The following is a 122,932-nucleotide window of genomic DNA, read 5'->3' as shown; positions in this document are numbered from 1 at the left end:
CTTTCTTTTTTTAAAGCCTTTCAGAACTTAGCTATCTGGATCTTTGAAAGAAGTTGGGCCTTCTGTATGCATTTCCCATTCTACATGGAGTTTTTTGTATTCAGCAGACAGGAAGAAGCAAGCCATAGCTGTTAGTCACCTTTCACTGCAGAGATCTTGAAAACAGTGTCCCACAGGGATCCATCTAGTGGTTTTTCAACAGAACTGAGAGACTGGGAGAGATGTATAACATCAGGAGCTCCGTTGTCTGCAGGGATGTTTGACTACATGTCTCTTGCTCACTGAATATATTCTCCTACTGTTTCAGAAACTGAAGCTTCAGACAACTTCTACAAAATGAGAGTTTTGATGAGGAGCAACTCATTGAATCTCATGGAAGCAAAGCCAGAGTGATATTGATCAGGAAAATTAATTCTTTGAAAATTTTGTTTCCCCTCTACCCAAGACTTACCTAGTCAGTGTAAGGATCTCCGCTGAAGTAATGACTAATCAGAGAAACCAAGTAGATCCTCTGAATTTGTTGGTTTGGGGTTTTGTGTGTGTCCTTGTCCGTCTTTGACACAAGAGTGTTCATTGACTCCCACTTAGAGCTTAAATCCATGGAGCACTCCAGTGTTCACACGCTTGTGGGACAGTGCAGCTCATGAAGGCCTTGACTGAAACAAGTAAAGCATTCCCATATAAAGGGATCAGACATGGGATGGAAGTAGATAATGGCTGTTTTTAGAAAACACCCTAAAAGCGCCTTCTTCTTGAAGCCTTTAGCAAATAAAAAATGAATAGCAAATAGTATGAAGCAAATAGCATAGCCAGCAGGGCCAGGGCAGTGATCATCCCCCTGTACTGGACACTGGTGAGGCTGCACCTTGAATCCTGTGTTCAGTTCTGGGCTCCTCACTACAAGAGAGACATTGGGGTGCTGGAGCAGGTCCAGAGAAGGGCAACGGGGCTGGTGAAGAGTCTAGAGCACAAGTCTAATGAGGAACGACTGACGGACCTGGTTGGAGGGTTTAGCCTGGAGAAAAGAAGGCTCGGGGGGGACCTTATGTCTCTCTACAACTACCTGAAAAGAGGTTGTAGAGAGGTGGAGGGAGGTTTCTTCTCCCAGGTAACAAATGATAGGACAAGAGGAAACGGCCTCAAGGTGCACCAGGGGAGGTTTAGATTGGATATTAGGAACAATTTCTTCGCAGAGAGTGTGATCAGGCATTGGAACAGGCTGCCCAGGTATGTGGTGGCAACACCATCCCTGGAAGTGTTCAAAAACCATGTAGATGAGGCCATTAGTGACATGGTTAGTGGTGGTCTTGGCAGTCCTGGGGTAATGGTTGGACTTGATGATCTTAAAGGTCTTTTCCAACCTAGTTGATTCTATGATTCTATGATTCTGTGATTCATTTCTTGCTTAAGAATGATACCACATGATTATCCTCAGCTCAATAAATCGACCATACCAGAAATTTTGTAAGTCAGAGGAGCATGTCTTTGTCATGAACTTGGTAAAAGGAAACATACTTTTATGTTAAGCCAAAACAAGCATGGTGTGTCAGATGATTGGAATAAAATATCACCCTGCCCTCTGTGCCGAGTGTGACCATAACAGAGTACCAGTAAGGGCAAAAAGGGTAACTATTACACAAGAAAGCAACTGGGAAGGTGTTTGAATGCACTGTTTTGAAAAATGCTATTATAGTGCATAGCAATGCCAAGACACATCAGTGAACAGGTTAAATACATGGAGGAAGTAATACTCACTTTAACAAGGTACAGAAGATAGCACTATTTTTTATTATTTTACTTACTCTGAGGTGTTTTATTAAGTAGTTAGTGGGGTTATTCAAAAGATATGACAAAATCCAATACAAGTTGTTAACCAGCAATATAGGCTTCCTGATAGCACAAAAGAAACTGTACCTCATACATGTTTTCACCCTCAGGCTTAAGGCCTAGAGCTGGCTGTTACGGATCGTGTGACCAATATGACTTTTCTCAGAGCATTTACACTTACTACTGTACTTACAAATCAGATGGATGTCTTTATACATGCTAAAATGAAATATGGATACCAGCAACTTTTCCAGGCTATCAAGCTGTGTGATTTGTGGCATAAGTGAAATAAGAAGTAATATCATTGTTCTGTTATTAGAGGAATGCTCCTGGCTCCAGCCCTGGTGGGCTGTTAATTCAGACTGGGAGAGGTACCAGCATTCTTTGGCGAAAATGATTTCCAAAACAATCAATGGCACCTCAGCAGCCCTTTCATCTTCAGAATGAGAATTGTATTGTCTGAAGACAGATATCTTCAGGAGTCAAAGGTTCAGTGTCTGTTCTACAGTGCAAAGCTGTGTAAGCCCCACAGATCTATCCTTGTTAGTGTCTCCAGTGTAAGGAGAGTCACTGGCAGAGCTGGACCATCCCTCCTGCTTTTGGCTGGGAGAAGGCATGTGGTCTGAGGAAAGAACAGGGGCACTGGTCCGTGATTGCTAGACTGGCTCCTACAAGCTGGCGGCAGGCAACATCATACAGTGCAAGACCTTGGAGACTGTTATAATCTGCGTCAAGTGCTGACCCACCCACTAGCAGCCTGGTAATTGAAGGATTATAGATGTCATGTAATCTCACCTTTGTGTCCTCTCTTCCTCTTCCTGGAACCCTCTTTATTTTATCAGAGATGATAAGCAGTTTTTGGCTACATCTGCCTCAGTCTGTGATCAAGATTCAATACAGAGTCACTTTAAAAGCAGAAACATATTTTAAAGAAACTAACCCTCTGTAGGGTCCCTGCAGTCTTTGACGTTAAAAATTTAGCCCTGCTTTTTTTGTAGGACTCAGATTTCAGAGTTCCTGTGTCATTCTGAAATTTGGACTTGGAGTCCTGATGATTTTAGATCTGTCAGAAATTTCACCCAGAACAATTTTTCTGTGTTTCACTGCCAGCTCTACTCTACTCTATTTTTTATTTTCTGGGTTATTATCCCAAAAATCAATAAAATCTGCCTGATGAGCTGAGCACACTGTTTATAAACAATTACAAAAGTACAGATATTAACCATACTTCTAGTGTGCTCTTTTGTCTTGCCCAGAAGTACCAGTGTGCCCAGAGTGTATGGGAGCTCTTGAAGCCGTAAGTCTGAAGGATGGTTTCCACATCAGCCTCTGAGGGAGTCAGATGAAGATCTGTCTAGTTAAGAGCTGCCTCTGCTTATAGGTCATTGCTGCTGAGCTCTGAAATGAACAGGGGATCTGTGAAATGTTGAGCCTTACCCCTGACAGAGTCAAGTGAATACTGGGCTATAGGTGCTGATAGTGAGACCAGACCACACAGGACAGATTACTTTGTCACAAGCTTTTCTCCTGAGCTCACCAGCCCTGGTGTTAGTTTGTGCCAGTGATGTCGGTGAGTTCTGTGGCAAGATCTGTTCTGTGGGAGAAAAACTGATAATGCCTTCAAGGTATGCTGTCAACAGAGTTAAAATGACATCTTACGAGCATTTTTTGTTATTGCTTGGTATTTGTCATTCTGACTTTTTTTGCAGAAGAGGAAAAGGAAACGAGAAACTGAGCTACTTTGCTTCCTTTGTTTCTGTACTTTAGTGATTTGAAACATAACCTTATCTCCTCCACTGTTGGCTCACAGTGATTTCCAGCTCAATCCCATGTTTCCTACTGGCACAACACATTTAAACAGCTGAAAAATGTTTTTGTGTACTTCAAAACCAACAACATTCCATTTAGTTTGCCACAAATGTGCTGATAGCAGCTGAAACTATTCCTGGACAAAATATTATGTCAGAACATGGTTTGACAAAGAAAGTTCAATCACATTAAATAAATGGTGTTCCACTTTCAGACTATAAATAAAAGCCCTGACCATAAAAAAAAAAAAAAAAAAAAAAAATCAGCCAGCTGAACCTACCAGTTCCAATTAAAAAATTATGCATTTTAGAAAAGCAATCCTGAAGATCATAGTAAATCTGGATGAGTTTGACTGCAGACTTCAAAAATTGGACATTAATGAAAGAACATACAACTGCAGATAAATATTCTATATAAAGTGGTATAGTTTAGCAAGTTGAGAACATCACAATCCTTTAGTTAACATACAAGCTTCAAAAGGTCCCACATCTTTAAGGACAATAGCAAAAAATACCTAGCAGGCCTTAAAAAAACAGTTTCATGTACCCTTGCTCTTAAAGACCATCAGCACTAGACAATAGGCTGAGGAACAAAAAAATTTGTAAATGCAATGCCAGTTTCTATCTAAAAGTTATAAGAGAACTTACATAAATCTGTGAATTCTCTCTGCATGGTATAGACCTGGAAAATAAATAGCAGCATATAGAAATTATGTTTTCAGCACTGCCTCCTGACCACTGAAAATTCGTATGCTTAGGTTTTAGTTCAGGATTTGTAAATACGAAATTTGATTCTGTACTGACCGAAGCCAAGTCCCACACTGCCCAAGGGGTACAGGATGGTGACAGAAAAGCTAAGGGATTCGTCAGATGTTGACCCATATATGTCTTAACCAAATTAGTTCCTGGAAGTTTTTATGATGACACACAATTCATGGCCTATGTTTGTTTAACAACAGAATTTAATAAATAAGAATTAAGTTTGGTTTTATTACCCAGTTCAGAGAGCTGGTCCATGCTCATTGAAGGAATTCGAGTGAGGCTCTTGGCTGAATCAGTATTTTCTTCAGGGCTCCTGTCTGCCCAGGTAGTTAGTTCTCTTTCACTGTCAGTGGGATAGGGTTTCCTGAAGTCTGTATTTCTGAATGGTGTCAACCAGAGAGGGTTCAAATGAGTTTTCTGTATCTGGAGACATGCCACACTCAGCAGGACAGTAGAATTGTGCAATAGCAGAATTCAACAGGGTCATGAGGTCCACTAGGAAACCGAACCCACGCACCTGGAAAACCCTTCAAGAAGTTGCCTGAGGGACTATCTACATTCTTGCATGCTTTTAATCGCCTGCTCCTCAGTCAGTATCACAACTGACATACACAGAGTACTATTGACTCCAGGGCACACAAAGATTGGGGCCTTATCTTTAATCTATATTTCTTAGAAAACTCCCATTTGCAGTTCAATAAAAATGTTATAATCTGGGTAGGGTTGGGAAGAGAGCCATGATCGTAGAACTGGAAAATCTACCTGACAAATGAGACTCCAGGGGGTCAGACCATTTAACTTTTCAAAAAAGAAGTGCCTCACTGATGGCCTGTACATACCCAGATTACAGAGCATTCTTTTCAGAAGAAAAGATTTAACAATCTCCAAGGCAGGAAGTGGAGCTAGACAAACTCTGAAATAGAAACTCAGAACTTTCAAACAGTGGAGCAATTTATTGAGAAATGCAGTGAATTGTCTATGACAGATTTTTTGCCAATTTTCATGAACTTTTAAAGAAAATGAAATATACAGGTCTAAGATGAATAAATTCAGGCCAGCCTTGCATTACAATATGGAACATTAGACTAGAAGACTCTTCCAGATTATAATGAAATATAGTAATCGATGTATAATTTTCAGGACAAAAAGTGGTTTGCAAAAGTCTAAGAAATATTATACAAGAAGCCAATGATATCTCTGAATTAAATAATTAAGACTCAAAGGTAGCAATTTAAAAGTAGGAACTGAAAGATGTGTATCTTTTGGAAGTCTTTGCATCTTCAGTAGCCCCACTTAGGAATGTAGACCCTATCAAACATGTAAATGACAAGAAAAACTGCTTCTAAAGTCAAAACCAGTTGACCTGCGACAGGATTTTTACCTGGATTTGGAAGCTGAATCAGACTGCAAATTCAGATTGGGATAAGAAATTCTTCAAAGCAGCAGTGAGAGAGATCTCTGAATGTAAAATTTTGATATAGCCTCAAATGGAAGATCAGCTGCCAGTCTGGTCAGAAAGAAGATACTGATTTCAATACAAGTAAGTGCTTTGCCCTCCACACTTTCTCTGGCGCCTTAAGGGGAGAAAGATTTAACTAGCTTAGCTCATAGGACTTGTAAATCTAATTGGTTAGGAAACTAGCTCTTTCAGGTTAGTTTCACACTTTATTTCTGTAATGCCTCCAATTCAAAACAAGTTGTACTTATTACTGACTACTGTCTGTTTACACCAGGTTTAAAGGCTGTAAGGATATAAAAGAAGGGCACCGCTAGATGCATCTTGTGGTAAAAGCGAAAGACCTTCTTCTCCATTCTACTTTCTCTCTGCACAAGTGCTGGGTTTGTTAATGTCTGGGAGACAGACAGAATATTTCAGGAACAAAATCAGAGCACAGACTATGGTGCCAGACCTTGATAGTGATGCAGTCCACTGGGCAATGGGTAGTTTACTTATAAAAGAGAACCCCATGGGCTCCATGCAGCCCAGACTCAGGTAAATACAATAAATGCTATTAAAAAGCCATCAGAGCCTTCTCTATAGTTTTCTCTCCCCTTGCACCCTCCTCTCCACAATTTAGCCTTATTTGATGCATTTGGAGAGGTGTCTTCTCCAAATACCTCTTGGAGAAGTTGCACTTTTTGGTATATGCCATGAGGTGCAAAATACATGCAGCATGGAAGAAGCAGGAGTGAGAAACATAGATCACACTGCACTCTCCATGTTACAAAGCGGTAAGCTGGATGCCTTCAAATAATATAGCAGAGACACGTGGAGGTTTTTTAATTCCTTCATGTCTAATATTTACATTATGTCGTTGGGAAGATAAGACTTAAACAGAACACACCGCTTGAAAAACACAGTCATGGCTGTGAGAATAAAAAGACTCAGTCTGTTCAGCTTGTCAAAGGGAAGACAAAGAGGCTGCTTGATCTGTCATGCATGCCGTATTTCAGGTCTGAATTTTTAAAAAAACAAACCAAGTTCGAGGGCGGAAATGAGCACATGCAATCACAGAATTCCAGTTCTGCATACTTAACCTTGACATGCCCAGGATCCTGTACATGCTTTACAAGTTCATATAGTTTAGGTAATATAACTGACTAAATACCACATTCCTCACTGATGTGGCACTAAAAATACTGAGTAAATTTCCAGAATACCTGGTTTAGCAAAACTTATGCTTTTGAAAAGAAAAGGAAGGACACCTGGGCCAGCTTAACCCAGCTCTTCTGAAACAGTGAATGGAAAGTGTCTGTGAGTCCTCTAGAGTTTTCCATACATTATGGTCAGTGAAGCCAACCTGAATGCTGGAGAGACTAGCCCCAGCCAGATGGTAAAACTGTGACTATGGTATGAAGTGGTCTGGACAGGCAATCTCTTTTCAAGGGAGGTAAAAGGACTTTCTACTTGACCCAGGAGTCTGTGGTCAAAGGAGATGGATGCTTGCATACTTCCAGAGATTTAGCAGTGTTTAAACAGAGAACTGTAAGCTGTCTCCATGAGGAAGTGAGCTGTGCAAAGGTTTCACAAGTTAGGAATGAGCTAAAGGTGGTCTGTACATCTGATGATAAGTAACAAGTAAAATGTTAGGCAGCGTGGTATTTCTGAGGATGAAGAATGAAGGGAGCTCCTATTCAGTAGAGTTCACAGCAAGGATATATATGTTATGGATATCTTGAGGTTTCTTATTAGAACTAAGAAAAAGTTTCTGGAGTCTTATCAGACCTATAGGTTGATTTCTTCCTGACTGTGATCCCACAGTTGATAGATGCTCCTATTCTAAGGAAAACCTGTGTGCAGAGAAGGGGAGGTGGTTGCGCATGTCCCAAGGTCCCTGGTCAGTGACTCCAGACCAGGAATGCTAGTGCTAACTTCCATGTTTGGGGTGCACACTGAACATCAGTGCATTCCGGGCAAACCTAGGGGTTTCACAGCACTCCGAAAAGCTCAAGAAGAAGGAGTCTTATCCTTAACAGCTGGCACTTCTTTACGACACAGTTCCAGCAATCCAGCCTGAGGTGCAGGGAAATATCAACTCTTAGTTATCTGAAGCCAAAATTTAACACAACACAGCCCTTATTCTGTTTTCTCTGCTTCTTGAGAGTTTCCTTAGTCCAATTTATAGCCTCCATCTGTCTGTACCATCCACCATTTGAGTCCTGCAGTTGTTTTCATACCCAAAGCCTTATTACAATACTTCTCTTCACAGATGGTTGTTTTGCTGGTGGCTTGGTTGGCTCACTTATAGGACAGACTTTCATATTTTCTTTCCAAATTTACTTTTCATCTTGCATTTTTATTCATTTAAATAAAATTGCACAGAAAATTCTGCACAATACAACTACACTGATACAGCTAATTATTTTAAAACAATCATAGGAAATAACTATTCCTTGGCATCCAAAAGCTGCAGTACCAGCCATTGCAGAACCATTTAGAGATATTTTTTGTCAAAATTGGCATTTAAGTATGCCAAAGGTTCTCTCCCCTCAGTAGTGAAAACTATCATGAAAACCCAGTTTAGCTGGCATTGGGAGAGGCAGTCTCCAATGCAAGCAAGATATTTGTCATGAATAAAGAGTAGAGCAGGAAAATGATGGCAGTTGTTGAGAGCAGAGTTCCAGTACATACCCACTGTTTTCCACACTGTGGTTATACAGATGTTTCTGATCAGTTCCGCTTGTGCCAATGATGAGGTCTGGGACTTTCCGAGAAGAACAGCTGTAACTGAAGCTCACCAACAACATGGCTATGCTACAGTCTGCAGCATTGCATTCAGGTGTCCAGCTAATTTCAACTTAGTGGGATCTAACCTTGAAAGCAATGTAACCATGATGATTCAAATATGTGAATAGATTGTGTTTGTGGGCAGATTTTGCAGCCTGTGTGATGTTCCTTGCTATTAAGGTCAAGTTCTGAACTGTGCCTGTCTGAACTCCTTTAAAAATAACCAGGTATTTCCACTCACGTTGCATTTCTCAGTATGCACCACCTTAAGTCTAGGAGCAACTGCAAGCTATAACCCCTTGAACAATGCCAAACCTATATGTGGAACATTTTTTCAATTACATGTTTTTCCAGAAAAACTTATTTAAACATTTGTAAATCCTCTGACCTGGGGTGGTGTGGAAGAAACAATACACAAATGAAAGCTGAGCATTTTTAGGGTTGGATCTTTTGCTAGCATTGGGAAGTTGTTTGTTTGTCCCTGTTCAGCAGCACAATGGTAAAGGGAGCAAATTCAGTTTAGGATAAAAAAATAGAGGACTGAACCATTTCTACAACTTTGGTTTTGAATTTCAAATGAATATTTGCCACCTTCTTTTTAATTTCATCCAAACAATTTTCAGATTCAAAATTTCCTCAAATATGTTGTCTTCTTAGGTTTAATTTCACTTGTTTCCTAAAAGCTATTGTTGTGGAAGAAGGATTACTATTATTACAGAACATATGACACTTTAATGACGAAGTCTCATATGCAGCAGTTTCCTACTAGTTGCCACTCTCATGATTTTTCTAAACCTAAAGAGAGAAAAGGCGTTTGTAAAGCACTTTGCTGCAAACTTGTAACCAATTTTGACAATCACATCTACACCAAGTTTGCTTCATTATCTTGCAGATCAGCTGCATTGCATAAAAAAATACTAAATGATAATTGCATTGACACGGTTGATTGTTTGGAAACTTATAATCTCACAGTAGCACACATATCACTCTACAGTATTCGTATAACCACAGAAGTAAATATAATATTAATCCCAGAGGAGATGTCAATTATTCTAGAAAAAAAAAAAAAAAGGTTCAAGTACTTGTTGTTACCCTGTCTTCACAGTATTAGGTATTTGTCTGTAACAAGAACACCCCACTATTCACTATGTCAAATATATTTTGTCCCTTCTTGTAAACAGATACTTTCATATGTGGTAAAAATTGCCAAAAATACACCTTGAAAATGAATTTTCTTACATTTTAACAAAAAGCAATTTGAAAAAATAGTAAGTTTTGTGAAGAGGAGTTGATGTTTGGGAAGTAGCCCAAGTATAAAATAGTGAGTAGTCGTCTGCTAGAGACATTAACACTGATGGTTTGGTTTTGTTTGTGGGGTTTTTTTTCTGTGGCTCTGTCTGTTTCTTCAGCTTTAAATGGTTGACCATTCTGTATCTGCAAGAGGTGCAAACACAGTGCACCTTTATGACAGACCTTGACGATCTGCCTTGTCTGTTCGTTAATCGACAGAGCCCAGCAGGTGGCAATATAAGCACTTCTCCTAATTTGAAATCATTAAATCTTGTCGTCCAATAGCATTAGTATGGTTTAGCCATTTCGAGCTCTAACGTGCATGGAAAATAAGCCTCAACACTGAAGGTGATTTTATACACTAAAATAATGCAAATTCCATGTGTGAGAATCTGGCACTTTTTCCATCTCTGGATCCCTCTTGTGTCTTTGGGATTTACCAAGTACTATTACATTCATCTCAGGTTGAACAGAGTGCCTTGTAGTTACTGAGAGCAAATTGCACCTAGAAACACACCTCAGATATTTTCTTTATTTCTGTAAGTTAACAGAGTAAGCTCTGGTTACAGATTTCTCCTGAAATGCTCTTCTAAAAGGGTTTTACATATGAGTCACATGAAGTAACTATTCTCATCTGGTTAAGGTTTCAAAAGGTTTGTTCTATCTGCAATTAATCAACTTCCTTCAAAAGCTCAGTATGACTTCGAGGTCAAGTCTCCTGATAGCTAACTGATTGCCAGTTACTTTTGTAATGAATGTATACTGTTTAGAGAGGAGTGGGATTGGAGCAGTACGTTTTACTTGTAAACAGACTCAAACAAAGAGCTCATGGAAAATGTGTAGGTTACAAAGAATATGTTTAAAGTAGGTGTTTCTAGCTATAAACTGCTTTCATAAAATGACCTGAATATCTGCCTATGCTTAGAGAAATATATTGAGAAAGTTAACCTAGTGGACATGAAGTTTTCTTCCGGGCTTCTGGGTACTGAAGTAACTGGAGAGTCCTCCAGGGTGAAATTAAGAACCGAAAGTGCTGGAGAGCCTCTGCAAGGACTGCTAAGACATCTGACAGATTCTAATAACTGTAATACTTTGCACTCCCATTGCACCTTCCATGCAGAGCTCTCCAAGTATTTTAAAACCAACCATTAGTTAAGGCTTACAGCCTTTGCCAGGCAAGGTTCATTAACACCATTATAAAGCTGGGGAACTGATTGCTGTAGTGCAATATTACAAATCAGTCTTGTTTTTCTCTGCTCACCCTGACCTCCAAGAAATGGACCCTGACTAAGCTCTTTGTAAGGAACTTCAGGTTTGCCAGAAGCCTGATCTTCTGAACTGTATCATGCAATTTAGAAATTAAAATTCATATTTAATTTTGCAAGACCAGTTCCAGAATAAGTCAGATGCAGAAAGACCAATCTGTCGGTGAAAAGTCTTCTGCATTTTCTGTAATGTTGAGGAGAAACAGGTCTTTGCAAATGCAGTTGCAAACAGGAATTATAGAGAATAGAATTGGTTGCTTCTGCTCACAGTGGCACACTTGCTTGAGAAATGTGTTGAGTAACCTGCTCAATGACAGGTCCTTTATTCCTCAGTTATACTCACTTAATACCTGCTACTTACATTCATATCATGCATCTAGATAGAAAGATGCCTTCATCAGAGACAAACCATGTATGAATGTGTATGAATGAGAGACTAATTCACTCCAAGCATTCCTCCTGGCTCCCAGATGCCCCTACATCTCAAGAAGGAATCCTTCAATAATTTCCCAACCCACCACGTGCTGGGGAAGCCAGGAGCTATCCTTATGCTATATGGAAACAATTCAGAGGATGGTAAATACGTACCTCCGACATGCTGCACAGCAATTTTCTTAACATTTGGCTTTTAGCTTTCTGGTACACTATTTGCTCTTTTGTCTCTATGCAAACATTTTTTTTCTTTCTTATTTTGGTCCCTCTTTTAAGAAAAAAAAAAAAAAAAAAAAAAAGGGGGAAAGAGGAAAAAACATGCTGTTTCAGGCCCAGTACCAGTCCTAGTCACACATGGGGTCCAGAGCAGATCACTGTCTGCCTTCTGGCCAGGCTATGCCAGGAGGGGGCTCCTGGCTTTTGAGTTAAGAGGTCTTCCCAAATGCATCATCAACCTGAGCAAGTTGCTTCTGAAAATAGCTGAGTCCCTGTCAATGAGAGAGGTGAAAACCATCCTGTTTCTAAGCCAGACTGTCTGACAGCCTCTCATGGGAACAGACCACAGTCTGACAAGCCGAAGTCTCCTGCCAGCATCGCGTCATGGTGCTACTTGTGGTCTGTGACTCCCTGGCCTTGGGGCCTGGCCTTCAGATGTGGCCACATGTGGCAGAAAAGCACCAGGACTCTGGCCCACCATCACCATCTGGGTTTGATGAAAACAGCTCAGAGGTGAGGCCACCCAGTAAGAGTTGAGCATGGGTACCTTCCTTCCCCTGGCTATCCAACATTACGTGGCTCCTCAGCTCCCAGGCAGGAGCCCCACGCTGGTGACAATGCAGTTTGGCTTAATGTGCGTTTCAAACTGGGGAAAGAGGAGGTGGGAGGAGTGTGGGAAAAGCAGCACATTTGGGGGGTGCTGGGTGGAGTATGGGAACTGTCAGCAGCTTTCAGAGCTTTCCCACATCTCTCCTCCCTGCTGTGTACCACCCACAGGCTGCACGGAGCAGTTTGCTGCCTTAGTAGCAGCTTTCTTTGCTCAGAACCATCACTGCTGCATTGCTGCTGGGCTCCCCCCAGCCCCAAGTGATGCACGCAGTGACAGTGATGATTTCCATTGTATGCAGGTCCCCCTGGCAGCCCTTACAGGCGTCCTCAGCTTGCTGCAGACCTGGCACCAATCCCACATGCAGGAGAGCACACAGTGAGCAGTCTCAAGGGATCAGATGGACATCTCTAAAAGAGATACAGTATCCCAGGTTTTGAAATACATGGCAGGATCACAAAGTCCATCGGTTACTCTTCCTAAAAAGGGGAAATCCAAGCCACACTCATCAGACTGTTTTCATAAAGCTCAAATTTCTCAGTGCCCAACCTACATTTGTTTAAAAAACTGGGTATCTATTGAAAAAAATAAAGTCATACTGGTACTGCAGGCAAGGACGTGAGCTTTTTGGATTCCAGCAAGTGTTGATTTCAACTTCTCATTACATTCTTTGAGCCCTTTCTGTTTCATCTATTCTTTCTTCCCTCCTATTTTCATTTATTATCTATGTATCTCACCATGTCTATGTTAGCTTGCTTTAAATTTCAGCAGACACACTTTAGACATTGACAAATCTTGATGGGGAGATTTTCATTGTGTATGCTCTACCACAGACTCAGAATTTTTGTGGATCAGAAACTTCATGGAATATCATATTTTCAAGAGGGGAAATAAAAAAAAAGAAAAAGAAGAAAAGAAAAATAAAAGAAGAAGAAAAATAAAATAAAAAAAAAAAAAGAGACTGAAGGCTGAACCTTGGTCTTGTTTACATCAGAGAATACAATGAAATTATTTTTGATTTCTCCATGTGTAACTGAGATCAGACTTTGGCTGTAGCCATGTATTTTGTCAAAGGCAGAAGACCACAGTCACCTTTGGGATAATGGTCAATTATAACCATCAGGCTGCCTTTCCTGTGCAGGTGGTGCAATGTCATATCATGTGTTTATTTTCTCCAAGTATCTTACTAGATCTGCATACTTTCCAGTCTCTATGAGCTGTTCCATAATGAGGAAGAAATTAATGGTCAAAATCAGCAGTGAGACACAGACCTCAAGTCCAGACTTTACCATGGTAAGAGCTGGGTCTGAGGGGGAAGGTTTGGTTATAAGGTTTCAGCTCATCTAATTATTATGTAGCAGAAATGGACTGGGGAAAGATGTTTGGCACCTGCAAATGTTTGCAGGTGCTCAGCACCGATTTAGGTAGGGCCCAGTGTGAGTGTAAAAAGTGTAAAAAGAAATTGGAGTGTTCCCCACACATGCATGCAAGATTACAGTGAACAGCAGGAAGAGCATTTACAGTATCCTTCTGACCCTGAATTCACCTCATCCTTTTTCAGTACATAAACTACTGTAAATATCAGATGTGACATACTGCAGTTTGATGCAAGCCAGTACAAAATTGCACATGGTTCATTTAAAGAAATACGTCCTCTTTTAGCAACTGGATAGAATCAAAGATGACCACATTTCCACTGTTTACTGTATGCACCTGATATTTGCTTCTATGGAGCATATCTTGTGCAGTAGTGCCAAAGAGATGAAAATGTCTGCATTATATTAAAGCAGAGACATGGTTCATTTTTATCCTGGCAATGCAATTCACCTCTTAATACCTGCAGCAAACCCTAAGATAAGTGTTATTTTAAAGGATGGTGAGAGATACATGTAAAGATAAAAGGCAGCCTTCCCAGCCTCTGCCCTATTTGCTTACTAAAGACAGGAATGGAGGATGTAGTTCCAGTGATATATTAGGAGACAGGCAGGGTTAGTGCAGGTCCCCACAGACTCTGCTTGAAAGAATATAGATGCAAACTTCTAAAACAGTTGAGCATGTACAGTGAGAACCCCTGAACCCACCTTTGGAGAAGAACATACTAGGTACTGGATGAGTATGTAGAATGAAAATCTAGATAGAATCTAGATGACAATATAGCTAGAAAAAACAACTGCTAGATATTGGGTTAATCCCAACAGTCCTCCTGTATTCCCTTCCTCTCCAGTGTCTCAGGATGCCAGGAAGAGCAGCTGCAGCTGTTGGAGACAGGAGTGAGTGCCTCAATCAACTTCACTTCTGAGAGCTGTCACCAGATTTCAGTGGGAAAAATGCCTGGCCTCTGTCTCCACACCAGGGTCTCCTCTCAGGAGATGACATTTTTCTTCCTCACCAGGTATCCAAAGAACTAATACTCTCCTCAATCTGCTGTGTCAGCTTTGCCCTGATGCTAAAGTCAGTGTGTCAGCTAGTGTTTTTTCTCACCACACATATCAGCCAAGCTCTGTCTCCAACAGTCCAACGTGCTCTTGTGATGACCCAGCACTGGGACAGAGCCTGCAGGTCAGGTTTCTAACTTGGAGACAAAAGAAAGGGCTATAAAATTTGAAAGTGATTCCAAAAAAGAACTAATAAATACTTTTAAATAAAATGCATCCTCTTCCTCCACAAGAATTTTGACTATACGTGACCTAACCACTAAAAAATACGTTTGAGAACAGAACATATCCTCTAATGTGGAGATGAATACTTCTAACTCCATCATAAGAGTTCCTGAAGAAAGAACATGTCCACAAATATAATGGGCAATGTCAGGGTGTTACAAGTGATAGCCAATTAAATATTTTGCAAAGGATCTAAGAAGGAGACCGGAAATTAAGAATACCGAATCACCAATTAGCTTTTGCCAAACACTTGCCTTTTATCTTTGTCCATATCATAAGCTCTGAATTCCAATCTCTGTGTCTCTGAAATATTCTAGGGATAATAATACTTAACAAAGTGCAGGTATTACGCAGCACTACAGTATTTAGTATCTGTAGGGTATATGGAAAACTTTACATGAAATACTTCTGAATACACAAAAGTATTATTTTCTGTTCTCTATCTCATGCCTAAGAAATATTTTTTCTTTACAGTCATAGAAATTTTTCCTAAATTGTGCATTTGTATTAATCATTCATTACTAAATGCCAGTAAATACCTAAATAGAAAATCACCCAACTTCCAGACTTCATAAACATACCCCTGTAAACAAGCTAATCCACAACAGTAGTGTGCCTCTGTGAGTTTGTGTACATGTGTCTATTAGGTATAGAAGGGAAGAAACCAAAGATTAATTCAGAACTAAACTAAGGAGATGAAATATGTATGTTAGGCTTTTGTTTCGGCATTCCCAAGGTTGTTATTGTAGAGTTAAATTACTACATTTTCACAAAGTATGAAACGTGCTCACAATTATGGGTGCAACACAAATATGCCATTCTTTCAAAGTTAATATATAGTACCAGGAAACACCAAAAGAATGGATTTTATCAGAAACAAAGACTGGGTGAACCTGGCAAGTTGCAAGGTATCAGTAGCCAAAAGATTATCATTCGCTAGTGGATTAATTTTTACAATACCAACTCGATTTTATTTTTGCTTTGTTGGAACATGAGCTATATGCCATTGCTAGGAAGGGATGCTGTAGTTTGGAAACAAGGACAAAAGCTGCATGACAAGCAAAAGACTTTTGGCTGAGGCTGAGTTTTGGTTGGTTGGAGCACTCCAGGAGGGTCTGATCTCATTTGTCACTAGTGTGCCGTGCAACTTTACAGAAAAGTAGTGCTCCAGTTTCCAAGTGAAATACTGCTACTCAGCCTTCCCAGTGATGTTGTTTCCCTGTCTCGGGCATCTACATTGAGGGGATTGCAGAAGTTCAGTTTACAGTTGTTGTTAGTCACGAAGCATAACAAACTAAAATCCAACCGCTTTCTAGTGGCACTGAAATGACCTTTTCCATTTTTTAGGGCCTTGAATCTAATCTTTGTATCTGTTATGTCTTTGTGTAAATTACTCTTTGTAGCAAAAAAAACCCTAAAGCTAAAATCCTGACCCTAGAATACAATAAAAAAAAAATTGCCATTGATTTTGTTGGAGCCAAAAGATTATGGAGCATTTACCTGACATAGTACTTTAATTGTTATACTGTATTAGCTGATTATTCTCTGAACATTAAAATAATATTGTGTGTTTCTAGCAGGGAAGCAGCTGTCATTTTCTTCTGGGATACAGAGTTGCAAAACAGCTTTGGCTCATTGCACAAAAAAGTTATGATGTGTTAGCAATAAATGCTTAAGTGAAGCAACTCTTAAGATCTGCAAAACAATATCCATAATCTGAGTATTTCTGAAGGCTTAAATTCTCCATTTTCCTGTAGGTCCAGATTTCTTGCCATATAATTTCAACCAGTCTTTTAAAAATTGCTGTAATTATCTTACGTCTAAGAGACAATTTATTTAGCTTGATGGATGGCTTGATGTGTATTTTTTTTTTCGTTTTGCTTAATTGATTTCTTTGTTCCTTTAAGCCACAAATTCAAATCCTAGCAGCATCAATTCACCTCATCTTTTCAAATCAAATCAGAATTTCTTGCCCTTTTTTCGGTTAGAAGAAAATGAGTTACATTAATTATGCTCTGGCAATTATGCAAGAGATTTTTTAGTACCTTTGATCAATCCTCCTTTCTTCTCTTTATTGCGTAACATATTTCATGTATGTTAGTTTTCATTCCTACATGGCGGAGGAACAAAACAACTGGCAATTCTGCACAGCTAGAATCCCTAAAATGCTTTGTAATAAAACATAAACAAAAGAGTTACTGCTATATGGAATAAATGTAAAATACTGTTCTGTATTAAAATGGTTCTGCAACACAATAAGAGGCTTCAGAAAGAACATTTTTAAAAGGCAAAACAAGAAAAGGTGTGGTGAAACACTATCTCAGAATTCTCCCAGTGCACCAGCACCCTGTATGACTCATGCTATCCTGTAAAATACAGTTCTGATTTCAACCTTTTTATTAGGTTTTTTATATTCCTAATTTACCAGGGCATATAGGAATTGTTTTCATTAAAGGCTTGGAAAGAATAAGGCTTGTTTTCCTTTTATGCTTATACAGTGTTTATATGCTGCCTTGGAATGTTTATTCAAAGCATACTTGTTTTTCCAAAGGATAATGGCACTTGGTCCTTTCTTCAGACTAAAATGAGCAAATCAAAATGCAGAATTTTTCAAGGAAGCAGCATTAACAAAAAAAAAGACACGTTTCTGTGGAAAGTACCTGATTTCAGTGTTCAGTAATCCCCACTAAATGTTCCTTTCTTCTGCTTTGAATTTATGCCTGCTAAAACCTCAGTTCTGCAGTGTTCTGTCTGTGTTCGGACACCAACCCACAGGCAAATGTTAGCACAGCAGAAGTCATAGCATCCTTTTTCTATATATGCAGTACTACACATGTACATTGGCCTGTCATATTTGAAACACTCCATTTACAGTACAGAAATAAAAAGTTTTGTAAATAATGTCTGAATTTTGCACATTTTCAATAATAGTCATATGGAAAATAATTTACAAAAGGAAGGAATTTTTTTTCTGCATTTAGAAACCATTTCCAAGACTGCTAGATGAGAATTTATATTATCACCATGGCCCTCATTTAACCTACAAAACATACACAGTTACCCTTACCACAGCTAGTGTCTTCTCCCTGAGTGGCAATGGCATTTTGTGTGAACAGAATCAGACTTACTGTATAAGACAGTAAGGCGGGACAGCAAAGCCAGCTCTGCAGCTCCTTTGTGTCAAAGAACTGGTATAAAATCATGCTAGCACTCCTGTAGCTTATCGCAGAAGCCCAACCTCTAGTATGATAGTCAAGACTTGATCATCATAGCCTGAACGGACCTAAAATAGATGAACCAAAAAAAAAAAAAATACCATATATTTTGAGTTTTCTTGAAAACAAGCCCCTTCATACTCAGTGTTTAATATTTCAGGATGTGTTTTGTGGTTAGAAAAACCCAAACCAAACCACACACTTGTTAGAAACAATAGATTTCCATTTTGAATCACTTTTTTAAATTAATAAAACAGTTAAAGAGATGACAGGCTGGGTGGCTGACAACCTCCTTTTTTCATGGTAACTCAGTTACCAGAAAATCCACCAAAACATGTTAGCTACAGGTTCAGTCACATTCATCAGGTTCATCTGCCTGTGGTGACGGAAAGAAAGAGTTCCCTTTAGTGTATCCCAGCCACTGTGCAAGGCTGGAGGAGGGTTTGTGAACAGTCTTATTTTAAAGTCTTCCACTTTATATAAAGCAGAAACGACAAAAGCTCCTCCTTCCAAGATAATGTCAAAGGCATCCATCAGTGCAAACAGCATGTGTGTCCTCCTTTGTGAAAGAAACATTTCACAGAACATGAGTGGTCTTTCTTAGGAGGACACAAGCTTTCTCCTTTGGCTAATCCTTTCTGAAGTGGACCCAAATTCAAATCTATTTGATGCCTCAACTGTATCAAGCTGAACTTGACAATCATTTCAGGATGAGCTATATCAAATTTGAGGGAAAAGGATGATACTACTCACTTACTGCAAGACAGTTTAAATTGTGGTACTGCAACCATGGACCAAATCGCCAGAATTTGGCCTACTAGTCAGTAACAGCAGCAGCCAGGCTGTCTGTGCTTACAGGACACAAGGAAGGCACAACCAACCCTGGAAACAGGGAGTAGACAAAGGATAGAAAAGTACTTTCCATTGTGATTTTTCTTCTGATTTTGCATGACTCCAAATATAGTTTAAAACCTATGATTTTCCTTTTTTTATTATTATATTATTAAATGTGCATAGATAAAGTGGACATTTGAAATGTCCAGGTCCATCTTGTCCTTCATTCCTCTGTTCAGGGCCTCGGTAAGTCTCTAGCTTAAAAGCCAGGACATCAACGTAAGTGTTTCTTTCTCTTGACACAAAGGAAAAAAATGAGGGTCTTGATTAAGTCGTGCTTGCTAGTAGCAGAGCCCATGCCTAGGCCCACAGGCAGCTGGGAGGCTGCCTCATACCAGGAATAAGTGGGCAGCCACAGACCTGAGCAGCAGACACAGAGCACTGACTCTGGGCAGGGGAGCAGCCAGGGTGTCAGACAGAGCTATGCTGAGCACCCTGAACCCTCATCAAGCTGATGGATATTATGAGTGCCTTCCACCCTTCCCTCCCCACCAGCGACAGCAGAATCTGACAGAGTGAGAGAAGCCCAGAACAGGTCCTTCATGTGGCCTCCCATACCTGGTTTTAGGAGATAAGGGAGCTCAAGGCAAACAAAATTCTCAGTGTAAGTTGTTGTAAGGGAAGTTGTTGTCGCTGCATGTTTCCCATACTATCTGTTTCCTCCTATTCTTATCCTTTCCACCTTAAGCTATAGATCTGTCCCTGTGTTGAGCGCACAGTGAGATTTCTGACCTGTGCTGGGTCCGAAGCACAGGACATGGCAAAGAATATCAATATAGTAACACAGCGAGTAACACAAAAAGGAATTAAAAGCTGCTTTAACTTGCCCTCATATAACTAGGCACTGTAGATTCTCCACATGCAAATACCATATGACTGGCATGAAAAGTACCTCAGGGTATAATTTTATATAGTGTATATACTGAAATACCCAGTCAGACCAGGGTGAATTAAGGATATGGTTTTGCCTTTTTTAATTAAAAAAAAAAAAATTAAATTAAATTGATACATTTTTTCCTTATTTTTGGACATAGCACCTACAGTAAATGAAAACCACCTCTTATTGCCCTTGTACAACTTCCAGAGTCCAGAAGGATCAGTTACATCCATAGGAAGCAAAGCTATTGACACTGTTTCGTGCCTGTAGCTTCTGTGGATCTGATACATCTGTGGAGCCATTAGCAGTGAGACGCCTTTTGTGAGACATTGCCTCTGATATTATTATCAGACTCTCCAGACATGATATCATGAGAGTGCTGTCAGTGTGGTACTGTGATACAGTATGTCACTGATTTTTTCCATAACTTAGCTGAAACTGTCACAAGAAATAGCTGAGTATGGGTGGTATATGAGTGCACACAGCTTGTGTGCTGGGGGAGTTGTCTAAAGTAGCGAAAAGCATCATTTCATAGTAAGAACAAAGGGACTTTGTCTGCATTTCTTTTATTGTTGCCAATGGCAGCTTATTTCATCCAAGAGATTAAAACATGCTTTTAAGTGCTTGCAAAGCCCTGGAATGTGTGGTTTACAACAGTATTAAGAACTGACCTATAATTACAAATAGACAGGTACTAGTAATTTATTTGGTAAGCTTCTGAAATGCTATTTCATTCCTTCTTATAGATTGAATTTAGGTTGTACAAAAGCAGGCCAAGCAGAAGGTCATGTTTTCCCCCTGACTCCCCTTCCCCTGGGAATTCAAACAAAGTGTGTTATTTCTGGACATAGTCTGGATCTGAATGTTCCCTTTCCTTCAGAATCCATGGTACCAAAGCATCCCTGGCTCTGCCTAACCCAAGCCAGTAGTGGTTAGTTGGTTTTTATCTGATACTCTCACTGGCAGGGGTTGTTCATTTTATAACAATGATGTCTGCAGATAAAGCAAGAGGTCAACAGGGTAACCTTAAAAAGACCAGGAATGGCTTACAGACACCACCTTGCTGTTCAGGTCCTCTCTTGGTAGAAAGCCTTGTAACATCTGCAAGCATCAGAAAAGTCCAGACACTGATTGCTTTTCCTGTGCCATGTGAAAAGACTTTAGCAAGACTACTCAGCAGAGAGAATAGAGGCTTTTGTCTTTACAGTTCATTGATGTACTTGCTCAGCCACTCATGTGAGACTGAAATGTACCCATCACCTATGACCAAAGGACTAGCCCTCAAAACAGGGATTAACAGTAAACCTGAGAATTCTGCCTTGTATGATTAAACTGGTGACTGATTTAGTTGCTGTTTTTATAAGATTTATAAGACAGCTCAAGTATTTTTTTTTTAATTAATGAAGTTTTCAGCAGTATATCAAACATTAAGAAGTGAAATCCACTTGGGCTTCTTTTAAATCAAGTTTCATGCAAAACCCAAGAAAATTTGTTGCATCAAAAGCAGCTTGTAACTTTTCATCAGACTGTCACTGTTATAAAAATGGCATCAATTTGTATACTTAATCAGGCTGCGTAGTGAAAAGGAGGGAGAGGGGCTGGCTAACTGTGCTTTCTTGAAAGAATTTAGAAAATGTTATTTTCATTGCATATGTTGACCCACTTCAGCAATGACATACTCAGAACTGGAGTCCCTGAGATTAATTATTATGGCAATAGCAGAAAATTAAGCTGACTAGGCAATCCTGTGTTAAGAAAGCATAAATGGAGAATTTCAGGTTAAAGAGTTACATCAGAATTCTTAAAGTCAGTCCCAAATAATGAAAGAGATAACTTCAGGGTTGCCTCTTTCAAAGGAGATAGGTACTAGCTGGATCAGTTGCCATTATGTATGTTCACCACTTTCTTCACTATGATACTCACAATTCATGAAATAACATTAGTTGAAACTCTGACTCCTTCAAACTATATTTTCTTCAAGCATGAAAATTTGTCTTTGTCAAATATTATGGCAAGAAAAATGGTAAGAAGATTGTAGGATCTGTTTTAATTAGTGTTTAATAGAAGGTTAAAGTGTCATGATACAATATACTAAAAGCAGAAGCTGGAAATGGAAGATGCTCATAACCCCTATTAGAAAGGACACTCGAAGCGTATCTTCTTATGCAGGTGCAAACCCCACTGCCTGTGGCCCAGGCTAGATGACGATGGACCTGTCCCAATCTGGAAGTGATTTTAGCAGTGGTAGTCAAGTGCTGCAACTAATTGAGTAGGGCCTGCTGAGAGTTTTGCTGAGTGGCAAACATATTATCTCAGGCTTACTGCCATGCTAAAGCACCATACGCCTTCAGCCATCCAGAGTAACCAGAGAAAGTATTGGTCTCCTTGCAGCCTTACATACAGGCATGCTCCCAGAGCCAAACTCAGAAAATTAGTCCTAATTTTGCCCTTCATCAGTATTTTTAACTTTAAGAAATTGCAACTAATTCCATCACAGATTTTCCCAGGAGTAAGAAAGGACAGAAGCCATTTGAATATTGGAAAGAGTTTACAGAGAATAGTTTAGGTTGGAAGTGAGTTCTGGAGGTGGAAATGAAGAGTTTTCTAGGCTTGCTATGTGAAGAAATCACTGCTTTAAGCAATTTGGACATACAAATAGATATGGGTATCTCCATTTTACGAAGAAGAAGCAGTGGAAGGAGCAGAAAGTTTCAGTGAAACGACCATGCGCTAACCTACAGAAGAATAGGAAGACAGTCTGCCTCAGACTCTGAGGCAAAGACAAACCGAGACACAGGAATTAGAGAGTACTTTACTTAAAAATGACCTAACGCTTCCAGAGAAGGGTACCCATTTTCATGAATGTGACAAGAGAAATATTAATTTACATTTTTTCTCTGTATATATTTTTAAATTTTGTTTTCAGTGATTCTTTGCTTTCTGTTTCTCTCAGCTGAGAGGCAAAAGAGTGCTTTTGATTCTGGTAGCCACATCATCAGACAGCATATAGTACACCAGCAGAAAAGGAAAAGAAGCAGCACAGTGTATTCTCTTTGGTACTTCCTTACCTCTACTTTATCTCACTTAAATGCTCTAGCTCTTTCTGTGAATACAGAAGAATGGACTGATCACAGTAACTCAAACACCAGACTTGACTGTCAAATGCTTAGAGCAGTCTTTACAGAGGACAATTCACAGGTAAGCTGTCAGTTGTAGTATCTTCTTACAAAACACTTTACATTAGCTACTGCCTGAACAATGGGCATTATTCACACAGGGTTTTTAACGTGAAATACATACCAACAAAAAAGAACTGAATTTGATGGTTATTTGTTTTAAATAAATAATGGAGACTGTCCAGCAGCAGCAGAGGAAAGACAAACTTCACCATCTTTTCTTCATGGATAGAAGGAGGTAACATGACAATCTCTACCAAAAAAAAAAAAAAAAAAAAAAAAAAAAAAAAAAAAAAAAAAAAAAATTGAATTAAATTTGCAGTTGTAAATAGGAAAGCAACAGGAGAGATTTCAGTTACAAAGAAAACGTGTTGTCAAAGACTTCTAGAAACAAAGAGCTTCAGTTTCTTGAAATATGCAAGAGCCTTACTCCTTCCAGTTATAGGCATGAAGGAAAGCTGGCTGATAAGAACAGAAAATAAACCTCCATACTTCAATCTGGACTTATTCCATGTGCCAAAAGGTAATGGAATGTGGATATTCTTATCTTCGTGGTGTCCAATCTTGGTCTGAGTTCTTTTATAATGCATTTCTTATTTGGTATCTTTTCCTTCATTTTACTGACCATTTTGCTAGTGGCCTTCCTACTTTGGCTGCTTATCTCTTTAGCCTTCTCTACTATCCTATAAACAGAGATCCCTTCTCCTCTAGTCTGTAATAATCTAGTTGTGACTGTGTAATTCACGTATCTGTCTTATGAATTTCGCAGAGAGTATAGTGAAAGATACAATGAGTGACTCTTTGGATAATGTTACAGGATATTTTATACTTTCAGAAAAGGTGATCACAAAGGACAGGTGAACTTTTCATCGTTGTGGTTTTGTTTTCCAAAGGCATATCAGTTTGCTGTATGCCAGAGTATGTAAAGTCTGCGGTACTTGCAACACCTAAATACACTCAGGGCTATCAACATTTCAGGACGGGAGCTGGTGGAGAAGAGAGTTGTGTTCCTTTTGCCATTTCACATCACCCCCAGTAACAATATGTGCAATGCTCCTAACTATTAGGGTCTTAAATATTTCAGCTTATCAGAGAGTACAAGTAACTTGAGTTTGCTCTTCTCATGTACAAGCAAAATTCATTGCAGAAAAAGAAAAGATTGGTCTGATGTTTTGTCCTTTATTTACCATAAAATCTTCTTTTCAAAAGAAGTGAGTTTACTTGCATGGTCAAACACGAGCTGACATATCTAACCCCTGCCCTACTTTTCAGCTACGCTAGTCTCTTAGTGAAAACCTTATATGATAAACTTTTCATGAATTGGACTTCCAGGATTATAACTGAGAAACACACTGACTTATAAAGGTGTTCTTTCATGCATAAGGGAAAGGTTTATCCAGCTTAATCCTGTTACAGACTCTGTTAGCACTGTGTATACTATTACCCCCTAATACTTCTGTAGCTAAAAATCTGTCAGCATTTCTCCAACATTCATCTTTTTGAACAACACATATCTTTTATCTCCCTTAAACTTCATAAAGATATGTGTTTTAAACAATTTACTTTGGCTAAACAAGGCACATAGATGCTTGTAACTGTAGTTGTGTGAAATTGTAGAGTGCATTATGTACATTGAAAATGCATAATAACATTAGAAGCACGTGAAAAAAAGTTAGTGGTGATGAACTTATTCTTTGGTTTCAAGGTGGACAGCTTAGTGGAATGAATTCCACCAACTATCTGCATTTTTGTCTTACCACATGATGTCCTCCCTGAATCTAAGAGAAGAAACAAGAGCCTAGGCTTTTTCCACCCTAAAATAAAGCATTGCTTTTAAATCTGTGTGTCTGGCTGAACTAAGGGATCTGACACATCAGGTCTAATTGCAATCTAATCCCATTCCTACAAACCTGAATGTATCTTGTTATTTTAAACAGTGACAACAGTTTGATTTCAGAAGCATAGAATTACATCAGATAAAAGGTTTCATATGTTAGCAGTTACTGAACTCTCTGAGTCCTTGAAAAAGATCTGAACTTTATGACTCTGCCTCACAGGATATGCAAAAAACAAACACAGGCGAAGTGGCAAATGAGTTGACTTTTGCAGTATGGAAACATGCCCACTTTCAATTAAAATCCTGTACCCTGTGAAGCCAGCGGAAATTTTGTCTTTTTCTTTTCAGTAGAGCCAGAATGACACTTTGCATGGGAACATGCAGCACTTTGACTACCCACTTTGAACCTTGTACATCTTTAAGAAACAAAAAAAAAAAAAAAAAGGAAAAGCAAAACTATTGTTTTAACTTAGCCAACCCACTCACCATGGATTTAGTGACACTGTGCAGTTGACTCTGAACAGGTGTGCCCAAACACCACAGCAAACAGAAATTAACAACACAAAATTAATAGTAGGTAATCCTTGAGAGGTTGAATTGGTTCATACATTATTGAAGATGGAGCTATGTTACTATGATTCTTTCACCCAAAAACAAAAAAAAGAAGGAAAAAGAAGAAAAAATTCTTCCGTTACCTTCAAGCATAAAAATAGTCAGAAATGGTGGACTAGAATTAACCAACTGCAGATAAAGAGAGCCCAAAGAAACCTTTTATTATTTTTGCATACTTACTTCTTCCTTGAAATCTTAAAAATAGTGAGGTTTCTATAGCCAACCATAACTCTGACCTTAAACTTTCATCCACTTACCTAATAGGATAGTTTTTCAGTGTATCGTGATGTTTAGAACATATGCAATACTTTCTGTATTTCTGACTGCTTATGTTGGAAATCTGGTTTTGCTCTGATTCAAAGAGGAATTATGATAATGGACAGTGCTTTCCAATGGACTTAAGTATCAAAAAATATGATGAATTTGCCTTGTCTGTTGTTGATAGGATAGTTGACGTAATAGTTGAAGCAGGTTAGAAATTAAATTAATTCCACTGCAGCATGTTCACCAAACACTCTATGCATCCCTAGCACATTTAGCTTAAGCAAAATGCAATAAGAATGAAGTAGAGATTTCAGCTCTAAGTAACATGTATACTTTGTCATTACTTACCAGTGTTGTGATGCTGACCATGAGGGAAAATGCAGGATAGATACGCTGTGAAAGTATAGAAATGCAGGTTTCTGCAACTGATATATCAAAATGCAAGGAGCTAAAGTAAGAGAAGGAAAGAGAAGATGACTGATAAATAGATCACATCCACTCCAGAGAAGTTAGATGTGGCAAGTAAATTTTCCTTTCTACAACAATTACCTGTGTAGTTGTACACACAATTTTGGATCAGATGAGGTTATTTTGCTTGTTTGCTTTTTCCTGACCATAATTTTTTTGAGGTTCTTTTCTTGTTTATTCCTTGGTTAGTGTTACACATGGAAGAATGACATGAACTGAAAGAAAGAAGCAAATAGGGCAAACAGAAGGGATATGTCAAGTCAAGGATATTAAATCTAAAATAGCAGCTGGCTGAGAGAATGTTTGACAAGCGGAAGAACAATGCCAGCATCTTGGTGCTGGGTCAGGATTACTTAATATTCAACTGCATGAAATGTTTTGCTATTTTGTTTAAGTCAATAAGGCATTGAAAAACCATTCAGCAGTCCAGGGACATAAGCTATTTCAATGCAATGTCAGAAGACGTGGTTAACAATGAGCTGTCACTGGCAGCGGCATTGGATTTTTGTGTAAAAAGACAAAAAGAATACATGGAAGAATTCCTCTACCTTATGAATGTCAGTTACACACCTGTCTTATAAATGTCAGTTGAGCACCTATATGGGCACTACTCTGTTTTCTCCAACAAAAGAACAATACATTATATAATTACTCCATATAGTCTGAAATTCCTTGAAAGTGTTTCTCTTACAGTTAACAATGCTTTGATCTATTTTCTCTCTGGATCTGCTGACTGTACTCCTGAGCTTCTTACACACCATAATCTAGTTATCACCCATTCACACTAGACCCAGTATAATTCCTCTCCTGAATGTCTCCTATTTTTTTCTATCCATTGTGTCTTCCTTTTCTGCTTTCAGGATTCTCTCCACTCTTGTATTCCAGACTATGTTTGGAAAAATTTTGTGAAGTCAGAGTGTTTAATCTTGACAGGTGCTGAGACTGTAAATTCCCTTGCTTTCCTTAAATGCGGTGGCTTCAAAGGGAAATGTGGGGTTCTGGCCCCTATCAACGTCAGATCACTATTACACTTGTCTATTTTATCCTTAAAAGTCACAAATCCTTCTTAGCTAATTCACAGTTACCTTCATGATCTCCAAAGCTTGAACTTTCATGTGTATTTTACTTTTGCTTATATCATCCTTAAGTGAAAGAAGTGACCTCATACTCTCAGGTCTGGTTCTAAACTTGGCCTTTTCACGCTCCACCATTGCTAGATACCCAAAAAGCAATAGCTGGCAAAAGTACTTTTGTGGCTGGCCAGGAGACAGCCTGTTCTGACAGATGGAGATTTGGTCAGGGTGACCAATGAACCTCTGAGCCTTCAGGCTTCATCATTGTAGTGTACCATATCTGGCCCAGAATAATTTCCCACAGGGTGAAGGATGTGACAGCCTATTGCTGTACAAATTCTGATACTACAGATACAGCATCTGATCCAGTAGGTTTCTGGGTTAAACTCCAAATTCTTGATGTAGATTCTTTGAGGCATTCAATTTGGACTTGGCAATCACATAGAGGGTGTGAGAGGAGGAGGGCTGAATAGCTCTATCCTCAGGTTGGTCCAATGCCAGCTCCCATTTTAAAGCAACCAAAAGGCATTTCTAAGCTACACCAGCTGCTAGCAGCTCCAAAGGAACCATCTGCCAGGTTAGCACAACCCAGTGCAGCCATGCCTTGATTGTGCAGCTTCCAGATCATGCACTGGGAGGACAAATTGTGTGTAAGAAACCAGCTAGATGTTAACATAAGGCTTCTCGGAAATTCAGAAGTTCTGTTCTGGCAGATGACAAGTTTCAAGCCCCTGTGTTCTCTTCTTGTATGGCAAAGAGACTAGAAGGAGAGAAGATATAATTTCACATCTTCATTTTCCAAGCTCTCAATAGGCTAAGTATGTTGAAGTTGTCCTCATTATGCAGGCATACCACAATAACAACAAATATCTAGAACAATGGAGTTGTCACTAAACACAGAGATTGGTACTTCCATGGGTGGCGCAGGGTGGGGAATACGCTGCCAAAGAGCGATTCAAATAAATTTGTTTTCTTCTGGAGAAAAGAAAATTGGAACCTGTTTCTTTGCCAGTTCAAATGACAATAATATCTCAAGAGAAAAGACACAAAAGAAAATGGAGGAGAAAAGTAAATGTCTGGAGAGAGAGAAAAATAACTCTAGTGTAGTACACAAAACTAAGAGGACAAATACAAAGAAAATGTGAATCCTACATAAGGTGTGTTATCATTGGCTATTATGATCCTTATTGATGTATCGAAAGGAAGAAAATGAAAGATCAGAGCTGGAATCTCTGTGGGTGTAAATCAGCATCATTCTTCCTTGACCGCAAAAAGCTGTGTCAATTTAGAACAGCTGTTATTTGGCTCATATTGGGTTTTAGGGGTTTTATTTGTTTGTTTTATTTTTGTAAATCACAGTGATGATCACGGGACAGAGCTGTGAATCCCATGAGACACGTCTGCTGTTTCAAGTTTTCTAAGACTTTTGAATGCTTAATGCAATGCTATTTGAATAACTAACAAAGTTTTCTTTGGCAGAAACCTTATTTGGTACCAGAAAAACTAAATAGTGACTTCAAATGATAATTACCAAATTGTGTTATTGCTGGTTCATAATTACATGTTTGAGTGTTGGGAGAGGGAGAAATTAAATTCTGTATCATTGACCATGTCAGGAGAACTGGTATTCTGAGTTCAGAGGGAGTTAGTGTAGACTTCTGTTCAGCTTCTGCTTTGAAAATATGCTTTCTTCCTTACAGAGAATAACAAGTTGTTTCTTAATTAGGTTTTGCCCACAGAACTTACCTGCTTGTCAAGTTTACAAAGAGTACCACCATCCAATATGCCTTTGTAATTGTGATTCTTTTACAAATTATATATTGCAGACAAATAAGAGTACATGTTACTAGTAGCAAGAGTGGTATTAAAAAGAACATAAATTATTTCTTCTTTAGCTCACAGTACTTTAAATAGATATGTACTAGACGGCAGAGGTGGCAAACATAAATAATTACAACAGTGAAAGAAAACAACAGTAAAATATAAGATAGCAAAGGAAAAGGTTGTTTGAAATAAGCTTGTTTATAACTGCCTCTGTACAGGAGTAAGAAAAACTCTTCCCTATACAAGTCATGAAGCAGCCACGTTAAGTCAGTCTGAAGGTTCACAAAACAATTCACTTTGTCCACTAGGAACGTATAATACCATGTAAAAAATGTTTGGTTTGAAATGCTGACCATAGTAAATGAAAGCACTATTGTCCTTTGTTTTTTTTTGTTCACATTACTATTTCAGATCTCATACACAGAAGTTCAGGCAGGGAGGCCATTTTAGTAAGCTCTGGTGAACATGGATCTGCTAAATAAGAAGTCATGTGAATGAGATTTCTTTTTCTTAATGTGAACTTTAATGTTCAGAGGCATCTTGTCAGCCACTGAGAAAGTGAAAACCCTCAACACGGGATCACAAAAATGAGATTCCCTTTTCTCTGATGCTACAGGTGAACTGGCTGTTCCACAGCACAAAGCAGCACCTTTGGTGAATGTGGCCATAGCCTCCTGTCAACACTCATCCACAACATGTGGATCCACTCAATTTCTATCCAACTGCCATATTTGTTTGCCATCATCCGTCTCTATTGAAATTCTGATATTATTTTTGCCCAAAGTAGAGCTTTTGATCTTGACAGTACTTTAAGAGGTTGTTTGAGAAGGCATCACAATAATGACAGTTGTCTGTAACCGTGTACTGTGGCTGCTGTTAACACCCTTACTTTTATGAGAAGCAAAGCAGACCACTGCATAATCTCATTTGCTGAGGTAACCCAAAGGAGGAATCCTGTCTTCTAAGTGATTCACAAAGAATTAAGAGGGTTAAATAATCTGTGCTTACTTCCAGTGACTTCCAGTTTTAGCTATCACTGTGGCAAGCTCCTTTCATATAGGTAGACCATTCAAATAGATGTGTGTATCTGTGTGCATGTGTGTCTATGTGTGTTGTCTGAGATCCAGTGGAACAAGAAAACAGAAAACACCTCTCTAACTGCTTAGAAACCCATCGTCTTGTCCCCTAAGTTGCCTCCACTGACAATTATTGCAGAAGCCTTCATTTCAGCAGAGAAGTATCAGGCCCCAATACAGGCATTTGGTGAGCTCCCAAAGCTGAACCTTTTCCACCCTAACGTTTTAAAAATAGTCGTCCTTTCTCATGTGGAGACTTATTACAAAGTAGTCTTCAAGTCTTACTTTGCCTTCCTTTTAGACCTATATCACACAGTCAGCTGGTTTCCAGAGATTTCTCCAGACGGGTTTTTTTTTCATTTCATTATTTTAGCAATTACTGAAAGATTGTTTGAAATGTCTTGATTTGACCTAATTCAGGATATGCATCCTTCTGCCAAGAGATTGACAGTAAGCATGACTTGGAATTTCTCAGAATAAAATTATTAATGGGGGCATCTTTAGAACAGTTGAATTAGTAGTGATGTATTGGTTATAGCTATAAAATTTTTCATTATTTCATAGGGTTGCTGTGATTAGAATTCACTTCTAGCCCTCACAAGAAGTAAGGTACATATTTTGCTTAAGTGAAACATCGTATTTGGTCTTAATCCAATTTAAAGTGTTGCCCAGTCAGGATTTCCTCTAATGACTCACTCATACCCCTACTGAACTGAAAAGGATATGTGTAAATGGACATCGAACTACAATTCCAAGGCTTTTGCCTTTTTATCTTGTCTTTAAATTGGCACCATACAACATCTTTATATTCTAATCATACAAAAAACCAACTCTTCCTTTTTTTTCCTTGTTTTTCATGTCTAATGAGGTCACATCAAAGAATGCAGGTCACACATACAGGATGGGACAAAAGTGGGGTGTAATTCTGGACACCCAGCTACACATGTACTCCCAGTATAAAGCAGTAGGTCAGTAATCCCACAAGCATCATAATGCCATGAGGTAATGCAGGAGCCGGTGGGATTCAGCTACTTTGCAGAATCTGCTTCTGTGCATGCTCACCTTCTGATGGGTGCAAGCGCACCTGCCACTTAACAAGAACACACTTGCCACTTAGCAAGTGGTCTGTTTTCAGCACAGGAGGGACAAAGAGCTACACCAGGGCAGTTATGGAGCAGAGCATGTAATCTGCTAGTTCAAAGTCCATTTTACCTTGTGGTAACCTGTTTACATGGCTATATTCAAAGGTGGTCTCTGTACATATAGCAGGGGAGTAACAGATAAAAAAAATGTGCATCACCATCTGTAATTTGCTCTGAGGACCACACTTTAAAGCTTTCCAATTTGCTAACATTAACTTTCAGAACGATAATCTGTGATGTGAAGTAGTCATGAATTTGAAGTTGCAGGTTGTATTCTTGTCGAAATCTCAGGGAATTCAAATATATGCTTTACAATCTACCAAAAAAACCCCAAAAAACCTCAAAAAACCCAAATCAAAAAACCTAAACGAAACCAAAGCGAATGCCTTTTGCAAAGACTCAGAAAGAAAATCTGTGAGAATGGAAAGATGGAAAGCTTATTTACAGTAGGCAAAGGCAAAACTAAAGCCAGTGTCAGAACTTTGAAGCTCCTAATAGCTGAAGGAGAAGCTGGACCATGCATACATAATTTAACCACACATACATAATTTTAATTATCTACCACAACCATGTTGTTAAGAGTGTAGTGATCAGGATTAGACCACTTTCTGAAAAACATTCTCTAGTTCCACCAGGAATCATGGGCCTTTATGCCAGAAGCTAGGGTAGCTGATTATGGTAATAGTCCCTGCCATGTACTAGCTTTCCAACCACACATATTTGTTCAGCTTTTCTGCACAGTTATGCTGAATGTGTGAGCAGAACCTCGGATGCCATATTGAGAAATTCCCTATGTGATTCACCCAACAAGCCAGATCAAATCAATAAGCAGACTTCTCTCTCCTCATGCTAGTTGCCAAGTAAATGGCCTCTTACAACTGCAGAAAACACCTTCCTGCGCGTTCCAGAAACAAAGCTGTTTTGCTTTCAAATGCATTGAAAGATTTTTTTTGAACTAATTATTCAAGTAATGCTGTCTCTTCTTCTGGATGAGGATCTGATCTACATTCCTTGCAAGGCAACCTCTTGCTTTCTGAAATTCATTGACCGCAGATTGGCCCATTCAGATCAGGTTCAGACATTATTAGCACCAAAACCAGTACAAATACAGAGCAGAAAAACAATTGCTTTTTATCACAGTCCCAGGTACACAGTCTCATGGTTTATTCAGATGCAGCAGGTTTGTGAATCTAAGATGGGAGACTTATTCACCAGCAAGTGAGTGGTATTGTTTGTTGTAATCAACGTGAAACAGTGAGTCAGTACTTCCAACAGACTACACAATCTTGTTTTCATTCTCTCAGTCTAACAGAATTATGCCCACATCTCTATTTGCTATATTTTTACATGATTTTCAGAATGAAGGTGTTTTTCCCAATTGTGTAAATATATTTTGTATATTCTAGAGTAAACTGAAGATGAGAAAAACTAAAACCTATGGTTTTTGAAAGTTAGATACAAAGTTAACATGTTCTGTGTCCCATTTGACTCTATTCAGAACCTGAAGGTGAAGATAGCACCTCATTTGGGTTAACTCTTTTGAAATGAGTACATGAATTCTGTTGTGCTCTAGAAGTGGTAGTTATTCTTATTGGTTCTCAGTGCTGAATGGGATTTATTTTTCCAAAAGAGAATATCTAAGTGCCCTGACGACTGCTTCGAATGACTGTGAGTCATCAGGGACCATCACGTGACTGAGTTAAAGCTTACTCTTTGTTATTTCAGGAGATGCACTTACTCTGTAATTGCTAGGTTTTGCTTAATACGATACCGCCGGTGATGTTCCTTGGTGGAGATACCACCCATCAGCAGCCCTAGGTCACCATCTGGAAGTCCACACACTGCCTTTATATAAAGTACTTTAAACCCCTACAGTGTTACCTTTCAGAGCAAGGCAGCTCTGAAAAAAGAATGGCAACATAGCATATCTTACTGAACTCATCTTACTGAACTCATCTCTTGCAGGCTCCTCCTGCCTTCTTTCTGTTCCTGCCAACCTTTTCCATTGCAGGACTGCTGCGCACTTCCAGGAACAAGTATAGAGGCATGCAAGTTGATCCTGCAGAGAAACAGAAGAGCTCCTGCAGGACATATCTCCAAGGGCTTCATGCTTTAATTAAAATGTGTTCATGTCTTCATGAGCACCATTGTCTGCTCTGTGGTGAAAAAGCATCACACTTTTAAATCACCTCAATGTCATCTCTTGGAGGAGTTTCAAAAGTAATGAAAGGTTTTCTCCCATATTCATTAACATCGATGGATGTGATCATTGATGGATGCTGTGATTGCTGCTGACTGCCATGGGCCCTTGATGGGGGCCACAGAATTTAGTTTTGTGAGTGTTGCTAGCCCACGGAAGACCTGTCTTTTCCCATCTGCATTCAACCATATTCTGTGCAATTCTGACACAAATACCAGCCTCAGCTTCATCCAGTAGGGACACTGAGCTTCAACAGATCATTAAAGGATCCTGGAGAGATGTATGAGAAATGCAGTGTGCAACACATTTTAGAGCCACTTTACTCCACTGGGACTACGACTACCAACAAGAAGTTGTTTCCATTTCTGCAAAATTTTCTATCTGCACACACAGTAAGAAGAGTGCTGGTGTTCTGTGATTTTATTTTAGACAAAAAGTAATGATGATGCCATGTAACTGGCAGTGAAAATTAATCCTGAAATTTTAAAGAACTGAAGTTGTATATCATCATTTAGTTTTTGTGCAGGCCTATAGCCTAATCAGCACTTCTTATTCAAACAATATTTCCAGAAATAAGTTCAGAAGTATATATATAAACAGGGTTATCAGCTGTAATTGAGATACTATCATATGTAACATGTACAAAGACATTTGGCAAACTTTCATCTTACAAGTTGTATTTGCATATGGATGGTGGGGTTTTTTCAGTTTTGGTTTTTCATCAGTGCTGTTTGTCAAGCAGACCATACTCCTATATGACACTGGGTTCTGGAGCTGACCTGCATTCCTTTCAAACCATTTAATCACATACAGCTGACCAACATTTCTGTATAAAACCACCTAATCAAATGCATTACAAATACCCCAAATGATTACTTAATCTTCGTATATGTACAAGTGTGAAATGTGTAGTGTCCAAATATGACCTTTCATAAAAGCGAGTGACATAAAAGCAAAAGATTTTTCCAAAGTAAACCTCTCCCCCACCAAAATCAGTACAGACATTTTTAAGGTGGTTAAGATAGTATTGCTCCACATAATTGGCCTTGCATTTGAAAGGATTCACTGTAATTCATATTCAAGATTGCTTTCTAGCTGTCTCAAAAATGCAACTCAAGAAGAAAGAAATAGAACAGCTTTCCACTTCTGGGCAAGCATGTCAAGTGAGCTGCAAAATATTTGAAAATGCATGATGTTGGGGCGCTAGATAGCTCGAGGAACATACCACAGAGGACTGTACCTCCTTTCATCTCCAAGTCCCTGGGTTTGGATGAAAAGCTTCTTGAGGTTGTTAATGTCTGATGACTGTGTCTCTGAATCAAGTGGAACGAGTTATTTTTCTGTGTCCAGCAGCCACTCTTTGATTAGCTCTTTCACTAGAAATCCCTATAGGAAGCACACAGAGTTGCTGAGCTGGAGACTGAGCTGTTTGCTCAGTTTCCAGAAACACTCGTCCAGAGCAGCGCTACATGCTTATTGATGTGGGCACACTTGTAGTACTGCTGAGTGTGTCTTGCCTGCAACACTCTTCCAAAATGCCAAACTAGCATAAATTCATTAAAATTTCTTATGTGCATCTTTTGGTCTTTTGCAGCATTTGCTTGTCAGAGAAAATTAAATCTAAGGTGGTCTGTGTTTGAAATGTAAAAGCACGCAAAAGCAGCAGGAGATGGAAAGAAGTATAAAGGGATACATTTAAGAGACAGGATGGAAAAAAAATGTGCCTATGAAAAGTAAGGAGGGAGAGAGGGACTAAATGCCTGTTAATGGTGTGAAAGTAGGGCACAGGACAGGCTATATGACAAAGAAGAAAAGAAAACCGACCCGAGAATGTTCAGTTTTCTGCTTTTCTCGTGTTGCTGCCACCAGATGCGTCGGTGGCAGGCTGTTACCCGGGCCAACCCATCCGCAGGCCCGGCGGGTCGCAGTCCGTCGGGCTCACGGAGCGCTCAGGGCGGCTGGGCCAGCGCACCCTTAGCAGTCCTGCTGACCCCAGCGCTGTAACCGAAGGCACGGCTTAATCACCGGGGCAGGTGAGACCTGCTCCCCGCGAAGGCGATCGAGGGTGCCACCGGCCCCATCCGCGTCAACCAGAGGGAAGGCAAGCAAGGCTGCAGCGGCGCGCTCCAGCTTTTATAGCACACCAACACCCCCCGCCCCCCCCAACACCCCAAATCCACCAACTTTATTTTAAACAGATGTGCGCGGACTCAACTCGGTGTTTTCAGGTATTTTTACTGCACCACTCGATACGACGGCTCCGGTGCCGCGGGCACCGCTCCCTAAAGCCGCAAACCCGCAGGGGGCACGACCACCGGCACGCCTCGGGGGGCACCACCACCACCGCGGGCACACCGCGGGGCTCGGCGGGGATGGGCTGACGTTGGACGGGGGGTGTCGCCGCCCGTACAGCCCCCACCGCCGGTCACGTGGCAGCGCCCCCCGCGCCCCGCACCCACGGAGCGCGACGACATTGTGACGCAGCAGGCCCCCGCCGAGGCGGGAGGAGGCGCGGGCGCGGCGCGGCGGGTGAGTGCTCGTGCGTGGATGCGGGTGCCGGCCCGGGCAGGCGAGTGAGCGGTGGGACCGTCCCCCGGTCTGCCGCCGGCTGCTGGCCGGTGGAGGGGCAGGGGCGGGAGGCGGGGCGGCGGGAGCCGGAGTCCTGCCTGCGCCGGCGGGGAGTGGCGGGGGGCGGCAGCCGAGAGGCGGCACCTGGGTCCTTCCCCCGTCTCCATCACCCCGCGGCTGCCGTGGAACGGCCGAGCGGAGCGGAGAGGGGTGAGGTGAGGCGAGCGGAGCGGGCGAGGGGCTTTGTTGCCGCCGCTGTCCCCCGGCGCGACGGGAGGAGGGGCGCAGGGACGGGCCCGGGGTCCCCTGCGGCGGGTGCGGGTAGCGCTGGAGGCGCCCGGCGCGGCTGCGGGTTCCCCCCGCCGGGCCGTCGCCGGGGATCCGGGAGCGGCGGTGTCCGTGCGGCGGGAGCGGCGGCCGGGGGGCGGGAGCGGGAGGAAGGGCGGTTGTGTGTGCCAGCCCCGGCCCCCGCCAGCCCGCCCCGGAGAAGTGCTTTCCGCATGAAATCAGGGCTGAACGCGGGGGTTTTATTGGGTCTGAGCACATACGTGATGTCAGCTCTGCGAGTGCCGCTGCAGAACCCCTCGCAGCGCAGCGAAACCCGCTGGCATCCGAAGCCGGCGCAGATCTGCTCCCGCTCCGCTCGGAGCCGGCGTCCCTGGCGGGCGCAGCCCTCAACACCCTCCGTCCCACCGGGGCTCGCCAAAGCCTAGAGCAAAATCAAGTAGGAGTTGCATGTGTGTAACTGTGGGAAGCAAATGCAAAGTTGTATGGTAGAAAAACTGCTCCTTGGGTCAGTCCAAGGCCGCGGTTTTTTTTGCAGCACCGGGGTCAAACGAGCGTTTTGATGTGAGCAAATGCAGTTTATATGAAGGGGAGCTCGAGGATTATGTCCTAATGGTACTGGATACAAACCAGCTCCTAAATAGTCTCAGTCTTCATTGTCAATGTTATCACCTCATGGCACTTTCAATGGCTGGCTTACAGCCACAGCTCTTAAAGAGAGATTAATCAGTCACAACTGCTTCTCAGAAAGCCTCCCCCCACCCCAAAACTCACCAAAAACCTGCCAGTGCCTGTGTTTTCATAGAAAATCTTGAAAGCATGGCCTTGTTGTACACTGCAGTGACCCAGCCACAGAAGATAACTTTAGAAGTTTTAAAAAAATATGTTCTGAGCTGAATCACTTGATAGTTGGACCCTTTTTTTGATATTTAAATGGCTGAAGAAGGAGATACAATCGTAGCACAGGAATATCAAAATTACCCTGTATCTTGTGCAAAGACTTCCAATCCTGCAGCCAGGAATTCCTGGCTGAATAAAGTGCAGATATTTAAGCCATGCACAGCATGCTGTAGCAGACTTTCTTAGTCCCTTACTGTATTTAGTAGGTGTATGTACTACTAGCACTCCCAAAGAGCCATAAATGATATGACTCATTGGCTTACTACCATCCATAAACATGAGCTTCTTCACCCTAAAATCCTCTGCAGCAAGCTCATGGGCTACCTGCTGAACATGATAAGCCACTTCCGTCTTTGTACTGCAAGCATGCCTGGTGCTGTACTGGAGCCATATTTTGAAGATTTTGCACCTTAAGCTGGAAACCTCATCTTCAGAGGAGGCTTGAGGCGTTGCTCAGGGAGGAGTTCAAACAGTGAGAAAGGTTTTTCTTGTGACTAAAACAATTAGAATTTCACCTGTCCAGCTGTCAAGAAGAAACCTGTCTCACTACTACACTTACAGTTCCAAAATTGTATAGTAACTTTTCCTTTAGGTATTCCTTCATTTACATAGAGGCATATTGCCCATGCCTGGTGTGAGAAGGCTCCCTCTGTAAGATGGGGTATGTTTCATTTCTCTGTAGTTTTGTGTGTCAAAGACTGACTGTTCCACATCACCCAGTCACTTAACGACATCTTAAACCAGTTCAGTCATTTTTCAGGTCTTTGTGTTTTCTGGTATGTGTCATTGACTCGGTGTACTGCAGAAAGCAAATGTGGCATGTAACTTGCTGGAAAAAAGTGGGTAAAATAGGATTGTATCAGAGGAAGGGACCAGTGAAGAATTATCTCCAAATCCGAGGAGCCTGTAAGAGAGCAGCCTGTTAAAAAAAACACCAAACAATCTCCTTGTTTGAGCAAATAATTCAGTGTGGAGTTCTCAAAATACTTTAGGTGATATTTTGGCATAAGGAGATGGGCAGTCTTTCAGGTAAGGAAGTCATATAGAAGACAGCAAATTATATTAGATGGAAACTGCTGCTTTTCATACTGTTCTTTGTCCGATGACAGTCATATGGTAAGTATGATGTGATTCTTTGGGGCCAGCTTCTGAGCTTATGAAAAGCTGCATGTAAAAAAAAGACTGGTTGGACAAGGTGACGGAGTGTTGCCTTTGGAGGTGCAGTCCCTCCCCTGAGTACTGTGCATAAACGATAGGTTACTTTGCATTTATTTTTTCCATGATTGGAAAACCATAATCCCAAATATCTACAAATTTTTGTAACCATTTTTGACAAGGCATCAGCAGAGCTTCAAGAAATTAGGAACTGCTTCCCAATTGTCTGGTCTTCTGGACGATTAACTATCCCCATGCAAATTCCGTAGGTGCAAGATATCTCCATCCCACAGGTACCTGAGGTGAGATACTGCCTTCGCTGGTACAGCTCTCCATCTTGCACAGTCCTCTTCCAGAACATCCCGAGCCCCTGTTGTCTCTACACCCACAACAGCTCTGTCCTGCTTGGACACTTGCCTGATTACAACCAGGAAGGGGAAACTGCCACAGCACTGCTACAGCTGCTCTAGTTTCTGTCTTCTGAAATGCAGACATGGGGGTAGCTCTGCCTCCACACTGTGATGAGGTGCCAGCAAGAAAGGGGAGCACACAGCCGGGGGCAGCCTCGTGGGTGGAACCAGCCATCGTGGGCAGCAGCACAAAAACCATGTTGGCAATAGTGCTGGGATGATGGTATTCATAGTTGTGGCATCGTTTGGTGTCATATGTGCATAGAGCGGCATTGCTGCACCTCACAAGCACATAGACCAGTGGTTCCAGCAGCCTTTGTGGGATGTGGCAAGTTCCCTCTGCTTGCCTGGTTTATAAACATTTCCACTGACTAGATGGGATGTGCAATAGAGCTCTATTTCCACCTGTGTCCATTTCTGATTACATGCATGAAGCTGCAGAAGCAACCCATGAATCACGAGCATGGTTACAGGAGCAAGGAGGGGAAGAGAAGGGAACAATTATCATTTTAATTTTGGTTTTACTAGAATAAACCTACATCTATTTCAGGTTAAAGTTGAAGGTAAAATGCCGGAAGGAGATTATGCTTATCCTTCCTTATGCACCCATGTTAAGTAATGCTAACCAAAATAAAGAAAATTTCATATTTTTCAGGTGAAAGTCTTTGTAAGAAACCCATTTACCAATGCTTTAATGTATATTGGTTAGAATATAGAGTGATTATGTTCATTGTCCAGTTGAAAAATATGTTAAAAAAAGTTGAGAAGCATTGGATTTTGAAAGGGCAAATAGTTGTTCTTTTCAAATGCTGTCAGCATAGGACCATAATTAAGCTAAAGGAAATAATGCTTAGATAACTGGCAAGAGGACTTGGAGGAGCGTTCTGCCTGTGCTCTCTTTTTTTCCGGCAGATCTGCCTATTTCTCAAAGGAGGCAGAGAAGATAGGCTTACATGGAGCAGGTGCAGAGTAAACACAAGGGAATTTGTCTTTAAATGCAAATGTGGTTGTCCGGTAGATTTATATTCACAGTGGAACCATTGGAAACAAGAAAATAGAACATATGCATCAGATACCTTATTGATTTAAGGTCCCAAGAGAGTTTTTAACTGCAGGGAAAAAAGTAATTAATTAATTATTGTGGTAGAAATATCACCTGCTGTTTACCTGTCTAAGGTGGAACTGTAATTTCATCTTCCTAAATAAAACTCTGAGTGATTCAGAGGTCTGAAGATCTTAGGGATATCAAAGGGAAGTACAATTCAGCTGCCATAGTTTGGCGGTTGGTGCCATCCTTCATTAGCTATATTTACTAGTATGGTAAGGAGCATTTACAAAAGCTTATTTTTAATATGAATGCAGTTGATTTGCACTTTATAAAGAACTATTGAGCAACACTTGAAAATATATTTTTTGGATTAAAATGAAACATTATGTTTCTAGGGTTTGCTGTAAGCATTTCCTTTTCAGTTCAGTTTCCTCCCCAGTTCTTGTTTGCAGTCAAACTGCTGGCATCGTTTTTCTTTGTTTATAGCTGCGAAAAAGGCATTGTCTCACTTATCTTTTCAACTCAGTCCAGTGTACTGCATGACCTCTCCTTGTGCATAAATCCTCTCCCCCTTCCTCTCCCATCTGTTTTATTGTTACTGTATCAATCTGGAACTCACTATTTAAAATTAAATTCTAATCAGGAATTTAACACTTCCCTTCAACCCCCCCCATTTTAGCAAACCTGTTTAAATTTGTGAGTAAAAATCAGGCTCTGCTGCATAGTTTTCTCACATGTACATGGCAGGGTATGCACATGATTATGATTTGAAGCTGTACTGCTCTGCTGGTTATTCATTCATGTAGTAGTTCTGCAGGATCCAGCCGTACTGACTGGCATTTTGTTAAGAAAGAGGAAATACCTTTAACTGCTCAGACTAATAACGTATAACTGCTGGCATGTTTATACATGCATGTACATATCTTGTGTTCCCTTTTACTAAAATACAACTGTAAATATTCTGCCTTTTGTATGGGAAGCTGTAGGTTCCAGCTGAGTAACAGTAGTGAATTTATGAAGAGCCCAAGAATTGCTTTTGAATTGGCTTGACGTTTTAAATATTGAAGTTGTCAGCAAGGTGAGAGATTTATTTCAATATTTGTAAATACACCATCCAAGATGTTTTTAAAAACAAAAAAAAAAATCCAACAAAATAAAGCAAAATAAAACTGTGAAATTTAGTGCACACAGAAGCAGAAGAGTGCTGGCAAGCTGCATGTCATATTCTCTGACCCACACTTCTATCAGTCTAAGAATATTAATTTATCTTCTCGTACATTCAAAGAGTCTTAAGGTATGTGTCCTAATTATGTTAAATACTGGGATATTATCATTTTGCAAATTCTTACATTGAGCACTGGATAAAGCACAATATTTGTGCTTGTTGCTAGGACATGGGCAAAAAACTTATCTTGAGTTACAGAATGGAATCACCAGGAAATTAAGTTATACTTACATGATTAATTATTTGCTTTTCATTAACCTAAACCAGATTTTAAACTAGAGGTGAAGGGATTTATGGTGGCTAAATGTTAGCAACTTTGAATAAATATTATAATCTTGAAGTCCACCAATGCTTTTCACTTCATATGTGTAGAATCGTAGTTACCAGGACCACTTGACTAACATGTTCATGTTTAAGTTAATCTGCATCCTTATCGTAGATGTGAATGGAGTGAGGTGGTGTACCCATGGAACAAGCAACAAGGCAGAAAAAGGAGCATTCAGCTTTTCACTGTTCTTTTGAATATAATACTTTCTACAACTTTTTGCTGCAGTATTTGCTTAAAGCAATTTAATGGCATAATCCTGAGAAAGCTGAGTTTGTGTTTCTCTGTATACATCTTTGCATTAGTTATTTGTGTATGGCATTTTAAGTTTTCCATAGGAAAAGGAGAAATACTTTGTAAAGTCTAATGATAACAGTAGGTGCTGTTATGATTGAACAGGACAGATCTTGGAAAAAATACTGTCAAAGCAATTAGTTGCAAGTTAAAAGAGAACCAAATTTGTGATATACTGTTACAGAGTACATGGTGCAGTTCCAAAAATTAATGTTTGGAGGGTTTGCATTTAAATCAGTATGTTTCTATTAATGTTTGTTTGTGTTAGTGTACCATGTTGTATCTTTGATAAGTGGCAATGATACTGCTTTTGGTGATAAGTTGACTCTTAATTCTAGATTGAGGAAGCCTCTGTTTACAAATAGCTCAATGCAGCACTTCTTCGAACAGATTTTTGAGAGCACCAAAATCTGAGAGATTAATATAAAACTGTTACTTATTGTTCAGCAATATGAATCTGCTACTGGTGTATATTACACAGATTTAGCAGTTATCTTGGCTGCTCAGTAATGCTTCCAAAAGCATTGATACTGTCAGTCTAATGGGTAGGTTTTTCACACCATACTTGACAAATTTAGCTGTCATTCTCTAAGACTGAACACAGCAATTAAACTCTCACCCACTTCCTTATAGTTGTTCTCGGGGGTCACAGATGAAGTGCATTAGCAAAGAGTAATAGAAAATGTATTTCTGCTCTTTACTGTGATGCTGCCTATGTGGAGGAGTTAAATACTGCCTCTCTGGACTTCCTAGTAAAGCACTTCACAAATCAGATCTGAGATGAAATGGCTGGAACAGCACTATCCGATGACTGGAAGTTTAGCTGTGGTCGGATGCTGAGATGCCCAGGTCTGGACAACTAAGTGGAGGACGACTGTGCACGTGCTCAGCGTTTCCACAGAGAGACAGGCAGCCCCAAGGGATTTTTATCCCCATGCCCAGAACTTCGTTAATTTCACTGGCTTTCTTCTTCCCATGCTAAATTAGCCTATATGTAATCCCCGCTGCTGTGATCTGATTCCTACCACAACTTTAATTGTCTGAGTCAAGGCTAGCTTTTGTGTCTTTATACTGTCCTCATAAGGCATTTAAGCGTGCTGAAGAGCTGCATTCCTTCTTAACTTGTCTTCTGGTTATGATTTAGCAAATGCACACAAAATCGCCCTGGAGCGAATCATTCATTATACAGTCAGTTTAAGAACATACGTAAATCCCTTTGGTCACTTGCTGGACAAATGGTAGTAAGCTATCCCCAATAGCGTCTGTAGTAGTTTGTATTTTGTAGCTAATAGAGGATATAGTGTTGCAGCTGTACAGCAGACCACCATTTCGGGGGAGGAGGTCCTGAATTTGAAGTACTTTATCAGCTCCTGAGTTTCTGCATCACGGTAAGTTCTGCCCCTGATAGCAGCAGTAGTGGATAAAGGCACTGTGGGTATCACGTTCTTCTGAAATAACTAGCCTTGAAACGGTAAATAACTAATATGCCTGCTTAGGTTAGGGCTTCAGCATCTGGCATCGGTACTTTATGAAGAGCAACAAGTGCAGTTTACACATAACAGGTATCGGTGTTGGGACCGGTCCTGTTCAACATCTTTGTCAGTGACATGGACAGTGGGATTGAGTGCGCCCTCCACAAGTTTGCCGACGACACCAAGCTGGGTGGTTCGGTTGATACGCTGGAGGGAACGGATGCCATCCAGAGGGACCTTGACACGCTTGTGAGGTGGGCCAATGCCAACCTTATGAAGTTCAACCAAGCCAAGTGTAAGGTCCTACACCCGGGTCGGGGCAATCCCAGGCGCTGCTACAGGTTGGGTGGAGAAGAGATTCAGAGCAGCCCTGCAGAAAAGGACTTGGGGGTGTTGGTTGACGAGAAGCTTAACATGAGCCGGCAGCGTGCACTTGCAGCCAAGAAAGCCAACCGTATCCTGGGCTGCATCAAAAGAAGCGTGACCAGCAGGTCGAAGGAGGTGATCCTGCCCCTCTACTCTGCTCTTGTGAGACCTCACTTGGAGCACTGCGTACAGTTCTAGTGTCCTCAACATAAAAAGGACGTGGAGCTGGTGGAGCGAGTCCAGAGGAGGGCCACGAGGATGATAAGAGGCCTGGAGCACCTCCCGTATGAAGACAGGCTGAGAGAGTTGGGGCTGTTCAGCCTGGAGAAGAGAAGGCTGTGTGGAGACCTCATAGCAGCCTTCCAGTATCTGAAGGGGGCCTATAAGGATGCTGGGGAAGGACTCTTCCTTAGGGACTGTAGTGGTAGGACAAGGGGTAATGGCTTCAAACTTAAACAGGGGAAGTTTAGATTCGATATAAGGAAGAAGTTCTTTACAGTGAGGGTGGTGAAGCACTGGAATGGGTTGCCCAGGGAGGTTGTGGATGCTCCATCCCTGGTGGTGTTCAAGGCCAGGTTGGACAGAGCCTTGGACCATGTGGTTTAGGGCGAGGTGTCCCTGCCCATGGCAGGGGGGTTGGAACTAGATGATCTTAAGGTCCTTTCCAACCCTTACCATTCTATGATTCTATGATTCTAGGAACATGGTTGCCTCCAGCTGCCTCTAGAGTGTGGCTGTGTCTGCTCATTAGACAGTAAAGCTGAGTGAGCCATTGTACATGAAGCATCAGGTTAATCTGGCCTGACTCTGCAAATCCCCACAGGAAAGGCCAACCAGCACATTATCGTGTCTTCCAGGAGTACAAGGAAAGCATGTTGTGTAGGGAAAGGAATTAGCCCAACTAATATAATTTAACAACATGGACACTGTCTCCAGCATATGTTCCTCATCATGTCCCATATGCTTTATGGTATGTTCCCAGGCTTTACTTTTTGCAAATGCAGTTTTTAGATGAACATATCTACAGTAGCACTATTTCTGGATGTGTCTACACTGTAGCTGTGTAGTGTGGTTGCAGGACATGCAGACGTATCTGTATTAGCTTTGATCTATATGTGATGTGAAGATGTGACAGCCTAGACTTACTAGAGGGCTGTCCAAACCTTCTGGACAGATTGTTAAGCCATGCTGAAGTCTGCTTTCATCTATCTTCACTGCCATTTTTAACTGTGCTGTCTAGATTAACACTACTGTGGATGCTCCTACACATGCTTACATAAATTCATGACTGCATGCCCACTGCTTCCCTGCAACATTGTCAGTGGATGCTCTGCATCTGGGCCTGAGTCCCTTATTCTTTGTACTGAGACAGTCTAGTTTTCTTTTCCATAGAGTTTAGCCAGTTATTTCACTGTTTAATTCCCTTCTGTAAGGAGTTACAGAAAGGGCAGTGGAGTATTGGAGAGACTTCTGGCAATTATCTACTCTAAAAATTCATTTTATAGTCTCTATTCAAAGTTTGATTGTTATTCTCAGCCTTGAAAAACCTCCAGATCCAGGCCACACATTTTTTGCAAGTGTTAAAATCCAAATGAGAGACCAAGTTGATGGAGCAATGTTAGAAAGTTGGCATTTTAAAATGTTCTTTATGAAAGTATTGAATCTAAAGCACAATTATGTGGAAAAAAAACCGCTTGTAAAATTATATGAAAAATATCAACAATGACAGTAAAGTAGTTGTCATATGTAAAACACAGATCAGTTATTAAGAGGATTTGAATGTATTTTTAAGAAAAGTAATAGGTTTTTGTGTTTTTTATATTTCAAGGAAGAGCCCAGCACTACTAAGAGTTTCTTGTGGGGTTTGTTGTGTCATAAGGGTTGTTCCTGCTTTGTCGTCAGATCAGTTGTTAAGTTGCTCTATAGTTTTGTCAGTGAAGTGTGCTTTCAATTAAGGTTCCATGTTGTAAGAGGGAAGTTTTACAAGTATACTTGCACATGAGGTTTTTTTTTTTATTCAGAAAGACACTTTCCTAACCTGGTGAAAAAACAGCCAACCAACCAATACCTCAGAAAACAGCAAAACTGACCTGTACCTAAAAGTGTAATCTGAAAAGGTCTGTTGAATATTCAGTTCTTTCAGTGTGCAGTATTCAAAGTATTTAACAAAGACAGGGGGAAAAGCATGGTTTGAAAATTGAAGTTAGGACATAAAAAGATGAATTCATGCACATTTTTCATTCTACAGAAATATTTCACATAAAAGCAAGTACTGTCAAACAAAAGAGGAATACGAAATAGACTAACAAGGCACATGTTTCTGTGACATGAGATAGGCCGTAGAGGAGTAAGGTGAAACTGAGCTTTTCAGCCTGGTGGAATGTTGCAGCTTACTTACCTGCCAAGAAAATATTTTGTTTCTAGATAAATGGTTGAACTGAAAGAAATAAAATATCCCCTCATCTTTCCTTAAACAGTTATTTAAAACAGCTATTTCCTATGAGTGACCTTGACACCTTTCAGAGGAAAGAGAACAGCCTTGGTTCACCGGATGGAGAAAAAGAATGCAGGCACATGCTAGCTAAGCCTGTTTCTAGCACTACATGGACTTGAATAAATTATATAACTCGTTTCGTGTATCCACCTATAAAATGAGAAGAAAATACATTAGGAAAGTACAGTAGCAGAATTGTCAATAGCAACATCTTTTTGTAATATGGAGATCTAACAGCCCCTGATCTTTTTCACTATGAAAATGATTATGAAAAGATTGATTATGAAATGATTTTTCACTATGAAATAGATTAATCCTTTTTGCTGAACAGTGTCAGCACTTTCATAGTTGGTAGCTTTTAAATTAAAAAATGGGAAAGCCACTTTGTGCTGTCCTCATTCTTCCACCTTTTTGGCAGGTTGTGTGATGGTCAAGGATGTTTAACAGATACCCTTGGTTCATTTGCTAATGGAGCTAGAAGGCACATAGATAATGTAGTAAAGAAATGATATGGGGAACTTGGTTGCAAAGGACGTGGACAAGGTGGAAGTACTGAATGTCTTCCTTGCTTCAGCCTTTACTAACAAGCCTTTGGGGGTAGAGCAAGGAGGATGTACCTTGGGGGTCAGAACAGGGAACACTTCAGCAAACTGAACATACATAAATCTGTGGGTCCTGATGGGATGTGCACCAGTCCACAAATATGAGTAAGAGATTGGAGCATTTCACATGAGCATAGGCTGAAGGTGGTGAGGCACTGGAACAGGTTGCCCAGAGAAGCTGTGGTTGCCCCATCCCTGACCATGTTCAAGGCCAGGTTGCTTCTTGGTCAGGGGGGTGGAAATAGATGATGTTTAAGGTCCCTTCCAACCCAAACCATTCTGTGTTTCCATGATTCTACGATCTGGGGCTTTTTAGCCTGGAGAAGGAAGGCTCAAGGGAACAGCTCATCAATATGTACAAATTCCTCCAAGGAGGGTGCAAGGAGGATGAAGCCAGTCTCCTTTCAGTGGTGCACAGGGACAGAAAAAGTGGCAACAAGCACGCACTGAAACACTGGAGGTTCCTTCTGAACATCAGGAAACACTTTTTTACTATGAGGTTGACCAAGCACTGGTACAGGTTACCCAGAGAGGTGGTGGAGTCTTCATCCTCAGAGATATTTAAAAGCCACCTGGATGCAGTCCTGGGCAACTGGCTGTAGCTGATGCTGCTCGAGCATGGGTGTTGGACCAGATGACCTCCAGAGCTCTAGCACCAAGGCTTGGGCAATACTGATGAGCATCCTTGAAAAAGCAGTAAAGAGATAAATGATTTTCCATACAGGCTTAAACAGAATACTTAAGATTTAGACTAGCTAAATGCTGGGTAGGGGAAAACGAGAAATGGAAATCGCTACCTGATATTTCTGAGTAGCTTTGGTTGTGCCCTGCATGAGGTAGATATCCTTTTGTAAGACGTGAAAGTGTGATCCTTCAGTTAGATTCTGTATCAAAATCAGTACGAGCAAATGAATGTCCCTATGCATAGTCTTTGTAACATTATAGTTTCTGATGTAGTGAGGTTTATTTCTTTAATGTAGTTTCAAAAATGTAATTCAATTTTTGTAAAGGGTTTCAGGAATCTCTGACAGGAAACAGTACAAAATTACAGTTTGAAACAATATTACTACTCCTGTACTTGGCATTTCTGATACCATCGCATCCACCACTTTTGTTAGAGCATAAATATCTGTACAATAGAGCGCTGATATTGGGTGATATCTGCTGCCCATATTACTTAAAACAAATAATATTGGATAGGAGTATGCTACTATGGATAGTAGTATAGCATTGTATAGCTGCAGAAGTGCAGTTGCAGAATCCTTCTGATTTCTTAAATGAAAAAATAATGACAATTTCAGAAGACAGGGATCTCCCCATGATCTCAGGGCCATAGATGTCTCTCAACAATCATTCAGCTGTTCATCACTGAATTTTCCAATTTCCCCAAGCCTTAACTGAAATAAAAAGTTCTTGTTTGACAGTGCTTACATTTACAGTAGTTTACACTGTTTAGTTTCTAAGAATTTTTGCCAAACATCATAGGCTATGTGTAGGAAATAAGATATGAAAAATGGACAATTTTTTGTCCTTTCCTTATTTAAATTTTGTCAAAATAAAGATATTTGCATGGATACTAATGGTCAAGTGCTATTGCTACTTATGAGAAAAGTTAATATGTGCAGTAAAATTGTTAAATGCTTTTTAATAGTAAGTTTGCTTTTAAAGTAAATACCTGTAATATTCAGGTATTCATATAAAATACAGTCAAATTTGTGTGATTCCTCAAGTAGCCTCAAATGAAAGTGGGCTGTTCTGAGTGACAAGGAGAATGAGTTCTTTTGAGGGAGTTGTTGAGTTCAAGGTTTGCTTTTTGGCCTATGGCCACAACATTTCCAGATGTATGCTCTGTGTGATGCACCCTGCCCAAGGCTGGCTGACGTACCAAATGGATGTGTAATGTTGGTTACCCTCTGGTGCCCTAAATCCTGACTGTGAGTAAAACCCACTTTGCATGAATAGGAAGTTTCACTCTGAAATTTAAAGTTTGTTAGAGATTAGTTGCTGAATGTCCTAGAGAATTTCAGTGTGCAAAGGATGGGATGGTAGAGTTGGTTGTCCAAAACTGAGAAAAAAGAAAATAAAAGAGTGATGGTCAAGGACAGAATAGGAAAGTGGTTTGGCCCTTGTTGCATAGAAAACTTGCCTTCCACACATGAGCAGCGCAGTGCATCGACTTCACATAAATGGTTGATACATTTGATATATCATGACCCTTGCAGGGAGTGTAACTTACATAGGAGTTTTCCCTGGAATTTATAATTAAAGCTCACATAAAGCAAAAAATCATCATGGGACTAGATGCAGGATATATATTTTGGCAGGCAAATGTAAATGAGGCAAGTTCTAAATTTTATACTTCAAATACAGCATTTAAATGTTACAAACTTTAGAGTGTACCATTTGGCATTAGTTCTTTCCCAGGATATTTCTAAAAGTAATTGAACAGACCACTGTGGGACTACAAGGTGTTGAAATTCTGATGGATGATTATTGAATTTGGGTTGAAGAATTTAAATGAGAAGATGAAAGATGCAGATAAGTGTTTGAAAAATGCCTTTTTCTCATCCTAAGAATAATGATAAAAAAGAAAAAAAAAGGCAAAACCCAACATGACCTAACAGGTACTTTCAGTTTTCGAAATACATTGAGCAAAGATATCTCAGATTACTTGGTTTATTGAAACAACACTTATAAATGAAATATGTTCTTCAATGAAAAAAGCATCTTAAGAAGATTTATGGGGATGGTATACTGATCAAATTAATCCCACATTTTTCTGTGATTGGTGCCACTGCAAAAGATAAGGTAAGGGTGTTGCATGGTGCTGAGGCAAACCAAAGCCAGGATTGGAGCACTGTGTCACAAAACTTCAGTTTCAGATTCTATGATTTAATTTAACTGATTGTACTGAGAGTAGAAACTTCTGAAGAATCCCAGCCCCAGTGCTACTGCGCCCAGTGCTTCTGCTGTTGATTCAGTGGAAAAAGGAGAGACCTCAGTTTCTGATTTTAAATGAGAGTGCAATGAGTCACATCTGCTTTATTAAAGATGTTGACACAGAATTCCCTACCTCCCCCCAAACCAACGCATGATTTGGAAAGGCTGAGCTATGCTATGCTTGATTTCATCCTAACACAAGTGCTGGAGCCTACATTAGCAGTGGTAGTTGCCATAAGCCCTTTACTGCTCTGTCTTACTTCGGGGCCAAGTGTCTGGTTCCTTGTGGATGCCGTTACTAGGGTGTATTATTTTTGGATTTTTACACAAGAACTAGGCTACCAAAAGAAGGCATCTTTTTCATTTCTGTAGTTCGTGAACTTGCAACAGCCCTGCAGATGTTGAATATTCATTGCCTTTGCCAAAAGACTTCAGAAGCTGAGAACACTTTTATGGCACAGTACTTTTCAAATTGTACCTGGAGTAAACTGTTGTTAAAGCAAAATATCATCCGTATTTGTATGTGTCACTCTGAAGTTGATTTGGAATCATATGTAACTGTTAATTTCCTGAATGTTATGTTTAATTCTCAAAAAAATGCATGTGTCTGAAGTTTTGCTTAAGTAAATGCAAGTGCAGTGTGTACACTCACACACACTTTCTCACGTGTCATTTCTTTACGTTTGTAAAGTTTTACATTACTATAGAATGGTTTTAGGTGACACATGGGCTTTATATTTTCAGCCACCGTTCAGGATATAATGGTTGAATTTTCATTTATCTGTCTGTTTTCCATAGCGAACAAGTCGTCGTTGTGTGGACTAACGGCTCATGGTATGTTATGAGGCTTCACAGTAAACGTGGAAACGCAAAGCAAGACATCCTTAGTATTCAAGTAGTTATTTCTTTCTTATTTGACAATATTAGTGAATAGCTGCACAAGGCTCTGCTCGCTCTTTGCTTACATTAGCAATGTACTGATTGTGTCAAATAATTTAGGAGTCCTGTCAGCTGATCTTCCAGTTTTCATTTAGTAGTTGCCTCCTGAATTGAAGAAAAGGAGTAAGTAGTGGCTTTAATGTGGAGTGCAGCGTATTTCAGTCACTAATATTCTCTGAAATAATGAAGTGAAATGCAAATAATCTTGACATGAAATAGCACAGCATTTTATGTGTCTCTTTCAGTGTTCCAAGCAACCATGACTTGATCCATATAAGTCTTTGGTTCAGTCTCAAATTTAAGTTTAATGGAGGATTTACAGAAATGTTGAACAGCTCAAGTACTTGTGCATGATTGATGCAGTGTTCTATATATATATTTTACAGTTCTGCATTATAAATTATTTGGTGTTTTAGTATTAAAACCAGATGACAACCTATAGGTTTAGTATTATGTATGTATAGAAGATGGATATATACCCATACATACTCTTTGTATTTGTGATTGTTGAATGTCTACTCTGTATTAAAATGTATTATTCATTTCTGCCAGCAATCATGAGTCAGTGGAAAATAATGGGCGCAATCATTTGAAAAATGTGCATTTGCAATTTGCTTGTATTCATCTCAAAGTTCAGACTGCAGATGTGTAACCATTCATTTTACTGTTCTCGGTGATGCGCGTAAGCCTCTTGAGGATTCACATTTATGAACTTCCTGCATAGAACAGATAGGTAGAACAGATAGGTAATATGGAATAAAATTTATTTCTGCCATAGAATTTACTGGTATAAGAGGTAGCTATAAAAAAAAAAAATAAAATCAACACTCAACCTGATTTTGTTAGTTCAGCTGCTGTATTTTCACTTGTAAAGTCATAAATTCAATTTGCAGTGGGCTTTTCCCAGTAATTCCAAATACTGTGTGTGCAAGGAGTCACACTTTGGAGTAGAAACAGCTTTTTTCCCTAGAATTTTGCAGGAAATAGAGAAAAAAGATTACTATCTTTTAGGCTTACTTTATTAAGCAAGATTTTTCTGGTCAGATTTAGCATTTTTAAAATATCTGAAAAAAAGAAGAGTTAATTCCTGATGTTTCTGCTCAATCATAATTTTCCATGGAAAGTTATGTCATACACAATCTCTTGATCTGTATGTGAATGTATTATTTTAACCTGGGTTTGGCGTTAAATTAGTGATACTCAAAACAAATGTATTTGAAGACTTTTTTGGTAGCTCTGATTAAGAAAATATTTTTAAAAGCACAGAGGAGGTACAATGAACTAGTTACTAGCTGCACAATTTAAACTTGAGCCTTTGTATATTCAGGGCTCCAAAATATATCAATGGCAGATTTCCCACTGTTGTACATGTTCTGTTTTATTACTGATTGTTCCAGATTGTGCTGCTGCTCTAATTTAATCTTGTTCATAGGTTGATAGGATATGTAATTTTTTTCCTTTGATTCAGTTGTTTTTGTTTTATTTTAGTCCATTCATTGGTATTATACCCTTTATATTTCTTAACCATTTCAGTAAGCAAAGGAAAAAGCCCTTTCATAGGCCTTCTGGACAGAGATGTTTTTTACATATTGCTGAGATCTTTCAGTTTCAGATGGTGTTTTGATTAGGGGGATAGTGTTTAATTATAAATTCAATCTTAATAAAACCTCCATAAGAAAATATTGCAGTATCAATCGTTTTATTTTTGTCTTTTGAAACAGTTCAGAGTGCAAATTAAGGAAAGCATTTTTTTCTTTTTTTTTTTTTTTTTAATTCTTAAAACATGTCAAGACTGATTGCTGTGATGGGGGAGAAAGTGAAAATGATGTTTTAAATACAGGTGTAGGATAATATAATGGCCCCTAAACCTATTTTAAATCTCCAACTGCAACACAGAAAACACGAGTTTCAGCATGACCAACAAATGCAAAAATTCTTTTCCTGTAAATGGAGGCATTTAAACCAAACAGGATACTTGGAAAATTACAGCACTTACAAAATCTTTAAAAAATGTTTGCAGATTACAGTTTTTCTAGACATGGGCCTCCAGGATGGCAAGATAATAAATAACGTGCTTTAAGGGAAATTGCTTCCATAAAATTGAGAAAGTGAAAAAATCACCAATGCAGCATTTACATCACCATAATTCTTCACAGCGTAGGAAGTAATTATTTTTCTTGCTTTGAAAACTGAATTTAGTGTACATTAAGAAAGAGATAGTAATCTTTTTTTGCATCCCTCACTCACACCCTATGGAGTACTCTGAAGCACCTTGTCCTGGCTGAGAAAGATGGTGATTCGCAGCCAGCGCAGCTGATGCCAGAACTGTTAGGTCATTCATTGGTGAAAGTGGGAGGATAATCCAGGCTTGCTCTTCCCTAGACCCTGAAAAGGAAGCTTTTCAGATTTCTGCGAGTACCTGCCCCTGAGTTGAGCCTTGAAGACTGGCTGATCTGGCAGCTCTGGTTTTCAGGCAGGTAGATAAATCTCAGTTGCATTAGCAGCAAATCCTGTTGGGTTGTTTAGTGTAAATCTGAATTTTAGATTCTGTAGCATATTAGATAGAGTGTGATATTCTCTAGAATCACTTGTTATATGCACTCTTCGTTTCTGTATATCTACTTGTGTAGTACACAACAGTGTATTTTCTGTCCTAGTGAGACTGCCAGCTGATTCTGAAAGATCTTGCTTAGATCTGACTTAGATCCAGTTCCCTTAGGATGGAAATAACTGCTTAAAATGTCCTGCTACATTTTAAGAGAATTTGTACAAGCCTTAACTAACTAGCAGGCAAACAAAAAGTTGAGTCATCTTGCAGGGAAGAATGTGGCTTCATAAGTATTTTGATGATGGGCTCTTTGAATCTAACAGAGGAGAGACTATTGTCTTTACCACTTATGGTTCTACAGATGTGCCTAGTTTCTTTTCAGAACTCTTCCATAAGCCTCTCTGTAGTTTCTTTGTGTGACTCCACAGCACTTCTTATGGCTCTGCATGCGTTTCTGCAAATCCACTGTGGTACTGCTACAAAACTTAGTTGCTCATCTGCACTTGTGAAACTGTTGGACCTTTGAGTGTTTGAACAACCAAAGTGGGTGAAATTCATCATAAACAGTCAGAGCTTTGAGAACACAGCTCTGGATGAGGGTTGGACATCCTGTTGGATCCAGGATTTCAGGCAGGTTCAGAATTCACTTGCCCCTCTTATTCTGCCTTCTCTAAACTCAATTTTGTTTTTCAGGCAGTCGAGTTGCAAAATTTCTATGTGTGAATAACTGCCTGTTCAGCACAGTATCTTCACTGTAGTTCACATAAGGTTTTACAATGATATCAGAACTATTCACAAGAAAGAACTGATGGTGATGACATAAGGGGCATTCGTATTTTACATGAGCCTGAATCACCAGTTAGCAAAGGACTCTTGACAGCTGCAGACAATGAGCTCTCTTCTTTGCCCAGCCAGGTTTCTTCTGGAATCATAAGACATCATCTCTCATCTTCTAAGAGCATTGGTGAGAGTTACAACTGACTTTTGAGTAGCAAGAATATACTTCTTGGAAGATGGATTTACTAGATAACAAACAACCTGAGATCATATTTGTTAGTAGCAGCTAAGTGCTGAACTGACATTGCAGTCCAGAGTTCCTTTTCAGACTGTACAGCTATGATAAAGATCAGTGAATCATCTGTATAATTGGAACACCATATGAACATCCTGGACCACATAAGGTTCCAACTTTGACAGTATTCCACAATCCAAATTCTGGCATTGGCAATGCTTTCTTCTGTTTAGTAGGATATATGAACCAGGAAATCCTTGTTCCTCCCTGCTCACTAGATGTAATGCCCCTTTACCTTGCAACAAGTGAACGGAAAAGATTGGAGCTGCTTTAAAAGGAATAATCTCTTAAACAGTTGCAACTGGTGCTCGTTTGTTCTGAACAGTATTAAAGCTGTCTTTTTTTCCTGAAATTGAGACAGATCCTACCTGGAGTGTTGTTGCTCATTTCAGCATATGTCTTACAATACTGCCTAGCCAACTGCATTTATTCCCAGTAAAGCAACTACACTTGTAACTTGGTCGCATGCCAAGACCAATGATTTGCTTTATAGATGCAGAAAATTATGTTAATAAAACTACAAATTATAGTGCTATTATCCACAAGCACAAGCTTTCCTATGACAATATTGTTTACTTGAAAACTAAACATTATAACATTGATGGTAAATTACTTGCACAGATTTTAAACCAAATCTAGCCAATCAGTGTTTCTGCTTACTTGTCAGTTGCGGATAACTAAATATTTGCTTGTGAAGCTAAGCTGCTGTCTGCCAAATGTTCTCAATTTTTTTTCTTCCCTCAGTGGATAGATGTATTCCCAGTTTCTAATTTTATTCTTTTACACCCTCCTAGGAGTAGGAGTAGAAATGTTGGTTGTTGTAATTTTTAGTGAAAAAACAGAGATTGTGGTATTTGGCCATGCATTCTTTCAATAATCCCTGTCAACAGATTGTACTAAACGTAACAGCTGTTCCTGGTGGGCCCAAGAGTCATTACTAGAAAAGAGTTCAAGAGTGCAGTACAGGCTATCTCAGTGGCGGTGGAGGAGTTGGGGAGCCTGGAAATTAAGCTGATAGCTCAATGGTGAGAGCTCAGTCCTTCTCTTTTTATGATAAGCAGCTTGGGCATACAGTTTCTGTATCTCAAATTGCAGTCCCTTTCAGAGGTCATCCTGAGTGATATGGTTGCATAATTTTCACTTGTGGAGGCCAGTGGCTAGGAATCAGAATTGGGTATTAGTTGATAGTTAACAGAGATCAGAACCATCTGGTTTTGGCATGCTTTCTTTCCTCTGAAGAGAAATGTAGTGGTATGGAGCAAAAATGAAGCTACTGCTGAGTAAAAAACTTACTTACAAATCAGTCAATACATTTGTGTATTGTTTCTGGTGCCCCAGTCTGGTTTATCACCAGGCCCTATCTGGTCATCTTTAGCTATTAAACTTCCTGGTTTTCACTGTCTAGCTCACTACATGGTTTGATAGCTCTATGAATGATTTCTTGTTCAGTGAAGCTTGAGTAGAATATGTAAAAAGAAAATACAATGTGCTTTTAACAGTTTTGAAAGGCCCACCCTTGCTCATATTTTTGGTTTCCTGTTACCTTTGAAACTTTAAACAGTTTCATTTTTCAATTAAAAAGAAAAAAAAATCATTCGAGGCAGATTTTTGATTCATTCAGCTTCTTCATATGTTTGAACAAGAGGCACTAGACTGTTTCTCTCAGCTGCAAACATTTCCTGTTATCCAGCTCTGATTTTTCCTACTGTTGTCACCCATGTCCATGCATTCTGGTGTTTTTCCAGACAACAAGACTGCTTTTTGGCTCCTTCATTTCCTTTCCATGTGTCCTTAATTAACAGTGACACCCACAGAAGTAGCTAGAGTCGTTTAAGACAGAGCACTTTAAATATTGGTCTTCAAGAGAGTCACATGTAATGGAGCACGGCAGTTTGAATAGTTGTCTGGAGATTAGAGTCCTGGATGGAAAGTAACAGAAGTGTAAATGAAAAGTTTTCCCATTTGTTTTAGTAATTTATAGTGTGTGGAGTCAAACCCAGGAGATAGATTTAAACTTTAGTGGTAGGACATTTGTGGTCTAGTTTCCAACTGCAGTAGCAAGTCATTGTGGCCAACCGACATCCAAAAAGTTAAAAATACTATTGCAATATTTTTGCATGTGTAAAGGAAAACACACTGGTTTAAAAGCTAATCTTACCATCTGTGATGCTTCAACATGGAGGGCATTGGTTATAAATTCCTGTATGTTCATTAAAGGTCTGAATTCTTTTCTTTCTCCCTCCTGCATTTTTTGCAGCTATTTCTACCAATACAAAATAAGTATGAGAGTAAAATACTGATAAATCAGAAAAGAGGAGTTCTAAATCCACTTTTAAATAATGTAGTAAATTACACAGGGCAGAAGTGCACCCATCCCGTTTCCTTATCTGTGCTATCTTTAAAACATTTAACTTAAACTTGCACAAATCATAAAGGTCGTTATTGCTCCAGTTAGTGGGAGACAGTGAGGCATGCCTTTTCATCTGTCTGTTAAGAATTCTGGAAAATATAGCTGCTGAGAGAGAACATGATGCATGCTTTACATGGACAGTAGTCCTGGCAGAGTTCTGGCTGCTACTGGTTCTGGTTTTGGTAAAAATAGATAATTACAATAGATGATGCTGGATCACAGAGCTCTTCAGAAAGACTACTTGCTAGGTGTCTGATTTGGAATATGAAAGATCTATATTTAGATTAAAAAGTTCAAGATATTTCCTGCATTTTTCTCTGACTGCATTCAGAGTGTTTCCATGTCTCATGTGGTCTCATTTTCTTTAACTGAATACCTTGTTTGATGCAAGAGGATAAAAACTCAGAAAAGAAGTAGTAAAGAAAAAATAGTGGAGGAAATCATGCTGTCCATTTTAGATTGTAAAGAGTGATCTACAATTTTCAAGCGGTGAAGTTTTTTAAAATTTTCATCAATGTTGGTGTTCCCCATCCAGAAATTTGTGACTTTTACATGTCCCTAATGGCTTATAGATATTTAATTGAATGACAATTAGTAAGGGAGCTGTGTTGATCTATTTGTGTTCTTTTTGATGTCAATAGTAATAAAAAACCTGTAGGATCAATTTCAAAACCTCTTAACAACCACATAAAAAATAACAACTGTATCGATTTCTCTGATAATTGTCCTGGAAGAATGGTAGGAGTTTAATGGTACAAACATAATGAAATGCATTTATCAATAGCCTATGTGTTGGCCTTACTGCTTTAGAAGACGACTATAAGATGCTATCAGTGGGGTGTGTAGATGTAAACTTTTATGGCCTCTTCCACAGATTGACAAAGTGCAGAAATCATGAAAATAGGAGAGAAAACAAATACTGCAGAATACCTGTAGTGAAAAGCAGATATTTGAAAGGAAATGCAAGAGTGATGCTCTCTTAATTAATCTAGCAAGTTCCTTAAAAGGATGTGAAACATAGTCTCTTGTACATATGTTCTAGATTTTATAGAAGAGACTTTGTGAGAAATATTTTCAGAGCCTGCTGGGATGTAGTCAAGATTATGGCAATTTCCCATAAGAACATGTGTTTACCAGTTCCAGCTTCCTTTTGAAACACTGTAAAGAATTGCTTTCATGAATAAGGTTGCTTTTTTCTGTTTAAAGAGGGAGAACAAATAGGATATTTTGGTCATAATGAGCAGTATAATGAAATGATAAGTACATCCTAATTGCAGCTTGTTTATATCATAATTATGCAAACAGTTATTTTGATATATATTTCTGTTTCTGCACACCCCAAGATTTCTTTAAACAGTATTGTCTCTTTTTTGTTTCTCTTCTGTTAAATATTTCAATATATAAGAAGGGCGCTAAAATGAAAAAGCATTGAAACCATGCCAACCTGTAAAAATGTATATAAAATGCAAAATTAGGCTTCATCTCTGCTTTGGGTTTAGTTTTCAATGTTGGATATCCTACGTTACTGGCATGATGATATCCAGTGTTTGAAATGAAAACTTCATTTCATTTAGATTCACACGAATTCATAAACTAGCAAAATAGTAGAAAATAAGTGCTGAGAGAAAGAAATAATTGTTAACACAGCAGCCACCGATACTAGTCCATACATCTCTTCAGAGATCTGCTTGGAAAAGTCCCATGGGTTGCAGCTCTGGAAAGAAGAGGAGCCTGAAATCACTTGTTGATATAAAAAGGTGACCTCTAAGCTCAAGAAAAGTCCAACCCAACAAGCCGGAAATCAAGCAAAGGTGGTGGGAGTCAGTTCTGCTTATTGTATGGATGAGCCAGGAGCTCCTGAGTGAAGTCGAACATGAAATATACATGAGTTGGAATAGGGGCAGGTAACCCAGGAGCAGTATAAAGTTGTTGTCTGATCTTGCATGGATGAAAGCCAAGGCTGACCTGGAGTTGAGTCTGACAAAGGATGTGAAGGTTACAGGAAAGGCTTCTGTAAGTACATAAATAGCCAAAGAAAGACTAGGGAAAACATGAACCTGCTGCTCAATGGAGAAGGAGAACTGGTGGCACCAGACACAGAAAAGGCCAAGTTACTCAGTGCCCTGTGTCAGTCTTTACTGGTGTAAGAGGGTGCAGGGATCCCAGGCACCTGCAATCAGAGGAAAGGTTTGGAGCCAGGAAGGACAGGAAGGAGGACAAGGTGAAGGCCAATGGAGCACTTAAACTGGACACACCTAAGCCCATGGGGCCTGACAGGCTGGACCCATCAGTGCTGAGTGAGATGGTTGATGTCATTACGTGACGAGTCTAGATTATCTTTGAAAGGTCGTGGTCGTTGAAGGCTGGAGAAGACCAAATGTCAGTCCTGGCTTCAAGAAGGGCAAGAAGGAAAACCTGGGGAAAACCAGAGTAATCAGCATTACCTCAGTCTCTAGTAAGGTGGTGGAGAGAAACTTCCTACAATGCACTTCCAAACACATGAAGTGCAAGAAAGTAATCTAGAGTAGTCAGCATTGATTCATGAAAGGGAAACAATGCCTAACCAACCTGACAGTGTTCTACAGTTAGGTGGATGCAGGTGGATGGTGGGAGAGCAGGGAATGTTGTTTACTAAGATTTTTAACAATGTCTCCCATAATATCCATAGAGACAAGCTGATAAAGGTTAGCTCAAGTGGATAGAGAGATGGATTCAAAACTATCTGAGTGGCTGTGCCCAGAAAGTTGTGATCAGTAGCGCAAAGTTTAGTTAATGGCAAGTCACTAGTGGTCTACCCCAGCAGTGAGTACTGGTGCCAGTACTGCTTAAAATCTTCATATGAGCTGTTAAACAGATGTGGACAATGGGACGGAGTGCAGTCTCATGAAGTTTGCAGATGATACAAAACTGACAGGAGTTGTGCTGCCATTCAGAGGGACCTGAACAGGATGATAGACTGGGCAGAGAGGAATCACACGAAGTTCAGCAAAGGGAAATGCCAAGTCCTGCGTCAGGGGAGGAATAACCCCATGCACCAGCACACGCTGGGTGCCAATTGGCTGGAAACAAGCTCTGCAAAGGACCAGGGTCTTTGTGGACACCAAGCTGACCATGAGCCAGAAACATGCTGCTGTGGCAAAGGCAGCCAACAGACTTCTGTGCTGCTTTAGGCAGAGTTTTGCCAGCAAGCCGAGAGAGGTGGTCCTTCCTTTCTGTTCAGCCCTAGTGAGGCCACACCTGGAATACTGGGTCCGGTTCTGGGCTTTCCAGTGCATGACAGATACAGACTTACTGGAGCAAGTCCAGTGGAGAAACAAGAAGATTAAGGGACATGAGCCTCTTTCATATCAACAGAGGCTGAGGGAGCTGGGAAGAAGCTTCAGCTGTTGAGCCTGAAGAAGAAAAGGATTAGGAGAATCCTACCTATGTGTATAAATACCTGATGGGATAGAATGAAGAAGAGGGAACGAGGCTATTGTGGTGCCCACTGACAGGACAAGAGGCAATAAGCACAAAATGAACCACATGAAATTCCATCTGAATGCAAAAACCAGCTTTTTTTTTACTAGTCGAACAGTGGCACAGGTTGCCCAGAGATACTGTGGAGTCTCCATCCTTGGAGATACTCAGAATCCAACTGGACACAGTCCTGGGCTTAACCTACTCTAGCTGACCCTACATGAGCAGAGGGGTTGGACTAAATGATCTCAGGCCCTTTCGTATCTGAATGATAAGAATATCACACTTTAAGTAGTTTGCTTTTTTGGAGTGACTGTTTCGTATACCTCTGGATGACTGGATTTTAAATTTGCAAGTAGAAAATTTTAAATGGACACTAGTATTTCTTGTGTAACAGAGATTTGAGAACTATTATTCTCTGTATTAAGCAGAAACACTTTGTCACTTTGGAGTCACGCTGTCATGAAATGTTAGTGGGGAGACTGAACAAATTTGTTTTGAGAATGAGCTGTAACTGAAGATAACATGAAGTTAAATACATATTTAAAGAACAGTCTAAAGGAAGAAGCAGGAAATCCTTATCATTTAAATACCCTTTTTAAACAAGTGAAGGGAGAAGTCATCATGCCCAAATAGGGTCAGCGGCTGTTATGAAGTAGTACTCCACACCTTAGGTAAGTGGGATGAAAGTAGAGTGGAAATAAGTAGAACTACAGGATATTTTCCACACTTGACTGGTTTAATGCCCTGTAACAAAAAATAGCTGAGAAGAATGAACAGTGCATTGTTCCATTTTATCTTCCCTCACAGATAAAATCTTTTTTATATGGAAAATTGCTAAATAAGTAATGAGCTTACAGAAATTAATGGTTAAAGTTACTCTGTGGTCCCTGTATGTGAGAAGTATAACAACACGTCACAGTGGAGAGGAAAGGATGCTGCTGCAGCATGCTCAGTAGAAACTATACCTCTGTGCATGGCAAGTGAATAAGTGGCAGAGCCAGACCAGGTTCCACTTCTAATGCAAAAGTTAAAATCTTAGAAGTTGTAATAAATCCCACCACCTGCTTTACTTGCAGTTTGGCTGTGGATTGCATCCAAGGCAGCAACTGTATGTTCCAATGTTCCAAATGTGCACAGAGCATCCAGTACAACTACTATCCTACTTTGTACTCTGCTGTCACTATATCAGTACAAACAGTGGCATTGCAGGAATAAGTTATGGTAATAGAACAGCATGTATTTTTGCTGTGTATTCTAGTGAGGTTTCTCTCTGGTCTTCCCCTCCATTTATACATATATGTACATATATCATTTAGACAGGAGAGTTGTTTGATCTGGTTTGGATCTGCATGTCAGTGAGTCTTAAAGTCCATAGAGTTAGCTGGTGTGAAATAACTGAAACAGTTGCCATATAAGCTTGAGTACAATGATGTAAGCGTATTAATTTTGCATGACTGTAAGGAATTTTGTGTTAAGAGCAAATAACTTTGTAGTAGTTCAAAGGGAATAAACCCATAAATTAATCAAATACAGCCAACTAAATATCTCTTTTTCAACAGATCAATTGACCTCTTATTTGTTTTGATCCTACCATTAATCAGACAGTGCCTTAGCTTTTGTACAGTGCTTGAATCACGTATGCTGTTTCAGTTTTAAAATAACAGCTATTAATTTCCAATTCCAAAGGTTTCTCCTTCAAGCCTCATTGAAACAAACAAGTTTATTTTTCTAGACCTCATTCCAGAATGCTCAAGTGCGTATCTTTTGGCTGAATGCTTGAAGTCTAGTTTTCTTTATGCTTGAATGTTGAAGGAAGTATAAACTGTGGGGTGGAAAGGATGGTTTAATTATGAGAAACCTGGGGTGGTTTGCAGTAAGCAGATTTCTTTCTTTACAGTAAAAACAGTTCTTCAGTTAGTCAGATCACTCGGTAGCCTGAATATTGATTTGTTTTTGTTAGGTTGCTGTTTTCTTTTGGGAATGAAGAAGTAGAATTACTCTCTCTTAATGCTAAATTTAGTGGTTATTCATGAGAGCACTAAATGTAGTAGTATTTACAAAAGCAAGAAGGAAGTACTTCCTAACAGCCAAATAGACACTCCTTAACTTAGGGTGGGTGATGTCTTAGTCACACAGAGATTAATGGGAAAGCTTGCTTGTAGTTTACTGGAGCTCAGATGTCATCCTTGGAGTAACACTTTCTCTTTGTAGTAAGTTACATGGAGTACAATTCAGCATCCTAAAAAAACCCCAACAAACATTAGGAACTGTGTCTTAATAACCATACTTTATCTTCACTCTGTTAATCCTGACAAATGTTTACTTACAGACTGCATAGTGTCAGTCATTGTAATCATTAAAATGCCTCAAGTTGTGATGAATTTTCCATACAATTCATGGGGGTAGAAGATAAAATAGGAAAACCATACACTATTACCTGCCTTTAAGCGACTTCTTTGAAATGACAGAATCATAGAACCATAGAATAGTTTGGGTTGGAAGGTCACCTTTTCCAGCCCCCCTGCAGTGAGCAGGGACATCTTCAACTAGATCAGGTTGCCAAGAACCACATCCAGCCTGGCCTTGAATGTCTCCAGGGATGAGGCATGTACCATCTCTCTGGGTGACCTGTTCCAGGGTTTCACCATCCTTGTAAGCAATTTCTTCCTTGTATCTTATCTAAATCTACCCTCAGTTTAAAATTATTACTCCTCGTCCTGTCAATAGGGACCGCAATAAGGTCTTCCTGAGTCTTCTCTTCTGCAGGCTGAACAAGCCCAGCTCTCTCAGCCTTTCCTCATAGGAGAGCTGCTCTAGCTCTCTGATCATTTTTGTGGACCTCCTTGTGAGTCACTGCAACAGTTCCATATCTCTCTGGTGCTGGTGACACCAAAGCAGGACACTGTAACTGCAGATGTTGTCTCACTAGAGTTGGGGGTCAGAATCACCTCCCTTGACCTGCTGGCCACGCTCCTCTTGACATAGCCCAGGATACAGTTGGGTTTCTGGGCTGCAAGCACACTTTGCTGGGTCATCTCGTTTAAGACTCGATAGGATTTTTTATATCCAAGGATATAAAATATAGGATTGTTTATATCCAAGCAGAATGTGATCTTGAGGTCTAGGTAGACAACCAGGAGAAGTTCAATTTTGTTCGGCCAGAAACAAATACATTTGTTCTTATCTAAAACCAGTGCTGAATGTGCAGTGACTTCATTAGGAACAGAACTGGGCTCAGTATTTGTGCGTCTTCAGAGCTGTGGGTATATTGTTTCCACATGTCTGGAATGCAGAGTTTTTCTGAAGTTAGATTTTAAAAATAGCATCTTTTGGTCTTGGAAAATTGTTGTGCTTCACTGCATTTCTTCTTCCTGTCCTATCAGTGCAGCTTGTGCGCTGATGGTACTTGCATGGTGATTAAAAGCAATACTTTTATTTTTACTTGCTTTAGAAGTATCATACCGTTATGAATTGCTGCTGTGAACTTTCAAACTCAGGAAAACTTCTGAATACATGTGATAAGGGATAAGGTAATCCTGGTCTCAGAATTCATTCCTTCACTGAAATAAACCACATCATTTTTCAGCCTCACTGTTAACGTTTTGGTTTGGGTTTGGGTTTTTTTGTTTAACAATACATTGTTGTTTAAAATTAATCTATCTTTACTCTTTAAAATCTCCTCTGTTCCTATTGAGCATTTCCTTTATATATTTATTTTTAAATTTGACTGGACAGCTAATTTCATTTGCATGATATATTTTTCTTAGAAAATAGAAGGAAGAAAAGTAAATAAAACAAAAATAAAAAAGAGATGTGCTCAGTCAGTAATCCAGACAGTAATCAGACAATCCAGACACTGAGGATGGCAAGTAATAGAAAAGATATGATTTAATATAATTAGAAAAAAACCACAATGAGAGCTCTAGAGGGTAACAGAAATTGGTTGCACAATGCACTTCACTGCAATATCACAAATCGTTACGTGACTTAGAAGTGTCAACAGAGTCTAATCATATGTCAGGTTGTCATTTTATTTGAATGCATGAAGCTAAAGTGGTATGCTTGAAAAGAAAAAAAACCTGAATTTGAGCTGTAGTGTCATTCTTTCTATTCTTGATGTCATATACTTGAATATCGATTGATTATATTCAAGTAATTTCCTCCATAGAGAAAATGAAGAGAATGTAAATAAGAATGAGAAGCTGAGGTCTTCTAAGAGTGTATGTATGTATAGTATTAAATATAAAATATTCCTCATGGCTAGGTGATCACTGTAGGTCCCTTCCAACTGAAATTTTCTGTTATTTCTATTCTATTCTATTATGTTCTCTTCTAATTCTGTTCAGATGAAACTGCAAGCTTTTGATGTCTTTGATGCTTTCTCCTTGTATTTTGCATTTATCACAGCTAGGCACCAGGGAGCATAAGAAGTAGTAAGAGGTGTGATAGCTGAAGAGGCAGTAGTGTAAGCCCAGACTAGCTTTGCTAGGATCCACTGGACAAGCTTTCTTGCCTTCATTAAATAGTCCAGATCTCATATCCCCTAATTATGGCAGTGCTCCTGAACACAGGCTTTCTCTATACTATGTAGTAAATAGGGTTACAAGGACAAATTAATTTTTGGTAGAACTTCACCGTTACAAAGGAATATGAGGATAGAGGAACTGAATTCAAGGTTCTAGATGTTTCCTATTGCTGACAGATGATGTACCTTCCTCAACTGTAAATTTTAATTAGGTTCTGGGCTTTTCACTGCATGCTGAATAGATTTAACATAATGTAACATTACACTGTTCTATTTATTCCAGAATGAAGAAACTTGGGTTTATGCTCTTGGTATTTCTTAATGTTAGGGAATAAAATTCAGATGCTTACCCAATTTCAAACATTACTAGAAACACATACTGTATGCTTAAATTAAAGATGTAAAGTCTTTTCTTTCTGCCCATGAATCATATTCATCTTGAGCTGCTATAGCCTCTGATGCTTAGGAAAGGGCAATATGTTAATTTTGTTATCTTAGGACTATAATTCTAAATGTAAAATGTAACCTTATCCGTTAACTAAAAAGCAACTGTCATGGCATTCTGGCATTTAAAACCTAAATCTTTAATATTATCTGTGCTTAAGGAAACAGCCTTTTGCCAACCACTATAGAAGTATTTGCATCTGATTTACTTTATATTTGATTGAAAGTTTAAGTAAATCCTCAAATATTTTGGTATAGCAGTTCTGAGATGTGGAAAATAAAATCCCCTGTGGCATTTAGCAGGATTTCTTAGAGTTTCAACTGAAGTAGACATTTAATTGACAGCAGATTATTTTATTGTTATTTGTTCTTGTTATCTATGTATCCATAAATAATTAAAATGATGCATTCTTAAATAGTTATGTTGTTTTGGCTCAATAGAGGATATTTCCCCTGTGCTCCTTCTTGGATTTAGTCTTTCATGTGGAGTAGTGAGACTGTTTTTGGCTGAGGTACTGGATCAGATTCCTTTCAAAACTACTGTATTTGCTACAACCTCGTTGTAAAGGGCAAATCAGTTATGCTTTTTTAGTCCGCAGTTTTGTATTGAGCAGACAGAAGAAGAAACTGGTGCTTGTCTGCTTTCTACCTGCCATGCCAGTCTCTCCATTCACTCAGTTAATTGACAGACAGCAAATGCTCACCTGGATGATCTTGTTCTTGCCTGATGTGCCTGAGTATCAATAAGGCGATGGCCATTGGCTTCGTAATACAAAGTCAGCATGAGGGCTGGCTTTTAAAGCAATCCTGCCATTCCCACATTCAGTCTTGTTCATCGTCAGAAGGCTCACCAGCCCCTAGGGATCTTTTTTGATGTGACTGTTTTTTTGAGACTGTGTGGTGAGGCAAATCCAAGTCTTGATCTAGCTTAAAAATGAAATCTGTGAACAATGTAAGCATTTCACCTCTAGGTAATGCATACCCTCAATCTAGAGTGGAGTTTTAGTGTTTGCAGAAATTAATGGATTTGTTTTTCTGTATCTAATACTTAATTGGTGGGGTATTTTTCTTTGGTTTTGGTTGGTTGTTTGGGATTTTTTAATTATCATTTTACTGGGAATTGCTTTCTTTGCGCCTTTTTTTCCTCATTCACCTAATTGTATTGAATGTTTGTCAGCAATAGGATTTGAGTTCAGACAACTACTTTAGCTAAGAAGGACAACAGCAGAGGAAATCTATGTTTTGGAAAAACAACAAGGATTTCTGCTGCTGTTTGAAAAGGAGGAAGATGAGTTTGGGGGTTTCTTTTTGCTTTATTTCACAATCTAATCACTGTTTAATATCTGTTGCAGTGCAACATATGCAATATGTTATTATACCAATACTATTACCACATTTGTATGTGGTAATTTTTAGCCGGATTATTCCTCCTGGTGAAACTTTTTCAGGTAACTATAAAAAAAAAAATGTTTCTTGAACACATATGGTGATGTATGCAGTTTCTTTCTTTTAGCTGTGAATTCTGAGAGCAAACAGGATTTCTTTTACCTGCATTAAATGTAAATGTGTGTGTATGTGTGTCTCTGCAAGCCAAATTGCCAGACAAGAAATGCCCTTTTTTGGGTTAAAATTTTGTGGGAAATTTAATGATAGCTTTCAAAATACAGTTAGGAAAATTGGTCAGACATTTCTGCTGGCAGGCTAGAGACAGTCATCTATATTACTTTGGTGTTAATGCTGGAAATACATTATTCATCTCAATTCATCCTTTGCTGGCAGTTGCAATTTTGATTACTATCATTTTTACCTTGAATTTGACCGGTTGTGCTTATGACCTGCTTGTGAATGGTATTCAGGTTGTTTATACTTCTGGTGGTATGCTGGATTCAGCCAGCATTGGTCTCAAAATAGTCACAACTCCAAGCACTATCCTTACCATATGGTTTGCATTATACATTGTGTAGTTCTACTATGTTGAATTGTATCAAAAAAGTGCACCTCTTGAATTAGACTCCAAGTATAGCCATGGGAAATCATATTTGGTCATAGTATTCTTCCTGAGTTGCTGTGCAGTTTTGCCTCATCAAGTAAAAAATGAAAATCTTACAGCAAACAGAATACATAACTCTCTTGCCTTTTCTTTACGTACAACTGAACACTAATTTCAGAAAGATAAGTTTTCCATAGAGAAAATATGTTTGTTTTGGTTACCAGTTTTCTCTTCAGCCTTTGTGTGTTTCATAGTCTTTGAGAAGACAAAACATAACATTTTGGGGAAGTAATGTTGCAAGACAGTGGACTAGCACAATGAGTTTTGTACACCTCTAGGCAAAATGTAGTCCTTTCATCAACATGAATGGATGCAGCTGGGTTTTTTTTGGTTTTTTGGTTTTTTTGGTTTTTGACTTAATGGCGTAATGCAATTTAGAACTAAATAAGAATTTTGAAAGGTTGAGATCTTTTTGTTCTAAAACCTTGAGATATGTGGTAACAAGGAATAGTACTTCTTTTATTAATTCTATAGAGGTTTTTGTTTGGTTGTTTATCCTGAATTAATCGGTTTTAATTGCAAAATGGTCACTTTTTGATTCTTGCTTATTAAGTGGCATGTTTAGAGTAACTTTATTTATCTCTTTCATTGATTTTAAAACATACTGGCTGAGGAGGTTTTTAGTCCATTTAATTCCAGTGAAAAACTGCAGCTCAGTGAAGCTGTGGTTTGGTTTTAGGCTCTTTGCATGTGATATAGTCTATATATGTCTTTAACCTTTAAACTTTTATATTTTAATTCTCATTCATACTTCACATGTATCACCTAATGGAATAGTACTGGGTAGATTCTACAATCCTGTAATTTGTGTAGGACAGTACACACACAGTTGGCACTTACTTTGCTCATAAACCCAGCTTAGTTACTTGGTTTGAGCTGGTAGTCACAGTGATAATATGACAGCTAGTCTTTACCTCTGTGGAGGGATTCTGTGGTAAGTTGATTGCCTTACTGTCAGATGCCCAACAGGACAAGCGGAGAAAATAAGATTAAAAGGTTCCTGAGTTGAGATCAAGACAGGCAAAATGGACTCAAGTTGAGGAAAATTAATTTCATTTGTTGCCAGTTAAAAATAGAGTAGGACAGTGAGAAATAAACACAAGACCTAAACCACCTTCCACCCACCCCTCCCTTCCCACATTCAACTTCACTCCTTTACATCCTCCTCCCTGAGCAGCAGAGGAGGACAGGGTATGGGGGTTGCATTCAGTTCGTCATATGTCAACTCTGCCACTCCTTCCACCTCACACTCTTCTTCTGCTCCAGTGTGGGTCTCTTCCATGGGGTGTATCCTTTGGGAACAGGCTGCTCCAGTGTGGGTCCCTGTGAGGTCACCAGTCCTGCAGCAAGCCTGCTCCAGCATGGGCTCTTCTCTCCATCAGGCCACACCTCCTACCAGGACCCTGCTCCAGCATGGGCTGCCCATGGGGAAACAGCCTCCTTCGGACATCCCCGTGGTCCAATGTGGGGTCCTTCATGGGCTGCAGGTGGAATCTGCTCCACTGTGGACCTTCCTGTGCTGCAGGGTCACAGCTGCCTCACCATGGGCTGCACCACGGGCTGCACCACGGGCTGCAGGGAAAATCTCTGCTCTGGTGCCTGGAGCACCGTCTCCACCTCCTGTCTGCAGAGCTGTTGCTCTCACATATTCTCACTCCTCTCTCCCAGCTGCTGTTGCGCAGCAGGGTTTTTTCCCTTCTTAAACATGTTATCCCAGAGGCACTACCATCGTCACTGATGGCCAGCAGTGGGACAGTCTTTGAGTTAGCTGGGATTGGTCTTCTCACAGAAGCCACCCCTGTAACACCCCTGTTATCAAAATGTTGCTACACAAACCCAATACAGTGACAGTGCACTTTGCCACAAGTAACCTGTAATGTCACCCAAATGCAACAAGTTAAAGCAGAAACCTTAAAAAAATGCTGAAATGCTATGTTTCTGTTAAGAAAGCAAAATCTCTAATGTGCAAAAGAACCTGTAGACTTGAATATGTCATGCATTTTCACAACAGCTAATTCCTTTCATTACAGGGATTTTGCCTGATTTTAGTGGTTCCCTTTAAGAATAAACTTAGCATTTGGGAATTGTGCAAAATGAAAAGCTTCTGACTAGTTTCACATTATAGCCACTTCTGTTTCCTCATATTGAGCTGACTGAGAGCTTTATACTGCTTTTATCTTTTTGCAGCCATCTCATTTCCCACTGCTTCACTCAAGTATAACAGTCTCAGTAAAAGGCAGTAATAGGTAGTTGAGGCTGTTCTTACATGCTGACTTCCTCCCCAGTTTCTCCTCTCCAGGAGTTCTTATATTGCAAGGAGCAGAAATATCCTAATACATTAAAGAAAATATGTGCTTTCCCCCTTTTCCATTCTCCCACCCCTCCTGCCCCACGCCGACCCACTCACCACTTCCCCCCCCACCTTTTTTCCTTTTTCATTGTCATGGTTTAAGCCCATCCAACAACTAAGCCCCTTAGAGCTGCTCATTGACTTCCCCTCAGCGGGATGGGGGAGAGAATCAAAAGGGTACAAGTGAGAAAACTCGTGGGTTAGTAAGTGAAGCAAAAGCTGTGCATGCTAGCAGAGCAGAACAAGGAATTCATTCACCATTTCCCATGGTCAGGCAGGTGTTCAGCCACCTCCAGGAAAGCAGCGCTGCATCATGCATAATGGTGACTTGGGAAGATAAACATCATCACTCTGAATGTCCACCCTTCCTTCTTCTTCCCCCAGCTGCATATGCTGCTCATGACACCATATTGTGTGGGATATCCCTTGGGTGAGTTGGGGTCAGCTGTCCTGACTATGTCCCCTCCCAGCTTCTTGTGCACCCCCAGCCTCCTCGCTGGTGGGGAGGGTGAGAAGCAGAAAAGGCCTGGGCTCTGTGTAAGCACTGCTCAGCAGTAGTGAAAACATCCCCATGTTACCAACGCTGTTTTCAGCTCAGATCTAAAGTATAGCCCCATACAACCTACAATGAAGAAAATTAACTCCATCCCAGCCAAAATGAGCACATTCATTTAGAGAAAAAATGATGTTGAATAGTACTTCACTTTCAGTAACTTTTTGAGAAATAAGAATTTGCTTTTCCAGCTCTTTCAGCTTAAAACTGTAAGTTTGCCTCTTGGTTCTTCTAATAACTTTTCAAGAACAGGTGTCTAAAGATCAGCTTTCTGTGTGGATGCAGTGTTATGAAGGACATTAACTGAGGTTTTGTTTGCCAGTAACACCTGCAGAAAAGCATTTTCTTCCCTTTTCCTGGGACATTCTTCACTGCATATGAATGTTTCACACAGTGTTTTTATTTAGACCTATACAGCTGACTTCATTATTCATGAACATATTTCTTGGCAGTTGTCATATGAATAAACTGGGTTTGTATTATTTTCTTTTCCTTCAGGCGTTTCCTTTTGTTGTGTACAAGTACTAGAAGCATTTAATTTGCTTCCATAATAATACTTGACACTTACGCAGTGCCTCACAGTATTTAAAAATGCATTGTGCTTTTCTTTTTCAGCTTCTTTTAAAATAGCTTCCTTGTGCACTTTTACTTCTGTTGTACTTGTCTGTAGTGATAATGCACACCTTCATTCTAGTTAGGATTGAGAAAGTAATAAGCGTTTTATTGTCTTTGGTCTTTTGATTGTTTAAGCTCCAATTTATTCAGAATTACATTTTGACTTTCCAGCCATATTTCTTGCTTTGCAAAAGAGTTTTCTCTTCTTTCTCCCTTCATGTGAGGAAACGGTTAAGGCCACAGATAATAGGTGCACATTGATATAATCATGTTTTTGCCTTGGTTACTCTTTTGGAGAAGTGCACTTACAGGCTGAGGAGAGATAAATCAGCCATCTGTAAAGCACTGACTGCATTGTGTGTTAGTTTGACTGTAAGTGAAGATGAGGTGCGATAGGATTTTGTTTTCTGTGCACATCATGATTCTCAATTCTTTCTTACCTTCTTGGGTAGAGAAGTATAGTAACAGAAGTTGCTGTGTTTGGGCCAGTAAAGTAATAGCATCCTTAAGAGAAGATGCATTATTAACGCAGCTATGATTGCAGGATTATGAGGATGCTCAACAGCTTAGGTCTTTACACCTATATTGAACTTATGGAAGGACTGAGTGATGCTGAATCACGTATTTTTGACTTCCAGTTCAAGTACTATTCTCCCTTAAATTTAAAAAAGTCTTCTTTATGGTATGCAGAGTAGAGATGGCAAATTGTATCTAGGATTGAATTATGAAAGACTTCACTATACAAGTTCAATGTTTCCAGTAATTTGGCAACTATGTTAAACCATTTCTGTATGGTTTTTGACTGTTCAGTAGACAATCAATTTTTCTTTTCTTAATTAGGTCTTTACTACTGTGCTGGCTCACCCAAAATGTCCATAGAATAATGGAAGCCCCTGAATACCTTGATTTGGATGAAATAGATTTTAGTGATGATATATCGGTAAGTACAAGTCTTATTTTATTTGTTCAAGTTGAGATATTCTTAGATATCTCAATCCTGATATAACAAACCACACTATTGTTAGAAGCCACACTCCTTCTTACCTTATATGTAACAATATTAAAATCAGTTAAATTTAGAATAAAATAAGGTATTTTTTAAAAGAAATCGTGATTCCTGTCCTCCAGGTACTAAAAATTACTTGCAAATCAAATTAATAAAAGAGTTATATTTCTGGGTTGCTTGTCTACTCTGCTGTCTTGTGTGAGTTCTATGCGCTCTGTTGCTAGCCTTAGACACCAAAATGATGTTTATCTTGTTTTTAATTGAATGTATTTAAGTTGTAAAAAACCTCCTGCCTCTCTCACCTCTGAATTACTCCTTTTCCAAGGAAGTTGTTGCTCTGCCCTTTCCTCCAGTAGTCAACAAGATTTTATCAGCAGGTGTGATATATCTACCTGTGACATGGTAAAGAAAGAGGCAGAAAGACTTCCAGGGATTCACAGACAACACTGATCCTTAGTGTTGCAATTAAAACAACCGCAGGTGTAACTGCAAACAAAAATGCTGTTCATCTTCATTGTTAGCGGTTCTTATAGGAAGCACTGATACAGTATATTTTATTATGATAATGCTCCTAATGCTAGTGTTTCTGCTTTTTGAATACATAATTTAAATCCACTAGAAGGTATTTTATTATTTCAGTTTTCAGATCAAAAAAAAGTGTTCTACCACCTCCTTCCACATTTTCGTAAGTTTATACCTCCTTTTTTTTTTTGTTGGTTTATTTTTTTTTATAAAAGGACTGGTTTTCCTGTTAGCATTTGGGACTTGTGATTCATTTTAAAACATTCCAGATGCTTTATTTGCAGACAGATTCCTTTTGGAGAGGATTGGGGTTTTTTTAAGCTATTGTAATATTCAATTTTTATTAAAGAGGAATATGGAAAATGCCCAAAATATTACAAGACGATGAGCCAATCTGAAGTGAATACTTTATTCTGGGCAACTTTCTTTTTATTACAGTTATATGCTAGATCATGTCCCGGTATCTGTTTCTATACTCAAGTTTTGTAAAACTGTAGAACATAATAGATGTAACCTCTCCATGTCTCTCCCATTGTGGCTGTTGCTGCATACTGGTGGGTTAGGTTACTCACTTTTCCGCTGAACAGCTCAGGCTGCCTGCTTTAATAGGCTGTTCTTTCACTGGATGCTGAACCTTGAATGAAAAAACAGCACGAGTTATAGAGGTAGCAGTTTTACTCCTTGCTTTAGCAGGTGAGAGAACAAAGTATTTGTTGCCAGAATCCAGATTAACAAGAGAATTCATGGTTATGCTAGTGCTCTACTCATATCTCACCACATACTATTTAGAGATACCTGACCTTCACATTTTATCGTTAGCCTGCTGTGGAAGGAGCAGCTGCATAGCATCAGTGTTAGCAATTTATATTGCTCCTGTTAGCCGTCTGGTTCTAATCCAGTGCAGAACAGTATTGACTAAAAATAATGGCAGCAAGAAGGCTGTTAAAAAGATGCACTTATAAACGTACCTGAATTAGAAAGCCATTGTTTATAGTCCAGACCCTTGCAGAGCATTCCGGCCACAATGACCAAAATGTAATAAACATAAAAAATAGACAGGAAATTGTTTGAAAAGGCAAATAGATATGTAAATGGGCTTGATTACTTTTTTTTTGTTTCCATTGCATTTGTGCATAAGAAAATGAAACTGTACGTTTCTCCAATATTATAGATGCAGACAGGTGTCCCATCCTTTTGACCATTTTCATGGCCCTCCTCTTGACCCGCTCCAACAGATCCATGTCTTCCTTGTACTGGGGGCCCAAGAGCTGGGCGCTGTACTCCATATGGGGTCTCACGAGAGCAGAGTCGAGGGGGACAATCATGTCCCTCACCCTGCTGTGTAGACCAAGTATGGTTGACTTTCTGGTCTGCAAGTGCACATTGCTGGCTTATGTCCAAATTTTTATCCACCAGTATCCCCAGGTTCTCTTCTCTGCTCTCTATCCCTTCATCTCCAAGTCTGTACTGATACTGGGGATTGTCCAGGAGCAGAATCTTGGCCTTGTTGAACTTCATCAGGTTTGCATCGGCCCACTCCTCAAGCGTGTTAAGGTCCCTCTGGATGGCATCCCTTCCCTTAAGCGAATCAACTGCACCGCTCATCTTGGTGTCATGTGAAAACTTTCTGAGGGTACATTCAATCCCATTATGTCATTGATTAAGATATTAAATAGTACTGGTTGCAGTATGCACCCTTGTGGGACACCACTCATTACTGGTTTCCTCTTGGATATTAAGCTGTTGACTGTAACTCATTGGGCATGGCCAATTTCTTATGTCTCTAACCATGCATCCATCAGTCCCATACCTCTCCAAACTAGAGGCAAGGATGTTGTATAGGGCTGTGCCGAAGGCCTTGCAGAAGTTGAGGTAGATGACATCTGCAGCTCTTCGCTCCATCATAGAAGGTCACAAGATTTGTCCGGAACGATTTGCCCTTTGTGAAGCCATGTTGGCTGTCTCTAATCACCTGTCATGGTCTTACTGTGCACTGAGGTGAGGATGACTGGTTTGTAGTTCCCAGGTCCTTCTCTTTAACGTTGTTAAAAATCGATGTGATACTCACTTTTCTCCAGTCACTGGACACTTGACCTCACTGCCATGACTTTTCAATATACGATTGAGAATGGCTTAACAACTACCTCTACCAATTCCCTCAGGGCCCTGGAATGCAAATACAATGCTTATTTGGAAACTAAGATAGTATTATTCCAGATCCATCTTGTATAGTGTATTTAACTGTGGTTGACACAGCAGAATAGGTTTCTGGGACTCCTGTTTACATTAAACAAAAATAACATTCTGTCTGCAATGAAGCAATGACGTTAAGCAACCAAGCTGTATATTTTCATTTATTTCTTCATGAGTAACTACTCACAGAAAGGAAGAAAAAAATTACGACATTTAAGTTGCATTATATGATATATTATTAATAGTATGTTTTAAATGTCCTGCTTTTTCCCATAAATTTATTCCTGCCTGTAGTTGTATGCTGTTGTTATGGTTACCTGAAGGTTTCCTAATCCTTTAATTAAAATTCTATTGCACTGTCAGATTGGGCAAATTGAAACTATAATTTCTTCATTTACCAACATAATACCAAATAACCAGAGCTAGTTATTTGTAAACTGTTTGGGGTTGAGTGTATAGATTATTGTTCTGATCATTCAAATAGCTCTGTATGAAAAAAAGCCTGGCTCAGTGGTGCCAGTGCAGGGACTGATCTGAAAGCTTGCAAAATGTGAGTGCAGTATGTTAATTCAAACATAATTAAGCAGCTACTAAGTTGTCAGGTATTTTGAAACAGCTTGAAAACTTCTTCATGTCAACCTTTGTCTGGCAGGACAGATGTAAACTATGTATGGTCAGGAGTACGGCTGATGTACTGGCCTCCCATTTACTCGGCACAAGGCACCTCCTGAGCCTGCTGTCATCCTTCTTTGGCCATGGAAGGAGCTGGGTCACGCCTCAGGCTTTTACAGGTGTACAGGCGACACACAGCCAGACTTTGCTTACCCAGAGACCAGGGCTAAGCAGGGAGAGTCCTACATAGCTGTGCAGGCACAGTCACTAACTGCAGCGGATTGGTTTATTTCCCATGCAGCTGATGAACTCATTGATAATTCTCTTTTGTTTGAGGTTTTTTTTTTTTACTCTCTCCCTTTTCAGAATGAAACAAAATACAGATGGCCACTAAAATGTTCATAGAAAGTGATAGATTCAGGCAGAAATTTTGTATCTTTAACACTGTTAATGTGTGTATTGGCATCCTTTAAAATTAAAGGGAAGGATAACATACAAAGTGTCTGTATAAGATGCTATAAACAATACATAGTGCAAATAACCAGTGATCTAAAGATGCTGATCACAGCCATTAAGTAAGAAGTTTATTTTGTGGAATGATTTCTCACATGCACTGTGCCAGCCTAATCTCTTTCCTCCACTTTTTTGCTCTGGAGCCACTTAAATTGACACTACTATTGGGAAAAGTACAACCTCAGGACAAGTATTGTTGCTTTACTTGTCCTCAGTGTAGCTTACTATTCCCAAATAAATGTCTAGCAAAAAGGGTGGTGTTGTACAATTATAAACCATTAAATCATCAAATATAATAGAAAGGTATTAATTTAATGGGATTTAAATATTAATGACACTGTTTTCCACTACAGCAAATAAATTGAAATGAGACTTAAATGGCTTACAGTAATAACAACACTTTGAAACAAATTAGCTGTAATGAAAGAGGTGCCTGTTGTCTCTATCTAAATGAAAAGAAAGAGCTGTGCATTTAAGAGCAGTCACTGTTGTCTTGATGCAGTGGAGGTGGATTTGTTGAGTTCTCCATAACGGAATGCTAAAAAAGAACTTTTGCTTTTTAATTTACATCTTTAAACTATTTTGTATATACATTAAAACTATGCTACAATTCATGATGCAGTATTTCTTCTTTCTGATACTTCTCAGACACAGGTGAGTCTGCAAATGGCATTTAAGTGGCACAGCACAAAACAGCCTTACTAGAGATTACAGGGGTTTTTGCATGTGTCGTCTTAAAAATTCATTGCATTAAAATTTTAGAACCATGTGAAATTGAAAAGGTTAACATTTGCATTAATTCAAATTCTGTAGTGCAGTTTTACATAATGAACAGATGTTTTGTACAAGGGAGGTTCCATTTTCCCTTGAATTAGTAGTGTCAGTTGAAGAAAATTGGGAGTATCTTGCATTTGCATGGAATACGTATTATTGCTTCTTATCTCTTGCTTGCTGTTGATCCTATTCTTCCATCTTATAAAGTTCTTAAGGGGTTTACTGAAATTCACTATTTCAGGTTGGACATAGATGTGCCTTAAATACAGAAAAAGAGCCCAAACCTTGAACATGCATTATCCTGGGAAGAAGCCAGGGAAGAAACTTTTAGTTTTGTTGCTGAATTTAACCATCAACCACAACACACTTTGATTAAACACCAGAGATTAGAGTAAGCATTGACTAAGGAAGTGACTTGATGTGCTTAGCTCTCACATTGTCACTTACGCCTTTGGGCATGGCCCTTGGATCTGGTTGACTTGGTTATTCTAATGGTGAAATGTAAGAAATGGTATTTAATTTTGTATGTAGAATAATTTAAAATTAATAAATGAAACATGGGAAATAACCTATTTTAAATGCCACTGAATAAGCATTAAGTCTAAAATTCTGTTCCAGGGAAGGGTTGCGATCTCAATCCGTTTGCAATCCCTCTGCGATACCTCCAGTAACCTTGAAATTTTTTGTTGAAAAAAAAAGCTAACAAATATTACTGATTATCACAGCTGGAGATAAATGTATGAGAGAAAGCAGCTCTAGAGGGAAGAGCTGGCAATGGATTGTGCATATGGTTGGGAAAGGTCCACTTTAAAGAGCAATTTTAGTTGCTTCCTGGATCAAAAGCCAGTTCTCCACATTTTGACCACAAAATATAGATGGCAGAAATGTAAATGCATGAAAGTCTTCTTGAGGATAGAGGTGAGTGGGAAGAAATCTGTTAATGAAATCAAACCAATATGTTTAAAATGAGTAATCAAATTTATAACATTTAATAGATTTGTGGTGGTGGGAGGTGGTAACTGGATACATTTTAGTGCAATGTTGAAACAGAAAGGAAATCTGTTCTTCCAGGAAAGAACAGGAAAAAAGACAAAAAGAAAAATGGCTTTCTGTTTTTGAGGTTGCCTGACAAAACACGTAGCAATGGAATACAAAAGGCCTCATTCTAATTGAGTTACAAACTGTATAATAGTTTAAACTGCACCAGCTGGTCTTATGAAGCTACCATATTCCTTGGAGATATGTTTCTTGGATTCTCTTAAGAACCTCACCAGACTAGTTCACCGTTGCCTTCTGAGTCTTTGTGCTGAAATAGCAAGATGTATAGCTTAAAACTCAATCTTTATTAAACAATAACCAGAGTGAAGCACAGCACATGGTGTTTGTGCATGTGTATGTTTAACTTGTATTAATTTGTGTTTAGTAGCATTTTTCCCACTGTCTCTGTTCTCCCGCTCTTTGTCGCTTTAGGATGTCACATCCTGCAGCCACAGCCTAATTAGACTACCTCTTGTTTAATGAAGATTGGAATCAGTGGATAGTTCTGTGGTGTGCTTTCTGTGGTATACTGCTACCCATTTTAATTAAGAAGTTTAGTATTGATCCTGGGAATACTTATGAGAGGTTCTTGTTGTAGGTAAGCTTTCTCAATACACTCCTGAAGCAGACCAACAAGGGAAAAAGTAAGGCATGGGAGATTTTTGGGGCTTAATAAAGTAACTACAATTGATTGAGCAACAGTCTTAAACTTGCGCTGGAGAAGTAAATTACTTCTACAATTGGTCACGCGAGATTGACTTCAGATTGTTTTGGAGTAGATTGCCAATTGTGATTAGAAGCACATCAAACTCAGAGTAACGAACTGTCAGCAAAAAACAGGAAAATGTATGGCCGTTTATTTTTTGTATGGAAAGCTTATGTGGTTTTATACGTAGTTGTTTTGCTTCATTGGTCAATAGCACACCAGCTAAAAATATCTGTTTCTTTGAAAACATATGGTGTTTATATATTCCTTAAAAATTTTCAGTTGCGCTAACCCTATGTGAAGGTTTGTGTTTTAGTTTCCTAAATACTGGTTTTAATAGGGGGGTTTTTAATATGAGCAAAGCCATTGATCTTTCATAGACATAATGATTTTCATCCGTTTAAGTGAAGATTCCTGTAACATTTAAGCATTTAATTGAGGAAGGCTTGCTATTAAGTAACTTAATTTCTGTATGTCAGAAAGTGTAGCTTTCTAACACTGGATCATGTGTCTTACCAAGGGTATTCCACAAGTTTATAAGAAAAAGATGTCTCTTTAGTAAGATACATATGTTGTCCCCATTTTCTTTCCATTTTAATGATGAATTGAGAGAATAATATACTGATTAATATCAGGCATATCCTGTCACATCAAAGTAATAATGCAAATGTGTTTCAATAAAGCTTAGGTTAGAGAAATGAGCCTGTCATCTACTATGTGTATGTACATGGATATCTCTCTGAAATCAGATCTCTACAAATACAAAATATTTTAATACTCTGCAAGCACAAATATTCTGCATTATTTTTATGTATTTATTTGGGAAAGCTTGAATTCTAATTTTTAAGCATGAAGTATCTAACAGTATAATCACCATAATAAATGCCCAGGTGGGCGAAGTGAGACCTTTGATGTTTACTCTGAAGCGCAGATCTATTCTCACCTTCGAGGTATCTTGCATCCCATGGAAAGGATGGAGATAGATATAAAATGTGTTTCTGATTTGAATAATGGTGATCTGCAGGAAGCAGAAATCTGAGGTGGGAAGACACTTCGCTGTAGCTTTGCAAGTCTGTTTGGTATCCCTCAAGGTGGGACACAAAAGCAGATGTCATCTGCTTTTCTTGTGCAGCCTGAGAAGACCATCAGTCTGCTGAAGTACCCATAGGTTGGTAGATATAGGCTGTGCCTACAACATCAGGAACTCTTGAAAGCATTACTTTTTATTTTTTTAAATTTTGCTTTATATACATTTTTTTCCTTTTTTACAGTATTCTGTAACTTCTCTCAAGACCATCCCAGAATTGTGTAGAAGGTGTGATTCACAAAATGAAGACAGATCAGGTATGATGCCCACTTCTGTCCACCCATAGTTTTCTAGGTTGCTTTGTATCGTGTACAACTTGGCAACACTAGCGTCTTGGCAGTGTTCTGTTGTTTTGTTTTCTCTAATATTTGTATAGCTTTCTGGAAAAATGACTTTTTTTTTTTTCTTTTCTTTTTTTTGCTTTTTTTTTTTTCCCCAACAGATGTTAGTTCATTAGAATGAAAAAAAGTTCCAAAAAAGGATTTGGCTGTATACAGATAAACGTAAGGCTTCATCTCAGCAGATCCAAACCACAGTATATGCAACTATTTACTTGAAAACCCGAGAAACCATTGGTGACAAGACGTAATAATGTAGGCGCCAATGAAAAAATGTTGGATACATTTACTACCCATATGGCCATGACCAGTTTGAGGGATGATGTTTTGCCAGAGTCTGAAACTGTATCAAGGATGCTACATGATAGAATCTACTCTAAGGCATACTGTAATAGTTAAGATTAAAGCTGAGTTTTTTTAGTTTAATAGTGTAAACTAAATGAAGAATCATGGCATATATATGAGAACCAGCTGGAGACCTTCTCCCCTCCCCCCTGACAGAAAGTGCGTTTAGTATTGGTTTTCACTCTGTAAATCAGATTAATCCACTTTTGTTTCTCTCTTCGTGATGAAGCAGAAATGAATTGGTGAGAGAAGCATTTTTGTTGAGCTATGAAAAGTTTATTGTGCTTTCTGATGTTTTAATTGAACTTCCATTAATGTTGTTTCATCGAACACTTTTATAACAGAAATGCAGGACCTGGAATTTATGGGATGGTAGAAAGCTTTAAGAACTGCACTATACTTTGGCAACTTTTATTTCTCTGTTTTCTTTCAGAGAGTTGTAATTGCCAAGGTGTGTAACTAAGTCAAAAGTTTATGGGAGCTACTTCTTCTACCAGAGCCATTAAAGGCCGGGTCACCACAGCTGTGTGCCACTGCCCTTGGCAATAGAAGGAAGCAAAGATCTTAACATACCTGTTTGCCATGTTACTGCCCACTTACGGCACAGCAGTGATAGCACATGCAGTATTACCTGCTGCAAGCAGATGCAAGAAAGAAGCAAAAAGGGAGAGGACCCCTGATTCACCCCTCTCAATTTCCCGCCTCATTCTACTTCCGTCTTCCTCCTGTCCTCCACTGTCCTTCCCTCCATATTCATAGAATCATAGAATCATAGAGTAGGGTTGGAAAGGACATTAAGATCATCTAGTTTCAACACCTCTGCCATGGACAGAGACACCACACACTAAACCATGTCACCCGAGACTCCGTCCAACCTGGCCTGGAACACCACCAGCGATGGAGCATTTTTAGGTTTTCCTACCTAAATTCGCATTGTCGCTTCCCTAAATTGGACAACACGGGCCAGTGGTCTGTACTAGTGGGAAGGTCCTGTGGTTCCTTCCTCACCCTTCTGCAAGATGTGCATGGAAGTCATGCAGTCAGTACAATCTCGGTCTTGACTCCTTTGCATTCTTCCTTGGATTTTAGGGAATTCTGACTCAGGAAAATTCTAAGGGACCTTTGGAGCCAAAGTATGTGAGTCAGTACCCCCAGATTACAAGGTAAAAGATGCATGAGATTGGAGAAAAGCTACAGGGCAAATCCTGGTTTACCCACAATAAAGCATGATTAAGGGTAGTTATTTTCTCTACCATTATGCTTCAAAAGAGTTATCTTTTTAGCTAGCATATTAACCACTAAGGTGGACATTGTTCATCTTCAAAGATAAAAAATTAAAGAGTGTAGTTTAAAAATGGATTTATCTAACTAATTTTTCTGAAATGATGTGTTAGCCAGCCTGCCCATTGATTTCCAGCATTGACTAATGTAGAATGATTAATTGAAACAAAAATCAGTCTTTTATGCTTTTGTTATTAAGCATGAAATTGGTTGCTTTCTTTCTGGGCAGATGGTTCAAGACATCTGTGTTCCACAAGCTTCACTGAACCATATAGTTGTTGAAGTATATTCTGTCAGCTATGATGACTTTTGATTGTCATTAAATGTATGTCTCAAATAAGGACAATATCCTATTCTAGACCTTTATTCACAGGTTGATGAAAGGAAGTTCATCTTTAATCTTCAGCAGTTATCCTTCTGCATTCTATTAAGTACCAAAGTAAATGTCATTCACAAAATTACCCAGATTAGTTTCCTTTTTGAGGAAAATAAATAAATCAGTGAATATAAAATTGCACATGCTTTCTGTCTCAAGCTCTTTGTAGTTTTTTAGCTATAAGGAAAATTAAGGCAAAATTTGATTTGGAGGCAGTGTTAAATGGCATTAATATCACTGTTGTGCTTGAAATACCTCACAGATAAATATGTCTGAAACAGTACAGTATTGATTGGATAATTCCTTGGTAGAATACTGAAGAATTTTCTCAGAAAAAACAACAATTAGTATGCAGTGACACTTGTGATACCTTTATATAAGCTCCTTTTCTACCTTGTTTTCACATCCTGCCTCTTCCTGTTTTACACATTTTGTGCCAGAATGACCTCTTCTGATTTTTCGGTAGACTTTATTTACTACTTCCATTTTGCATCCTTAGCTCAGTCTGGACAATGGTACACACAGTTTATTTATTTTTACATTTTCTTTTCCTCTTCTATATTCTCTACTTTAGAAATGACAGCTTTTGTATTTTCTTCCTCAAGCCAAAATAAAAAAAAATTGTTAATTCACTGAGGCTTGTATTAACGTTTGAATCACCTGGAAAATGCATTGTTACTTAAAAGGATGAATTATTATTTACCCTGTTTATCCTATCTTTCTTCTTTAGAGTAGCTTCTAATTCTACTTAAATGGGAATAAACCCTCTCTGTTCTTATCTGTTCAGAGTTCTTCTTTAATTCTCATGCTATAGAGCTTACATAAAAGAACCCTAAAATGTATTTCTGGAAGTTATTAATATATTAAAACTGTAAGACAGTGCCACCTTCAGTTAAAATTGTTAAATATGATTTCAGTGATATTAATAAAACAGTAAATAAATATTCAGAACTGGTTTTGATTATGCATTTATCTGAAAGGGACATCCCTTCCTCCATCCCTTGAAGACCCAGTATTCCTGCCAGTGTTGGGGATAAATTTATGTTAACAGCCGTGATGAATTTTGTAAAAGTTTCCCTAGTATAGGCAACACCTCAGTGTCCACATACAAAGTCAGACTCACAGTGCTCTAAATGGACCTGGAATGAGTACAAGTCTTAATTGATGAGAGCACATAAAAGAGTATGTGCTGAAGTCATATCACAGGGAAGAAGCTCAAACATTTCTTTCACAGGACAGTAACATTCCAAATGTGAAACTTTGTGCCTACTTACTGCAGGCCCCTAAATGATTATATAGTACATGAACAATACAGTGAAATACTGCATTTAAAAAAATATTTAATAGGTATGGGTAGTTGTCAATGAAAATTGTAGGCTTCCTTATGGATCATGAAGGAAAGGGAAGTAAACTCCACAACAAGTGAATTTTTAAAGCAAGGAGGAAGAGTTTTAGGTGAAAGAAACCCATTTGAATGCATTTGGCCGTTGTAGCAACGGAGTCAACCTAACAGAGTTTGTTCTCATTTATATAATCATAGAATCCTAGAATGGTTTGCATTGGAATGGACCTTCAAAGATCATCTAGTCCAACCCTCCTTCCAGGGGCAGGAACGTCTTTCACTAGACCAAGTTGCTCCAAGCCCCATCCAACCTGGCCTTGAATACTGCCAGGGATGGGGCAGCCACAGCTTCTCTGAGGAACATGTTCCATTGTCTCACCATCCTCACTGTAAGGGTACAAGACCTTGCACTTGGCCTTGTTGAACTTCATAAGGTTCACACGGGCCCAGCCCTCAAGCCTACGCAGGGTCCGTCTGGATCCTTTCCCTCAAGCAGACCAACTGCACCACTCAACTTGGTGTCTTCTGCAAATTTGCTTAGGATGCACGCAATCCTGCTGTCAATGTCATTAATAAAGTCATTGAGCAGTACCAGTCCTGACTCAAGAAATGAGGAACACCACTTGTTATTAATCTCCATTTGGACATTGAGCTGTTGACTGCAACTCTTTGGACGTTGCCATCCATCAAACCTATCTCTTCAAATCAGGGGTAAGAATGTTGTGGGAGACTGTGTCAAAGGCCTTACAGAAGCTGAGTTGGATTACATTAGCAGCTCTTCTCCTGTACGCTAATGCAGTTGCTCTAATATAGAAGGCCATTAAGATTAGCCAGGCATGATTTTCCCTTGGTAAAGCCTTTTTGGCTGTCCCTACTCATCTATCTTTCATCCATATGTCTTCATATAGCTTCCAGGAGGATCTATTCCACAATCTTCCCAGGCACAGAGGTAAGGCTGGCTGGTCAGTAGTTCCCAAGGTCCTCCTCTTTACACTTTTTAGACGGTGAACAATTGAAGTCTAAATGATAAAGAAGTTTCTTGTGTTTTCAGCAGAAGAGTACCTCCAGAATTGTATGCTGGGAGTTTCCAAGTACATACTGACAAGGTCTTGAGATAAAGGCTCCCAGATGGTGTCTTCTCTTGTTTCTTTGTCAGTTTTGCACTTTGTTTCCAGTCTTGTTACTACCTGCAGGCAGGCAGTGTTCTTTCGGGGTGGTTATGTCTTAATTTATAGCATAAATTAAGTCAGAAGTCACCTCTGAAGGCCATCTTGACCATCTTCTTGTGGTTAGAGCAGTTCCAGTTACACTTTGTCACTCAAGGACCTATTCTCCAAATAAATGCTGCAGTAAAGAACATTGCAACCAAATTATTTCAGGGTAGTGTTATTAGGGAAGCAACTACAATGCTCCCCACTTCTTTGTCAGCAAGAAATAACTGTGATTCAGCCACAGAGGTTCACAGACTATTGAAAGATCTATTAGGTAGTCTTACCATAGACCCTGGGCTTACAAGAGCTCAAGTAGTGCATTTTTCTCCATTATTCAGTTTTACCGAAGCTTGTGACTGCACAAGTATGGAAAAAAAGGTTTGAAATGCAGAGAATTTAGAGATAGCACAGCCTGGATAAAGGTCAGGTCATTAGGTGGAAGTGTTAATGTCATTGATGACTGATAAATGTTTGGATAAAAGGAAGTCATATGTTTTTTTCTCCTGGACAGTGTTTCAGTGGAGTTTACTATAAGATACTGCTCTCCATCCTGAAAAGGAACAGAGATAGCAAGCTAAAAAGGCTCAAGGGTTTCATTGAGGGATGTAGCATAGTAATAGGGATCACTGTTTGCCCCCTATGGAAGAATAGGAGTGGATAGATGCTCTTTTTCATTCCCGTTAAACTGGTGTGTAGGTGTGAAGTGACCTAGTAGCGCAACATGGACTTATTCCCCAACTGATCTGCAAATGGCTCAGATCTTTACATCCAGTTTCCTGCTTGTCAGTACCACTGCCTGTTGTATGTCCCAGCTGTTCAACGGCAGCATTCGTCATTACAGAACACTGGCCAAGGCATAAACCTAAATGAGTCCATGGTGATGGCGACAGAAACACACTGTTAGGAGTTTGACCATTTCCACAGGCAGTCGTGCTCTTTGAATGTGAGCCATTCTGGGTTCATGAAGATCTGGCATAGCAACATCTACAAATACTGCTCTGCAGTATGTTCAGTTCATTTTGTAATGACAGTGACATGTGATGTGCACCCTTTTGCCACCTCCTATTTGTGTCACCAGTGCTGTAAACTTCATGAAACCGTCATAATTTAAGGAATGTTCCTGTACCCATACGCCAGGGAGACAGGCTCTTGCACACACCAGCAATGAATTTCAGTGGTAGTTTCCTTATAAAGCTAAAGTAAAAGCTGAGTTCTTTGTTATTTTCATTATACTCGGGACAATTTAAAGGTATTCTGATGTTTGGCATTAGATTTTAAGTATCACAGAAACTGCCTGTCACAAGGGTAAAGTTTCGTCTGGGCATGAGGTATTCCTGGTGGTTATACAAAACTCATATAGTTACCCTATAATTCTACAGATGCTTATGTACCAGACATAATTCCCCCTCTCGCCTCCCCCTGCCCTAGATACAGAGATGATGTTGAAAAATGCTCTGAAGTCAACAGATGATTCCAATTTGAAACATGTTATAAGGATTTTTTTTAGAAAGTTCAAGGTAAATATTGATTTCTAAGATAAAATCTGATGAAGTGATTAAATTGCAAGAGAAGTTGCTCCCTAATTGTGCCCTTTTTTTATTATTAACCCCCAGTAATTTTAGGACACCTACAAATACATAAATAAATAAATAAATAAACAAATTCAAAAACTAAAAACAATCGTTCAGGCCTCTTTATTCACATTTTGCGTTTTCTCGTCCTCACGAAGAGCATAGAGCACAATATATGGTGAAGAACAACCTTTTCAAATTTGATGTGTACAGGTTTTCATCAGATACTATTTTCTTTCGTGCAAAGGAAATGTTTTAGCACATCAGGTCTATCAGGCAGCACAACCCTTCTTTACTGATATGAATGAAGTCTCTCAAGTTTTTATGTTCCTCTCTCATTTTACTTCAATGGGACTGTCCAAATCTGCATATTAATGAATAAAAGTTAAAGAAATAATTTTGACACCATAGTTGGAAAAAGAATTGTCATCATCTTTTACATTTGAGATACTGGTGCACAGAAAAGATGTGGCTTATCCAAGATTATACCAGAATTATTTGTCAGATTCTAGAATCAGGCTAGCTGCTCTACATTCTAGTTCCCTTCCTTAAACTCAGGCCATCCTTTACTGTTGTTTAGAACAGAATCAAACAGTATTTTTTTGACCCAGGCTTTCAATGACCTCTGCCCGAGTTCGTAAGTTTGGAGAGATGAGCAAGAAGTTTTTTCCCTGGAGCAGTTCTTGAAGACTCCTCACATAACTCCTGCTGTGCTGGTGCTTTGGAGGACATAGGCAGCACTTGCTTTCGCTTCTTCAGGGAACAAGCATCTGAAAAGAGAGTAGCAGAGATTCAAGCCGTGCCTTGATCCTCTCTGGCCTATGGTTTCAGTGCTCTGTAGCATGCTGTATATGCATATGCATATGTATATATGTATATATGTATATATGTATGCGTATGTATAGGCAGCATATGTAACCATGCTGTTATTGCTTAAGCACTGATGCAGCCTGTACAGCAACCAAGTAGAAAATGGCACAAAGAAGGATTGTGTCTACCAGTCAGACTTATTTTCTTCCCTGCTGCTATGTGGTTAAATGCCATATTCTAATCATTTATTAGATGCAAGTAAATTCATCATCCCAGTTAAGTGAAGACTATGTCTCTAAATCCATAAAAATATTGCTAACCGTTCTCTGTATTCCGTTTTCGTTTCTGGATAAACAGTGTTTGTAAAGGGACGTTGGGAAGAAAAACAGTGAGAAAAGCGGAAGTACCTTACTGTGCTCTAACTGTAATGAAAGGAAAGAGAAATACATGACTTCACAATGATCCAAGACAGATTTGTAACAAAGGCCATTGCTTCTTTGCAGTGTCCAATTTTATAATTTTGTCATCATTGGTTTATGTAAATACGTGTTGTTAAGGTTAGAAAGTGGAGAAAGCCAAGCAACAAAATAAATGTAAGCCTAAATAAAGTGACGACAAACAAAATGTTGATGCTTTTTCCTCTGTCTAGACCCCTGTGTTGAAAGCAGTGTTTTCATAAAACTCAGACAGAATTCATTTCCATACTGAGCGCTTAATAGTTCCTGTCAGAACAAAACAGCTGGGAAACATATGGTATCCATTTCCCTGTATCACTTGGAAAAAATTTCACATGTAAATAAAACCAACATAAAAGTGTAGGCCTTTGAACCTAGAATCTTATACAATACATAAATAAGTCAGTACAGTGTGTTCTTTGTATTGGCCCACTAAGTTACATGCCTTTTGATTATTATTATTTTTATTTCTTCTTTGGAAATGTATTCTTAAGCACTTCCAAAAGCATTAAGGTAATTTTCAGACATCCGTAACTGCTAAGCGATACTAATCCTTCACTTCAAACATTAATGTTGCACTGAAAGTGTATATATCTGTTTCCTTAGGAAGGTGTTCATGGCAAATTGTGTGTTTTGACCACAAATTAGATCCCACTGCTATGCAGTTAGCATGTGTAATAAATCTGCTTTTTTTAAACAGTATTCTTGCCTTTCAGAATGCATTAACTCTTGAAAGGGGCATAGAAACTGCCTAAAGGCTTTAGTGGTTTTAGTGCTGTCCCTCAACCAAAAATAACAAAATAAGGAGAGCTCTGGCACAGAGTTCTGGGACTGTGTGAAAGAGTGCAACTTCTGTAGGGTTAAGTTCAAGTTCAGTAGGATTAAGAGTTCAGGTATCTTGAGCTTGCTTTCTTATCTGCAAGTCAGATTCACTGGTCAAACTCCAGATCCTGCAGTGCACTGAAATAATGGTCTGGAATGTCCAGAGCAATGGTATGTGTGTGAGGAGTGTGTGTGTGTGTACAGGTTATATATATAAAAGATGAAAATCTTGTTAGAGAAGCCCAACACAGAGAGAAGTGGAAAAGGAAGCATCATGCCTGAATAAGTAGGGTTAATTTTCAGACCAAAGAATTACAGAATCGTTTAGATTGGCAGGAACTGCTTGAGATCATGTAGTTCAAAAGCCCTCCTTAAGCAGAGTCAGCTGGAGCAGGTTAAGCTCAGGACGGTCCAGTTGGATTTTGAGGATCTCTGCAGATGGAAACTCTGCAATGTCTCTGTGTAACCTGTGCTAGTGTTTGACCAGCCTCACAGTAAAAAAGCATTTTCTTGCATTCAAGATGAATTTTCATGTGTTTCACATTAAGCCCAGTGTCTCTTGTCCTGTCAGTGGGCATTGTGAAGAAAAGACTCACTCCCCCTTCTTCACTGCTTCCCATCATGTAATTATACACAAAGATAAGATTCCTTCTGACCATTCTCCAGGCTGAACAGCCCCAGCTGTCAGTCACTGTTCATATGAATTTCCAGTTCTTGTATGAAAAATAGATCTCCCAGAGATAACAGCCTTATAAATCAAATCATTGTTACTTTTGTTAAAACAAATGCACTAAGAAGTTTCGACTAACCCTTTTCTTGACCTCCCAGAAAATCCTACTCGTATGATGTATCTCTGTGCGAGAAAAAAAAGCAGAGTGCAAACCAGCATAGTTGGACAGGACCACTGTAAACTCCACTAGGCTCTTATTGATGTCCATTACATGATTAGAACTACTTTATTTGTAATTGGTTACAATCTATGTCCTGTTTGAAGAAAGTTTCTTCCTGGGAGTCTCAAATTCTTCAGTTGTTTTGATAGAGATGCTGTTAAAGCTGCTTAGATATGAATGTGGCATGTCATAATTTAATTCTTGTTTCTAGTATTTGGTCAGGTATATCTTTAAAGCATGCTGTATCATGTCACATGTCTGGTAGTAATCACTTCTAAACCACATTCTTCCATTTTTCTAGTTTCCAGCAGCAGCTGGAACTGTGGAGTCTCAGCTCTTATCGGCAATGCACAGAAACCAACAGGAATTGCAGATGTGTGCAATAAATTCAGACCAGTGAAGAGGGTTTCCCCATTAAAGCATCAGCCAGAAAGCTCTGAGAACAATGAAAGTGATGACCAGAAGAACCAGAAGGGAGAATATCAGAAAGGCAATGACTCTCAATCTGCACCTCCAAGTGATGACCAGAGTCCAGGAGAAGGAGAGAGCCTTAAAAGCAAAAACATTGAGCCCGCTGTTCTGCTTGGGGAGCTGGAGCACTATGACCTGGATATGGATGAAATTTTGGATGTGCCTTATATTAAATCAAGCCAGCAACTTGTTCCTTTTACAAAGGTAGCTTCTGAGAAAAAACTTTTGGGTGTGTGTTCAACAGTGAATGGTCTTAGCAGCAAGACCTGCTCTGCAGCGAACACAGAGAGCTCGCCTGCCAGCAGCACACAGTTCTGTGTGCTGTCTCCAGTGAAAGGCTCTCAGCTGAGAAAAACCCAGCCCATTGTCCTTGATCAGCACAAGCATTTAACAGAAGAATTAGAGCTTTCCCAGCCTGTAGTGAAGTGTAGCTCAGTCCATGAATCTGAAGCCCGGGGTAAGGGCTTCCTCAGCAGGACATTTGTTAATCCTCATGCTCACAAAACTGAGAAGACTGTGCCAAACTGCCACCTGAGAACTTTCCATCTGCAGACAGCAGTGGCAGAAAACAAGCAGCTAGAGGAACTGAGTATGAACTGGAGCAGTGTAGGGGGCCCAGAAGAGAGGAGCGAAGAGGTGAAAAAAATTAAGAGCATCTTAAACATTGTAAAGGAAGGCCAAATATCTTTACTGGTAAGGATCATCTTTTTCATAAGAAGAATAAGGGCGATGTGGTTTATTAAGCCAGCAAAGCTGATGAAGCGCATATTTTGAAATGCTGTCTTTTTTATCTTGTGTGCTTCTTAGTAATTGAGCATATGGGCTTCCAAATGGAAAGTTTTAGTCTTTGAACCAAATATGTAGCAAAACAAAGATACTAGTTTTATGTAAAGACTGCCAATATTGCTAGTGTATGCAGTACACTGAAATCATATAGAAGGCATGCATTTTAGCTATTGAATCACTTAAATATTGAATTTAAATCTTAATTGTGTTTTGCCTTTAACAACATTTGTGAGTCGCTTTGTACAATTATTGCTGGTTTACCTCAGTTATGTAGAGCCTGATGATGGGAACAGAGGGGCTTCTGTTGTATTCTGATTATTATTCAGGAGTGTTTATGCTGTCTTGTTGCCACGACATTCACAGGCAGGAGCTTTCTCTAAAGCCTCATTGGCCTCTGACCCATATTAAGTTTTTTAGTAAATTCTAGCACTGTGATCAGGCGCTATCAGTGATGGTTTCCAAAGTAACTAGATGTAAGCGAACACAATGATTCAGAGCATGTGATTTCCACTCAGGACAGCTGGTGGAGGCACAGTGTATGTATAAGCACTGTTTTTGTTGGATTTTTGTTTAGCTTCTCTGTTTACCAGTCTAGCTCAAGCACAAAGGCACGCTATTAACATTGCAGCAAGAACAAAGGCAGATATTCGAAGGCTAGACTAAGGCACAAGAGAATATTAGACTGCTCAGTAAGAAACAAAAGCAAATTAAATTACCAAAATAGGAATGGGGAGAGGAAAAGGACGTCATCATAGGTAGATAGATGGTAAGGAAATGCATATTTTTCCCAAACTGTTCAAAACTTTTGAGAGGAATAGACTTACTGAGCTATACTCTGGCAAGTCTGCACAACTTACTGCTACTTCTTAACTCCATCTTTTGTCTTTCGTTTTCTTTTTGGAGTGTCTCAGTCCAATTGTTTTGTCTAAAAATTAGATTTGAGCAGAAATAATGTATTAGCTCATGGTTGTGTAGTACTTCTTGTAAATATTCCAACAAGTTTTTTTCATGGAAACAAGGTACCACATTTGTACCACATGTGTTCCATCATGTGTTTTAACTTCATTATAGATGGTGCTTCATGCAAGCTGCCACATTTGTGATAAGCAAAATTAATCGGGAATTTTTTTTTAAGAGTCATAGATGTTTTCTGCTCAATTACTCATCAATATCTTTCTGAGTCAAGCGGATGGAGTCAGACTCTTTGCAGTGGTGCCAGATGATAGGACAAAAGGCAAGGGGTATAAACTAAAACACAGGAAGTTCCATCTGAATACAAGGAAGGACTTCATTACTGAGCATTGGAATAGGTTGCCCAGAGAGGTTGTGGAGTCTCATTCATGGAGATATTCCGGAGCCATCTGGACATAAACCTGAGCAACATGCTCTAGGTGACGCTGCTTGAGCAGGTGCCAAGATGACTCCGAGTGATCTCTTCAAACCTCAAGCATTCTGTAGTTCAGCAATATAATGGGGGAGGGGGGAGAAAGAAAAAGAAACCAAACACAAAATAGAGAGAAATTATGAAAATGTAGGTATTTTTGCAGCTACTTTATTAATCAAACTAGTACAAAGACTTAAAGCTACTCAAGATCTTGCACTGTTGCATGACAATTGCATGAAAAAGAGAAACTACAAGTGAATCAAGCCAGTGCAGATCCCATCTCTATCCTTTTGCTAATAGTAGCCAGGTTGTGTACAGGGAGGTGAAAAGCTCCTGGTTTTGAGTTATAAAAGAACATTCCTATGAGGAAACATCTTTGTATTTGGCTTGTGTCTTGGGATGTAAGGCTTAATATTCTGTGTATCTTTTTATCCTTAGTTGTAACTAACATAATGCTTTTTTTAACAGCCACATTTAGCGGCAGATAATCTGGATAAGATCCATGATGAGTATGACAACAATCTGTTGCATGTAGCAGCATCAAAGGGACATGCAGAATGCCTGCAGCATCTCACTTCTTTGATGGGTGAAGACTGTTTGAATGAACGAAACATTGAGCAGCTAACTCCAGCTGGATTAGCAATAAAGGTAAGCTAGTCTTTGTCTCCACTGTATAATCATGGAATCATAGAATCATAGAAGACTTAGGGTTGGAAAGGACCTTAAGATCATCTAATTCCAACCCTCCTGCCATGGGCAGGGACACTTCACACTAGACCAGATTGCTCCAAGCCCTGTCCAACCAGGCCTTGAACACTGCCAGGGATGGAGCATTTACCACTTCTTTGGGCAACCTGTTCCAGTGCCTCACCACTCTCATGGTAAATAACTTCTTCCTTAAATCTAACCTGAACTTCCACTGTTGAAGTTTAAACCCGCTATCCCTTGTCCTATCGCTACAGTCCCTGATGAAGAGTCCCGCTCCAGCATCCTCGTAGGCCCCCTTCAGATACTGGAAGGCTGCTATGAGGTCTCCACGCAGCTTCTCATCTTCAGGCTGAACAGCCCCAACTTTCTCAGCCTGGGGTCTCACAAGAGCAGAGTAGAGAGACAGGATCACCTCCTTCAACCTGCTGGTCACACTTCTTTTGATGCCCAGTATACAGCTGGTTTCTGGGCTGCGAGCGCACACTGAAGCCGGCTCATGTTCGGTTTCTCATCAATACCCCCAAGTCCTTCTCCACAGGGCTGATCTGAATCACTTCTCTGCCCAACCTCTAGATGTGCCTGGGATTGCCCCAACCCAGGTGTAGGATCTTGCACTTATTATGTAGGAAAATGTGAAAATTACTGTTGTTGCTGCACTAAATTAAAACAGTGGTGCACAGGAAGGCTGATAGTTAAACGTACTGAATCTGGTTCTTTAGTAGGTGACATTGAATAGTTGAATGCCATTCCTTTTATCCACTAAATACCTTAAGAAGAAAAAAGGAAAGGGGTGAAATACAATACAAGAGTTTCATATTCTTCTGGGGTTTTATTGTTATTTACTTCCTGGGAAAACTTTAGAAATGGATAGAGGACTGGTGGATTCCACATTTGCAGGTCTGCATCTTTGAGACGTCTTTTCAATCACCTACGGCCCTGATCAAGGTTTCAGGATTGAGGTTTTTTTTTTCCTGAGACAAGCCGTATGAGTATAAACCTAAACTATAGCTAGTTGTACTAACGAAATGCTATTAGAAAGGTAAGGTATTTAGCTTCAATATCTTGGCCCATGTCCAAACTAAACAGTTACAGTCTGCCAATTTAAAGTCTTACAATTTTAGTTGGAAACTATTTTCTTTCTTGGGTTTTTTTTTTTTCAACCTTCATATATATTGTGTTTATAATCCAATAAAATCTCTTGTCTTTTTCTCCAGAAAGGTTGGCTTTTTTAATGATTGATTCCTTTAGTTTTTATAATACTTGAGCGTGCTTTGACATTCACAGAAATGTGTGTAAATGTAATGGAGTTTTTCACGAAAGTGAGAGTGCTCAGGCCCAAGTGTTTCTAATGACCTGCATGGCTGGACTTGACCTGCATCATTGCAAAATTTCGTGAGAGCCTTGAAGTAATTTGGCATAACTAAACTTTGTAGTCCTTGAGTCTTACTTCCAGAGTGGTTTTGCGCACTGATAGAATGGACTTTATTCTTCTTGCTTGTACATTATACCATTCTAAGTTCTAGAATGTTACACCATGTGGGGCATGCACCTGTATTCTACAAGAAAACTTGTATGCGGAACAGAAATTTCCATGCAAGAGAATTTAAACAAGTCAGTGATGATGCATAACATTTCCTAATAAAGAATTAATTAATTAAAACTAATTATTTTGATAAAAGATCTCTTTCTGTCCCTTAGCTGTGAGCTAGAGAGTGAAAATGGAGTGCTGTTATGTCGCACTGTCATGTTAATAACTTATTTCAACTATCTGTGGAGAAATCTGTTCCACGTAAGCAAAATTGTCTTATTTAGCAAGTAATTTATTAATTCTTTACCTTAATTTTAAAAAATACAAAAATATTTTACTCAGTTGTGATACAAAGGAAAACAAAAGAAAAAATTATTAGTTAGTCATGTTTGCTAATATCTGAACCCAAACATAATAAGGGGGATTTTTGTACTAAAAAAAAAAACCCAAGCAGTTTCATTGTTTCGCTTCATTATTGAAATTGAGAGAAAAAGAGGAAAGTAAGTAAAGTATAATGGCGTGCATTTTTGTGTTTATACACATACATCACATATGGAAGGAATAAGATAAATATTAGTTTAATTTTATTCCAGTTTTTCTTTCTCTCATGTAATTTTAAATGGGTTAATATTTATTACATTCTTCTCCTTGTTTTTATAAAAATAAAAGTGAAACTTTAAATGGATATTTCTTTCCTTCTCATGATAGCTTTTTTCATTTTATGTACACAAACAGCTTTTTATATTTATGTATGTTGACCTCTCTGAGGTTTTGACTGAGCAATTGAAATACTTGTTTCAGCTATAAAGAATATAATAGGCTTTATGAACATGAGAGCTGAAAAATGAAGTAAGCGCAGGCTGGAATGTGGCTCTTGCAAAACTGCATTTAGCAAGGTACCATCACTGAAAAGAAGCTGCAGCAAGAAAAGCTGCTAAAAACTCTTGCCTTTACACTGGGCTACAAGCATGTTCTGAAGAAAATGTTCATCTCTTTCCAAAGTATCTACGTCTCACTTCACAGTAGCTTGCAAACTACTGGGAGTGTGCATAGCAGCCTGGGAGTCTTGAGACTAGGCTGTAAATGTGTTCAAGGCAAGAACCATCTCCTTTTTTCGTTTATACAGTATCTATTACAGATAGGTCGTAATCCATGAGGATTAGGTGTTCAGATACTACATACATAAGAATAATTTAGGAAGCATGGATTTCATTAGTGATTAGTGCATATTTGAGTTGGTAGGGAGACTGTTCAGTCTGCTCCAGCAAATTATCTTATTTAGTCATTGAGCCTTGCTGTACAAGTGATGGAAACAGAACAATGTTTTTTCTCTGAACAGTCTGAAAGTCAGGACCAGGTTGTGTATGTAATACTATTTGACTGCCACTTTCATGCTGCCGCTTTCACTGTAATCAATAGCCAAACCTTAACTGATACAGGACAACAAGATAAACAAGTGCATTACATGAGAGCAGATAACACATTTTCAAACAAACTGGAATTCCATAATATTTTAATAATTCTACTAAACTTTTCCTGGTTTAGTAGATGTGTTTAGAACAGAAACAGCTGGAATTTCTTTTTTTTGTATTTGTTTAGAATGGCCAGCTGGAGTGTGTTCGATGGATGGTGAGTGAAACAGAAGCTATTGCAGAACTAAGTTGCTCAAAAGACCACCCAAGCCTTATTCATTATGCGGGTTGCTATGGCCAGGTATGACTTTAATTTACTTTTTTAAATAGATTATTTAGATGCTCATAGAACAATTTCAATGTAAAGCATGTTTATCATTTTATGGCTTTTAATTACTGGTGTTCTTAGTTCAAATATAGCAAAATCTTTTCGCACTTAATCTGTGTATTTTTTACAGTATTTTCCCTCTTAAATTTGGGGGAGGGAGGGGGTGGGGGGTGTGTGGAGGATGTGTTCTTTGTTTGTTTGTTTGTTTGTTTGTTTGTTTAAGCTTTAAGTAATGGCTAGGAGAAGATTAGCTGCCATATTAGGCCAACCTATCAGTCTCAAGAACATCTAGGGAGATGAGCTGTCATGATCCCTAGAGTACTCCTAGGACACATCAGAAAATCATCAAACATTTGGGGATAGTTCACATTTTCTTTCCAGGAGAGATTAATCTCAAAAAAATTTGGCAAATTGTGGCAATTCAGGAATTCAGTATATTGGCAGTGAAGTGTGGTGAAACTTGAACATCATCTGCCTACTTCTAGCCAGTTTTATTGAGAATTACATATAAAAATATGTTGTAAATCAATCCTGTTCCACACCTCACTTATCTATAAATCTAATGATGAGAAACCACAAGAAATACAGCATTTCAGCACTTTTCTAATGTCTAGGGAAACATATACCACTTAATTGCACCACATTCTCATCCCACAAAGTCTGTTTTTCCTAAGTAGACCTTGCAATAACCCCTGTTCAACAGACTTTCTCCAGGATCTTCTATATAAGGAATAGTGATCGGTTATTTTTCTCTAATCTCTTTGGCAGATGGGCCAGTTTATCACTCAGTTTCTTCAACAGAGATTAAGAATAAACAGAGAAAACCCACTATTTTTGTGGTAATGCTTTTTTTCTCTTTACTTGTTAAGAGAGAACAAGCAAAATGTAACCACTAAGAAAATGATCTTTTCCTTGCCTGTACAAGTGTGGTTGTCTCATTCAGTGCCATAGTATTATGGTGGCATATTTCTGCTGTTAACTGATCCTGTCCAGGCATGAATTTACTGGAGGGGGAAGGAAAGAGACGGCAGGTTTGGAAGGCTGAGCTGGAAGTCTACCCTTTGTCTTCCTGTTTCATTAGGCATACAGGCACACTTGATTTCATGCTATGCAAAGACCTCCTTCACCTTTTTTCCATTCACCTACTATGCAGATGTTACCAGTGCAAGTTCGGACCCTGCTGAATATACTGATTGATTGTGTCCTGCTTTCCAGAGCAAGTTTGGCCTGTAAACCTAGCACTGAATTTAGGGAGGCTTGGAGCCAGATCAGGATTGGATTCAAGAAAGGCGTGTTTGCTACTGGGAAGAAAAAGTCTAGAAAAGAAAGTTTCATGTGAACTTACATTCATATCTTCAATTGATTAGCCTAATTTTGTCTTCATCTCTGAAAATATTTATACAAACTAAATCCAGTGAGCTTTGGGGTTTTTTTTCAGTCAGCTATGCTGTCTACTGCCAGGAACAGATCTGGGACCCTTTATATAGATTCTTTTCAGAGAAGGATGGAAGATCTACCAGTTAAGAAACACCAGCCACCCATGAAATTTAAAAAGGTGATATATAAATTTCTGCCAATTTTTCTTAGTTAGCTGAATGCCAAAGAAAGTTCACATGTAATGGCAATTATCTTTTTTTTAATATGTATATAATTCATAAACATCTTGCAAACATGAGGGAATGTTGAGGCTGAATGTTTGCCAGACTGTCTTACCCAACTGTGTTAAGACCAACAAAAAAATCTTTGAGAAATTCAAATATGTAGCTGGCGCTTTCCTTAAAGTTTTAATTGATTTTACCATTACTTACATGAGAGATAATCCATGTAAACACTAGTCTTGTCAGAATTACAAGAGTAATATTTTTACAAGGAAGACGTGTTATTGAATCATTTTCTAAAAGAGTCAGTCCATCCATTGTTTCCCCAGGCATTACACATGCCCACCATATTTTTCTTCAATAAATATCATTTAGAATGGGCAGCAAAAGGGAGCTTGTAGCAAAGCTCCTAAGTTAAAGGTAATCAAACCACAGTCATGGCCTGACTCCAAAGACATCTCAAAAATATTACATTTTCCAATGAGAGAGGAACTGCATAAGTTCATGTGGTGGAAGATAGGAAGACCTTAAAGTCAACCTGCAGCCTGGTTAGCTACTCCTCCTAGCAAGGGCTTCTTTAAGCATAAGATGATGCAAGAAGCAACCATGGTTGTTGGCAGTCCTCTCCATGTCAGGCATAAGTCATGGGTACGTGGTAAACTGTGTACCAGCTATGCCTGGGACAGTCACCATGTGACAGGAAGAAATGATGGTGCAGTCCTAGATGCACACAGTAGTCGTTCCTGCGTAAGAGTTTCACAGGGCAGTAATTTCTTTCCAACATGGATACTGTGGTAGCATGGACTACCACAGAAAATAAGCAGAATGTGGGGAATGCCATTTGTTTGTTGCCTCCAAGCTCCAGACAGTCTAAGGGGACTTCAGGGAGGCAGGGCTACAGCATGTCTGAGAACCTAGAAAGGGTTCCAGGCACCACTTGACAATGGTGTAGTGTGGGTAGCACAATGGGCAGGACGATGTGACATTCAGGTATGTGAATATCTAACACCACACCTATTTTTCACCTTCAGGATGTTTGACTTCCTGTCTAATGTCATTTTTGCAAGAATAATGTGTTGTTTTCACTCACTTTGCTACGGTGAAGGGGTGCTGGGAAGGGCATCTTATTTAATTAATATTGACTGATGGGGTTAAGATTAGAGTTGGTCCTCTTCACTGTGCTAATCCTTCCCTTTGTAGTCTATTTTATGATTTAAATGGTCTTTGTTAGCTGTTGTTTCTGCTCCAAAAGCCAGCCAAAGGCTTTGGTGGAGCCAAAGTCTGCAGTCTGTCACAAAGTAGAAATTACGCATTGTGACATTTTCCCAGCATCTTATTTTCAGGAGGTTTGAATTATTGTAGGTTTAGAATATGCCAGAGAGGTATTAACCACTGCTACAACATAAAGCCATCGTAGGTCTTAAAAGTATCAAATAGGCTAAAGAATTTGTCGGTATTTATCAGTTCCTGTTACATAAAAAATATGTGATTATTTTCCATTATCTTAATCTCATGAATTTTATTATTATCTTCATTTTGTCTGAGTAAATTGAGTTGATTACTATAACCTTTTCCTAAGAACACTTTTGTCCCAAATACATAATGTGAGTGTTACTAAAGCGATACATATTTTCATATATAATTTTTTATTTTCCCTAGATGTAAATGAAGAAAATAGTTGGGTTTCAGTTTTTGTTTTGTTCTGGATTGTTTTGTTTTGTTTTTGTCAAGAGTACATTTCTTAAAAAACATAGTCATTTAAGCGTAACACGAACCGTTTGAGTAGGCCTCCAACTTTGTGCCTGTGATCAGCTGATGCATAGACAGTCCTAAGTACAGATGATTGCATTTAGCCTTCTAGGAACTTGATTTCTGTGTTGATAAGATAAATGATTAGAAAGCATCATTTGCTCCATGCTGATTGTGATCATAAAATTACAGAACATGCTTAACATTCTGGTTCCTATTATGTTTCAAATAAATACATGATTTCAAAGCTGTAGTTGTCTTCCAATTCTACAGAGGAGTTTTGCTAAAATATTTATCTTTTAATTATTAAAACATAAGAGCAATTCATAGGAGTAGTGTAATCCTTCTTCACTGCTGGCCAACACCGCAGGCATCTGGAGAAATTGCTCAAAAGAATTTTAAAAGGGATATGTGATCTGAAGTCATCTCTCCATGCTGGCTGTCAGCTATATTGGGCAGTCAGCCAAGGAGAAGTAAAAATACCTACCCCTTCACCCTGTAGTAAAAACAAAACTGCTGTTAAAGTGGAAATATGAAGAAGATAAGTTCCAGTCAGACTACCCTCTGAAGCAGTAAGCAGAGATCCTGGTGCTTGAATAGGCAGAATCATTTGGAGGAGACCTAAAAGAGTCTGAGGATCCATCTCCTTTTCCTTGACATTGAAATTTCTGTGGTACTTTTATACAAAAAAAAAAGAGGATTATGCCTAAGGTTACTAGTTAGAATTTCCTTTCCTGATTTTTATTCTTTCTCTTTCCTACCTGATTACTGCTCAGAGTCCTAGACATGTTTTCATTACTGTTTCATTTAGGTACATTTCATCCTTACAGGCCCATGTATCTGACTGTGAGTGATTATGTACTTAGTATCGCTGAAGCTACTGAGGTACTGCAGGTTCAGTCTGTGCGTTGGTGTTTGCCTCACCAAGACTACAATCTACAAAACCATTTTGAGCTAGAGCTCCTAGCCAGTGTAACACATGATCCATATCAATGGAAGATAAGAAAAAATATTTTTAAATAAAGTTTTAAGCTAGAAAGTAATTTATTCTTTTCAGCTATTCAGATGCAAAAACTGTAACTACAGCTGTAGTCAGCTATCCTTTAATAGACCTCACTTTTTTATGTAATATGTAGATTAATTCTAGATTTTCATTATATATCACATTCAGCAGGGCACAATGAAATTTCATCTGGAGAGGCATGAAAGGTTCCTAGAAAGAAGAAGATTTTCCAAATAAACCTTCTGGGTAAAGTAAGAAATAGAATAAGCTTAGTGCACATCATATAAACTCTCCATTGTTAGAAAAGAATACCCGTATAAATGTGTATTACACTGACATGCATGTACAAAAAGCAATGTCGAAAAGAATTAAGTTGGCACCTCAGCTTTGGCTTCCAGACTTCTGCTTCCAAGTTTGCAGTTCATGTTTTCCCATCCTTCCCAATATGCAGTCACCTGCAAATAGTCAATTAGTCAATAGACTGAGAACTCAAGGTAGAGGGATTTCCTGGATTTAGTTGTATTGCTTCTCCTCTTGCGCAACAGCCCAGAGCTGGGGCATGGTGATGGATTTGAAGAATCTTAACTGCTCGAGTCTGTGATCTGCACATACTCCCACTTTAATTTTCCAAAGAGGCTTGTGAAGTTTCACCAACTTTCACATGTTAATTTTCAGATTGACATACAGGCTTTTCTTCCCCAGGTCTCCCCTGCAACATACAGGCATGCATGCTTTTTAGTGAATAATTTTTCAGAATGTGTTACAGTACTCATATTTTTCCTAGTATGTCTTTTTATAAAACAAAGTACTTCAGCTTATTTCCAAGGAAAGGGAAGGAGAGAACAAACAAACAAACAAACAAACGAGGCAGACCCATGATACACTAAGTCCTACAAAATTAAGAGAGACTGAAAACAAGGAATTAATGGACAGTATTAGTAACAGAAGACAGTAGCCTTAATCTAGCACATACAGGTTTTCATTATTTTTTTTCTTTTGTGACATCTCCTTCACCCTCCCCCTAGGAGAAAATCCTTCTGTGGCTTCTTCAGTTCATGCAAGAACAGGGGATTTCACTGGATGAAGTTGACCAGGATGGAAATACTGCTGTTCACATAGCTGCTCAACATGGCTATCTAGGATGCATACAGGTAGAGTGATAGCTGTACCAGAAACCTCTTTACATCAAACAACTGTTAAAATGATTATAAGAGATCTTACAAGAGGGAATAATTACTGATACATTAAAATATACTAGAATGAAAAATTTTAAACCAGTATGACTCAGACTGAAATACTGAAAAGATCTTGATTTAGTTTCTATTGTCAATTATGCTATTGTTAGCCTAAAGTAACTGTTGCATTGCAAGAAGAAAGCATGCTTATATTGTTTATACATGAGCAGCTAATGTGTATGTTTTTATGTTACAAAAGGGCAGCCAGAGTAGATACGTGTACTCTTCTGATATTTTCCTTCCATTTCTTTTTTCAATAGTTGTAGCTCTCCCGCTTAGGGGAAGTCTAACAGATAAGTTTATCTATGTTGAAGGATTTCCACCCTGAGTAAACCATTCTTTCCAGACTTAGAATTTCTGAATGTGTCTATACTGAACAATGCAATGTAACGGCGATTTCTATTTCTCAATGAATTGGCCTGGCCACTGAAAGCGATATAGTTGTGTTTTATAGAGCTGCTGAAAAGGGTAGTTTGTCCTGCTAAGAAGGCTCATGCAGCTACAGTACTTTTGGGAACCAGATCTGAATAAACCAGTTTGGATACCTCTGTACAGTGCCATTGTCAAGTGTAGACATACCAAAAAAGCTATAAAGTTGAACTGGATGGCTAAGTTAAACATCTCAACTCTGCAGATTTGCAGTTGAATTGCAGATGTACTCTTTGCCCATCAAAGTTGCTATAACCTTTAGTTACAGAAATACATTTTAGTATTTGGTGTTGTCGGCACTTAGAGTGAAAGCTGATTGGAGAAGAAATAATAATAAAATTATTTCAGAAAGGTATTTGAGAAACAAATTAGTCATTGGATAAAAATAGATAAAAGAATAAATAACCATGTGTCAGAAAGGTGAGGAACAGAAATCAAAGTGATCAAGCCAGGTAGGGGAGGAAAATTTGTATAAGAAGGAGTAGTAATCTCAGAATCTAAGGACTCAGATATATATCAGTACATGTGTTAATCCTGTTACCACACATGACAGCACTTCTTAGTTCACTGCAAATACAGAAAAATTTTATTAGTTCAATCCTAAAAGAAATACAGCTAGTCAGTTCTCATTAGCTAGCCTCTCCAGAGAGCTAAATATATTTGTGCACAGTTATGTTAAATCTACAGATGCATAGCTGCTTATCATGATTATAGCAGTCTATCTATATACCTGGACACCAAGAAGGCATAACTCCATAAAGCCAGTTTGAGAATCTCACACAATGAAAAAAGAAAAACAGGCGACAGTTGAGCTGAATGAATAGACTTGAACACAGTCAAATAGATTTGGAGGACGTGACTATCTCTGCATTTTCTCATTGATGTCTTTCTTTTTTAAGATGTCAGGGATGGACCCTCTACAAACTCTTATGAGAAAAAAAATAAACAGATCATCACATCCGTCCTAAATTTAGTGGTTTTAATATTATATTGTAGACAAGCTATAATCAGTTGGAAAAAAGTGGATAGAAGAAATGTTGATGATTTACTAGTGGGGAGCACCACTGTGGTAGGGTGTGCCTCATCAAGATGGACAATGAATTTGAAAGAGAAATGAGAGTAGATGATTTTGAACAGAGTGATGACATCTGCAGCTGTTTTCACGTATAAAACAAAACAAAAAAGAGAATAGCCCTGCTTTCCCTGTGAAGAACCTTAATAAAGAGCTTAGAATTCTTGATATTATGTAGATAGTATTGATGATATTGTAGATAAATGTATAAATCAAAAAGTGGTTTGAGTTGAAGTGAAACCATGAGAAATAAAACATGATAATATCTAATGACAACAAAAATATACAATGTTAGTAGTGTCACTTCATGAACACCTCACAGTCTTAAGTGTAGTTGAGGTTTTGGTGTGCTTTAAACAAAATAAGCCCTCTTCCCAGTGAACTTATAGTCTAATTTAAAACAATATACAGTGAATGATATGGTAAAAGGAAAGAAGTGATAAAGGAAGCACGGAGATTGTAAGTAGCATTACAAAAGATGGAGGGTCACCAGCTGTCAGTGATTTTCTGGCCCTCTCATTGAACAGATGACACTCTTATCATGTTCCAAACTATAAGATTGTTTTCTGCAGAACTTTCCCTTCTTAATTTTCTTTATTGGAAAATTAAGCCAAATTTATTGACATGAGATGCAGTGAAAGACTCTTGGTAAGTTCCCTTTCTGTATGGATTTAGCAACTCAAGACAGATCACCATTCCTCTTCTCTGTAAGCAGATGTAGAGGTCTCTGTGTCTGCTGTTCTTAGTCAACAAGGCCACTCCAATCCTTGGTGGATTACCAACTCTGCTTGCATAAGTCAGCCAAGAGCTCAGCCACGCAATACCTTTTCATCTGTATGTGTGATGTTAATAGTGCTGTAGCTCAAGAATGAATTATGATTTTGTTCAGAATTTTTTCCAGAGTGCTATAAGCAATGTGTGAACATTGCTGAGAACATTTAGGCCCTATCTTAAATGTTCACCAGTAAAGCAAATAGTGCTGTCGTGGTTTGAGCCCAGCCGGTAACTCAGAACCACACAGCCGCTCGCTCACTCCCCCCCCCCATCTTACTCCCCCCGCTCCCGGAGGGATGGGGAGGAGAATGGGAAGAATGTAACTCCCACGGGTTGAGATAAGAGCAGTCCCGCAACTAAGGTATAATACAAAACCACTACTGCTACCACCAATGATAATAACGATTAGTGAAATAACAAGGGGAGAGGATACAATTGCTCACCACCCGCCGACCGATACCCAGCCCGACCCGAGCAGTGATCTGGGCCTTCCGGGTAACTCCCCCCGGTTTATATACTGGGCATGACGTGCCATGGTATGGAATACCCCTTTGGCTAGTTTGGGTCAGGTGTCCTGTCTCTGCTTCCGCCCGGCTTCCCCTCCTCCCTGGCAAAGCATGAGACTGAGAAAGTCCTTGGTTGGAATAAACATTACTTAGCAACAACTAAAAACATCAGTGTTATCAGCGTTGTTCCCAGGCTGAAAGTTAAAAAAACACAGCACTGCACCAGCTACTAAGCAGGAGAAAAATGACTGCTATAGCTGAACCCAGGACAAGTGCATAACACTGATTATCATAAATGGATTGAAAAGGCTGAAGGTTTGGTCTCAACTCTTGCTTCAGTTATTGGATGTCTTGAGGTCAGCCTGACAGAACTTCTTTGCCTTTACAATGCTCTGGTTTCAAGTCCCAGAAGTAACTCAAATGTCATGCTCACAACCTGGACAGTTCTTCAGCAACAAGCTAGATTTTTTTGCTAGTACTGTGAGTAACGCAGAAGTATACATCAAAGTATAAGCCATTATTTCTCTTAAAGACTAAAAGTTAGCACATATTTGAGTATATCTTTAAAACAGAACAGAGGGGGTAACCAAACAAGTGCAAAGAGAGACTTCTTTGCACTTCTTTCAGCATTAAAATGAGACTTCTTTCAGCATTAAAAAAAACACATACAAAAGAACCCCAAGCAAACAAACAAAACCAAAAACAACAGCAACAACAGCAACAACACCAACTAAGAAAAAAAAGAAGACCTAATCAGATAGGAAAAGTGGTTGTACAGATTTTTTTTTTTCTGCAAAAAGAAATTTTTGCCCATCTGACCTAAAGGAATTGTTGGAAAGTATCTGCCATATTTTCGTATCCAAACATCACTTGGCTAAGGAATCAGGAAATTGAGACTGCTCTGCTGAATGTTTTAAACTCAGGGATTCTGCTGTGGTACGAAATTGAAAACTAAACCAGAAAAGGAGTCAGCAAATACTGTAGTAAACACACTCCTAAAATGAGATTCTAAGGGTATGTTGCAATGCCATGCAGTGCAGACATCCTGAGAACAGTAGATATCAGACCTGGTAAGCCATTACAGCTCATCACCATCTTCTATAAACTGGCTAGCAATGCGTTCACTCTGCCCTGGACCCTGTTGTTATCAAGTCCTATGATTTGCAGTTGCCTGTGTCTTCTTTTTTAAGACTACCATGTGCAAATTTAGCAAAATGTTCAGTAATGCATAGACATATGCATCTGAAAAACTTTTGTTACTGTGGCTCAGGAGATAACCAATAGGTGCCTGAAAGTAAGTCCTGTGCTTTCATTTGGTAGTCCCACTTCCTGTATGAATGCTACAAGTCATGCTGTACTGTACAAACAAGTGAGCAGAAGATTGAGTAGAACTGCAAAGGGAGAGGAAGGAAGAATATAACCTTTTCATAGTTCTTTTGAACAACAGCTCATTCTTCTGTGTTCTCCTTGCACATGACTGATAGATTTTAGTGGTATGTGTTTTGAGCTCAGTCTGCATACAGACTTGTCAGTGACTGACTTTTAAAAATGATTGGCTTAGACCAGCATTTCTGAGCATTTTATTCAGGAGTGATTTGGGCCCAGCCGCTATTGTGGTTGACTAGAAGTCAGAGCAGAGACATTTAGAGATGTCAATGTTTCCTTTTGTATTTTTACAGACATTGGTTGAATATGGAGCAAATGTCACCATGCAAAACCACGTGGGAGAGAAACCCTCACAAAGTGCTGAGCGACATGGGCACACCATGTGTTCCCGCTACTTGGTAGTTGTGGAGACATGTATGTCATTGGCCTCTCAGGTGGTCAAGCTAACTAAGCAGCTGAAGGAGTAAGTGTTTCATTGCTAGCACTGGGATCATTCTTAGAACAATACCGTACTTTATCTTCAATTTATTAGCAGTGTCTGTTTTCTGCTTCTTACATATGATACTTTCAAGTCATATTTCTCCACTTTTTCCTGCTCTCAAGCATTTGCCCCTTCACCTTTAGCAGCTCAGTTTTTCAGCTGTTCTCTTTGTAGCAGCTTGCTGTGAACATAGATGAAAGGAGTGGGAGCGGAACAGGGTATATATGGAGCAATCCGGTCCCTTTTCCGTTTGCATACCTAGGGATCACATCATTGCTGATAATAATTTCTGTTCACGTAGCATGCTTTTATATACAGTGAGTGGCTCTTCCCAGTTACAGTGGTGGAGGTTGATGTTGGGAGAAGTAATGGAAATAGTCGAGGTGGTTTTTTTGGACTTGAAAGGTCACCGAAGCCCATAATGGCTTCTCAGGAAATATGTTCTGTTTTTTCTTCATAGGAGCTGGTTTTAATATTTTAGTATGGTTTTTAATAAACATTCTGTAAAGAGCCTGTTATTTTGAAACATGAATTTATGCAACTGCTTGCTTTTATTGTACATGCAGTTACTGTGACTTAGCATGTTGATAGTCTCGTAAGTCTTAGAAAGCATCAGCACTGACCTAATGTTGTTTCAACTTAGATACATGATGAAGAGCTGGTCAGCCACCACAAGCTGTGAAAATAATTTCTGATAATCCTCCGTACCAGGTGTTTTTTAGTTGGTTCATGTGCTGAGAAATACTAAAATACACAAGGAAAAAATCCAGAACATAGGATATTTCCTGAGTAGCCTTCATTACCATCTGATTCATCTCAATATATAATGAAATTTATTATCCCCATAACTCAGCAGGAAAAAAATGCACACACCGGAAGCAGGAATGGCAACCTCAAATTCTCCATGTTTCAGTTCTCTTCAGTGCTCATCCAGTACTTGATATAAGTGTTATTTCTTATATGGAAAAGAAAGACTTGTTATGTCAGCCAGCAGGCTGATTACCCCCATAGAAATAGTCTAGTTCTGACAAAAATATTACCACTTTTCCAAATCTCTCCCTGTCATCTCACAGACTGCACATATAGGAAGTCATTTAAATTATTCTTATCTGGCTCCTGATGGGTTCCTTTACTTGTCTCAGCTGGGGTTAAAGCTGCTTCCTTTCAGCAGCCTATTTTTTCAGGCTTCAGATTTAGCTTCAGTAAGTGCAGCATCAGTCTTTTCTTCCTCATCTCAAAGAGACTGAGTCTCTTGTGCATTCCTGTTGCAGTTTACTGAAGCAGTGAAATATTCTATTTTCTGCTTGAAAGAACAGCTTCTGTGTGGCTATTTGGGCTGCAAGCTTCAGGACGTGAGTGGCTCTGGTAGAAGCAACAGACCATGTTCAGAGGCCCATGTTCAGGAGCTAGAGAGGATGACAGAAAACTCTTGCATTGCTTTGCAGCCGCATCCTGCATAAAAATCCAAGGAAGTACATGCCTGGGCATCGACATCTTCTCAAGCATACTTACCTCTAGCGTAGCAGGAAAATTCATTGGCTACAGCAGCTCTGAAAATCCTGAAAGCACCAGATGGCGACAGATGGAAGTCCAGTTGATGCTTAATCACTTCAAACTACATTTACACAGGGATAGCTCTAACTTGGGCAGATGAGCTGGCTTTCCTATATTTCTTCCACCTACTTCTGCTGGTGTTAATAGGCAATGTTCTAGAAACAGAGGAGCTGTGATTGCATTATGATAGATTACTTGAATGGTTCATATCAACACATAAAGCTCTAATGTGCTTCCGAGCCTTCCGTCAAGTGCTGTAAACACGAGCTGATCATGCAGTCTTCTTTTATTCTGGGTGCTTAGGAGTCTCTCTCTGATAATACTGTATGTCCCCAACTACAGGAAGACCAGAGTGGTTGATATCATGCAAGAACAACAGCACAGAAACTGTCTTAGACCAGCATCTAGCAAGACGTGTTTTCAAAGGTCCTAAACCAAAGAAGGAAGTACCATCTTTTGTTCTCTTCTCATGAGCCCTCCCAGTCATCAAGGCATATAGAGCAGTTCTAGAGAGAAGTGATCCCAATTCATCACACTTTTTGGAGCCATTCCTGAAAAGAAGGCACACAACCAAAACAGTAAAATCATATTTTGCCAGAGTTCTCACATCTTTCAGCTCTTTGACCCAAAGCAGCTCAGATGACAAATACAGAGAAGTATAGCAAAACCTTTTGAGTTGGGTCTAAGTCTCCATTCAGGTAGAAAAGCCTTTATGTTTGAAAGAAGGAAATAAGTTGTAACTACAAACGCTCCATTGAATCTTCACAGAGTATTAACTGGGGCTTTTCCTCAAAAGAGGGAAGGAACAAAAAACCCCAGCTGTTACTGGTTTAAAAATAAAAGCTTAGGTTTGCATGTCTTGCTAATTATAGAAGTTTTCTCAATCCAGTAGGACTTTCTGAATTAAACAAAATTCTTAGGACACAAAAGTTTCTTGCAGAGTCTATACAAAATATTTGCTTTCATTTTACTTCCTGAGATCTCCGTAAGTCTTAAAATCTTAGTTATTCCCTTACTGATTTCATCTGCCTAAAAAACCTTAGATGCCAGTGTAGAAAATTCTTACCTGCACAAATACATGGTTTCTAGCACTGATGACATTAGCAGTAATGATTTGTATTTGGACTTTCCTGGCCTGAAGAGATCAGGTCAGAACTAATGACATAAAATTAATGCTCCCCTAGACTACTTTTACAGTGCTGCTGGATGACAGACCGTTCTACTTGCATTCCCAAAGAGTTGCACTGTCCTACATTTATGGGCCTGGATGTGCAAAGCAATTAATCAGTGAGAGACTTGTTAATCCTTTTGATATGCAAGCCAAAATCTCTATCAAGGCAAAGATCAAAGCAAACATGAGTCAAAAGATGAAGATGAGAAAGTGGTTTAATATCCTCTTTTCTGTGCTCTGTAAACACACTTTTCTGTGTTCTGTAAACAAAATCCATGATTTTCCTGAAAAATCGTAGGAATAGCTGTAAAAACAACTGAATAAAAAAGTTATTGCAGAGATATGCCAAGGTGTGTGCAAGTTGCTAGTGTGTTCTGAGGTTTTATAGAAATCACAGAATCATAGAATAGTAAGGGTTGGAAAGGACCGTAAGATCATGGGCAGGGACACCTTGCACTAAACCATGTCACCCAAGGCTCTGTCCAAACTGACCTTGGACACCGCCACGGATGGAGCATCCACAACCTCCCTGGGCAACCCATTCCAGTGCTTCACCACCCTCACTGTAAAGAACTTCTTCCTTATATCGAATCTAAACTTCCCCTGTTTAAGTTTGAAGCCATTACCTACCGCTTGTCCTACCACTACAGTCCCTAAGGAAGAGTCCTTCCCCAGCATCCTTATAGACCCCCTTCAGATACTGGAAGGCTGCTATGAGGTCTCCACACCGCCTTCTCTTCTCCAGGCTGAACAGACCCCACTCTCTCGGCCTGTCTTCAGACAGGAGGTGCTCCAGCCTTCTTATCATCCTCGTGGCCCTCCTCTGGACTTGCTCCAACAGCTCCATGTCCTTTTTATGTTGAGGACACCAGAACTGTACACAATACTCCAAGTGAGGTCTCATGAGAGCAGAGTAGAGGGGCAGGATCACCTCCTTTGACCTGCTGGTCACACTTCTTTTGATGCAGCCCAGGATACGGTTGGTTTCTGGGCTGCAAACGCACACTGCCAGCTCATGTTCAGCTTCTCATCAACCAACACCCTCAAGTCCTTCTCTGCAGGGCTGCTCTGAATCGTTTCTCCGCCCAACCTGTAGCAGTGCCTGGGATTGCCCCAACCCAGGTGTAGGACCTTGCACTTGGCTTGGTTGAACTCATAAGGTTGACATCGGCCCACCTCACAAGCGTGTCAAGGTCCCTCTGGATGGCATCCCCTCCGTCCAACATATCAACTGAACCACACAGCTTGGTGTCATTTCGGATTGGGTTAGGTTTTTGAGGGGGTTGTTTTATTTTGGGGTGTTTTTTTGATAGTAAGTGATATATAGACATATAGTAAGAAACTCAGTATATACTACACAATCATCCATTTGTCTCTTTTTTACTTAGTTCAGCTGTTCTATTTTCTGCTTCATAGAGTGGCTATTCTTTTATTTGAAACAAAGCAGATGATAAGTAAGGCAACATACTATGAAAGATACTTCAGTAGAGCCCAAGGCCTCAGACTGTTCCTTGTTCAGTTATTGAGCTCCCTGATTCCATTAGGTGGTAGTGGGAATCCACAGTTGTCTAAGTAGACACAGAAGGGTCCTTACATATTACTTGCTGTGAACATTGTCTAAGCTAAGACCTTCAACATTTGAGCATTAAATATTATAAAGTAAGTAGACCCTCTTACCCCTGAAACTATAGTAATCCTGTCTCCTAAATCGGTCTGGTTTTAATCTTAAATATTCCAAGAAGTTATGATCCCACATTTTCAATGTTATGTTAGATAGGTATGTGTATGTTATATGTCTTTAGGGACAGTTCTGGCAAGATGTGTGGGTTTCTGTGAGCTATTTGCTAACTAGTTAAACTGTGAAAATGGAGGAAACTTCGATTCTTTTAGCACAGTAAAATGTTTAAGTGGGATGAGAACTTTAACTCAGTAGAAGTGTCAGAGATTTCCATTACAGCTAAAAGCATAAGAAGCTGTTAGCTACATTATTTAGATATTTAGAAATAGAAGTTGAAGGAAGCATAAAAGGCAAATAGAACAGATAAACTGCATCACAATCTAATCTCAAATGAAAGCTTCCCTGGCTTTTAAAAGAGAGTATCTGGGAAGTTGCAATATAAGCCAATGTTGACAGATGGTAGGAGTAATTTTAAAATAATCTAAGGAAGTGTGTAGGCAAGAGGAAGGAAGATGGAAAATTAAAAGAAGAAAGGGTCTACATAAAGCATGTCTGTATTGTAAAATGTGATGGCAATTCAGTATGTCAAGATCCTACCTTTATTTCTGTAGCAGTTTCAAGATCCACTCTGATATCTTAAACCTAAAAAGTTTATTTTTCTGCCAGCCCTGCAAGTACAACCCCGAGCCTAAAAAGTCATCTGGATTCATTCTGGCTTTCACATTGCCAGTTTTAAAGACTGCATTTGGAACTCAGCTAACTCTTCTGCTGATGGCATGTGAGCTAGGAAAGAGTCCAGCTCACTAGTGGAGAACTGTATTAGTTCTGCAGATCCAACACGAATTAAAGTACTAAAAACGTATTACCTCTACAGCAACAGAAGCAGAGCCTGGAAGAAGCAGATAAAAAGTCATTTTCACATGGTCATTTTACGAGGACCAGGAAATAAAACCAAATGTACCAATTATATTCCAGGTGAAAGGTACTATACGTACAGTAACAAAAAGCTGTAAGTCACTTGGGTTTAGTAGTTTGCCAATAATTCTGTCTGTGCAGTGTTTAGAAGCACTGGAACTTAGAGGACACTAAACAAGACGGAATGTTACCTGTAGTGGTTGACAAGCTAAAGGTGTGGGTGTTTTGATTTTAGAATGGAAGGTCTAAATTGGATGGGAGGGGAAGGGGAGAAGAACTTTTTTAGGCAAATAGATCTATACCTTCATTGAGGGTTTGCAGGTTATCTTGTTCAACTGAGTCCTTCCTATGGAAATAAGTATGTGGCAGGATAAGAGAGATTATGGTAACATTTCTATGGTGAATGGAGTCTGTTGTATGGATGCCACTTTCATACTACTAACAATTAATATTGACTATCACAATTTTTTAAATATTGGTCTCTAAAGTTCTTTACAAATGAGTGCAGATCACACCACACTGAAGGCTACAGTAGGTACAGCACTACTGCGTGTAAGGTTGGCGTAGAGCACAGGTAGGACCTGTGATAAGTTTGGGCAGCAAGCAGATGTGGTTTTTTCCTACTCCCCTGAATACACAGAGGTCATACTTAGCTCCGTTCTGCAGGTGAAGAAGATTAGACCAGTGGGTAAAGGCTCCTCTCTGAGTTTGTTTGTAGACAGAAGAGTAGAGAGCAGTTGTCTGAGCTATCATTTAGCTGAGTAAAAACGAGCTACCAAATGTAGGAAGTGACTTCTTAATCTGTCTCTTTCCTCTTCCTTTACACATACAAGTAAGAATCAAGTGGCCCTACATTTGTTCTGCCATATCTTTTTTTCCGGACTATTATTTTCTGTGAGGCCACATTGTCCTTATATGAAGTATAATAGTCTTTGACAGGTATCTCAGTTGGTCTTGTACAGTGATCACAAAACATCCACAGGAATTCAGAGACAAGTGCAAGCTCTGTGTTATTATTTCTAATTTCTCTTTTTACTTACTATGTAAAGTATAGGTGAAAAGGACTTATTTTTTGAATACAAAGTTGAATGGGTAGTATCGGTTATCCTGTAGCTTACTAATTCTGATGGTTTTACAATTCAAGGTAAACAGTCTTACATTTTCTTGCAGGCAGACGGTGGAACGTGTTACATTACAGAACCAACTCCAGCAGCTTTTAGAAGCCCAGCGGTCAGAGGGCAAGTCACTGCCCACGTCTCCAAGGTAAGGTGACTGGAATTGTGCTGCAGCCTGGATTTGCGCTGTTTCATGGTACATCAGTTGTCAGAAGAATCTATGACCTGCCTAAATAGTATGTGTTCTGTAAAGAAAATGTGGATGTTGGGGGTTTTTTTACAAAAAGCTAAACTTCTAGAATTTAAAAGTGTGTAATGTCATATAAATATTGGAAATTTTTGCTATGAAATGAAGAGTCCCTATGTCCCAACAGAGTGAAAATCAGATTTACAGTAGAACAGAATGTATTTTGTATTAGATGAATAGAAGAGGATCATAGAAACTGCTAAAAAAGTTGGGAAGTTTGATCTTGTAGAGGTCCACCATACAATACTGCCAGCAGTAATTCATCCAGTTACCAACAAAACCTGCTTTCAGGTTAATAAGACTCCTTATGCACCTTAAATCTTTTGACTGCATTAGGTTGTATAAAAAGTCAAAATTCCAAAAACTTTATGTATTGTTTACACATCCTGTCAGAAGTCCCAGAAATAGACACAAACTGAGTGAGGAGGAAAGTAGAGACAGAGTACTGGATCTGGGGCCTACTAACATATCTCTGTGACTTCTGCCACAGACTTCCAGTGTGATGCATGGAAGTCAGGCAAGCACATGACTTCTCTCTGACAGCAATCTGAAGAAAACTTTGAAAGGAATTAAATAACTCAAATGCAAATAGGACTCAGTTTGTCATAATCTTCTAATTCAGTTTCCTCTCTGGAAGACATATACAGTGCTTCTCCTTGTTTCAGAGTTGTTATGGAGTTTCATATATGTTAAAATGTAAAGTCAGCATAAAAGCTTCTGCAGTTATTGATGGTCAGAGCTTTGGGTCATCAAGTATGAATTCATACGTTCAGTGACTGCTTTTTTTCCACTCTCACAGAATCTCAAGCACTTTTCTGGACAAGTGCTCCATGTTGCTGAATTTCATATGTCAGTGCTTCAGACAAGTGCAAAAAGTTACAGGAGTAGATAACAAAGACATTGGGGTTGGAGATGCATGCATAAAGGAATTTCAGCTAGGAAACGGCTTTAAACTCCAAACTCCTGCTAAAATAGAAAACCACACTGAAAAGAGTTGTTTTGTCCCTTTTTTTAATATTGTGGTCTCTGTCTTCCCTGTCTGCCAGCTCAACAGGAACAATGAGACCAATCTCTGTTCCAGCTTATTTGGTTTCTGTGATTTTTGCTGACTGGTCTTTCGAAGGAGTCTCACATCTAAGTACTGGTGAGAACCAGGACTATTTTACTTTAAGTATCAGATAAGATCATGTGAGAGCAGATCTCTCATCATTCATTATTCCTGTAAAAGGGTAGGTTTCAGTATCTTGTTAGTTAAGTAAGGAAGTCTGAAAATTATACTCTATTATTTAATGTTTTATTTCACAATTGGATACTACTTTTCCTTCCAGCTAGAGCTCACTTGTGGATATTATTGTCATCCAAGCAGCCAGTAGCAGATCTAAGAGAACCTATCCCTTTTACTAGGAATGTCTGTGGTAGATACATGCATGTGTTTGTTTCAGTTTGCCACAGGAGAAGAAGTGGAAAATGGATTGAAGATGAGGTGGCTAATACAGGCATGTGAGTTTTATACACTATGAGGACTATGGACTCATCAGAACAGAAGTTGCTTGTGAAAAAAGAAATTAATTTTATGAATTCACTGCCTTGTACTAACCTTAATTTTGTCACCTTACCCTTGCTTAGAGGAAAAGTGGTTTAAAATAAGAATGTGGAGTATTATGAGCTCTGGCATATGTCACGGGGAAAGAAATGGTCTCTCTAATTTATGTTCATTGGACATCAGACTTGCTTGAGATTGCTGTTTCCTTGTTCTTTAACATTTGGAGTTCTAAACTTCATTCATTAATCTAATAGTTTTGAAATAAATTCATGTCACCTTTTTAATACTTTTCAGTATTTCATATATGAAAAGGTTTTGAGTGCAAATCACCTTGACTCTTTAAGAGGTCTTATATGGCCAGACTTAATAACAGATGAAGTTTAGATTTATTAAACCATTGCTATGCAGAGAGCTGGTAATTTCACAGTATTTAGAATAACCCATTTTTGTATTATGATGTGACTTGGATAGTAGGCATTTGGCCTTGCGGGGTTTTTTCACCTTTTAAAATACGTCAACTCCCACAAATAGGAAATAGTAGTTTCTCTAAAGTTTTCCTCATAAAGTCATCTTTGGCATTGAAAAGACCATTCTAAGTTTTAATTTCAAGGAGTTTTCTTTGTAAGAGAAAGTGAAGAAACTGAAATCCTAATTAGGAGTGGAAGCAGAGCTACATCCTTCCCTGTGTAATCTTTGCTGTGGCATCATATTAATGAATTCCATGTTGATAGCAATGAAAAGGGTAAGTAACAATAAGCTGGGACAGAAACGTACACTGGAAACGGCAATTTCACGTTTTTTATGTCCATTAATTTGGCTGTGGTATTTTCTCCTCTTTTTTTCTTTAAGCTTACCATCATCTCCTGCTTCTGGCAAACCCCCATGGAAACCATCTGAAGCTGATGAATTGTCTCCACCAAAAAGTAAATTGAACACCCAAGATGGGATTCAGATTCTTGGCAGCTTGGGAACTTCTAGTCGCACTCGAGCCAAGACAAAAGATGAGGACTCAGATAAAATCTTGCGCCAGTTGTTGGGGAAGGAAATCTCTGAAAATGTCTGTATGCAGGAAAAGCTGACTTTGGAATTTCAGGATGCTCATGCATCCTCCAAGAACGTGAAGAAGATTTTGCCAGAGAAAAGGGAGCTGAAGTTAGCCAGACTGAGGCAACTGATGCAGAGGTCGCTCAGCGAGTCTGACACAGACTCAGCTAATTCTGAGGACCACAAGAACACCCCTATGAAAAGAACTGACAAACCAAGGCCTCAGCCCATAGTGGAGAGTGTTGAGAGCACAGAGAGTTTGCACCTGATGATTAAGAAACATACTTCCGCAGGGGGACGCCGCTTCCCTTTTGGTATCAGGGTCTCCAAGTCTGTGGATGGCCACAGTCCTTCCCCTACTTCAGAGAGCAGTGATCCAGATAATGAAGCACCCTATCAGCCTGGTGCCATACCTCAGAGCCAGTTTTGTGGAGACAACTCTCCATCCAGCATGGATGCTGCTCAAAAGGTTGCCACCAGCCCTAAGAGTGCTCTCAAGTCTCCGTCTTCAAAGCGCAGAACCTCCCAAAATTTGAAACTCCGAGTAACTTTCGAGGAGCCTGTGGTGCAGGTGGAGCTAGCAGAACCAGAACTAAATGAGGAAAAGGATAAAGACCGGGGCAAAGGGCTTGCTCGGGCTCCACCTGCTTCTGGCGAGACAGCAGGGGATCAGCTGAAAAAGCCTTTTGGAACCTTTCGGTCCATAATGGAGACACTGAGTGGCAACCAAAATAACAACAACAACTGTCAAACAGCAAACCTAATCAAAACCTCATCGACACTGCCTTTTACCTCATTAGGAAGGAAGACGGCAGACAGCAAGGGAAATCCAGCAGCTCTCACAAAAGGAAAAAACAAGCCAGTGAGTGCACTGAAAGGAGGAAGGGCCTTTCTTTTTCTCTTATCTCTTTAAGTAGCATATAAGTTTGACAGCTTCCTCTTCCTGCCTTCCTGTAGCAAAAGGATGCACACAAATACTTTGCTCTATTTGATCTGTAGAAAGCCCACCTTTGTTTTAATTTTTGAAGGCTTTTCCAAAGAATATTTACGCAGGTATTGCTTATGTGCAGAGTCTGTATTCTTGGTGCACACGGTTCACATATTCTGTGTTGAAAGCTTTCCACAGAGACATGATTCACTTGGAGATGATGTTTGTTGTTGCTCTGAATGACAAGTCAAACAACAAGAATGTCACATTTGAATCCATGGGAATTCTGAGGAGTAAATAATTGAAGGTCTAGCCCTGTCCTGTTCTATAGCCAACACTGATGAGAGCAACAGGATAAAATTAAGTGGTAGAATACAAAGAGGAAGAATAGCAGAGATGGTCCTTCCTACCTCTGTTGGAGCTACAGCCCTCCCCTACGTGTTGAAGCCATCAGTACCCTTCTTTGCCCACCCTTTTCTCATAGCATGGAGTCTTTTTGTGGCAGAGCATATCACACTGGTCTGTAGCAAAATACACTGGATCCAGGTGATCCCCAAGAGTGCCCTTTCTTAGATCCCAAAAGAAAGAGGGGTGTCTCCAGTTAGGAGTCTGGCTCTCCTGTTCAATAGAAAGGAGAAAACACTTTGAACAAATGTATCTTCCAAGGGAAAGGAAGAAGTGTTAAATGAAAGAGACAGGTAGGAAATACTGTGAGCACAGTGAGTTTGTAGAGCAGAGATAAGTGCGAGCATCTGGAGATACAATAAAGAGTTGAGTGAGAGGCAACAGTACATGCTTTAATCCTCTGTGAAAGACAGGGTGGGAAGGAATGGGTGTATGGAAAGACATGAGGCAAAAGAATAATTTCAAGATGAAAAAAGTACATAAAGCAGGACAAAAGGAGGAGGAGGAATAGTGAATTATATACTGTAAAAAGTATGACAAGGTAATGGGAATAAAACACAGGAAAATCTTAGGCATAGAGGTGGCAAAATGAGCATGGAAAAGAAAGAGTGGAAACAGAGAACTGGGAAACTGTGAGTAGTGCATGTTAGCAGGTAGCGCTAGAACAGCAGAATGTGAGATGAAATGCAAAATTCAAGTGAGACCTCATAAGCTGCATTGAAGTGGGACTGCATTTATTAAAGTTTACTCAGAATCACAGTACGAACTACTGATTCGAGCCTTTAAAAGACATACACCATCTAGTTGAACAGCCAATTTAACATAGAATTATTTTAATAACACAGTGGCAATTTTTTTTATAAGAGTGATTTTCAGATTTTATAGTGACAAAGAAAAGATGGTCTGTGTTCAAAGATGTTCTGATAAGAATGCAAGGTCATGAGAAGTTTTCATAGTTCCCTAAGAAGTTTGAAGAGTTGGATGGGGTAATTGTAACAGTATTGACACTTACACTCTAAAACACATCTGTGAAAAGGCCATGTTTGCATGTCATTGTTGCCAATCAAAATTATGGGAAGAATACATTTTCATACCAAACCAAGGAACCACAGCACACATCTCAAAAAGGTAACAGATTCAGCTTTATTTACTAATTCAAAAAGAAATCTGTTAAAATGTTATTGTGGCTATCTGACTGCATGTTTTGGTTGACTTCCATGTTATGCATGTAGTGAGCTCAGTGCATGTTTTTAACTGATATGATGTTGTACTTCCTTAGGGTCCTTACTTCAACTACACCAGTCTTTCGTCTAGCATGCTGAATGAAGAACTTCTGTGTAACTATGCTTGGTACGTGCTTATGCATGGTGATATTTAGCATCAGTGTTGGTTTGCTTTTTCAAATTGCATGTCTTTGCTAACATTATTCATAACTGAAATACTGTAATTGATAAATAAGAGAGGAAATAGATGAACAGATGGATATCTAAATTCCTAGAAAAGCAGAAATGTATGATGGATTTCTGCTGATGTCACCATTGAACTGGCTACAGATTTTGAGTTCCAAGTAAGTAAAGAAAGTATTCATACTTGTAAATCCACCAGGGAGTATAGCACACTTTGGCTGAGTATTCAGCCCCTGTTGAATGAAAATCAAGTACCAGATGAGAATGGAAATTAAATTTCCTCTCATGCGGAGAGCAAAACAACTACAGTTCATCTCTAAATGGAGAATACAGAGAACATGAGGCCGAGTGCTGTACTTTTAAGTCTAGTGCTCTCCTGTTTTCACACATTTTTCTTACTTTGACATTAAATCTGTTTTTTAAAAGTCTGGTAACTTTGACTGTATTCAAACTCCTTAATTTAGACATGTTCCATCAGGACTATTCAGGCAGATAGAGACCAGTCCCTCAAAGTCCATAAGAATATACTGGAAAAAACAATATTTGACAAATTGGGATTTTATTTTACAAGCAAATGCTTTGTAAAAATTATCTGTCATTTTTATTCAACTCAACACTCACAAATTTTTGGGATGATAATTTTTTTCTGTTAAACTGAGATGTAAATCCTTCCATTAGGCCTGGAAATGACTGCTATTAACACCATAATTATACATTTGAAGGGAAAATTATAAAATAGTCATTCTGCATTTTGAAAGCCTAAATTACTTTCAGGTTACTCTTTTCTAAATGCCTAATTTTGTTGTTGTTGTTGTTATTATTTTTTTCTAAAGCTGGGACCTTCCCATACTTAAAAACTCAATTTCCATAATGGAAATGGGAGTCTTGTTCTGAAGTCAATGGCACAGTGTATGTGAAACCAGGAGGAACTATAAGGTTTCCAAGAAGTTTCATTCTCTCCTGAAAGCAAAGTGGGAAATTCCAGTGCAGAAAACTGACTGCACCGCAGCAGCCTGAGGGAGCATCAGTGGGCAGCCTCCAGTCAAAACACCCAGCTGCCTGTCCAGGCCATGGAATAATACAAAACCATTAATCCATCCTTATGTTAGAGCCATCTCCCAGATGTAGCCAGTAGTTGTAATTTGGTATTGCCTTATGTCAGTGCTCTTGTGTGAGAAATCCCTGGCAGCGTGACATTTCCCCAGAAGCAGCAAGAGACAGAGGAGGTCTGGCTGCTGCTGCAGAGCTGCAGACTCACCTGCTGGGGTGGTGAAGGTTTTGCCAGAAGTGCCTCCAGACACTTCTGATCCAGGCACGATATCCTGAAGCTGCCCCTGTGGTGGTGGGCATGTGGAAAACCAGATACTAGGAAACAACGAGCAGAGTGCACTAGGGGCACAGCTGAAAGAGTGTTATTGTACCCACAGATTAGGAGAGAAGTGGGGAAACTGTGCCAAAGACTGTTGGCATGAGAGTTCCAAAAATCATATAAGAATGGAAGATGTATTGTGCTTTTCGGAAATCAGAATGCAGACCTGAGGTTCTCAGAGCTTTTTAGCCAGCCTTCGTGATGCCTTTTAGCATGTGTTGTGGTTTTTCAACAGCAAATTGGTTCCTGTCATTAGTCTGCTGCATGCTGCCCTGTAGCCTGTGAAATTTAAATAACTGAAGAACATCACCATCATGTGCCCTACAAGCCCTTCGGCACTATGTGGATTTTCCCTGGATGGTCTGGAGAGCCTGTGTAATTACCATTTCAGAGCTGGTCTGAAAAGAACCTTTCTGGAAAATAGTACGGTGTTTAGTGTTTAAAACCTTTATAGATTGTTTTATGGGGGGGTGTTATATTTCTGGACATAGTCCCTAGCCCACTATGACTCTAGACTCTTATGTAGCAAATTTTATTAGCATCTTCTGAGATCTGAAGTCATTATGCAAAAATCTACCTTGAGTCAGATGACATTCCTACCCACCAGTTTCCAGCTTCTTTTTCTTCAGCTTCTGTTTATTTCATTTGTTTTATTTTTTCATTCAAAATACCAAAGTAATTCAAGGCTTTGTAGCTTACTTTTTCAAATTGGTCACAGCTTATTACTAAGGGATTGTATTACATTTTCTAATGTCCTTTTAAAATTTTATACACCCGATTTTTCTCAAAGCCCTAGGGTAAGTTTTGGATATGCAGGATGGGTTGAGTTATTTTTTCCCCTTTTGGAAGGATTGGCTAGTTTCTTGCATGTTACAACTCCAAGCAAATGCTTGTAGTTTTTTCCATCTTGTATGTATGCCAATGGACAGTTCCTTCTCACACTTTAAATCATCTGAGATCTACAGTATATTAAAGTAAACACAAACTCAACATATCAATACAAAACCCTTAGCTGCAGCTATAAACAGCAAAAATTGCTTCATACATCAGGGACAATCAGCAGAATCTACCATCAGGTTGCTGTCAGATGGTAAACTGGGCATACTTCTAAAATAAGTGTGTGTGGATCTCACCTAACAGATATCCCACTGCCAGGCATAGCGCTGGATAAATTGCAACTTCAGATATATACTCTAGAAAAAGGATGCTTATCTGAATAACTAATAAAATAGTTACCATTTGAACTACTAAAGTATAAAATCAATATTAGAGTAATTTAGGCCTTGTCCCAGACAATTTACAGTTGTTGTGTTGTGAGCTGTTATGATCATCCTGTTACATGAGGGGATATTTAGTATTTTATGTGGTGACACAGGCACCAGAAGATATTAGAAATTTCGTTAGTAGTTAGTAATATTGGTAATATGTTTGCTTCAGCTCAGCAGGCACTGTTGTAAAAGGCATGTCTGTTCAACACTGTAACCTACAAACACCTGCATTAGCTAAAAATGATCCTCTTTGAGGTCACAGTGCAACTGTAGACCTGCAGAACAGTGTCTTCGGAGTGCCTAGTGAGCCCATACATGGGGGACTCCTCCACAGGGTCTTTCAGCACTACAAGTCTAAGCTAATGAAGTACTTAATTGGTGCAAATTATCTTAGACTTAGAAAGCATCCCTTAAAAAAGCTCCATGGTTAACACTAAACATACTTAATAACAGCAGTGCATGTTAAGAGCCAAAAAGTTAGGCGCTACTCTTTTAGCTCCTCAAACCCAGTCCTACAAATTCTACCTCCCCTAGTTCAATTCTATCTTCTGCTCTTGCTTTGGGTATGTGGCAACAGCAATTTAGATGAATTAAGGGGATTTTAAAACAAAATGATCCCTTATGCCCTCTTATCAGGACCCACGGCTATGGTCCCTGAGAAGGACAGCTTCTGTTAAATCCTGAAATAACCATGAGGTTATCTAAGCATCCTAAGTATCAGTCTCTTGGGGATATTTGGGTTTTTGTGGTGATTATAGACTGGAATAAAGCTATTCTGCTTTGTAAGAATTAGGGTCACAAGATATGTGAGTTGAAGGCTAACATTTTATACACATACTCTTACCTTTTGCTGTGGGTTTTAAATCTCCTGCTGGTATCTGTCCTTTGCAGCAACAAAGGAGTTTTACTGTTCTGCTGTAATAACTAAAAATGAGCCTTTTAACCTGTTTGAAAGTTGCTGTGGGCTGGATGCTAAGTCAAAAATCCTTCAGCTGGAAGGTTAATTGAAGAGAGAGGGAAACATACTGGGGATTAAGGACAAGGGCATATGAAAGGAGGTGAAGAAACGGAGTGTTACAAATGTTTAGTGTTTAATTTTTCTACTTTAATTGGCAAGCTATCATCTGAGTCTTATACACAATAGATGAATCTAAGATTATTTAATTTAATTTAAATTTACTCAGTGTGGAGATGAAGATGCACTGTAAAGAAATAATCCTTATCTATGTGTCTACTAATATTAATGATTTTAATGGATATTTTACTTAAATCACAGTGTTAAAAGAGATATAGGGACCATATCAGAAATTGAATTACTGCTTGCCAGTTTTCCTGTGGCCTTTGCCATCATGTTCTACTTACGCAGACACATAAAGTAAGTCCAATGAATCACCTTCTGAAAGTGTTTATTTCTTTCTGATGACTTTTAATGGAGACTAGATGATTCCCTTACAGGTAGAGTCAGAAACAAACAGGATATATCTAATGTTTGTTGTAGTGGATCTTTTCATCACTATGGTACTTTTCCCTAAAGGAAAAGGAATTTTTGAGCATTCTTTCCATTATTACCAAAACATTATGACAGTGTACCAGTTAATGCCATGTCTTAAAAAGCTCCTTATTGTCCTATTGATTTACAGTTTTGATTTCAGAATAGGAACTACAAGAAAGTCAGTAAGAATCCACAGTATTAAGAAGTATTTTGTGTAGTACATGTCCAAAGAAATATGCAGAGAGAGGAAGATTGGTTAGAGTTCAGTACTTGTAAATGGAGTAAAACAGGGTATACAAACACAAGGCAAATCCGTCTATATTGTTAGTGAGTAATTTTATTCTTTCTTTCTCCAGGCATGATGACATCAATTGGGAAAGCCAGAAACCCAACAGTCAAAAGAGTACTGAAGAGCCAGAGCTGCAGGAATTCTTCCTCTAAACCACATCTCAACATGTCTCACTTTGTTTGAAATACCTGAAAGATATCCTTTTTGAAAAACTAATATGAGACATACCCCTCACCAGCAAACCAGCAGCTGATAGAATGCCTTAATTTGTAGGAGTTAGTTAGACCATATACAAAACTTTTTTATGATATATGTGAATATGTAACTTGCTTGTAAGCTGTGCTGTGTGAAGGCATAGATGAGCAAAAGTAACAATCTGAAAATTGTTATGACACAGGCAACCTCCAAAATGTTTGTTGGGCCACAGAACACATTTTGTAATTTGTGTCTTGCATGGAGATATTGTCATATATCTTTATTCCCCTTTGTCAAGGGCACATACTGTCAAAGTTTCAGCCAGGACTCTGCCTGCTCAGCAACTCAGTGAGATCAAGGCAAAAGCATTGATTTTTTTGAGTATGTTTTGTCTGTTGTTATTTCTATTTTTTGTAAAAAGGAAATAAAGATGGTGTTAATAGGACGTGCTGAGTGCAAATACTTTTTATACTTCACTGTTTCATCTTCAAACCTTAAGTGTTTTGTTGGTCTTTCTGGTGTTCATTTGATAGTGAGACAGTGTCCAGTACCACGATTTTGGTTCAGTCAATCAGTTGAGTCAAGAATTGCTTTAATGTTTAGTGGTCCCTTTTCAGCTTTAAAATGTGTAGAAATAAATAAATAAAAATAAATAAATAAAAATATAAATGCAATTTTAAATTACCATTTATTGTTACTTGCCAAACACTGGCAATGTGCTTAGCAATCTGCTAAGACCTAGTCCATATTCTGTCAAAAATGTCAT

General features: G+C 39.2%; 1 protein-coding gene across 8 annotated transcripts; it reads left to right on the top strand.

Moving 5' to 3' along the window:
• Positions 1 to 36,212: 36,212 nt before the first annotated feature.
• On the top strand, positions 36,213 to 122,611 carry SNCAIP (synuclein alpha interacting protein). 8 transcript variants are annotated; one of them, XR_003989154.1, is made up of 14 exons: positions 36,446 to 36,536; positions 71,646 to 71,745; positions 79,441 to 79,513; positions 88,999 to 89,861; positions 91,807 to 91,986; positions 95,174 to 95,287; positions 100,690 to 100,815; positions 105,360 to 105,529; positions 112,036 to 112,128; positions 114,620 to 115,676; positions 117,427 to 117,497; positions 119,158 to 119,345; positions 121,467 to 121,565; positions 122,039 to 122,611. XR_003989154.1 is itself a non-coding variant. In XM_030470138.1 (13 exons), exons 2-13 carry the CDS (start codon positions 71,689 to 71,691, stop codon positions 122,121 to 122,123), a joined length of 2,988 nt encoding a protein of 995 aa, XP_030325998.1. In that variant the 5' UTR covers positions 36,213 to 36,282; positions 71,646 to 71,688; the 3' UTR covers positions 122,124 to 122,611. The 8 variants fall into 8 exon arrangements, 7 of the variants coding, with proteins under 7 accessions (XP_030325998.1, XP_030326002.1, XP_030325996.1 ...); XM_030470138.1 differs by lacking the exons at positions 36,446 to 36,536; positions 119,158 to 119,345 and adding an exon at positions 36,213 to 36,282; XM_030470136.1 differs by lacking the exon at positions 119,158 to 119,345.
• Positions 122,612 to 122,932: the final 321 nt, after the last annotated feature.

This window comes from Strigops habroptila, chromosome Z, assembly GCF_004027225.2.
Source record: "Strigops habroptila isolate Jane chromosome Z, bStrHab1.2.pri, whole genome shotgun sequence".
NCBI lineage: Eukaryota > Metazoa > Chordata > Aves > Psittaciformes > Psittacidae > Strigops > Strigops habroptila.
The sequence above is the reverse complement of the archived record's forward strand: the minus strand, read 5'-3'. Positions and strand labels throughout refer to the sequence as shown.

Coding starts and splice junctions, on each gene's coding strand:
- SNCAIP (XM_030470138.1), top strand. CDS start 71,689: ATGGAAGCCCCTGAATACCTTGATTTGGATGAAATAGATTTTAGTGAT. Junction 115,677..117,426: donor CAAAAGGAAAAAACAAGCCA/GTGAGTGCACTG, acceptor GTACTTCCTTAG/GGTCCTTACTTCAACTACAC. Junction 117,498..121,466: donor CTTCTGTGTAACTATGCTTG/GTACGTGCTTAT, acceptor CTTAAATCACAG/TGTTAAAAGAGATATAGGGA.